Source organism: Ixodes scapularis, unplaced genomic scaffold (assembly GCF_016920785.2).
Source record: "Ixodes scapularis isolate PalLabHiFi unplaced genomic scaffold, ASM1692078v2 PGA_scaffold4__175_contigs__length_147842914, whole genome shotgun sequence".
Lineage (NCBI taxonomy): Eukaryota > Metazoa > Arthropoda > Arachnida > Ixodida > Ixodidae > Ixodes > Ixodes scapularis.
The window spans coordinates 18,903,493-19,047,671 of NW_024609879.1; the positions used below are offsets into that span (position 1 = coordinate 18,903,493).

Genomic DNA, 144,179 nt, shown 5'->3' on the forward strand with positions numbered 1-144,179 from the left:
GCTCAAAAGCAGGTTCCGGTGGTTGCAAAGGTACTCGGCACAGCAACATCATTTGACTTTCTGCACCATCCGGGCTCGTATAGCTCTATTTTTTGGAGCCTCCCCCTTGAACCCCAAGAGTCCCACCCTGAGGACGGGGGAAGCTTTGACAGGAGAGGACAAGCTGTGCAGCGCTGAAAATTTGAGAGGTGGCCACCTCTGCAAGTACGTGCTGCCTACCAGGGTCCCCCTGCTCAAACTTCAAGCCTGGCAACTGTTGAGGCTACTACGAGCTTTGTCTCTAGTCACATCTGTGAAATATACTTGTGTGTATCCACTTGCAATGTTTTGTCATACTTCGTAACTTGCCAAATCAAGTAGACACGGTAAGTCCCTTTGGCTGCAGAGTGGTCTACCTAGAAGACAGTTCAAGCGGCATTCAATTCTCTCTGGGTCTTTTATAGACCCCGAGAGAATGGATTAAGTGGATTGATACGAGGACACTTTTTTTGGTCTGAAGCAATTGCTTATGCATCAAAACAACTTACCTCAAGCCTATGGCAGGCAAGTTTGGTATTTCAGAAAATTACGTTTCATATTAGACAGAAAGAGATAGATATGACAAGTACATTTTCTTTTTTTGTTGCTGTGGTGCCTGGGCTGAAGAAACACCACATTAAGCGTATGCTGTCGGAGTTATGGTATGGCACCTAAAATTAGAACTTTATATGATTGTGATAAGTTGCTGTTTCTGAACCGGGCAAAAATGCAAACCGCATAAGCAAGGCTGCGAAGCATTACGACTCAGAACAAAAGCAGGGCCCCCTCACGGATGACATCTCGTTTGTCATCGACTGTGTAAGCATTTCGGCTCGAAGAGTGTATTGTTCTAAGCATAGAGAAAGAAAAGATGAAGAATTAACTGTGGTTGCCGGCATCAGGATGATTGGAGCTCTACCACCGAACCACCATTAATTGGGAAATTTCTGGTTCCTTGTATATGAAATTCACATTGACATCAGAAGTTGCAGTACAAGTGTCGGTACATAAACAATTGCGCCGAGATTTGCTGACCCAAACATTTTGCAAATCTTGTTTCCATGCTATACTGAAATCACGACAGAAGCAAAATAGTGCATAGGGAGCGTTTTAATGTAGATGAAAATTCTGCCCCACCATGAGGTGCACCACGAGTGTGGTCAGTGAAGATGACTGCTGGGCATGTGCAGCTGCTTGTCTCTCCACAGCCTGCAGACAAAGTACACAAAAGGGGCTAATGCTTATAAATACATACGTTTTTGAACAGCACATTAGAGAAATTGCATAGAACAATATAATCCCAGTGGTGTGGTGAGCAGTAGTGTATGGCATACCACTGCTTTTACCTTTTCTCATAACTCTCATGCAGTACTGGAAATAACAAGAATGCGAGACTTTGGAAAGACGTTTAGTTTATGCGAGCACCTTCCTAACCAAGGAAGTACTCAGCACACTCATGCTGTGGGTTTCCCAGTACAGCACGTAACCTATGAGAGAGGCAGCCCTCAGAAATGGGCATTTAGCTTGATCTAATTACTTTGCAGTAAACAGGCCTGCTCTGTCGATCACATGAAAAAATAGAAAGGGACAAGCTGGTGGAAATCGGTCACTTCGAAACCCAACAAAAGGTCAGAAAAGGCAAAGGAGGGAAAACACAAGACTGCTGCATTCCCATTCCTTTCTGCTATAACTGTCTGTCATAGCTGATTTCCAATGACATGCTAACTGTTGTTCCCATCAATGCACCTGGTGCTGTGGAAGTCCAGCTCTTCGGCATTGTGTCGAGCAAGCACGGGCTGCTCTGGATGTAACTGAATAAAGCAAGGATGAAGAAACTCGGCCTAAAATAACTCATTATTGCCATGTGATGCAGGTTTTCTTTCCACGGTTGTCTACACAATGCTTGCAAGCCAATTTTAGACCTTGACTGCACTTCTCTAAAACTAGGGAATTCATGTTGCACTCCAGCAGCATGTGCAATGCAAGCAGCTGCTCCTGCTGAGTGGGCGAGAGGTCCTAAACCGTGCCGTTGGGGGCAGCTCAGGCCCTCACCATCCAGAGTGGCAGATTACCTGATGACTGGTGCACGGCTGACAACATGACACCGTTTCAGTAGCACGCATACGTGGTTTGTGGCTGATGTCATGTCACTAGGTGCCGCGGTGGTGGCCACCACTCGGTCAGTACATGTCAGATGCGGTTAATGGCATAGGCTGCTCATATTGCCACGCGCGTCTCTGAGCAAGTGTGCCCATAGCCGAATGGTTATCGTGCTTAGCTCCCATGGAAAGGGCCGAGGTACGACGCCTGGCTGCGAAGGCACCTTTTTGTTGTTTCTGTAAATATTGCGTTCTGGTAAATTCAAGGACCCTGTTGCTTGTTTGAAGTCCGAATGTTATATACGCCAAACCTTCTACGCCGATTGTCCCAGACACCCGTATATGAGGGGGAGGCGATACAGAGTCTCGCTCTTGCGCTCGGTCGTGCTACTCCGCCTTGATGCCTGCGAAGCTACCTCTTTGTATTTTTGTTTCGGCAGAAGTTCACCAAATTAAATGTTTAGTTTTTGTTCCATTCGTCACCTCATCATCTGTCATTCGTGACATTTTGGTGGAGGTGCGGGGCATTAACAAAAAGGTGCATGTGCGGCCAGGCATCGAACCTCAGGACCTTTGCAAGGGAGGCAAGCACGACAGTCACTCCCCCACAAGCGTGCTTATTCGGAGACGGGCGTGGCAATATGTGCTAGTGCAGGAACTTGGGCTAGGCCTAGGCACAAGTTTAAACCGTCAAGTGGTCACGACAAAGTTTGCCCGTGTTTGTCCAGTTCAGTACGCAGAAAATATTGCCCTGTGTGGTGGCAAGAACCATCTGCTACTTACTCTTAACTGGACTATGACAGACTGTGATCTCTAGCCAAAGGTGGAGGACTTGAATACTTGAGTGCAAAAAATTAAGAGAAATATGCAAAAGTGCATGACGACGATTTTTCCGAGTTCGATAGGCAATGCCCAGCTAGGTGCGTCCCGCTCCCACAGCCCTTTGCACCAAATAGTTTTAGAAGTGGACCTTCTATACAAATAGCAGACATCAATTTTGGAATTCCAAATTGTATTCCAAATTTGGAATGGTTTGGAATGGTTTGGAATTTGGAATGTATTCCAAATTCCAAAACCAACTAGCCCAACAATCTGCTCTACTGAAATTTATTTCTTGTACAACGGGCCCTTTTATTTGTTCTTCGTTGAAACCTTGCTCCATTGTAAAAGTGTCGTTTCACGTAATAAAATCAGTTGTTAGTAGCGCACTGTGCTGTCTGTTTCTCGCCTCTTTGTCCCTGTTTTTTGAGCGCTAAAATGTATTCCAAATTCCAAAACCAACTAGCCCAACAATCTACTCTACTGAAATTTATTTCTTGTACAACGGGCCCTTTTATTTGTTCTTCGTTGAAACCTTGCTCCATTGTAAAAGTGTCGTTTCACGTAATAAAATCAGTTGTTAGTAGCGCACTGTGCTGTCTGTTTCTCGCCTCTTTGTCCCTGTTTATTGAGCGCTAAAATGTATTCCAAATTCCAAAACCAACTAGCCCAACAATCTACTCTAATGAAATTTATTTCTTGTACAACGGGCCCTTTTATTTGTTCTTCGTTGAAACCTTGCTCCATTGTAAAAGTGTCGTTTCACGTAATAAAATCAGTTGTTAGTAGCGCACTGTGCTGTCTGTTTCTCGCCTCTTTGTCCCTGTTTTTTGAGCGCTAAAATGTATTCCAAATTCCAAAACCAACTAGCCCAACAATCTACTCTACTGAAATTTATTTCTTGTACAACGGGCCCTTTTATTTGTTCTTCGCTGAAACCTTGCTCCATTGTAAAAGTGTCGTTTCACGTAATAAAATCAGTTGTTAGTAGCGCACTGTGCTGTCTGTTTCTCGCCTCTTTGTCCCTGTTTTTGAGCGCTAAAATGTATTCCAAATTCCAAAACCAACTAGCCCAACAACCTACTCTACTGAAATTTATTTCTTGTACAACGGGCCCTTTTATTTGTTCTTCGTTGAAACCTTGCTCCATTGTAAAAGTGTCGTTTCACGTAATAAAATCAGTTGTTAGTAGCGCACTGTGCTGTCTGTTTCTCGCCTCCTTGTCCCTGTTGCTTGAGCGCTAAAATGTATTCCAAATTACAAAACCAACTAGCCCAACAATCTACTCTACTGAAATTTATTTCTTGTACAACGGGCCCTTTTATTTGTTCTTCGTTGAAACCTTGCTTCATTGTAAAAGGGTCGTTTCACGTAATAAAATCAGTTGTTAGTAGCGCACTGTGCTGTCTGTTTCTCGCCTCTTTGTCCCTGTTTTTTGAGCGCTAAAATGTATTACAAATAGCAGACATCAATTTTGGAATTATTGAGCCAGTTTTGTCTTAGTGTCATTCCCTTGTCAATTTCAGAGTGGTGGGTAGCTGTGGTGTTGCCGGGAATGTTTGGTGGAAGCAGGCCGCTGTTGGGAAATGGGACCGGAGACACAGTGGGAATGTTTGGTGGAAGCAGACCACTGTTGGGAAACGGGTAACTGGAGACACAGCCTTTTTGCAAACTGACACTTAGTCTCATCCATTTTTCTGTTGTCTTGTTCGACACAAAACTCGAGTAACCATGTGTACACCTAAGTTTTTGTGAGTCTTGCTGAGGTGTCACCTTGCTAGAAACACAATTGGACCTACAGCCACCTTGGGAGCTACCGACCAGGCACAATAATGTTTATGACAGACCTTCCTCGTAGTTATGCACAGTGCAGATAGTGGTCAGTTTTATGTAAATACTGAGATGGGCACAAAAACTGTCACTTTGGGCCACTGGAGCCAGCACAGTTCATCACGATCACAGTGTAGCAAAGCTGCAACCACGGACCATCAGTGGTCATCAGTATAAAGCTACCGACGGCCCTCGTGCATAATACATGTTAATGACGTGACATAGGTGCAAACAGCATATCATGGAGATGAGTCCAGCTTTTTTATACCTACCATTTGGTGGTGGTGGTGGTGGGGCTGCCACCTGTGCTGGGTCCTCACTAGCACCTTTGGTCACAGCAGATGAGTCCTGCAAAATCGAGATAAACGCAAGCTAACGCACAACAAACTGACAGCCTTTCTGGTTACACGTTGATGTAATGCCCATTGCCTACACCTTAGAATTGAGGTATCGGGGTGCCTCATGCACAGGTCTAGAGAAATTAACTCGCGAGCTTGAGCGTTACAATCCGAGCTTTCGAAGAAACATTACGAGGCAGCACACTCGTGCAAAGTCAATAACACCAAAAGCAACACGGTGTCTGTTCATTACCAGTAACAAGTTTTAGCAGACCGTTACCGTGTTCTGCGGTGGCCACGGTACGACTGGTAAGGCTTTAAGCGCGCTGAAAAGCATGCTTCAAATGTTACAGCGCGAGCTCCCAGTCGCAATTTCACTGCGCACGGCAAGGTCACGCTAAAACCGCCTATTGCGATTCCCAGCACTTACCAACACTGCAGCCGAGATGCCGTGAGGCGACGGACGAGGCGCGTCCCCTCTCGAAATCATGCGCCTTCTTCCGTGTCCTTCGCGGGCCAGGATTCTGTCCTACTCCTTGAGTTCAGCGACGACACTTGGTTTACGTCCCCCACCAGACTGCCTAGTGGCAATCGCGACGTGACAACCTTTGAAAAAGCCCGACTCGACAGCATAAATTCTAAAAGTGAGGCAAATCTCCGTAAAGACACACGAGCACATTACGCGCGACATCCACCGTCGCCATGGCGATTCATCACGATCGCGATGCAGCTCACGCATTGCGATCATCTAAATTGTTTCACTTAAACGTAGAAAAATGTTTGAACAGCAGTAGAGGCTTTAATACACGACGTTTCGGGAAGAGACTTCCCTTCTTCAAGTGTGCAGAAAACACAGTTGCAAAGCGCTTTTAGAGAGACCAAAGGAGAGGACAAACATTAGAAAAAGCGAAAGAAAAAAGTCATATATATAATAGTACAAGTAAAAACACCTGAGCCTGAAAAAACTACATTCCAACAAAACACACATAAAAAAGAAAAAAGAGAGAAGTGGTAGTTTTAACGGTAACACGGTCGCGGCACTCGTTAGCGAAACCAAGAAAATACATCACAGGCAACGGCCTCCGTCACGTTAGAGTTAGAGCTCCAGATCCAGAAAAATAACAACATACAGGGGTCAAGTCGAGTGAGCCCAAGCCAGTATAACGCCGAAGCAAACGAAGGTCATAAATAAGCCCGAAGTGTGTGTAAACGGACACCAGAAATGTCACACGTGGGTGGCACCGCTCAACAGAATACCGAGAAATACTCCTTAAAACGCCTCCCAACGCAATCTCCCTCCTCCCCGCAAAAAAAAAAAAAAAAAAAAAAAAAGGAAAGAGGAGGGAAGTTAGCGGGCGACGTCCCGCTAACTTCCCTCCTCTTGTTTTGGAGAGGGGACGCGCCTCGTCCGTCGCCTCACGGCATCTCGGCTGCAGTGTTGGTAAGTGCTGGGAATCGCAATAGGCGGTTTTAGCGTGACCTTGCCGTGCGCAGTGAAATTGCGACTGGGAGCTCGCGCTGTAACATTTGAAGCATGCTTTTCAGCGCGCTTAAAGCCTTACCAGTCGTACCGTGGCCACCGCAGAACACGGTAACGGTCTGCTAAAACTTGTTACTGGTAATGAACAGACACCGTGTTGCTTTTGGTGTTATTGACTTTGCACGAGTGTGCTGCCTCGTAATGTTTCTTCGAAAGCTCGGATTGTAACGCTCAAGCTCGCGAGTTAATTTCTCTAGAACTGTGCATGAGGCACCCCGATACCTCAATTCTAAGGTGTAGGCAATGGGCATTACATCAACGTGTAACCAGAAAGGCTGTCAGTTTGTTGTGCGTTAGCTTGCGTTTATCTCGATTTTGCAGGACTCATCTGCTGTGACCAAAGGTGCTAGTGAGGACCCAGCACAGGTGGCAGCCCCACCACCACCACCACCAAATGGTAGGTATAAAAAAGCTGGACTCATCTCCATGATATGCTGTTTGCACCTATGTCACGTCATTAACATGTATTATGCACGAGGGCCGTCGGTAGCTTTATACTGATGACCACTGATGGTCCGTGGTTGCAGCTTTGCTACACTGTGATCGTGATGAACTGTGCTGGCTCCAGTGGCCCAAAGTGACAGTTTTTGTGCCCATCTCAGTATTTACATAAAACTGACCACTATCTGCACTGTGCATAACTACGAGGAAGGTCTGTCATAAACATTATTGTGCCTGGTCGGTAGCTCCCAAGGTGGCTGTAGGTCCAATTGTGTTTCTAGCAAGGTGACACCTCAGCAAGACTCACAAAAACTTAGGTGTACACATGGTTACTCGAGTTTTGTGTCGAACAAGACAACAGAAAAATGGATGAGACTAAGTGTCAGTTTGCAAAAAGGCTGTGTCTCCAGTTACCCGTTTCCCAACAGTGGTCTGCTTCCACCAAACATTCCCACTGTGTCTCCGGTCCCATTTCCCAACAGCGGCCTGCTTCCACCAAACATTCCCGGCAACACCACAGCTACCCACCACTCTGAAATTGACAAGGGAATGACACTAAGACAAAACTGGCTCACTAATTCCAAAATTGATGTCTGCTATTTGTATAGAAGGTCCACTTCTAAAAATATTTGGTGCAAAGGGCTGTGGGAGCGGGACGCACCTAGCTGGGCATTGCCTATCGAACTCGGAAAAATCGTCATCATGCACTTTTGCATATTTCTCTTAATTTTTGCACTCAAGTATTCAAGTCCTCCACCTTTGGCTAGAGATCACAGTCTGTCATAGTCCATTTAAGAGTAAGTAGCAGATGGTTCTTGCCACCACACAAGACAATATTTTCTGCGTACTGAACCGGACAAACACGGGCAAACTTTGTCGTGATCACTTGACGGTTTAAACTTGTGTCTAGGCCTAGTCCAAGTTCCTGCACTAGCACATATTGCCACGCCCGTCTCCGAGTAAGCACGCTTGTGGGGGAGTGACTGTCGTGCTTGCCTCCCTTGCAAAGGTCCTGAGGTTCGATGCCTGGCCGCACATGCACTTTCTTGTTAATGCCCCGCACCTCCACCAAAATGTCACGAATGACAGATGATGAGGTGACGAATGAACAAAAACTAAACATTTAATTTGGTGAACTTCTGCCGAAACAAAAATACAAGGAGGTAGCTTCGCAGGCATCAAGGCGGAGTAGCACGATCGAGCGCAAGAGCGAGACTCTGTATCGCCTCGCCCTCATATACGGGTGTCTGGGACAATCGGGTTTAGAAGGTTCGGCGTATATAACATTCGGACTTCAAACAAGCAACAGGGTCCTTGGATTTATCAGAACGCAATATTTGCAGAAACAACAAAAAGGTGCCTTCGCAGCCAGGCGTCGTACCTCGGCCCTTTCCATGGGAGCTAAGCACGATAACCATTCGGCTATGGGCACACTTGCTCAGAGACGCGCGTGGCAATATGAGCAGCCTATGCCATTAACCGCATCTGACATGTACTGACCGAGTGGTGGCCACCACCGCGGCACCTACTGACATGACATTACCCACAAACCACGTATGCGTGCTACTGAAACTGTGTCATGTTGTCAGCCGTGCACCAGTCATCAGGTAATCTGCCACTCTGGATGGTGAGGGCCTGAGCTGCCCCCAACTGCACTGTTTAGGACCTCTCGCCCGCTCAGCAGCAGCAGCTGGTTGCATTGCACATGCTGCTGGAGTGCAACATGAATTCCCTAGTTTTAGAGAAGTGCAGTCAAGGTCTAAAATTGGCTTGCAAGCATTCTGTAGACAACCGTGGAAAGAAAACCTGCATCATATGGCAATAATGAGTTATTTTAGGCCGAGTTTCTTCATCCCTGCTTTATTCAGTTACATCCAGAGCAGCCCGTGCTTGCTCGACACAATGCCGAAGAGCTGGACTTCCACAGCACCAGGTGCATTGATGGAAACAACAGTTAGCATGTCATTGGAAATCAGCTATGACAGACAGTTATAGCAGAAAGGAATGGGAATGCAGCAGTCTTGTGTTTTCCCTCCTTTGCCTTTTCTGACCTTTTGTTGGGTTTCGAAGTGACCGATTTCCACCAGCTTGTCCCTTTCTATTTTTTCATGTGATCGACAGAGCAGGCCTGTTTACTGCAAAGTAATTAGATCAAGCTAAATGCCCATTGCTGAGGGCTGCCTCTCTCATAGGTTACGTGCTGTACTGGGAAACCCACAGCATGAGTGTGCTGAGTACTTCCTTGGTTAGGAAGGTGCTCGCATAAACTAAACGTCTTTCCAAAGTCTCGCATTCTTGTTATTTCCAGTACTGCATGAGAGTTATGAGAAAAGGTAAAAGCAGTGGTATGCCATACACTACTGCTCACCACACCACTGGGATTATATTGTTCTATGCAATTTCTCTAATGTGCTGTTCAAAAATGTATGTATTTATAAGCATTAGCCCCTTTTGTGTATTTTGTCTGCAGGCTGTGGAGAGACAGGCAGCTGCACATGCCCAGCAGTCATCTTCACTGACCACACTCGTGGTGCACCTCATGGTGGGGCAGAATTTTCATCTACAATAAAACGCTCCCTATGCACTATTTTGCTTCTGTCGTGATTTCAGTATAGCATGGAAACAAGATTTGCAAAATGTTTGGGTCAGCAAATCTCGGCGCAATGGACCTTTTCCAAATACCGACGGCACCAGGCGGTGGCTGCACGAACTAAAAATCAAGGAAGTGACCTACCTGCGCTACCATCGATAATGGGAGCTACGTTACCAGTTGCTTCGCTCTCTGAGCAGCGTCGCGTGCCCAACGCAACGAGGTAGGCCTAGCGCGACTTTAAAGAAGGAAATCCGTAGCGTCCACCCAAACGTCGTGTTTTTCTTTCCGTCCACTTTCTTTTTTTGTGTAACACAATTATATATATGCTGCAATTACGTGTTCTACTCATCGATTTACAGCCTCATTCCGAATTTCCTCGATTTTTTCGTGCCGACTTCCACCGCTTGGCATCGGGCGCTCGCGCGTGCGCAGAACGCTTCTCGGAAAAGGTCCATTGTTTATGTACCGACACTTGTACTGCAACTTCTGATGTCAATGTGAATTTCATATACAAGGAACCAGAAATTTCCCAATTAATGGTGGTACGGTGGTAGAGCTCCAATCATCCTGATGCCAGCAACCACAGTTAATTCTTCACCTTTTCTTTCTCTATGCTTAGAACAATACACTGTTCGAGCCGAAATGCTTACACAGTCGATGACAAACGAGATGTCATCCGTGAGGGGGCCCTGCTTTTGTTCCGAGTCGTAATGCTTCGCAGCCTTGCTTATCCGGTTTGCATTTTTGCCCGGTTCAGAAACAGCAACTTATCACAATGATATAAAGTTCTAATTTTAGGTGCCATACCAAAACTCCGACAGCATACGCATAATGTGGTGTTTCTTCAGCCCAGGCACCACAGCAACAAAAAAAAAGAAAATGTACTTGTCATGTCTATCTCTTTCTGTCTAATATGAAACGTCATTTTCTGAAATACCAAACTTGCCTGCCATAGGCTTGAGGTAAGTTGTTTTGATGCATAAGCAATTGCTTCAGACCAAAAAAAGTGTCCTCGTATCAAACCACTTAATCCATTCTCTCGGGGTCTATAAAAGACCCAGAGAGAATTGAATGCCGCTTGAACTGTCTTCTAGGTAGACCACTCTGCAGCCAAAGGGACTTACCGTGTCTACTTGATTTGGCAAGTTACGAAGTATGACAAAACATTGCAAGTGGATACACACAAGTATATTTCACAGATGTGACTAGAGACAAAGCTCGTAGTAGCCTCAACAGTTGCCAGGCTTGAAGTTTGAGCAGGGAGACCCTGGTAGGCAGCACGTACTTACAGAGGTGGCCACCTCTCAGATTTTCAGCGCTGCACAGCTTGTCCTCTCCTGTCAAAGCTTCCTTCGTCCTCAGGGTCGGACTCTTGGGGTTCAAGGGGGAGGCTCCAAAAAATAGAGCTATACGAGCCCGGATGGTGCAGAAAGTCAAATGATGTTGCTGTGCCGAGTACCTTTGCAACCACCGGAACCTGCTTTTGAGCATCCTATTCACTGCTCTGCAACAGAATCGTAAGCAATGCTGTTTGTTAAGCTTGACCTCGGGACAGCACAGCATCCATTGGGGTTGCAAGGAACTGGTGTGCAAGCATGGCTTCAGGGTTTTGTCTCCGTCACCTGAACAGAACAGTGATACGTACAGTATCTGACATGAATGTTTCATAACCTTTTCAGTTCTCCAAAAGCACATCAAGACTACATAGGCATTCTAAATGCTAATGCAGCCTCTACTTAGAGCTAGTAGTTACGTAGCATCCCAAGAAGCCTGAAAATGTAATAAAAATAGTTGAAAAAACAAAAGTGGAGGTATTCCACTTGCCTTGCACAATGCCCAATATTATGCTTTCACAGCAAAGATGGGCAGCGTCAATTGTATTTATAATCTCTTTATTTTCTTTTATATACAAAGGTGGGAGATGAGATATAGTGTCAAACGTCAAGCTAGCTGCATGACTTGCAGCTTGACGAGGCGCCCTCCCCGTGTGGCAGAAAAGAAGCCGAAACGTTTCAGACAACACAAGCAAAAAACAAGATACTACACCAGTTTGAACCTGCAATCGTAAAGTGAAAACGTACACAATGTGCTGCAGCTGAACAATTTCCAGGTGTTGAGACCCGAGACATTTGGATGATACACATGCAATCACGAGTAAGCTTGAATGCGTGCGATCTCGCACGGCAGTCATCACGTTAAATGAGGCGCCCGTTTTCTACCGAGAGCTCTCGTGCGAGCGCATTGAGAAAATGTTCCATTCAGACTGTATTAGAACACAGCGTATTGAGCACTTACCGACTACACCGCTGAATTCGCAACGCTGAACTTCTTGGTTGTCGTCTTTCCGTCTTCCCTTTCCACGCGAATCCCACCCACCTTCAGCCCCGGGTTATCGAGTATCGCCTCTGTAACATTCAAAACGCGACTCATAGCACACCGACGCACGGCGACGTCTTCGTCGCAGCGAAATGTACCGCCAGCAACGCAGAGGCTGAGAGCACTTGCTGCTCGGCTGTCAGCATATCGGGCCCCTCGCGACTCCGCCAAAGCTTCCACGGCAACTGTCAGCACCAATGAGTGTCGGGCAGTATTCCTTGATTACGTCCCTGACGAACCTTGTTCCGAACATATAAAAAACGTAGCGATGGTCCGTGAAAGCTCGATTTGGCTCGCCCAGCTTGCCAGCGTGAACGTCGCCATCTTCATTGACTTTGACAACTTTGGCTGCCTGACTACTACAAAGTTATCTCCATCGCCAAACTCAATCGTGACGACATTTTGACGTCACGGCAACCTTTATTATTTCACCAGCATAGCTCGAACTCCATCGGAATCCGTAGGGAAAAACTCAATCGCAACGTCACATCACGTGACCAAAAGGGCAGCCAATCAGCGACTGATTGAGTTAACTTCATCGTTGAGTTTGCGATCCTGACGTCGGCTGTTTTGCAAGTCACCAGCCAAGTGCTCCTCGGAAAAAAAACGCACGCTCCCGTGATGATGTGAGCTCTTTTCGCGATAGTACCTATACTGCTCGAGAGAGATACCAGCTGAATCAGTGATTACTGATGCTTTTCTGAGCATTGCTATGGCACACACAACTCTGGCAGGAGCAGGGTGGTGTAGGGCTCATTGTCTTAATTATTGCATGGCTTAGTTACTTCGTTTGTGTTGGCGACTTTTTGTGGGACGATGCTTCATTGCTTGTTGGGTTGTACCATGGGCGTACTAACGGGGGGGCAAGGGGGGCGCTTGCCCCCCCCCCCCTCCCCCCAGTTCTCAGAGTGTGGGGGGGGGGGGGCAAGGCATGTACTTTGCCCCCCACCCCCTGAAACAGCCGCCACTGGGCAAATCATACACTGGCTGGCGGCGCCCAAAGGATTTGGCCGGGAAGTATTTGGAATTCACTCTGTCTGCTCGTACCGCCTAAGCAAATGATCCGGAAGGGGGCGGCTTGAGTTTCCATCGGAGGAGAAACTTCCCAACAAGTTATGGATTATTCTAGCGGCTCCGCGTTGTCTGGACAGACTGTGCAAACAACCGTTGAAGAAACCAACTCGTCTCGACCTGCTGGCGGACCCGATGAAAGCGTTGATCCTTCCGACAAGGTCAGCGCGCACTTCTCCCGAATCTTAACGGCATCGGGGAATCACGCGTCCTTGAAGCATGTACTTGTCTGCAACTGCGGAAAGCTGAAAAACCAGTGATTTTGAGACTGTCTGGCGGCACCACATGGTGAGCAGATAGGGAATATGCTCGTAAGCGTTTGCACTGCGAAATTGTATCTAAACAAAAGGCGAAGCTTTTTTTTTTTTTTTCGTTGAAAGGAACTCTTTTCTGAAATCAGAGGAAGATTATAGGACAAAGGCCTAACAATGGCAGCACCCCAGGGCCATTTGGATTATCGAAACGTTCATATTTTTGCAGAAGTTCTGCTGCGAGATCATCTTAAAAAGGCGCAACGAGCTCATTCGATATGTGCTCTGTTATGCTGACGTTGCCATTGTAGACTCTCCTGAAGTACTGCTTCTATATGCCGCTTCCATCTCAAGTCGCCTTCCACCAACGGCGTCAACTTCTCGCTCCCGACGTCTCGGTCATCCGGTCGACTCTGCTGTCCCGGAACCTGCTTGCTCCGTGTAAATTATGTTTATCATCTCGTTTAATGTAATATGTTTGAGGGCAGCTGATAACTACTAGTATTTGTCTTTTCGTGATTTTTTTAGCTTGCTTGTGTTCTGTCCTCAGTAGGATAATATGATTGTTTGAGCTCAAATGCCCCCCCCCCCCCCCCCTCCCTTCTCCTCTCCTTTTCTTGCGATGAAGTGGCGTTCGGTTCAACGCCACTTCGTGGAATGGCTTTCGAAGGAATGGTGTTCGAGTAAATGTCCCGACAGACTCATTCACCTGCGTGAGCACCTGGGCATGATTGCTGGCATGTCACATATCGTATTGTTTACTGCAGTTAGAGTTGGATGCAATGAAAGTCGGCGCGTGGAGATTATTATTATTTACCTTTCACCCCCTGCCTTGATAAAAGCAACAGCGAAGTTTGTAAATTTTGTCGTTTAGTTAGAACAATCAGAAGTTTGTTTTCCGAAATGAGAAGCTGTCGAGTGAGGCTCTCGCGAGAATGCAATTTTTTATAAAGTAGGGCTGGGCAATTAACCGATCGACCTTCCGATTATTTGATTAAATCTTTGATTGCGATTAATATTTTAACCGATATAGCGGTTGAGGTCCACAACAAGAGAAAATAAAAACAGAGAGCTTCCTTATGCTTTCTCGTTGCTGCCGAGCTCTACCAAAGCATGAACTAAACCTCCAACTCCATGGAAAGCACGCAAACAACGTCATTAGTCATAAGGGAGTTTTAGTAGACCGTGTTTTCCCTAGGGAGCCTTCATGTGCGTTTTGTTTTCCCCTTTGCTGAGCCTTCCGCAACGAAGAAAGCGCCACTGCACCTGGGGGCCGATGGCCTTGGCTGTAGAGTTCCGGGTAGCGGAGGGGCTTAGCGGAGGGAAAACACGGTCCACTAAAACTCCCTATTGTTAACTTGGGACTGGGTTCAAAAAAAAATGAAAGCCGTTTACAAATCCCTGTAACGCCGAATTGGAGCGCAGCTCTTGAGGAGGAGTAGGGAAGGGTACTGAGGGGGTCACGTCACCTGCGGGTAGTCACGTGACCCCGGGGGTGTCACGTGATCTCGGGGGAGGGGGGGGTCACTTGACCTCGAGGGGGGGGGGGTCACGTGACCTCGGGGGATCACGTGACCTCGGGGAGGGGGTCACGTGACCTCGGGGAGGGGGGTGACGTGACCTCGGGGAGGGGGGTCACGTGACCCCCCCCCCCCCGGTTACGCCGACGGCGACGCCGACGCCGACGCCGCTCAGGCTGGAATCGGGCCCCTAAGAGCTGCGCTCTAAAACGAGAAAAGTTTGACCGAGGCTGCGCGACCTTGATGATGAAGTTTGCGTCCCCAACGCTGCAATGTCAAGAAGGAGAGGGAAGATTTCGGTGTTGTTTCGCCTCCGCTACAGCTTCACCTCAACCAGAAAGTTCGACAAGGTTTTTATTCAGTTGTTGACAAGGCTCATCAATAAAGTGCCACGACGGTTCACACAGGGTGGTTCCGACATGCTCTTGAGGCTAAAACAAATCTTCGTCGCCTCATCGAAAGGGAAAGCACCGTATTAATTCAGAAGGATTCAAAGAGTGCCTGGGGATTCACGCCTCATATTTTAGCCTGATGCTGATTCTGATCCGCCTATTTGAGCGACTTTGGAGAGATCATCCAGCGACCTCCGGCGCGACGATGTCCCAGTTCCGACTTACTCATCTCATTCTCCTTCGTGTTCACCCAGAGAGAACTGCTGCGCTCGATATAATGGAAGTCATGAGGAAGTTCGTCTCCACAACCACAGAAAAAAAAAAAAGTCACATTTGGAAACGTATAACATTCAGGGATCCCAGGCAATGCGAATAATATGTCTATTATGTTAATTTTTTTTTCGTCTTATGTTTTAGTTTCACTTTCGGATCTTTGCATGCACGGAGGATTTATATGACCAATAAACTTGTGACTGTGCTTTTTCCGCCCTTGGAATTGTCTCTTGTTGTCTTTAATCACTTGACCCCTAACCCCCATAGACCAAAGAAAATTGAGTGTGTGTTCTCCTGTTGTAGAATTTGAAGTGTGGAAGGCGCTGACTTGACGCGCAGCCGACGGACAAATTGAAGCGCTGCGCTCGCGCTCCAGACCGGCTAAAAAACAACAATAAGGCAACCTAAGTCGCGGCGTGCAAGTGTTAATATCATCATCAGTAACATCAAGTTCTCTATTAAATAGCGCTGAAAATCCTAATTAATGCTTAAAATAATTGGAAAAAAGACCTCCGCAAAACGGATATCCCTACTTAACTTTACATCATTGGCTACGTTTGCATGGATTCGCATCGACCGGTAGCGGCACCTCGTGACCTTTCGATTGTTTCTGGGGTCTCCGGTTTGCCTAGCGTAGTAGAAGTCGCAATTGAGCTCGCAGCGGCACTGGCGGCACCTCGGAGCAGCGAAAATGGCGGACAGTGCGGCGGTGCTGGCGCTCTGTTGGGTGTTTCAGCAACTTTATTTTGTTTCGCTGGTTGTCGCCTGTACAAACTTTTATTATGCCGTCTTAGTTGCCAGATTTCTTCAACATTAACACCGCTGCCGACGCATACGTAGCGGCATTACGGCGCCGCGTCCTTTCCTGACCAGTGGTTGGACCTCCCAAGAGCTGGCTGTCATTAAACTACTACGTCATCTGACGTAGTTGAAGTGTACGCCCGTGACGACTTACGCATTGTCTAGCGTTACGTCCGACGGAACCCAAAATAGAAATTAAAGTTACATCCTACGTAACTTTACCCCAAGGATTCAAGTTACATCCGACGGAACTCGAAATAAAAATGAGAGTTACGTCCGACGGGAATAAAAGTTAACGTTACGTCCTGTTTAACTTGCGCAACCTTATTGAATGTTAAACATGATAAAGAACAGCCTCAGATAAACAGGAACGAAGAACGGGTAAGATCTTTACCCTTTCTTCGTCCCTGTTTATCCGAGGATATTTTTCATCATGGGGGTTTAACTGTTACCAACTGGCCCAAATCACCACCCTACTTCAGAGTATATGTTACGTTTTACGGCCGATACATGACGTAAACACAAAAATATCGTGAATTACCACTACGTTACGTCCGATGAAGCATCCGTCAATTTGTTAAAATCGCAACTCCATCTGTACCTTCAGGTCGCGATCGCCCGTCACATTATTTTTTTTCTCGTTTTTTAATTTTTATTTTTAAGACCTTATTTTTCCCTTTAAGACGATTTCTTGTGACACTTTCTGAGCACTCGCGGAAGTTCGAAGCAAATATTAAGAGAAATAGAATGGTAATATGATAAGCAGGGCTCGTTGCGCTGCCGGCGCGAGTCCAGTAATGAGCTAACACTCATTTCACTTATTAGTGCAAGAAATGTCTCCGTCTCCTTGTGAGTGAATACCCGTCCGCATCCGCTACCGGCATGCAACGCAACGTTCCCGTGATCTCTCGCTCGAACGCTCGATCCGATCCGCTAGCGTATACGCGGAGAGCCTCGATTCGGATTGACCATCTAAACCACCCCGTTCCAGCGGATCGGATCGGATCGGTTACCGTTTACATAGAACGTTTCGATACGTTAACTGGATTCGATGTGCTGCTGTCGCATCTATGGAAACGTACGTACTGTGTAAAAGTTGGTCTTCACTTCATAAAAACCAAGGGCACTGCCCCGGCCCGGGGAAGGGGGGCGGGGGGGAAAGAGGGTCTGGTTTTGACCCCCCCCCCCCCCCCCCCCCGCCCCCTCAAAAAGAAGTTGGTACGCCACCGGGTTGTACTCATGCCCTGACTCTGTTTTGCTGACGAGTTAATAAATGGCTGTTTATAAATATAACCAGAGGCCAAAGGTCTATGAGCCTGCACCACCAGCAACTGTAAAATATGTAAATGATATTGCATTGAAATTGCTTTTGCCAAACCATAACAAAACATGCTTTTCTTGACAAAATTTTGTTAATGTACTGGAGCATGCGTCCGATACCAAACAATCATTTCATCGTGTGCCGGTGCTCACCCGGCGAGGCACTAAGGCCCAGTGTGGGACTTGGACTTCGCGCGATGCCCTTAAGCGCGAGACACATGCGCGAAAAATCCATCCGATCCGACGTCCGATCCGGCAGTACGACTGCCTGATCCGAAAAATTTGGTCGCGTTGGACGCACGTCGGATCGGCGATCCGACGTGCGTCCAACGCGCCAGATAGTTTCGCACGGCGGACGGATTGTCGGATGCGTCTAGCCAATGACAGCACAGCTAGTGCGAACGTCATGATGACGTATTGGGTCTGGCGGGATGAAGCGAACACGATAACGGGACGGGCGAGGGGAAGCCGGACGCGTGAATCCCGCTGACCCATTCGAGAAAGATGGCCCCAGCAAAGAATGCCCGCGCTAGCGAGAACAAGTTCCAAACTTCGCTCGTGCGAGCTGAACCGTCAATCTGGGACCAGAGATCTATGAAAGCGGACCTCCGCTGAAGTGCTTGGATCTCCTATGGGCGGAGCCGAACGGATCGTCGTGTCGCGTGAAAGTTCGGAAGCGTGTGTCTCAAACTGTCGCGTACGGCGATTCGGAGCGGCGTTCGGACTGTCGGATCGGACGTCGGATCGGACGGTTCTGCCGTCCATGTGTCTCGCGCTTTAGCCGTTACAAGCGAGAGATCGTCGCGTTTGGTCGCGCCTTGGCAGAATTACGTCACAGCACCCGTCAAAGACAGTCACTCGCAGTTGTAGCCACTGCGGTTAGTTCATGACCGCGTTAAAACAATTGTGCCCGGACGAGAGCGTCAGTGTAGTTCTCAGTGGAGAGCGAAACTTGCGGGATAGCATTTGCGCTACCATCGCATTTGTGTCCGTGCAATGTTTTCCACAGCGGCAGAGGGCCGCGATGCCCTAATCAATCGCCAGGTCCCGGAGGAACTACATCCTACCGGCATGCCGGAGCCGAGGGGCTCTGGTAGAGCCACTGGAACCTGCTGGAACCAGGCAGTTCCGCCTGGGTCTGAAATTGGGGCACCGGGTTGTATCCCGGTTGGTACCGCGCGGTACCAGTGGCTCTGTAGAACCACTGGAACCAGCCGGCTCCGCTTGAATCTGAAATTGGGTCTCCAGTTTGTATCCCGTTTGGAACATGCGCGGTTCCAGACGGGATACAAACTGGTGCCCCTATTTCAGATCCAGGCGAAACCTGCAATTTTCATTCCGGCCTGTATCTGACATTTTCATGCGGGTATCCACTGCATTCATTTTGATCCCAGCTCGGTTTTTACTCTTTTTGTGAATAACGAATACAAACATGGGAGTTTCAATTACTGACATATGGCTCCATATAAAAAGCATAGCGGGAAAAATAACTGAAGAAAAATATCCAAGGGCTGAAAGTGCCATGGCTTTATTTACTGCACAATGTGCGTTGTTTTAACATGTGGTCCCACCTGTCTCTCGGCCAACTCGCTCCGAGGTTCCACGTCTTGAGCAGGAGCCATCACGGGAGCACTGGAAAAAGAAGAGTGGGTACATTGCAAGCAAGACCTTTTCTCAAGAAAATGAGTTGGGTGGACAGCAGTGAAATGTCCTCCAGCAATGGGAGGATGCACACCATTGCTGTTTTGATCTTTACTCTGCCTGCAACAGAGTTAACATCACCAGACACGAAAGGACGCACACGGGCAAAAGGATATACTAAAGATGCGATTCAAACTAGCCAAAGCCTGGAAGTACCAGACCAAAGCTCATAGGGGCCTGCATTTTGACTCCCACCGCGCAGCGTACTGGCGTGTCAACCGCCGCAAAGGGTCCACTCGTTCGCTGCAGGCGCGACCCTCACAGAAGGGTCGAACGTACCACAAGGAGTGCCGGGTGATAAAGGGGAATTTAATTTAAAGGGGCATTTAATACGATAAAAATAATCACGCACCCGCCTGCGACACATTCGGTACCAGTGAGGAGAAACGCCCGCTTCGGGGGCCACCAAGCGAGTCCCTTTATGGTGGCTAGCCACCGTAGTCCCTCCTTTCCGGCAGAAGCCCCTCTCCGCTTGGTTCATGCCTCCCTACCCTTCACCTCAGTGTCTCCGGGAGTAAGCCCAATGGGTCCCTTCTGGAAGGGTGCGACGAAAGTGCAGCATGAAAAGGTGAGCCCTGGTGTTAGTTTGAACGTTTTCAACTAAACACATTTTCTGAAAGAGCACAAAGAACAGCATAGAGCGGCAAGTAAATGTTCCCCCAAATTTTTAAATAATTTTTAATCACAGAAATGCAATGTAACTGAAACCGAAACGAACCTTCAACTTCACTGGTTTGTCTTCTTGTTGTGACGTTAGATGTTGTATAAACGTCAGCACATGTGTAGCTTGAGGCTGTTTCGCCCAGCGCCGGAAGCAGTCAGAAGGCCGTCGCGATCATCTGTGGGAAATAATTAGGGTGTATACTTTCCAGTGTTTATTTATGACAAAAATCGGCGGATGTTTATCGGTGCTTATTTATTTCACCGATACCGGTGCTTTTCGGTGAACTTTCGTCCGGACGCTAAAAACATTTATTATCGGGAGAAAAATTGCAAATGTAAACTACTACTGCAGACGAAAATCACTCCAAATTTTATTTACATATATTACACAATCTCTTTCACACTCGATTATTGTAGTATATGCAAGCACACATTCCTAGGCTCGTGTCTGTCAATGATGCTCGCTCCTTCCTGTTGACGACGCACAATTTCGAGAATGCCCGCTCAACATTTGCACTAGACACGGGAAGCCTTAAAGCGTCCAACGATGCTTGGGACAGTACTGGCCAGCTGTGACTGGCCTTTCGGGTCGCTTGGCGGCCCAGGAGGACCACTGACCTTGGAGAACAGTGGAACAAAGCTACTGTCCTCCAAGAGTCCAAGACCATGTAGGTCACAAAAGAAGAACAGGCAAAGTGCATGATTCCTGGTCAGACAATGCGTTTCGCAAAAGTTTGCATATGACTTTTTCAGTGAAAAAACACAATTCTTTTAAAACAGTTTAGTCGGGACACGCGTGTGTCAAAAACAAATAGTGCGAAAAAAATTTTAGAGTATTATTGACGGCACGAGACGCGATTTAGTCGGTAGTCAGATCCTTTCCACTTGTTTTTCTTTCAAATTTCCAGGTGTGTGGAGGAGAGGTGGATCGGCTTTGCCTCCACGTGAAGCTGGAAAGAGCAAACGACCATCTCATTGAGGTCAAAAGAGCGAATGACCATTCCGTGACATTGTGGACTTTCAAATAATTATCTAACCAACTATATTGGTCAAAAAAAAGTTTTTTTTCACATAAAATTATTTTTTTACACGCGTGTCCCAATCAGACTGTTTAAAACGAACTTTTTCTTTTCAGGTGCCCTTTGTCTTGAAGGTATGGGAAAGTCTGCATCTGGCGGCCATGAAAGTCTGCATCTGGCGGCCATGCTGCCATTCCGTTTTTGACGTGTGGTTGTGTGTCATGTTTGCATCGTGTTTACTTTCCGGATTTCTCCGCTAAATTTAGTGGGAAAATTTTCCGCTGAATTCAGCTAGTTAAATTTCCCCACTAAATGTAGCAGGAAAATTGACGTCACGTTACCTTAACATAAATTCAGTTTTTCCACTAAATTTTCCTGTTAAATTTGCCGGAAAAATGTTCGCTAAATTTAGCAAGAAAATTTAGCAAAAATTTGCCGCTAAATTGGAGGGCAGCAGGCGAGGAGGAGGAGAGGGTACAGAGGGGCATACCCTCCCATTTTCATCCTCTAGAGCTGTGCTCTAATTCGGCATTACAGAGAACTGTAACTGTTTTTAATTTTTTTATAATTAACCATAGGGTTATGTACAAAATAACATATTTTAATAAGCTATGCACATTAAGACCACATTTCTAAAAAGAACACAGAAAACAATGCAAGCAACAAGACCACTTTTTAGGACAGAGAAAAACAAAGCAGAACCGAAAGATCCTGGAAACTATATCTCTCCCTGACCATTTCAATCTGGATCAGCATCATATACTGGCGGGCGGTTCTGTCTGCCCTCTCCGTTTGGCATGCACACAGAAGTCGAGCTTGACTGCTTCGCACCGTCATGTTAAGAGTAGCAGGCAATGCAGGGAAGCATATGATTAACTCAGAGTCAAAAATTGTTTTTTATATCTCATCTTGAAAGTATGATTATTGACCAACCCTATTTTTAAGAACTTAAAAAAAAACACGAAGATGTCAACCCACTTTTAAATAAAAATGCTAGGGGTAAAAGTCCATGTGAAATACATAGCTATGCAAGTAGCATCCTGTCCAGTCTATACGCCCTCAAAAAAGTTACTGGTTTGTTACGTTTTTCCTATCTTCACCACATTCCTAAAAAAACCCGCTGGGTTTAAGGCAAAGCTCTTTCCTACAGAATTCAAGTTGTCAGCTTAAAATGCTGGCCGAGGTTCCCGCAATCTGTAGGCGGCTTACTACGAAGATGGCACATATTTTCTAATGATTTCAGCTACACACCCAAAACATCACCAGGTGGTTAGAATTATTTCTCAGTCCTGCTGCGGCATACCAGATGCCTTCTGATAGTGTAGCAAGAAAACACCCAACATTTATTTTGCCCAGTGCAAAATTATTATCACAAAGCTTAAAATGTAGAAGACATGTATTGATGGCTATTCTTTGTACTTCAATTAGGTGAAAGACCAACCACAAGTTTAACAATAATATATACTAGGTATTGCAGCTATGAACAATTCAGTACCTTCTTGAATATCCCATTTGTACAAGAGTAGAAAAAACAGGAATTCAAACTCACACAGGTCACTCATTTGACCAAACAACCCAGTTCTTGTTTGTAAGAGCCAAACTACAAATTTGTAGCAATGCACCTTTTTTTGCTGGATTCCCAAGAGTGTAACGTCTCTAGGTTGAAACGGCACTTTCATGTCTATATTGTCTCCTTTACAGGAATCGCCATCATTATAGTTGTAAGCCAGGCTAAGAATGTAATAAAAAACATTAAAATATATTCTGGGTGTTTCAACGAAGACTGACAAAAATTCCAACAATTAGCTTATTCTAAGTAAAACGGTAATTTTCTCGGGACTGCATTACTCCTAGTGGCAGACGTCCGAAAATGTGTGATACTTACTAATCAGTTAGCTAAGATATTAAACATGACTCGTTATCTTCTTAATTAGTGAAAATATACAAATGTTTCCAATTAGAAACTTCCTGAGCATCATCAAAAACTACTAAATTAGTAATTTTCAGAAAGACAGTGCGTGAGAAGCGTAGTAGTGCACTGAAGTTACCACTCATGAAGCAGGTACAAGGCTAGTGGTTGCGGTAAGATGCCCCGCGATTTTCCGTCTCTTATGAGAGCCCCTGCCTCGTACCTGCTCTACGAGCGGCAGCTTTAGCGCATTACTGCGCTTTTCACACGCTCAGTCTTTCTGAAAATTATTGAATAAGTGGTTTTTGACGATGCTCAGCAAGTTTCTAATTGAAACCATATGTCTATCTTCACTAATTAAAAAGGTAATTAGTAATGTGTATTTAATTAGTGAATTAATGAGTAAGTATCGCACATTTTCTGATATCCGCCACTACGAGTAATACGGTCCCGAGAAAATGATCCTTTTACCAATAATAAACTAATTTTAGGACTTTTTGTCATTCTTCGCTGAAACACCCGGTATAAAATTGAAGACAACTCATCAAAGCATGCAAGCATGACTCACCAGTGTAGTGTTAGCAGATGACTTGCTTCTATCGGGAGGATACGCCAGCAATCATAAACACCAGGGCATGGGTGGCAGGCGGTGACTCGGGTTGTGAATCTTGAGGCACAGGCACTGTTGTCCGACCTGGTACGCAACTGGTGCTTGGGTGGGTGCCAGATGGTGGCTTGAAGAATGGCGCTCCAGGCCCGGACACTGTTCTGAGACTGGGCTGGCTGGCAAGTGGTGACCGTGAGGGTAATGCTCCAGGCACGGACATTGTGACATAACCCCGAATGCAGCTGGTAATGGGGTCGTACTCAAACTTCTTAACAAGGGTCATCTCATCATGCAAGACAGCACACTGGCACTCCTGAGGCGTCAGGTGCTCCAGTTTTGTTTCCAGACACTTGAATACTTCCTCCAACACCACAGGCTCGAAACGGATGCCTGGAATATAAGAAATTTGCAGCTTAAAAATATTACCGGCACCCATGCCAAAATCCTGGGGTCATAAACTAGGGTTCCCCTGGCATGCACATTTCATCAATCCACAATGTTCACCAGAAATGCTAATCATAACCCAATTGCTAAAGAATAATCTTTTTTGGTAACCATAAATGGAGCGGAATCTTTATAATGACTCGACAAATAACCAAAGCAAGAACTAAAAAAAAAACTAAAACAAAAACAAGTTACTGATGCATTATCGCAGTGTATAAACCTTTCCAGGCGGCAGTCTCGAACGAAGCGATTTACAGCGAACGTCCTTGGCTTTGGATATGCGGCTAACCCCTTAGTAACGGAAGATCCCAGCGTACTGGATCTAGCCAAAATTATCTGTTATTTTCTTCTTGGTTTGTCTTCCACCAGTGGTCCAATCTTCTTTTTGCCCATTCCACCACCGGTGTGGGCCGCGGGCCCCTGCCCACAGTGCTGTCGGCGCCGTTGTTGCCCTCCTCGTCGATCTCCCGGAAGCCCAACGCCACCGCCATGTCTCCGCCGCACGGCACCTTCGGCTGCAGGCCCGCGCACTCCAGGATGACGTACTGCAGCGTTTCTTCAGCCCCCTGTGTGCACAGGGTGCATCGCACGTCGGTGTATGTGTACTTGGCTCGAAGCACTCGCGTTCGCAGCATGCCTCCCAGGGCGTCGAACAGAAGTTCACTGCCCCTGCCGTTGTCCATGAATTCTACCTTCCTCACCTCCTGTTTTTCCCTGGCGTACAGGGCAAGTGCCGGCTTCTGTCCTGCCTTCTCCGCCCACCGTTGAGTCTCGGTCTCGGTGACTCTCGTGCGGATGTTTTCCAGTTGTTGCTCTGGAGTCGGGTAGAGGGGAGGGCTGTTTATCCGATACCGGAGGGCCAGCTGGCATGTCCGTCGCACCCACCTAGTCGAGAGGCTCTTGAGGTGGATGTACTTAAAAGCCTGTCTTGCCCACCGCCCTTCCTGCATTTGGCACAGGCGTCGTTCGAAGCCCAGCTCGGCCCGGGCCTCTCTGGCATCGAAGCTGGACCACCCCATGTCCCCCGCACTGCCTCGTCAGGTGTTCCTCGGCTGGCTCCCAGTGCCGCCCGTCCCACTTCTCTCTGACGCACCTCTAGGCACTCACGCGTGCGGGACGACAGACACACGACTCCGTTTCCAGAAGTGAGGCCCGGCACTGCCACCATCTTCCACACCGCCCGGGAGATCTCGAAGAGGTTGTAACCCCAGAGGGCTCTGGCAGTCGATATCCCCTTGGACCTCCTGCTCTTAGTCTGGAGCCTGGTCTCATGGTCTTCGAGGTAGTTGTGACCCTCCTGGATGTGGATTCCCAGGTACTTGTATTGTGATACCCACGGTACTTGTTCCCCCTGGATTTTCAGGTCATCTGCCTCGGTGTCTCCACTGTCCCCGAAACCCATCAATGCCGACTTCTTAGCACTGAAACTCAGTCCCAGTGCCGTCCCCATTGTGTTGCACTCATTCATAAGGGCCTGCAGGCCCTCCAGAGAGTCTGCCATCAGGACGATATCGTCGGCATAGATTAGCCCAGGGATTTTTCCTCCCCCACTGGTTCCCGTCTCCGTATATTCCAGGGTGAAGCCCTCGGCGCAGTCCTGCAGTCTCTTTTGGAAGCCTGCTATGTAGAGTGTAAACAGCAGTGGCGACAGTGGGCATCTCTGTCTCAGACCCTTGGTGATGGCTACTGGATGAGTCATCTCTTGTTGTTGATCCACTCCCCTCCAATCCACTCCCCTCCGAGCCCCCGCTTTGCTAGCTGCCTCCACAGCTTCTCATGGTCGACCGAGTCGTAGGCCCGGCTGATGTCGAGGAAACAGAGGTAAAGTGGACGCCTCTCTCTCTGGGCGATCTCTATGGCCTGCGTCAGCACGAATAAATTGTCCTCAAGGCGTCTACCCCACCGGAAACCGTTCTGTAGCTCCACCAGGACTCCTTCTGCCCCTGCCAATGTCTGCAGTCGGTCTCGTATTATCTGTGTGAACACGCGGTAGAATACCGATGTGATGGCTATGGGACGGTAGTTACCGAGCGTTGACTTTTGCCCTTTTCCCTTGTAGATGAGTCGGAGTCTTGAGGTTCGCCACTCCATCCCTTCTTCAGGATCTGGTTGAGGATCTCGCGCAGGAGTGCTCTCGTCTCTAGCCCCAGCTCCTTCACCAGCCTCATTGGGATTCCGTCCATGCCAGTGGCTGTGGTTCCTCACATTCTCTTGACTGCTCTCTTTAACTCCCTCTCCGTGATTTCCTCCCTGCTCAGTTGCTCCTGTAGTTCGTCCTCCGTCTCCCCCTCCTCACTGTCCATTTGTCGGCTGTCGCGTGTGAACATGTCCCCAATCCACCTCTCAACGTACCGGTTGGTCTCTCCAGGATCCAGCTCCTTTCCCGTCGCATCGTCTTTGATTACAGCATCCTCCCTGGGTTGGCCTGTTTGGCCCTGTACATGTCGCCAGAACTTCAGTGGGGCCTCACGTCCTGCCTCTCTAAGTTCTTCCAGGAATCTCTTATCTACCTTGGCCATTTTGCTTTGGATCAAAGCTGTCACCTGTATTTTCCTGCTCTGATACTCCCTCCACTCTCTTGAATCTTTCTGTGTGGGGGGCTTTTGTCTCCTCCTTTGGTTTTCTGAACATCCCACGCAGAATTCTGTTTGCCAGTTGCCTTCTTGTAATGGCCTCCCTCACCTCCACATCCCACCATCGTTTTCTCCTCCTCTTCCTTCGTGTCGGTCGTTTTAGTCTTTCCAAGTGGTCCTTCCACCACCGCATGAGGTTCCCGTACGTCTCCACCTGCCTGGTTTCCACCTCTTCCGCCAGTTTTTGTGCAATGGTTTGTGCTTCTGCTTGTGTTATGTGCTGTGGTTTCATAGGTTCGCTGACTCTCTTTTCCATTGGCTTTCCTCCGAAAGTGATCAGCAATCTGCTGTGATCACTTCCCAAGCTCTTGTCGTCTTCCTCGTCTATCTCCATGTAGTTCAGTTTTTCATACAGGTCCGGGAACACCAGGCAATAATCAATTGTAGAGCTCATCCCTCTGGCCGTCCATGTCGTCTTCCCTATGCATTTATCTTGTGTGTTGACGATTACCAGGTCCAGGTGTTCCGCCATGTCCTGCTGCAGCTTTCCATTACCGTCTGTTCTCCCATCGAACTCCTCTAGGTGTGCATTGAAGTCGCCTACCATAATGGTAGGTCTCCCAATGTTGTGATAGTCTTTCTCAATGCAGTTGATTAGCTCGATGTTGGTCTCCCTGCTGTCTGCCACCTTTCTCCCCGCCGGTATCCCCGTCAACCACATGTGCTCTCTGCACTCTGGACTTTCTCTCTGCTAGCCTGGCCCACTAAAGCATCCTACCCCCCCCCCCCCTCCCCTTCTCTCACTGCCCTCTCTGTTTACCCCATCTTAAAGAAAGCCCTTCGCAATCAGGGGGTCTTTCTTCCTCCCTGAGGTGGGTTTCTGTGACTGCGAAAATTCCAATTTTATTATCTTGTAACATCTGAAAGGCCTCTTCCCATTTTCCTGCTTTTCTTCCTCCCTGCAGGTTTAGAAAGGGAATCTTCACTTCGCTCTTTTTCTTTTTTGCTCGTCTGTTTTTCCTTGTTTCCTTGTCTGGTGCCTTTTTGTGTTTTCCGCCTCTCGTGTTGTTGCAGGCACCTTATCTCTTACTTTCTCTTCTTAGTGGGCATGTCCCTGTGGGGGACACATCCTCTGGAGTTGTTCCTCGAGTCGCTGTGATCTCTGGTCCAGAGTCAGCCTGCCTTCCATTCTTTCCCGTCACCTTTTCATCGGTGTCACGCTTTTCCCCTTCCATTTCAGTCCTAAAAAACTCTTTAGTCTGTTACCCAGTGCATGTCCCTCTTCAATTGCCGCATCTCTATTGTAGCAGCCATCTTCCATGTCGTTTCCCGTTCCTGTGTTCTTTACCACCTCCACCCTCGGTCCCAGCTGCTGGCTGATCTCTCTTGATAGCCTGTTCCACTTGGCGCACCTCTCTCTAAGTGGGTCCCCCTTGTCTTTGATTTCTGGGACTTCATACACCATAAAAGAGTGTTTCGGGGCTCTCGTGGTCCAGTCCTCAAGCCGTTTCCTTAGCTCCGCTGCCATTTCTCCCACTGCCTCTTCGCCTTGCACGTCTGTCACTCCCGCATGTATGACCACCATCCCTGCCCTCTGCGTTCCATATTTTCCCATCCCTCTCTGCTCTCCAGTGACTCTCTCAGTTGTGCTCCCGGCTTAGTCGCAAAGTGAACTTTCTTGTCGTAATCTACCATCTTCAGTGTGGCTCTCTTTATCTTGAAGGCATTAGTGTCCCCTACCACTAAGACTCTCTTGTCCACCATCTTCTCTTCGTCCTGTTTCTTTGTCCCGTCATCTGGGTCTGTCCTCTGCCTCATGAGGGCCTCCTTGTAGTTCCTGTGCTGGCCTCTTCGTGTTTGGCCTCTAGTCGTCTGTCCCTCCTGCTCCGTATCCGGGTCTCCACTTCCCGTCCGTTCTTGGGAAAGCTATCTGTCTCGTTCCCGTCTGTGTGGTATGCCTTCTTTCCTTTGACCCCGTTTCCCGGTTCCAGCTGTTGCGGTGCGTTTTCCCCCGCTGATCGTCATTTGCGCTGGTTTACATGACTTCATCCAGTCATTAAACACCTCCCCTAATTTTTCTCTCTCGTTTCTTTCCTCCTGCATTATTGCTTTCAGTTTTTATTCCGCCGCTATTCTCAAGGTCCTCTCTTCTTAGAGCTTCGCCAACATCCTACTTTCTATGGCCGCTCTCTCTGTCTTTGCCTCCTCCAGCTTCACTCACATTGCCTCTCTCAAGGCATTAACTTGCCGTTCGATCTCCTCCTCCAAAATGCTTCTATTTTCCTTGCACTCCATACATTTGTACGTACTGTTCTCTGCCTTCCTGCATGATTCGAACGGTGTCTCGCTGATATCCACCCATTTCTCACAGTCTTCGCACTCCACTGCCGCCTTGTCTCGCTTTCCCCTCTTTGCCTTTTCCATTTGACTGGTTGTCATTGTTTTCATCCGCGGAGTCATGATGTTAGGTGCCTCCCCTGCCTGGTTTCTGTGACGCCCCAGCCGCCATCGCTAGATTCCGTCGTTTAGCTGTGCCCCGACACGCCGCGTCGAAAAAACACTTGCGCCCTACAGGGCCCGGTTGGACCCGTTGAGCGCTTCGGGGGAAGGGCTTCTTGATCGCCCCTACGGTCGCGGCTCCGCGCCGAACTCAAGTGGTCCGCTGGTAGCGGTCTCGGTATGCCTATACCTTCTGGAAAATATCCGTCGCACTGCCACCTCTATACTAATCGGCAAAAAACTTTTTACCCCGGCGATTTGAAATCGCCGCCGACGATTGCCCCAACAAGCCATGGCAGGGTACGTCAGTGTTGCCCGACTGCGCTGGGCTGTGGGTTTTCTAGTCAGTAAGCTGTGGCAGCCTGCGTAGGCGCACTACCGGACGCTGGTGGAGGCTAAGTTGTCACATTCTATTTTTTATTTTGTGAATATAATTTCTCGGGGTTTTTAAGAATGCCATGTACTATTTCTGGGAACAAAAACAAACAAATGAAAGCCCTTTTTGGCGAGTCTGTGCGCGACAGAACAAATATAACTGGAATGTTTTTCATTTTATCTTGATCTTTTTACGGCACCATACACTCAGCCGTGTCAATCTACAAAGGTTTTAATCGTCGAAAATATTGGACCACACAGGATATCCTAACTGCAGAGATATTCCCTGCCCACAACATAAAATTTAACCAGTCTCATCAATCGAACAACATATGTTGTACGTACCCCACGGTGCCGCGTTATCCGAACAGGGTTTGAGAGAGGTCTCAAATAACACAGCATATCCAATATACAGTGTCGGCGATAGTCTCTTCACAGCGATCGGACGGAATCTGGCGTGTTTTGCGGCACATGTAGAAGAGAGCTGCTTTTTTTGTACAGCTTCAAAGCAAATGAACGAACGTGTGTCTATTTCGCCCCCACAGCCCGGCACCCCGAACTCAGTATAAAAGGCTCTGCCCCGACCCGACCCTATCAGCTATTTTTCGCGAAGGGAAGGCTTTTTGGAGATCATCTCAACGGAAATAATCCTCCAAGAACATCGAACTGCCTGAGTCGCGGCCCGCTTGACGTTCGCTTTCTTCGTTTCCTGCGAAGGCCGAGCAGGCTACGAGGCCTAGTATTCCCTGGTTCTCACAGTGGAAGATAACACACAAGGGGTAAACATCGTAAACAGGCAAATGACGTAAAAACTTCCAAGAAAGCCGGCGAACTCCGAATGCACAATGCAGGTGGGGAGTCACGCTGACCGGGTTTCAGACTTGGACGTAGTTCAACTACTCTACTCAAACTACTGTAGTTTAACTACTTTTTCGAGTAACTTGGTAACTTTCAATTACAACTTGATTTGGGTAATTAGTAGTTTAATTTAACTACTTTTTCAGGTAACTTCTACTCAAATTACTAACTACTTTCGAAATTATATAGTGCTAATTTTGCCCATCACGAAAGTTTGAGCGCAGAAATGAATAAGACGCCGGCAGATGAAGTGGCATTCCCTAACAAGGGGCCCCTTTGTTCGGGAAGGCGTCCTTGGGTCAAGGTGGCGACGAGCAGCCAAAACATAACACCGGCACGCACGAACGCAGGAAGAGATGCTTAACAAGCTTAGGTCGGGTATTGACCTAATCCGGTAATGCACGCAGGCGCCTCGTTTCCAGCTGCAACCGTGAAAGACGGGCACTCTGAGAGTTGTTGTCTGTCTTTAGTGAGTTCTGACTCAAGCGGTAGGTTCCACGGGAGGCGCCACTGGAATGACCTCGCAGCTGGGCGCCTGTTCCCATGGTCGCCTTGTCGTCAGCGCATACGCCTTTGCAAAGCCGGACTCCCCCGAGCACAAACCCTGTCACGGATAATCCGTTCATGGGAGCACGTTCCCGCTTCCAGCTGCAACTGTATAGACCTTTTCGGCCTCCATCGCATGGGCGCTGCCATCTTGGAATCACGTGACGCGGCCGCCATGAGGTGGCTTCAACTCGTCACTCCACTCTCCCCTCCGTGACTTGGCGAAGGCGTTGCATTCGCGTTTTTCGTCGCGTTTCTCGCCTTATTGTAAATGGCCGCCCGATGTTTACATTTACAACTTCATTGCATGCAATCATTATGTGTAAGACGACATATGCAGTTAACTTTGTAGCCGATTTTGACTCTTTTTCACCGTCGGCGTACCAGATACGCGTGAGGAAGGAGGAGATACATGAATCAGGGTCAGACCTGGCGCATATTGAGCCCAATTATTTATGACAACTGAAGTTTACACAGTCATATTGGCGGAATATTCGAAATAAGTATAGCGTAATATATATGTATAATCGCGGATTTAGAATCTTAAGGAGTGTGACCAAAATACTACTCAGCATATGAAGCGATGTGTGTTTCCTGAAAGCCTCCGGCCTTGCCTTCATAACAAATTCTAAATAGTGGTTTTTGATTATATAGGACATATAAGATATACAGGTGACGAACGTTTAACTCACATTTTATCTATATGCTTGGATGAATGGTAACGTCCACATCGGGCGATTTGTTTGTTCCCGGCATTACACCTAAATCTGTTAGACGGTCTTAAATCGTTTTTGCAATAGAAACGTTTGCTTGATTTGTTTATTTATGAATTTAGAGAAACTGTACACTATGCTGGGTCACACATCTGCAGTCATCGAATTTTGTTACATTTTTATACAGAATTTGATTAAGGAATTTTATTTATTTTAAGCACAAAGACAGCTGTGAAATAATCTGTCGCAGGCAGCTTGAGAGTGCCTAGGGCTCGCATTATGTGATGCCGAAGAAAAGCCATCTACATGGAAATCACCGAAGTTCAGGGTTGATTTTAAATCATATCAGTTTGGATGGAGGTCTGTCATGAAGGTTCATGAAGTCGTGCCTAGCATTCGACTTCAACCAAACGTAGGAGAGATCACTTCTCTGGTACCCTTAATTTTATTTGGAAAAGTTTATACAAAGACAAAATTTCAGATTTCACTCGATGGGCCTCACTTATCTCATGTGCCAAGCACGTCGTAATCAAATGTCAGTAAAACAAATAGTTCTTTTTCTAACGCCAACGCTTTTAAATGCTGTTAATAAGTACTTTAGCAAGGTCAATAGCTAAAGGAATTTCCCACCCGACCTAGGACGCGGTATATCGAAATATATCTGGAGTACTTTTTTTTTTTTAAAGAAAATAGTCCGAGACAATATTTCTTATTTCTTAGAATATCTGCGTATTATAGGAGACATTTCGAGTTTCTAAATGTCGCAGAAAGTTGGTGTCCGCGAAAATCAGTCAGTGAACTTGCGACTTCGTGTGTTTTTCGCGATTTAGGAGGCGTTTAATTAGGTTGTGGACCTGCATTTTTGCTATATATCTAGTCATTAGTCCTCTCATTAGTTTATTTTTGGAAACTAGAGTAAGCGGGTCAGGCCGTAGACGATGGGAACCCTGCTTGTGCATCGTAGTCGTTTCGCCGCCGAACCTGACCGAAATTAGCGACGAACATGACCAGATGCATCGTAAAGCGTTCGTAAAAAAGTCCGCGAATATGACTCGAAACCACTTCGTGGTTCTCGAATTGGCTCAGTACCAGTTTTATTAGTTGTGCGCTATAACGGGTACATTTGTATAACGAAATTAGGCGAAAATGACGTAACAGTGTAACACACCAACACAGCCGAGAGCGCGCTGAAACCGAAACCAACCAAACTAAAGCCACCCAATGGCGCCGAGTGCGTCAGCGCCCTCTGTCCGCAGGTCGGGTAACTACTGAGATGAAAAGGTCTATACGAGCGACGATGCTTGTTCACGCAATCCTTCGCGTCCTTCCAACCATCCATGCCAGCGAGACCTCCTCTTCGTTAAAAACGATTTACTTGTCAGGCGTGTCAGGCGCGTCAGAATATTGTAGTCGCCGGCAAGGATTGCGAGTTACCCTTGGGAGATCCTTTTGTTGCACCCGGCGCCAGCGGCGAAGATACTTCGGTTCATCTTCTGTTCAACCAAAACATTTTTTTTTTTCAGTAGCGTAGCACTAGCACTACAACGGAACGCGCAGTCGTCCGGATGATCTCATCGTCGTGGCGCGAGACTTGAACCCTTGACGGTCTGGTGCACTCTCTCAGCGTACTCTCAGAACGACGTCGGAATAAAGAGGGGCCAGTCATAACAATCTCAACTTGACGAAGAAAAAAGAAAAAGGAAGAAAGTTTGTTATAAAAGACCCTCTACCCGAGGCAAACCTCACATGTTTCGTCAGGGACACCTAAGATGCCGACACTCGCTTACCCGACCCTGCACAGCCTGTTTTTCAAATTCAACGCTGCCGTTCCATTCAGTGCCACGGTGGAACGTCTATTTAGCTGGGCTGGGGACGTCTTTAGAAGGAAAAGGGGAAAATTCTCCTATCAAGAACTTTGAAAGTCAATTGCTTCTGCGAGCGAATAAACTATTTTGGCGAAAACGCAAGCTATAAATAGACTGCATTTATTTAGGCTCGCAGGGTTTTTCATTGATCAAAACTGCTGTTCATTTTGCTTCCACAAAAATATAAAAAAGTAACTTCGAAAGTAACTTCAAAGTAACTCGCTACTTTTTAGAGTAGTTAGTAGTTTACTCAATTACTATTGCAAATGAGCAATTTCTACTCTACTCCAATTACTTTTGGCGTCGATACTCAGTAACTTAACTACCTTTTTTGAGTAATTTGTACATGTCGGCGGGTTTCCACAGCTCAGGCGGGTGGCACAACTTTCTGGCTGATAGGGGTTGCTCGATTCGCAAAATGGCAGCGGCCAGAGAGCTCTTTTTGCAAAAGTCTATAGATGTTTGCAAGCAGGGCCCCTGGGCGCCGCCATCTTGCTGCTGGTGTGGGTAGATCGTCTGATAGTCAAGCATTGCTGGTGCGTACCCACGGCCTCAGCAATGCTTGACTATCAATCTCAGACTAGAGCCACTGAACGAGCTGCGCTTAGAGTATCGGCACACTGCTCCCCGCGCCGCCATTTTGGTGCTTGCGCAGAGCAGACACAAATGCCGATCGTCATGATTCAAAAATGCGACATCCTCAGCATTAGATTCGATGTTAGAAAGCTCATGTAATATTTCTTTGCTCTATCGCGAACTGTTTAAACATTTGTGGAGGACGGAAAAGCGTTTCCTGTGATTTCAGCTAAAGCTTCAGATAACTGGCAACCATGATCTTAAGCCACAATATGGGCAAGTGTCGTTACTCTGAAGCTTAGCTTATTTAGTGGCAATATCTCAGACGATCTACCCACACCAGCAGCAAGATGGCGGCGCCCAGAGGCCGTACTTGCAAACGTCACACAGAGACGAAGAAATTTTAATGGAGAAATATTTAGCAATTTACTTTCGGTTTCGCAGCTGTTTAATGAACAGCCTATCATTAGTTCATCAATTTAAGGGCATACTAGTTTAGTGTGACATGTTATTGTGTGAACATGCTGTTTTGAGTACTATTATTGTTTTCCGCATGCAAGCCTAAAAACTATATTTCTGGTGTTAGGTATGATACCAAAAGCACTGTGATGTCCAGTGTAGGGCTATAAATGCTACTGGCGACGAAGCCAGCATTGGCATGTGCCCCTACTGACGAAGTGAAGCAGCAGAAAAACGTATGACCAGAGTGCACAGAGGAGGTGCACAATGGGCAGATAATGGCAAACCCGGCTACAGATGCCATACTAAAGAAATCAGTATATCCGTGAGGCAACGTCTTTATCTATGCAAATACAACAAGCACATAGAACGGTATGGCTAACTGTATTTTTGTGAAAATGTGAAAACATAAAAACAATGGTGAATTGACTGTTAGGACTTTTGCTTCTGTATGTCACTGCTCAAAACTTGATATTAATATTGACACCAGTCAACATCAGTGTTTTTCTACTAGCCTCGTGACCTGCTATCAGAAAATGCTCACGCAACAAAACAAAGGCAAACATATGTGCCCCAGGTAGCACGCCAGAGGAATGCCCAACTTGGGCAAAGGTCTGGCAAACATAAGGGCCCAACTTTGGCGCAGTTAGGTTTTTGCACCATGGCATTCATCAGTGCCAAAGTACGGTGCCTAACTATAGCCTTAGTTGGGCGATCCTATGGCATGCCAAAGTTTGGCTCTTCTCCGGTACGCCAGAGGAGTGCCAAAGTTGGTGCCATACTTGAGCCATAACTGCCATAGTAAATCCTAATCTGGGAATTCGGGGCATGCCAAGGTTTGGCATTTCTCTGGTCTGCCAGAGGAGCGCCAAAGTTGGTGCCATACTTCAGCCATAACTGCCAGAGCAACGCCTAATTTCGGTATTTGGGACGTGCCAAGGTTTGGCGCTTCTCTGGTCCGCCAGAGGAGCGCCAAAGTTGGTGCCATACTTCAGCCATAGCTGCCAGAGCAACGCCTAACTTCGGTATTTGGGACGTGCCAAAGTTTGGCTTTTCTCGGGTCCGCCACAGGATTGCCGAAGTAGTGCAATACTAGAGCTATAACTGCCAGAGCAATGCCCAATTTGGGTATTTTGGACATGCCAAAGTTTGGCATTGCTCTGGTCCGCCAGAGGAGCGCTAAAGTTGGTGCCACATCTGAGCCATAACTGCCATAGTAAAACCTAAACTGGGAATTCGGGGCATGCCAAGGTTTGGCGTTTCTCTGGTCCGCCAGAGGAGCGCCAAAGTTGGTGCCATACTTCAGCCATAACTGCCAGAGCAACGCCTAATTTCGGTATTTGGAACGTGCTAAGGTTTGGCGTTTCTCTGGTCCGCCAGAGGAGCGCCAAAGTTGGTGCCATACTTCAGCCATAGCTGCCAGAGCAACGCCTCATTTCGGTATTTGGGACGTGCTAAGGTTTGGCATTTCTCTGGTCCGCCAGAGGAGCGCCAAAGTTGATGCAATAATTCAGCCATAACTGCCAGAGCAACGCCTAATTTGGGTATTTCGGACACGCCAAAATTTGGCGTTTCTCTGATACGCCACAGGAGTGCCGAATTGTGCCATACTTGAGCCATAACTACCAAAGCAACGCCTAATTTCGGTATTTCAGCCTCGCCGAGTTTGGCTTTTCCCTGGTCCGCCACAGTTGTGCCAAAGTAAGTGCCAGACTTGAGCCATAACTGCCGCAGTAAATCTTAATTTGTCGATTCGGGGCATGCCGAAGTTTGGCTCTTTTCTGGCTACCCACTGAAGTGCCAAATAAGTGCCAAAAGTGGCAAAGAAAGCCGAGAGGCCAGCCCAAGTTTCGAATATCTCTGGTGTGTCACAGAAGTGCTCTTTTACGCGTCCCAGAAGAGAAATAAAATAAATAAGCGTTGGAAGCACGATAGTAAGATGTCATCACCTCCGTTCCCAAGCAGCACGGCAATACTTAGCAGTATCGTGCCAGTGCCGGCCGAAAGTCGGTTCCAATATCGCTCAACTGTCCAGTTTTGCACCACCGTTTGATACCCGGCAGGTATTGCCGTACAGCTGTTTCGCCCCGGTCTAGCGTTCGCGTAATATTGTGCGAAAACTCTACGATGCGTCTGCTTCGTACTGGCCGAACGTCGTGCAAGTATGTGTACGTTGCATGTCATTTGTTGCATATCCAATCACTTATACAGACAAACAAATTTTATCGATCGCTCCCAGAAGTTTATTAAACAACTATCCTTACACGCAGTGTATTCTCAACATATTTACAAAGGTCACACTTCTCTGTAAAACGAAAAGCAAATTATAAAATACAATTAACACTGTCCTCATGCCAAGCAAAACTCATCACACGTAAAACCGCGGAGAATGAAAGGAAAGCAGGACGACTATCAGAATCATGCTTGCAGTGCACTTACTAATAAAAGAGCGATATCATGTAATCCTTGCTAGATGCATAATCCAACTCAGGCACCCCACAAACACATTCGAGGAAGAAGGTTGCGCACATTCAACTGACGTCTCGTCGTCGGCGAAGAGCAGTTTTTGTCGAAGCGTGTCCAACAAACACATCACAAGTATTCCACGAACTCCGGTGCAAAAAATGACTGTTACCGAAAAATTGGCATGGACGTATTCCGACCGTTTACGACGAAAAAACACGGCCACGTCTGCAACGCACGAAAGCAACAGAACACTGAAGAGCCCAGTTCGAAAACCGGACCTACGTGGCCTGCTTATTTCTATAACTAGGCAAACGGCGAAAACGACAGCCCCAGAGATCCCATCAGCGTGACAGAGAAAGTCACGTGACAAATTTTCGTCCAAACGTTTTGTCCTACGCGTCCTATGTAGAGAGGTCACGCTGAGTCACGCGTTTCGCTTCATCCTTTTGATTTGCTTAAAGCGGCTGTCGCGCTTGCTGACAGCCACACGAAGACGCAAAAGCAGGTGGGGAGGATTTGCAAAAGGCGAGGTCGAAGGGGCATCAACAACGCATAAAAGGAAAGGCCGCTTCTGCCGGTGACCTTGTCGCCTCGCCTAGTCTGTCAGCATTCGGCTTCGGGCCTCAGAAAGATAATCTCCTTTCTTGAGAGCGAAATGGACGGGGTGGTTATGTTTTCCGGGCTTGTCGCCATCCGATAGGCCTCGCAGTGGCCTCCCATGGCTGTCGTACCGGTGAAATTAGGAACGCAAAAATACTCCAGAAGCCGGGCGAAGACATGATAAATGTAAAAACAAAAACGGCTTGACATAACAAAAATAACAATTTAATTAAACGTTTCGCCTCCCATGCGGGAGGCATCTTCAGTAGAGCGCAGAGCGAGTGAGAGTCGCACAAAAAAGTTGGGTTATTTTGGGCATAAAGTTTGTGTACACGTCCGGCAGGGGGCCTCGGTTCTTGTTTACCAGCAATGAATCACTTCCGCGTTTGTCGTTCTGGATGAACCAAGATTCCAGCAGCTTCCTCGGTCCCCACCTTATATCTCTCGCCAAGGTCGATGGCTTGCCAAAGTCAAATTGGTGTCCTGACGTCTATGCGTGGTCGGCGAGTTCGGACTTGAAGCGGGTGGCGATCCCGTGCGTGTTCTTTTAGTCTTGTTTTTCTTTTTCGTCCCGTCGCTCCAATGTAGGAAGCGTCACATTCCTTGCACTGTACCTGGTAGATCACGACCCTTTCTGCCTCTGGCGGGGTCGGGTCTTTTGGCTTGGAGATAACATTGGCGATTGTTCTGTAGGGTTTGTATACAGTTCGTACCCCCAACGGCCTAAGGCCGCGTCCCAATGCCTCCGAAACCCTTAATGTAACGTGTTCGTTCGGCTCGATCCAGGCGCCGATGGGACATTTGTTTGTTGGTCAACAAGAACGCATTGCTCTTAATGAGTTGAAGTCAGACTGCTCCATCATGATTTTAAAGGCCGACAAAGGAAAAAGAACCGTTGTGCTTGATAGGGATGACTACATGAAGAAGATGTATGAAGTTATAAACGACAGTCACCATTTCGTGAGGCTATCAAGAGATCCCGCTGCTAAGTCCGAAAGAGAGTTAGTTGACCACCTTGGAGAGCTGAAAAAGAAAGGACGCATCAGTGACGACCTATACCGTCGTCTCTTCTCCTTCGACGCCGCGACACCCAAGATGTATGGACTCCCCAAAATTCACAAACCGGGTTGCCCCCTACGCCCGATTGTATCTTTTATTAGTTCATCCACTTACAGCCTTTCCAAATATCTGGTTATGATTCTGAGCCCTCTTACAAGAAAAAATGAGTTTAGCGTCCGGAATTCCCATGACTTTGTTGAACTTATACGCGCTCAGACCCTGCTACCGCACGAGGCTATGGTATCCTTTGATGTGACTTTATTATTTACGAATGTCCCCAACGCCCTGGCGGTTGATGTCGCCCGTGACCGGTTGTTGGCAGACCAGTCGTTGTCCACTCGCACAACCCTCCTTGTTGATGACGTTATACTCCTTTTGCGTTCTTATCTCAACCAGTGTAATCTTAGTTTTAATGGGGACATATATCATCAGGTCAGCGGATGCCCTATGGGGAGTTCAGTTTCCGTAACCGTCTCGAATCTCGTCATGGAATATGTTGAGGAAAGGTAATGTCTGGCATTGATTTCCCCGTGAAGTTCTACCGTCGTTATGTCGATGACACTTTTGTAATGGTTAACAGAGAGAACGTAACTGATTTTCACCGCAATTTGAATAGTGTCCACCCCTCAATTCAGTTCACCTGCGAACATGAAACCGATAGTACCTTGCCGTGTTTAGATGTACGTGTCCATAGAACTAGTGAACCTTTTTTTAAGATGGAGACATCCGTATATCGTAAACCATGTGACAGACAAAACTTTCTTGACTACCACTCTCATCACCCTACTCAACACAAAAGCTCAGTTGTAAGATCGTTACTTCATCGTTCAGAAACTGTCCCATCTAAGTCAACACTTAGCATTCAAGAACTTAGCCATGTGCGGGAGGCTTTGAAAAAACGTAACTACCCCGACTGGTTTGTCAATCGGATCGAGCCGAACGAACACGTGACGTCGTGGGCATCCCGGAGGCATTGGGACGCGCCCTTAGGCCGTTGGGGGTACGAAAGAACAATAGACCGATCTCACAAGGAGTTGCACGACGCCACCGCTGCCGCGGTGCATTCTGGTACCTGTAGTTCTCCCCAGTTTTCTGGTCGCGTCAAGGCGCGTTGTACGTCCGGCGTTTGGGAATTTTCAGGTTAGCACGAAACTTTTAGTCGGCCGTTTACTCACGGTTTTTAATGGGTGCCTTCACCCGTTCTGTGTCAAGGTGCTACAATACAGCACCAGGCAAAAAGGTATCGGATTTTATGTCTTCCCGGAAGAAAGCGCCCACGAAAAGAGTGTCTAAAACAGGTAAAGAGAGCGGTAGAAGAGCGGCAGGAAAAAGCGTTTTTAGATTTGTTTCGTTATTTGATTCATAATTGATATTCACCCCATTGCACGGTAACTAAAGAGTGTAAGCTTACTCAGGGCATGAGACGTAGTAGGGCGTACCAAAGTGTTCCGTACGTTGGAATCTTTCAGAGCACTCGCTCCGTAGCGGTATATCGGAACTTCCACACTGCCTTGCGGCGACCGTTTTTAATACAATGTTTGGTTGATGCATTTTGATGGTTACAACTGTTATTGATACGACATGTTTTGAGCACAACTGAGCTTCAAAAGATCAGTACAATCACCGAAGAAAGAGCAGCGATTCTCGGTATGTATATATATATAACTTGAAATAAAACGACTTTTTCAATATCAGACTTAATTTTCTTTAGTGGGTTATTATGCCACAATCTGATGTTGCTGGCGTTACTGATCCATTCTGTATTTACACCAATCGACACAGCGGAAAAAAACATTCCCCGTCGGTCAGCTCTTACCGTTCGGAGCTTGAGCAAACCAAATAAAATTGAATAGAAACTGTACACAAGAGCTCATCTCTACCCGAAGTTCTCAGGAATCTCTCATGGTTACGTTTCATTTTGACAAATGCGAGTTGTTACGGCTCGTCAGGCAGATTCTTTTTGTAGATCGTTTCTTTGTGTGCACGCTTCCCCCCGCAGTTCATATGTACCCTGTCGCAAAGGCTCTCAACCAGAATAGAACGAGTTTTAGAAAACTATTGCTCTCCGAGAATGTCTATTGAGCTCGTCTTACTTCATTGTCGAATAAAAGTTATGCCCAAGCCTGCGCACAACATAGCTCAGTGTTTCACCGACACGTTTGACGCTGTTCCGCGGTGCTACACCGAGCCGATGGTCCCTCGAATTATGTGCTCTTTCACGTTGAGGTAGATATTCACTTGCTTCCAAGTTTATTGAGACGTAGGAGCACCCGGAGTGCTCGAGGGAGAAGGGGCCTCGTTGTTTTTGCCGCTGTTGCAGTAAGACCACAGCGTGAACGCAGCGGGTTCACGCGCGTTCACGAAGGCGAAGAAGCGGACGACGACGAAGCAGACGACAAAGCGATTCTAAAGCGATAAGACGACTGAAACTTTTTTTGCGCCTGATGACAAACTAAGACATCACACACAACACAATCTTATAAAGTACTGATATGCAGGAGAATCCAAGCTAACACCAGGGCTTCCCAAACTATGATGTATGCCCACATGAGCCCTTTTCAGCCGGGAAGCCGGAGAGCGATGACTACAAGAAGCATGGCGGCGGCATTACTTCCGGAATGCGCGCGCCTGCGGAGTTCGCTTGGTGGTATCGGTCTATCAACATTACTAAAACACTCAGTTGGGAAACTCCCATAGAGACAGCTTTGAAAGAATGGCCCCAATCTGTCTCCGAGCACCGAGCTAATGACGAACACAACGCCTCCATTTCTCCCGCAGCGGCCACTCGAAGAACTGCACGCGACTTGTATTTTGGCTTTAAGAACAGATACAGCGGTAGAGGTTACAGAGGTGCCACCCCCGTCTCCCCGGCGGACGCGCCGCGTTCAACTACTGAAGTTAAAATGCACCTAGGGCGGGACGTGCTACCTGAAAGGCCCGCTGAGGCATGGTTGTATGAAAACAATACTAATTGTTCCGCAAAACCCTGCGAACTAAAGATGATAAAAACATCACGCGCCCATCATTTGGTACTAAACTCCAATACATTTCATACAAAAAGAGTCTTTTCCGTTTGTTCTTACGCAAAAACAGGCTTTCAAAAAGCTCGAGGTGACCATAGTACAGACAACCGAAAAAGAGTGGCGCTGTTGTCGCATTTAGCTCGGTCCCGTTGGACGCCAGCGGCCCAGGTTTCGACCGCGAGTTTCCCAACTGAGTGTTTTAGTAACGTTGCGGTCTATTGTCAATGTTATCTCCATGCCAAAAGACCCGACCCCGCCAGAGGCAGAAAGGGGCGTGATCTACCAGGTGCACTGCAAGGAATGTGACGCTTCCTACACTGGAGAGACGGGACGGAAAAGAATAACAAGACTAAAAGAACACGCACGGGATGTCGCCAATTCCACGAACGCCACCCGCTTCAAGTCCGAACTCGTCGACCACGCATGGACGTCAGGACACCAATTTGACTCTGGCAAGGCATCGACCTTGGCGAGAGATATAAGGTGGGGACCGAGGAAGCTGCTGGAATCTTGGTTCATCCAGAATGACAAATGCGGAAGTGATTCATCACTGGTAAACAAGAACCGTGGCCCCCTGCCGGACGTGTACACAAACTTTATGCCTAAATAGCCGAACTTTTTTGTGCGACTCTCACTCGCTCTGTGCTCTACTGAAGATGCCTCCCGCATTGGAGGTGCAACGTTTAATTAAATTGTTATTTTTGCTATGTCAAGTCGTTTTTGTTATTACATAAATTAGGAGCGCGACCGGGACATTTTCTCCCGTGAATGACGATCGGGTGCTTGGACTTCGAAGCAGCTCTTTCGGCGTCCATTTGATGTTCTCGGAGTCGGTCGTTGAGGCATCGCTCCGTTTGCCCGATGTACCTGGTCCCACAGGACAGGGGGATCGCATACACTTCCTTCGCTTCCTCTCCTTCCGCCAAGATTTCTCTTTCCGGTACTCCCACGGAGCGGGCGGGTTTTGAGGTTGAAGCCGAAAATAAAGTTCGCTCTTTCCACTTTTTTTTGCGTTTCTTCCTCTCCTGCCCTCCTTTCCTCCCTTTACCGCCCTCCCCCGAGGGGCCAACACGGAGAATGGATTAGGAGACGCCTCGGTTAATCCGGCATAACCCGCCGTAGAGGGGGCGTGCTGCTTGACTAAAGATTATCTCGCTGCACAAAAAAAAAAAAAAAAATAAATAAATAAATAAAAAAATAAAAAATAAAAAACGTCGCGGGCAGCGATTTAATGCGCTTTGCCGGATGCGTAACGCTTCGTCCGCCTTGAACAAGCTGGTATGCATTGGACTAACATTTTTCGTAGCGCGGCAGGTTTAGTGTAGGTCCTATCATAATGGTCCTGCAAGACTTCCCTGTCCGCCACAAGCTAGCCAATAATTCAAGGACATAACGACGGCAGCGTATTCAAACTGTAAAATAAAATGTATATAATATTTATAAGAACACCATCGTCTTCACTGCTTGGCTTTCAAATTTTTAGCGCCGCAAATAATCGTAATCAAAATATTTTATGATTGAAGACCCCTCGTCGTGTATCGAACCCAAAAATTACGCTTACGTGAAACGTGATTCGGCGCGGCAGCAACTCGAGTCACCGTAATTTTTTTTTTCAACGTGGATTTTGTTTTTTAATCTAACTGAGGTATTACTGGCAGAACACGAATGGCATACTTGGAAGGATCTGAAAACTCATATAGCTGGTTGAGTGAATGCAATACTATCGCATTCGTTGAAGCTTGATTTGTTGATTCGAACTTCAACAAATCACACGCACCCATTCTCCCTATTTCTGTTTACCCAGTCAAAGTCGTTCCCTCACGATGCAATAATAGTACAAGTAACGGCAGTTTATGCAATGTTGACGATACACAGCCGTGATCGCACGGTTTTTAGAAGCGCTATAGAACGAGCACAAGCGTCGAATTTCGGTACTCTGATTGATTTCTGTCTTCCCGCCGTGACACCACACGAGAAAAGCGATTTCGTTCTGTCTGTGAAACTAGGAACAAAGAAATCAAGATATAATCCCGTAATAAAACAACGCGAAATGGATCTCTGCAGCACCCAACCGTTCGCGAGGTGACTGGGCAAAAACATATATTACCTCCGTGCCTTTACCCTCTGCGCACCGCCAGAGAGAGTCATACAAACTCCTTTGCGCTATTATCAACACGATTGCGTTTACAAGCAGGTAGTTTGGCTCGGCTGGTATTCGTCCCTTCTGACTTTCATAGCTCTCTATGAAACCAGAAAGGTAGATACTTTTCTCCATTGGGTTGGTTTGCCCGGGGCCTCCAGTTATTTACGGCCAAAATCACACTAGAGGCGCTTCAGCAATGTTCACTCTGGTCGACACTCGTGCTCCTTAAAAATGCCTGTCGTCAACTCTTTTCCAAAAGATACGTGAAGAGCCAATCTTAGAGACCGACGGTTAACGAGGCCTTAGACCTCAAAGAAATCATAACACAAATTTGGCGTCGTCATTCCCAAACTGGTTGCCGGACGAAATCCAGGGTTGGTAATAGTAACGTAAGATACGTACGGCAGAATTCCCTGCCATATATAAAATGATTTGGCTAACGCCAATGTAACGCGAAATAGGTGCAAAGAGTTTTGCGATAGGAAGCGTAAACCGAAAAAAAGTGAAAAAAGAAAGAAAGAAAGAAAGAAAGAAAGACTGAAGAAAAGGAGAAATTAGAAAACAAATCTCTGGTGACTTGGCCGAAAAAAAATTCTGTTCATGTGATTTTTCTTGTCACGTGACCAAACAAAAAAAAAAACGAAAAAAAAAATAACACGAGAAAGAAAACCATCCCCTGCCCGGTTTCGAAGCTAGGCCCTCTTGATCGTGAAACTAGCGCGCTATCCGTTGCGCCAACATAACTTTTTTTTTTCTTTCTTTATTCCAAGTTGCGCCAACATAACCCTGCCTGTAATGCTCACGCATTCCCACATCATAGGCGAAAGCTTAGTTGCCTTCGCAGTTTTTCATGCATGTGTTATTTTTAATTGTGGCAAGAGTTCACGTCCAGAATGCTTTTAGAGTTTTCGACCAAAACGAGTTTTCTTCATCCGAGTCACCTTCTAGAACCAGTAGACCGCACTGGGTCGTCCGGCTAATCAAGCAGCTATTTTCAAATTCTCTGGCGTGCCCGTCCTCGGATCCGAGGTCGCCGTTTGACAAGCTTAACTTTCTTCCACCTTTTAGCCGGAACCCCCACGGCAGCTTTGTTCCGTCCCCACTCCCTCTCGAGAGGATGGCTCGCCCCGAGGCTAATCCCATTCTCTAAACCTCTTTCCATCCAACGCTTGACCTTTCCCTCCCCGTCCCCCAGCTTCGGGAGAGAAGGTTCTTCTCTGCAAAACGTCCCGTTTGTACAGCGGCCTTTAAAGTTCAAAGATTGTCCGGCCTTTATCGTCCCTTTTGTGTCTCCACTTTTTAATGTTTAAAAAGTATCAACACGCTAAAATAGTACAATTTCCGGGATTTCATTTTCATCCCCCAAGTGTGATGCGGGAACCGCGCCATAGAGCCACGGTCGTTTCCGCACTTTGTTATCGCTAGGATTTGACAGTGCTCAATCACAATGCAAGACACGCACAGAGCCACGCTCGCTTTTGCAATGCGCCGCCTAAAGGGGTGTCCAAACAGGACACGACTCCGACAAATCGTGAAAATTGAAGCGGGCTTGAAGCGGGCGCGTCCGCTTCAATTTTCACGATTTGTAGGAGTCGTACGTTTTGTAGTGTCCTGTTTGGACACCCCTTAATAACGATATATCTTGTTGAGACGTGCGCGCATCCGTCTTGCGCAGTGTTAGCTCAATGGCAGCACTTTCTGTAAAGGCGGATTCACACCGGGGATAGCAGTCGCGCGATCCAACGAAATCGCATCGCAAAAAAAAAAAGAAAAAAAAAGTAATTAGTTGGTCAATTTGGCGTGCGCGATGAGCGAGTCCAATGCCTTCGTTGGCGAGTCGCTTCTCAAAAACTCTCGCTCCGAACGCCGTTGGTTGGCTGGGCCTCTCCGCGACTAGAGTGCATCGCAAAACGTCGGGTCAGCAAGCGACTGCTCAAAACCCGTCACTTTTTGCCCGCGATGGTCGCTTTTGCGATGAAAGTTATGGCGCGCGACTAGATCGCATCGCCGGTGTGAACGCGCCATAATGTCGAACCAGTCTCACGGCGCGTCCCGATATTGGCTTGTGTACCTACGCGCGAGTAAAACATCTGGCACAATTTGCGTTTGCAAAGCCTGCTCCAGCCGCGTCAAAACATTCAGCCAACAGAAATCAAGAGACAACCAAAATAAGATAAAGTTGCCAGCCGAATAAAACTTGATTTCTATTTAATTAAGATGAAGACTACCCGCGTACATCAAATACCTCATCAGCCGAACTCCAAGGCAGTAAGCCTAGTTCTGGCACTTGTTTGGCAACTTTGGCCCGTCGCTGCCAGATCACAGACAAACTATCGGGAAGCGAAGCCTAACTTGGGCACTCGCTTGGCGACTTGGGCCCAAAGATGCCAGATCTCAATCGAACTACAAGGTAGTAAGCCTAACTCTGGCACATTTGTGGCGATTTTGGCCCGAATGTGCTGGGTGACAGCCGAACTGTCAAAAAGTGAAGCCTAACTTTGGCATTAGTTTGGCAATTTTGGCCCGAAAATGCCAAAGCTCTGCCGAACTACAAGGTAGTAAGCCTAACTCTGGCACATCTGTGGCGATTTTGGCCCGGATGTGCCTGGTGACAGCCGAACTGTCAAAAAGTGAAGCCTAACTTTGGCATTAGTTTGGCGATTTTGGCCCAAAAATGCCAAAGCTCTGCCGAACTACAAGGTAGTAAGCCTAACTCTGGCACATCTGTGGCGATTTTGGCCCGAACGTGCCAGGTGATAGCCGAACTATCAAAGAGTGAAGCCTAACTTTGGCATTAGTTTGGCGATTTTGGCTCAAAAATGCCAAAGATCTGCCGAACTAACGGGCAGTAAGCCTAAATCTGGCATTTGTTAGGCGATTTAGGCCCGAAGATGCCAGATAATAACCGAACTACCCGGCAGCGAAGCCTAAGTTTGGCACTTGTTTGGCGAATTAGGGCCAAGATACCCAGACTATTGCCAAGGGAGGTCAGGTTTGGCACTACTTTGGCTTCTTCGGGCTTTTTAATGCCCTAAACTGCCAGACGCAAGCCAAGTTTTGGCCCAGAACTCGGTGCTGCCTGTGCCACAGAGGTTGGAAACACACTTTCGTGCACAACTTTTTGCCTTTTCACATTCATATTTTTTACCGACTGTACAATCAAAAGTACATCTATATTAATTAAAAACCATTTAATACTTCCTTACTTTAGAGAGATCAGCAGATAAAAAAAGTTTTATCTTAGTATGTCAACTCTTGTAGCAAATTAGTGCAGAATTTTAAAACTGTAACCAATGCAAAGCGAAATTTCTTCTGCTTCTTGCACAGGGGTTCCGATGATGTCAGAGCACCGGGCTCTTATTGGCTGATTGAAAGAAATAATGAGTAGACCTTAAGCATTGAGGTCTACCCACTATCCTTTCAATCAAAGCCAATCAGAGCTCGGCTTTGTTGTGACGTCATCTCAACTCCTACGCAAGAAGCATACGACTCGCTCTCCGCATAGCCGAAGGAGCCTATGCGCTGAGAAACTGATGGAAAGAGGAGATGAGAGCGCATGGGGACGTAAGAATGTCGATTTCTGGTTGGAAGGATTAGTGGGTAGAACTAAAGGGCCTTTGTCCCCACTGCACTCTTCAAATGCGGCAGAACGCCGGCACCCGACATTTGGCTTTCCCATTTCAACGCGTTCGACGAGTGCACTGGAGACAAAGGCAGCTAGCTTTATGTCTACCCACTAATCCTTCCAACCAGAACTCGGCGTTCTGACGTCCCCTCTCGTCTCCTCCTCTCCGTCACTTTCTGGGAGCATTGATTAGAGACGATAACAATGTTTTCACTGTTCAGTTCTTTTTTGAACAATGTGTAATCTTAATTAAGTATAGGTGACCAGTTGGCAATGCATGCAGCAATTAGTAGGAAGGGCTGAATAATACAAAGTAGTATATTCTCTGCTGCATGAACAACCTATAATGATACAAGAATATTGTAGAAAAATACGAAATGAGCATGCATTTCAAAATACCTACCCACTAATGTGCAGGAGGCCTGTGAGAGACTCTATTTCATCACTTTATCTCCAGTACAGTGGACTCGCGATAATTCAAACTCGGGCATTTCATACTTCCGGTTAATTCAAACTAATTAAAAACTTTTGGTTGTCAAGTTATGTTTTCAATGCATTTCAAACTGTTTAATTCAAACGGCGATTTCGCTTGATTCATACATTTATTTATCGTAAAAGGTTCGCACCGTCGAGTGTTCTTCTCACCGAGCACCTGTGTACTGCACAAAAGCAATACCCGCGAGGCTTGCGGGCATTGTTTTTTTCCGTTTTTTCGCAGTACGCGGGTGCTCGGTGAGAAGCACATTTGATGGGACTAACCCACTGCGATTATGCAAGCAGTACTGTCCTCACAACCTGCTTTCATTATTCATGCTTGTTTTTTTAGTTTTCTAAGGGGGTTAAATTCGAGATTAAAGAAAGAATACAGTCAAACCCGTTTATAACGAACAGCAGGAAACGCTACGATCAGTTCGATATAGCAAAAATCATTTACAACGAACTTCCACGATGCATTCGTTGTAAGGCGAGAGCTTCTCTTTCTTTCTCATCTATTCGACTCCACCTTGTGACAAAACGCTGTATATATATATATATATATATATATATATTTTTTTTTTTTTTTTTCATGCGTGCAAAGATTGATTTTTTACCTTATCTCCCCTTCTGAATCGCTTCTCTTCGTGGGCAACCGCTTTAAGATGAAAAGTTTTTTTTTATTTTTTGCTGTGCGTACGTGCAGTGTTTTTTTTTAGCTTTCTCCCCTTCTGAGTCACTTCGCTCAATTTTGTTTGCAGCTCGAGCTTTTGAAATTTTCTTTCTTTCCTACTTTTTTTTTTTTAAGTGAAAGGCCCAGACTAGAGGACGATCGTTTGCGCATTTTGGAAGCCTTCCCGGGGGGAAAAAGTTTGATATAGCCAATATGTTCTTCGTTATAAAAAGTACTTTATACATGCATTTTTATTTAAATTGTCCGTGAGTTCGATATGGATAATAATTTGCTGTAAGTGGGTTCGTTCTAAACGGGTTTCACTATACTAGCATACAGAAAGCAGATTTTAAATTCCCTCCATTAGGATAACTGGGCGTCTCTTCGGGTTTCATTTTATGTCAAATCTGTCATTTACATGTCACCCAATGTACCTAGGCATTGGACTTTCTGAGGCAACGGTTCATAGATACAGTTATATTAAAACGAACTCACCTTAAAAGTGGACAAGTGGAAGGTTGGGAACAATTATCATGAGATCCACTGAATTAAAAGGCTTGGAAATGCTCAATTAGAAAATAATCGACCAAAACCGCTATTCGCTTCGAACTTTACCAATGTTTTACGAGTATAAGCAGGCACTGCTTATAAAGAGGCCTGTGTAGAGGAAAGTATAAACAATCTGCTTGGTACATGTACCTATTCCTATAGCAAGTCACTACTTTGCCTCATATCATATTTGTATCATTTTCTGATGCTTCAAACTTCTGATATTTAAAACTCAAGATTGTGGCTTCCTGGAGTTTATATTAATGAGTCGACTGTAAGTGAAAAAAAACAGTACAAGGAAAGATATTGCCGCGCGCAGACTTGCAGAAGGTTCTCGTTTATTCTTGCTGCGAACATAACTTCTATCGTTTTTGTTCTAAAAAGTGCGTGTTCATTCTCGCCCCAAGCGCGCTACGCTCGAACCTTCCCCGCCGAATCTTCGAGATAGTGACTCACTCTAGATAAGAGGCCGCCCGCGACCTTGTCAAGTCAGTTTCGCCTCAGCGTTCGATCTTGCTACTTCGCCACCTTCGACGCCCGCGACGCTCTGTTGTTATCTTTCTTTCTCCTTTTACTTTTTGGGCACGAGTTCTTTCCGTTACCAAATTCAGAACACCTAAATTTATTTTCAGGACATTCATGGGCAGGGCGGATGATACATATTTCGAACAAGCCACGAAAATCGGTCTTATCTGGTATGATACTATAATTTATTTCACAAATGTGGGCTGGTGAATGCTACATGTCAACAAGCTCAAAAAAGCTTTCTGCACTGGGCCACCGAGGCATTTAATTTGACAAACCCTAGAGCACTATATAGCTCCTTCGGAGCAGAGTAGCGTAGAGTTCCTCGATATGCTCCCCCGAAGGGGGAGCCAGAGTTGCGCATTTGTTTTCCCCGCGCCGCCACGCCGCTATTCGCCGAGATCCATCACGTGAGGAGCAAAGCATCCGGCGCCGTGCAAGAAAGCCACCTTTACGGTCGCTCCGCCGACGTTTCTCGCGCCCCGGCGTATGTTCCCCTCCTTTCCGCCTCCTTTTCCTCCTCTCCCGTTTTCCATGCGCGGCGGCGCGCGCGGCGCCGCTATTCGCCAAATATAGTCACGTGAGGAGCAAAGCATCCAGGGCATGCGGGAAAGCCGGCGCTACGGCCACCCGCCGAGGTTGAATGCGCAACTCTGCTCCCGTAGGTAGCTATATACAGGAACTCTAGAGTAGCGCAATCGAGAACGCCATCTCTCGGCGTGTAGCGGCGAACGCCCAAGGGTTCCAACTTTGGTCACAAATGCATGGAGAACGTAAGAAAATCGCCGTTTCTTGAATATTTTGGGGATGTATGGAACGACAATAGTTTTTGACATAATAAAGGAACAATTTACAATAATTTGCGCTAAGTTGTGCGCCATGAAATAACTTATTATATATATATATTTTTTTTTAAATTGCCTGAGCAGCACCATGCAGCAGACGACGCGGCGACGTCACACCGTTCACGTGACCCGCTCCGGCCAATCCATAAAGTCCATCTCCGCTGCGCAAAACAATCGTCTGCTTGAAACGCCATTGCCTTGGAAATTGCCTTCTCACAATTTTCACACGCATCCAAATATTATTAAAACTTTGATAAAGTGTTTAGTGCTTTACTGGCTTCACAACAGACTAGTTTCGAAAAGTGTGAACTCGGCGTTTATTTTTTAATCAGCCGTGTTGAGTCGATCTCCATGTATTCTCCCGTAGAGCGGGCCGCCTCTTGAAACCCTGAGTACCACGTGACTCGCGCTGAGCCGCTCTGTCGGCCAAGTTGTCGGCTAAACGCGCAGATCAAAGGATTGCGCTACTCTGCTCCGTAGGAGCTATATAGTGCTCTAACAAACCCGACTGGAAGCAAAGTCAAAATGTTTGCCTCATTTCCTAACTCAGTAGTTTCTCATTAAGATGACTAGATAGCTCAAGCATTCTACCTTTGGGTTTATTTAAACTGTTAAAGGTTAGGGCTTGAACATTTTTGCATTGTCATACATTACGAGACCAAGTTCTGTTATCCATTTAAAATTGGTCTATCCCATTTTGCCAGTAGTGTGTTGAATGTCTAGTTTCTTGCAAACAACATGCTTAGACGTTCTACTCCAAGAAAATTATCTTGCATTAAAAAAACAACAACATATGAATGAAAAATAGTAACGTCCAAGCATTTTTAAATAAAAATAAATTTGTTAAAAGTGTAGCTTTTTATCAGCCATCTTTCAGCGTTTGACCCGGCCGAGCCAAAGTAAACCAGTTTCAAGGAAAGGCTAAACTAATAACTAAAATTATTCACCAAAAGGTCGAATTAATCATAAGTAAACAAATTTCCTAATATTGCAGCAAAGAAAGCATTTTTTCTCATTTAAGTCTGGTAATTTCACCGCAATACTTCGTTTTAGCTTAAGTCCAGACGCAGCTGACGCTATGAGCTGATGGGACCAATCAGACAGAGTCAACAAAGGGCATCATCATGGTGTGTGTCATATTTCTGCTTGTGCTCTATCATCGCTGAATTAAGCATAAAAAGACAAGGCCCAGTGACCTGCGCTTCTGATGCTGCTCCATTGGTCCAATTAGCTCGTAGCGTCGGCTGCATAATAAAGCACCGTAGTTAATAATACACTTTTGGTGTGCACAGCAGAATACTGTTCACAAATCACAATATGTGAAATGAGAATACATATGGTAGCAGCCAAAGACAAGGACAAAAGGAGAACTGGACACCAGTGTCCTATTCTCAAATTCAGCACCGACTCGTCCAACTATCAGCACGGTTCGGCGAAGTGGACCTGCCAAAATCCCTATGTTTTTCTTTCTAATCTTCTGCATTCATTTTATTATCAAGGTTGGCAGGATTTCCCAACATCCAAAGGTGTGAATATATTCTGTAAACACAAGGTATACATTTAACAATTTAACAATTGTGAACTATATTTGACTTTTATACACAGCAGCTCACACATGCAACATGTTAACAAGGAAATAAATGACCACTCTGATTTGAAGAGATAATAATAGAGAAAAATACTTCTGACACAGCAAGAGGAAACCACAATCAATACTAGATGTCCAACTGTTCTTAGCTATTTTAATATTGAAATATTATCTTTATGATTTGAACAGAACTTAAAATCAATATTACCAAGCAAAAAAAAAAAAGAAATTGGAAGAGCACTTCAGTGAAATATCTTCTACATAAGTTTACTATGAGATTTTCTAGCAAGTATACCAATTTCACTAACTGACGACAGGGGGCTCCGAAGCAACCAAGTAGCCCGACATGCCCATTGAGTCCAATTGGAATTTCAATTGGTACCAATTGGTATCAGAGGAATCCAATTGGTATGAAGACAACCAATTGGCCATTCCAATTGGAATGCATTTTTCCAATTGGTCACTCCAACTGGAAATATATATTCCAATTGGTATTAAACAACCAATTGGCCATTCCAGTTGAAATGCATTTTTTCAATTGGTCACTCCAATTGGAAATATATGTTCCAATTGGTATTAATCAACCAATTGGCCATTCCAATTGGAATGCATTTTTCCAATTGGTCACTCCAATTGGAAATATATATTCCAGTTGGTATTAATCAACCAATTGGCCATTCCAAATGAAAATTAATTTTCCAATTGGTATTAAGCAACCAATTGGGACAGTTATCCCAATTGGATTCTTGGAGATTGGGGCTCTAGAATAATTTTGCAGTGAAAGATTGTGAACTTACTCTGCTGAATCAAAAATAAACTCTATGATAAAATATGGAATTTTTTTCAAGGGTGCGGGGAACGTCAACAAAGGAATCTGCCCACTGGCCACCTCATTACATGTGATGCAACTCATATTACTCCTATCCATTTTTCGTTCTCCTTTCTCTGCGTTTCCCCTCTCTCTCTATATATATATACATAAATATATATATATATATAAGTACCATATTCTTAATCTTATGGCTTTTTGATTTAACAATTTTTTTTTTTTTTAGTTTTACTTCTAGTTTTGGTTTGAAAGTTAGAACAGTTAGAACGCCCCATCGCTAGTGACACCAATAGGTGTTTGTTTTTTCTGGGAGCACGTGCGTGGGATGCGAAGAGGAGGATGTGAAAATGTGACGTTTTCATCGACTTAGCAACATTTGACATGTCTTGTTTCAATCAATGTGTCCAAGAAAAGCCTGGGGGAACCGCAACATGCTGGGGTTAACCAGCAACTCCGTCCCGTGGCAGCTCCGGTGAGCGAGATTTTGCTCTTTGTCCTCAGACTCTTGAAGCAAGTTCTGAATATTTTCACGGTCAGCCTTGTTTGCTAAAGTGTTCTTATAGCCAAGTTTGCTTGTTCAACCTGCTTTTATGCTTGGAACTGTTGCCGCACGTCCGCATTACGGAAAAAGTTTGCCGTGCGGTACACACATCGCATTGTAAAACGCTTTCCATTGTAGCAAACAGTTTCTAGTGTCTCACTATTTCCTCATTCAGTGTTTGAGCCTTCAATATATTTGCTGTTTTTCTTTAAGTTGCTCTTAACACCCTTTTTATTGCCACGTGTTGCTTGCAATATTTGTAAATTATTAAATGCTTCCATTGTGCAGAATGCAGCTAGCATGCTATCATAAATATTCCTTTGAATTCGGACAGCTGTGAGAATAAAGCTAGCTCTGCTCTCATTGCAATCAAAGGCATGTTAGCCTCACACATGCCAATAATGATTATTGTATCCTTTCCGAGATCTAGTGTGCTCAGAACGAATAGTTCTTTGCAGTCAAAAGTGTTTAAAAGAATGGTCGCACTGCAAAGCCTAAATGTGGCTCTAAGGCAAAGCGCCGGCCTACGGATGCCCAGGTGGCGGGTCCGAATCCCGGCCGAGGTGCCCACAATATGACGGAGGCCTATTGCGGAGAAGGCTCCGTGTGACCGAGCTTTTGGTTGCACATCAAAAGATGCCAAGGTGGTCCAAATTAATCCTCAGACCTCCGCTGGGGCGTGCCAGATGCCCGTCGCTGGTTGGCTTGTAAAACCCCCAAGTTTGACTGACTGCAAAGCTTTGGATCCCCTCTCAGCTGATAACAACATATTAAATTTCTCACTTGGTATGTAAAAAGCAGGGTGTCACACCGGAACCGAACCGGTATTTTTTCCGGAACTGAACCCGAACCCGAACCGTTATATTGTTATTGCGATGAACCCGAACCGGAACTGAACCGGAAAAAAAATAACGGTTACCGGCTCATGTCAAAACGGTTCGGCCACGCGCTGTTGACAATGAATGTGCTATCAATGCCATTTGTTTTTTAAGTACCGTCAACTGACAAACACCTCGCTTACATATTTTTCTTCTCCACTCAGTCTTAGGAATATAAACGCTGCATCCATGAATCTGGACATACGAACCAGTATTGCGCTGGTCGCGGCTTGCACGGAAAAAAAAAACGAATTGGAAGGCTGCGCAAAAAAAAAATCGCGTCACGGGATTTCATTTTCCTACAATCTCGTAAATCCTGAATGCTGCTGTGTGCTCATTTCATAACACATTTCTAGAACGCGCGAGTTCTTGAAGCTTGCTTCCATCGGAATGAGAAAAGAAAAGGCTGTGGAGTTTGATAATAATGCATCCGGTTTCGTACAGGCACTTAGAAGCTAACATATTTGTGAGACAGCGAACTCTTCTATTTTAATATTTATCCTATTACGTCCTTCTGGCGTTGCGTTCGGTGAAGTGTTTTTCATATTCCGTATCTTGTTTAATGAAACCTTCTCTAAGGGTCTAATTTGAGTTACCGAAGGCTAGTTCAAATAAAGAAAGCTGTATTTTCTCCCCACTGTTCCTTCAATTGCTTACACGCCGAGGTGGCGGGATAGTTAGCGAGTTCTGCTTGTAAGTGGGTTTGTAAGGAGGTCGCGGATTTTACAGCTACTGCGTCGGACCCAATTAGATGAAGTCCGAATGCGTAAACGTCGGTGAGGTAACCTTTGAGTGCACATAAAGAAACCATTCCTGGTAGAAATCCCTGAGCCTTACACTACGATGTATCCCGTTTCGTGTGTGCTGATTTCAGATGTTTTATTTGTAACTTATTTTGATGTTGCAATTTGTCATTTATAATTTCCGAACCGGTTCGGGAACCGGTTCAGCGCCCCGAACCGGTTTGCGAACCGGTTCACGGATCGAATTAATCGAACCGGAACTGAACCGGAACAAAATAAATTTACCTGAACCTGAACCGTAACCGAACCCATATTTTTTTCGGTTCGACACACTGGTAAAAAGGGACTAATTTTGATGTAGAGACTCAAGATGGCAGAAAACTAACGAATTGAATGGACAACACACAACTTTCTGACTTGTGAGTCATTTATCCTTTTTAAGATTTTCGACAAGCCTTGGATCACTATCATAATTCAGAAGCCCATACTAACTGAAGCCTTAGTATTATCTAGCTTTCATTGATTTCTCTGCTTTCGTGTCTTACCCATGTCATGATACCGACTGGCATTCCTGCTAGAAGGTAACGGCCTAATTTATTGCATATTGATAAACAAAATGAGCGCTTTCTTTTGCTCAGACGAAGTAAAGTGCAGTTACTGAACAATTAGTTTAAATTGTCTGTTTTCGAATGCACAATTTCTTGATATAAACAAATTCACAAATGCAAACTAGGTATCTTGAAACTCGTAAATAATGTGCCCTTTGATTAGCTTGAGGTCCCATGTCACGCTGCATAGGTGCATATACTAGTACCATAGGACATTGGTGATGTGACACAGCTAGGCAAGAATAGGAACACTGGATCTCAGTCGTTCCTGGGTTGCTAATTTCTGTCGCCTGTTTTCATTCTAGGCTGCAAGCTGCTGCTATTGACCCTGCTCAGGAGGAGGATGCAACCATTAGTTTGAACACTTTAAAACTTTCTTTTTACTTTGGTGACAATTCCTGCTAGACACTATGACAGCACTGCAGGACGAACGCTAAACAAACGCTCAAAGACGTCGCAGCGTCTCTCAGGAATCGTCCTACTTTCGGTAGAAGGAAGAAAAATCATTTTTGGTCGGAACTGGGTTTGTGTTTCCTTTTCTTTTGTAATAAATGTGCTCCTTTTAATTTTGCTTTTTTCTTATATCTTGCAAAGGTATCTGGCACCATTTAGTGTGACTGCAAAGAACTCATAAAAAAAAAAAAAACTAGAAAAGATGTGTATTCTAAAATAATGTTTTATTTCAGAACAGGCTTCAAATGTTCTGTATATAGTAAAACCCTATTTGTTAGGAACATATCCCACTGGCATATCTAGACGTACTTATGTGAGACACGCTCAATTTGAAATTTCATTTGGGAGTCCTACCCTTGGCTGTGTAAATTGCTAATGCATCAGAAAACCAATTTCTCTTGCTAGCTATCTTTCTAATTGTTTATAGTTTGAATTAGAAATGTACGAACTGGCTGTTTTCTAATGGGAATTTCAGACCAATTGGAGAAATACCAATTGGCGTGCTTCCGTTTTGGAACCACACTAATTGGTATTTCTCCAATTGAGCGTTCCAAAACACAGTCGGTCACGATTCCAATTGGAAAAAACAATAGGTATATTTCCAATTGGGCGTTCCAAAACACAGTTGGTCATGGTGCCAATTGGAAAAAAGCCAATTGGTAATATTGAACCAATTGGCATTTGTTCCAACGGGGCGTTCCAAAACACAACTGGTTTTGGCAATTGGTACCAATTGGAAAATCCAATTGGACCCAATGGGTATTTTTAACTGGGTTACCCTCGAGTTTCCACCTCAGCGTTCTGCCCGGCAGCAACGGAAACTCCTTGTCCAGCAGCAGGTCATAGCCGGTGCTGCCACAAGCAAACCGTCACTGCAATGACGACTTAACCGTTGCATTGGACCACTTTGACACTCTGTTGCTACCCCTTGACAAAGCAGACAGTTGGCCTGCAGAAAACAGTTTTTGCAGACGCGCATGGAATGTCACTTCCTTAGCCTTTTGAGTGGCAGCCTGCCTTGCTAAGCAAGATTTTCCTTTTCAAGGCGCCTGATCATTTGGGTCATCTGCTCAAATACATCGTCTGTCAGGCCAGGTTAAAGTGGCGATGAGAAAACTGGCTGGAGGGTCTCACAGCTCCCGGCAGCAGGTTCCCGCGGGCAAAGTTTGAAAACCAGTTAGTGCCCCAGTTCACAACAAGCTGTGCAAGGACTGCGACACATACCGAAGGGGCAGAGGCCCTGTGCTGGTTAGGGGCGCTGTCAGGGTGCTGCCACAAACTGCCGGCTGCCTGCAGTATCAGGGTTGGTAACGTTCACCCTGACCTACGGAGGGAACTCGAAGATGCTTTCGAAGTAGGCTCCACTGGCTGAGGGCAAAAGTCATTCTCAGTGTCCCAGTATAGCCTCGAAGAGTCATAGCACATACCCAGTTAGCCGAAGCTGATAGTTGTCGATGGATGCAGCAGCACAAGTGAGACTGATATACGTGCCTCTTGCCTGGAACTTGGATTTTCACTTACATTGCACTAGAGAGCAGGGGGGCTAAGCTCGGCTCGGAGAGATCAAGGCGAGTTCTCCTCCGAACTCGCCGCTCGCCGCGATTGGTCGGCGCCGTGCATGACGACACGCGCCGTCACTCCCTAGATCGTGACGTCAGAACGGAGGGTTTGAGGCGGTCGGAGAGTGGCATATTCGGAACTCGCGGCGAGATGCTGTGACGTCATTCTGACGTGGCAAAAGCCGCCGCGGATAGGAAAAGCTTGCCGGCTCCGACCTAGGCGAGTTTGGGCGAGTTGGGCGCGAGATGAGGGAGGCGCGTCCAAAATGGCAGCGTTTTTGTGCGTGTTTCGCCGTCGGTGTAGGTACTTAAGCCACGCCACTGTGTTTGACATAGACGACGTTGATTTTCAACAACACTATCGCCTCTCGAAATACGTGGTAAGGTGGCTGTGCGATGAACTGCGTGGCTAACTGGGCTTGAGGGGATGGAGCCGTGAATAAACCGTCGTCCCCGTCGTAAAACCTACAAATTCTACGAAGTGAATCCTAGAAACAAATGTGTTTTTACGGCAATCTGCAACCAGGAACGCAATATATCATTACCTACAGGCTTTTACAATTATTGTGATGGTTTGCTGCGCTGCGTAGATGCAAGAGAAACGCACTTGATAAGATTTAAACTGAAAGAGGATAGAAGAAAAGCAATCTACATTAATGGCGCAGACTAACAACTGTGTAATTTCTTTGTCATCTTTCTCCCTTCACAGCGTATTTTGACGAACAAATCGGTTGTTAGTTGTTTATACGGCAGCACATGCCAGAACATGGCGACATTGTTGCTTGTAGATAAGCGATTTAGCCAGTGCGGTACAACCACTAGCCTGGGGTCTTTAACGTGCACCACGCAGTAGTGATACACGACCGCACGCCGGTGCGATGCTCATTAAGATCGACACGGGCAAGGGTGGGAGTTGAACCCAGGCCCCCTGGGTTCTGCAGCGCGAGCTTTCGCTCCACGTGCACCCTTTTCTGAAAAAACATATTGTGGCTGTGTGGCGACGTGGGGGGAGAAAGATGAGAAAGAAATTACACAGTTGTTAGTCTGCGTCATTCCTGTATGTTGCTTTTCGCCTATTCTCTGCTTTAGTTTAAATCTTTATCAAGTGCGTTTTTCTTGCACCTACGCAGCGCAGCAAACCATCACAATGTCTAACCACCTAGCCCATATCCAAGCAATATTTGTGTGGCGATAGCCACTGAGAAAAGAAGAAGATCGCGTGCAAATAAAAAGGAGGAGATCAGTTCGATTTTGGAATGCGTCAGGCGTAGTCGCTTTTCGTCTGTCTTTCTCTACATTGGTGACCCGGACGTCCCAGCATGGAACGTCCAGACGTTCCCCGAGCTGATGCTGGGCTTCCTGCAACCTCCGCTGCGACCGTTGGCGCCTACGCTGTTCGCCGGCCTCCATTCTGGGCACAGCACCCAGAAGTCTGGTTTCTTCAAGTCGAGGGAAGTTTCCGACTGGCCAACATAATATCCCAAGAGGTACGGTTCAGCCATGTCCAGGCTTCGCTGCCGTGCGAAGTGGCGCTGGAGGTCTACGACATCCTCGCACGACCACCTGCGACGAACCCGTACGATGCACTTAAGACTGCCATTTTAGAACGCACAATGCTTTCGGAACGCAAACGCCTGCAGCAGTTAGTCTCAGCAGAAGAACTGGGCGACCGTCGCCCATCGCAACTTCTGCGCCAGGTGCAGGCGCTTCTCGGCGACCGTGCCGCGACGTTCGACAGCCAGTTCTTGAAAGAGCTGTTCTTGCAGCGACTCCCACCGTCGGTGCAAATGATCCTGGCGACTGCATCCGACTTGTCCTTGCCTGCCTTGGCTCTCTACGCCGATAAGATCATGGAGGTTGCAAGCCAACACCCGTCAACATCTACCGTCTCATCAGTACAGCGCCCCGAGCCCGCCACTCCAGCGACTCGCGCGCCCATAGCGGCCGCGGTTACTCGGGATGAAATCGCAGCACTGCGAGAAGACGTGCAACAACTACAGGAGCTTGTCACAAGCACATTGCGCCTTTCATGACATCGCAGCCCTAGGCGATCCTCACAGACCAGAAGCTCCCGCCGTCGTTCTCCCTCGCCACAGGCGAACCACCAGCCAAGGCATAACCAACAGCGGCAAGAGCAACAGCACTGCTGGTATCACCAGCGCTTTGGAGCTGCTGCGGAACGCTGCACCAGGCCTTGCAGCTGGTCGGAAAACAAGACGCGGGATCGCTAGTGGCGACGAGCGCTCCCCCAAATAAGCAAGGTCGCCTGTTCTACATTACGGACGCTACCAGTGGACTGAAGTTCCTGGTCGACACAGGAGCTGAAGTGAGTGTGCTACCCGCAAATTCTTTTGACTGTACACTTACTCCTATCTGCCACCTGCAAGCGGTCAACAGCTCCAACATTCCCGTCTACAGGAAGAGGTCAATCTCGATCAACCTTGGCTTGCGAAGGACGTTTCGTTGGATCTTTCTTGTCCAAGGTCAGTCACGCTATTCTAGGAGCGGATTTCTTGTGCCACTTCTCTCTCCTAGTAGACATGGCCCAAAAGAAAATTCATGACTCAACCACAGGCCTTTTCGTCACCGGCCAAACCTCCACACTCCAGCCGTTTGCTTTCACACTTCGCCAACCAATACAGTCGCCCTACGGGGACTTGCTGAGCGAATTCCCATCGTTAACGGCAGCTCCCGACTGGAACAAACCGGTCAGGCATGATGTCGTCCACCGCATCATCACCAGCGGTCAACCTACACACGCGAGGTCTCGTCGGCTAGCTCCCGAAAAGCTTCGCGTCGCTCAGCAAGAGTTCCAACACATGGTGGAGATCGGCATTGCTCGCCCGTCCTCGAGTAGTTGGTCCTCTGCACTCCACCTAGTCCCGAAGAAAACAGGCGACTGGCGGCCCTGCGGCGACTATCGCAGCTTGAACGTGACTACAGTCCCCGACCGTTACCCCATCCCCAACATTCAGGACTTCACCACCAACCTGAACGGATGTACCATATTCTTGAAACTCGACCTACAGAAAGCGTACCATCAGATCCCGGTCGCTCCCGAAGACGTAAAGAAAACCGCAATCGTCACACCGTTTGGACTTTTCGAGTTCACCCGGATGCCTTTCGGTTTGCGAAATGCCGCGCAAAGCTTCCAACGCTTCATCGACGCCATTCTCCGCGGACTACCTTTCGTTTTCGCCTACGTCGATGACGTTCTTGTCGCCAGCTCGTCGCCGGAGGAACATCTACGCCACCTGCGCCTAGTATTCGAGCGTTTCGCTGAACATGGCCTGATCATCAACGCAGAAAAATGTGCGTTCGGCGTCCCGTCCTTGGAATTCCTGGGCCACGTGGTAGACTCCAATGGCATCCGACCTCTTCCCGACAAGGTGAAAGCGATCACCGATTTCCCACGTCCAGAATCGCTCCGCCAGCTCCGCCGTTTTCTGGGCCTGGCGAATTACTACAGGCGGTTCATCCCAGGTTGCGCGACAATATTACTTCCCCTAGAAGCGCTCCTTCAAACCACGAAGGGTACAACAGCCACGGTTGACTGGTCCGACGCTGCAGACAACGCTTTCACTACCATCAAAGAGCGTCTCGCTTCTGCTACCCTCTTAGTTCATCTAGAGCACGACGCCCCCACGAGCGTGATGGTTGATGCCTCTGGATACGCAGTAGGAGGGGTGCTGCAACAACGCATCAACAACGAGTGGCTCCCGCTTGGTTTCTTCTCCAAGAAACTTACACCAACCGAGCAACGATATAGTGCCTTCGGCCGTGAACTCCTCGCGGCTTACCTTACCATCAAGCACTTCAGATTCTTCCTGGAAGGACGATCGTTCGTGATCTTTACAGATCACAAGCCACTAACCAATGCCTTCAGATCAACTAAGGCCACACACTCTCCGAGAGAGACGCGACACTTGGCATTCCTAGCTGAATTTTCTACCGACATTCAGCATATCAAGGGCGTCCACAACATCCCCGCCGACACCCTCAGCGGCGTCTCCGCAGTTCAGTACCGCGGGTGTGACCTTAGACAACTCCCTGCTCTACAGGAGAGTGACGAAGAGCTCCGCAACCTTCGCTCTTCCCCAACCTCCTCTCTCCATCTTGAGGACGTTTACTTCTCCGACTTGGGCACAAACATTGTTTGCGACGTCGACCCGGTGACCGGACGGAAACGGCCTTATCTGCCCTTACCACTTCGGCGTCAGATCTTCAACAACCTTCATGCTCTCTCACACCCACGCATCCGCGCTTCTCAAAATCTAATCGCGGAACGATTTGTCTGGCCTGGCATGGACACTGATGTCCGCGCGTGGGCACGAGCATGCATTGCTTGTCAGCAGAGTAAGGTATCCCGGCACACCATCGCGCCTCTAGCAAAGTTTGCACTTCCCGACACGCGCTTTGCCAGCATTCACGTGGACCTCATCGGACCCCTACCGTCATCGCAGGGCTACCGGTACCTCCTAACCGTCATCGACAGGTTCACGCGCTGGCCGGAGGCTTGTCCCATTAAAGACATCACTGCCGAGACTGTCGCCTCTGCGCTTCTGTCCATCTGGATCTCCCGCTTTGGGGTTCCCGCCGAAATCGTGACCGATCGCGGACGCCAATTCGAATCGGCCCTTTTCCGAAGCTTGACAACTCTTCTTGGCATCGCTCACTTGAAGACCACAGCCTACCACCCGCAGGCAAATGGTTTGGTTGAGCGGTTCCATCGCCATCTGAAGGCCTCCCTCATGGCCCACTCCACACCAGATAAATGGGCCACGTCTCTACCCATCGTCCTCCTAGGGTTGCGCACAGCCATAAAGGAAGACCTCGGATGTGCCGCATCACATCTAGTTTATGGAACATCGCTGCGCCTCCCAGCTGAATTGGTCAGCCCTACCACTCCGATCCACGGCGGCCCTACGATGACTGCAGGATTGCCTTACGTGGAGGACTTAGCCCGTCTGTTTGGTGACGTGCGCGCTACACCGACACGGACACGCCAGAGCAAGCCTCCTTTCTTCCATCGCGACCTGCACAACAGTGGCTACGTGTTTTTGCGCGTCGACAGCGTCCGCCGTTCGCTCCAGCAACCTTACACTGGTCCCCACCTCGTCGTGGCACGTGGCGAAAAAACATTCACGCTGCGAGTTAATGGCCGCGACACGGTCGTGTCCGTTGACCGCCTCAAGCCAGCATTTGTTGAGAGCGATACGATCGCTCAGCCGACTGATCTTTCCAGCGTGCAAGCCACCTCGAGCTCAACAGTAGCACCCGCGACCCGCATCAAACACTCCAGGACAGTTCACTGGGACGACTCCGTCTCCAAAGGGGGGCTATGGCGATAGCCACTGAGAAAAGAAGAAGATCGCGTGCAAATAAAAAGGAGGAGATCAGTTCGATTTTGGAATGCGTCAGACGTAGTCGCTTTTCGTCTGTCTTTCTCTACATTTGTATAATTAGGATCCGTGCTGTTACCGATTTTTATGTCATTTACGATTTAAATAAAAAAAAATTGGGTGCTGTGTATGTTTTTAGAGCCTAAAATTTGGTCTGCCTCAATGTGCGACCTGTCTCCCAGCTGTAGATGAGAAATTTAGCCAGTGCAGTACAACCACTAGCCTGGGGTCTTTGACGTGCACCACACAGTAGTGAGTGGTACATGACCGCACGCCGGTGCGATGATCATCAAGATCCAAAGGGGCAGGGGTGAGGATTGAGCCCACGAGCGGAGCGTAGGGACAAATTGGAGCTACGCTGGGGAACTCGCCGCCGCCGGGGGGGTCGCAAATATAAGAGGAGGAGTGGGAAACTCGCCGGGGCGGAGTCAAAAGAAGCTCCTCCCCTCCCTCGTGATGTCGCACCGGAGAGATTCCCGCCGAAGGCGAGCTTAGCCCCCCAGGAGTGGATCAGTCAAGTTCACCAGATGATGGTCAGTGCTGCATCATGCTGGAACACTGACTGATGATCTCATGCAATCTTGTACACCTGCAACACACTCAGCAATAAATATGCATAGTGGCCCTCAGGCTGGGGATGCGTATATCAATAACATGGCTGGTTGATATTAATATTTGTTCATAAGCTTTCACTTCTATATTTTTAAACCAACAGTAAAAAAATCTTTTTTCTTTATGCATGACATTTCCAGAACTTCTAGACATCTTCGTGATTTTGCTTTTGCTTGTGCAGATGGTTGCAGGTCAGTATATCGCATATCCATACATTAATGTCCCACCAAGCCATAACAGCCGGGTTAGTTTTCTGCCTTCGCATCGAACTTACTTGGCCTCTCGGTTGAGAGAAAATGGTGGGAACAGCTGTGTTTTTCGGCTTCCTCCAGCCATCATAACATCTTGTCTGGAACTGGGAAGGCTCGAAATGGGCCTGCAATCAAGTCAGTAAGTTACTTTTTGAGCGACGTCACCAATATGAATGCAACAGCTCAAGCATACGAGCGGAGGTAGGTCTGCGCATTGGGAACACGTTTGGATGATTCCATAGTCGATCCATAGTCACATTTATACAAATTAGAACACTTTAGCAACACTTTTTTTACTTTTAATAATAATAATAATAAACTTTTATTAATTGGAATAGACAAATACATATACAGGTCTGCCTAATAGTTGGCGTTGTATTCCCCAGTCAACAAAGTGCACGCATCATCGAAAAACAAAACTAGGGATTAACTTCGACCACCTGAGAATATTTTGAAGGGCGCCTATTCTGCAATAAACCTCCGTCAGATCGCGGGCATCTGGTGATCAGTCGTCCTTCTGCAGTGCAGCAGAAGCGCGCAAGGACGCTACAGCCGGCACCGCAAAAACCTCACCTCGCACAGGTAAGTCGAGTCCAAAGAATTCCACTTCACGCCGCGTTTGATTCGTTCCAGCCACAGCTTTCTTCTCCTCGGCGATTTCGGGAGTTTAAAGACCCGATTTCCCTCGGAGCTGTGGTTTGTACACCCCAGCGCGCAGCAACCGCCCATTTTTTAAACGGGACTACCACCCCTCCACCCCTCCACACACGCTCGCTTCTTCCACCATTTTGCATGACCGTGATAGAAACATCACGGGCACCCTATTTTCAGTCAACCAGAGTTACTCCCACAGTTGTGACTCCAACGCACTTATTAATTTTGCTTCTCTCAAACACCACCAGGGTATTATTCGCGGCCTCTGGTTGGCCACATTCGAATTTGTGGAGACGCCCTGGGACATGCCCAGCCCGCTTTCGGCCAAAGGTGCCTCCTCAATTTTCTGCCATCTATCCATAGAGGATACTAACCATCTATCAGAGTCATCTATCCATCCATCCATGCTCAATCCAGTAATAAACTCCCAATCCAAATCCAAATCCAAGTGCGTGGGTCCATAATTTAATGCAGCGATTCATGTCAGGCTGTTGGGTTCAGGGCTAGATCTTTTAAGTGTGTTGCGTCGCTAACGTCACTGAGGACTATGAGCCATTAAAACGTAAAGCTGGTAAACCAACGCTGAAGACTGCTTCGAGGTAGGATTGTGGGCGTGTGCGTGTGTGCGACTGCGAGTGTACCGAAACTAGGAGCGTTGTGTCGTCCTCCGGGCTCCCACGGGTCCGCCGCCTGGCCGATGTGATCGAGAGTCTTCCCTCAGGCTCTCCAGAGCAAGGTGAGCGTGTTAGTCGGTGTTCCCGACCGCTGCGCCGAGTCCAGCTCGATGTCACAGGTACCGCTCGGTGCTTCGGGTCGATGCCCGAGTTGCCCGACCCAACGCCGGGCATATGCCCTCCCCGCTCGGTGGGTCTGTGGAGCACACGAGCACGCACGTGTGCTTCCTGTAACATTCCTAGTGTCGCGTTAATTGAGTTGAACGTGTGTCAAGGGCTGTCCACCCAGAGCACGACTCTCTCCGATTTCTAGCGGTCATGATTCTGTTTCCTGTAGGAGCGCGTGCAAAGCTTCATTCGGAATTCGCTTTGCCGCTAATCCTCCGCTCTGCCCCTCAACCTCCGCTTTGCGACTAATCCTCCACTTTTCCGCTAATCCTCTGCTCTGCACGCGCACCTATGGTGTGCGAAATCGTATTCGTCAGAAGCAACGTTACTAGATTACCTCAGTTGCGGGACTCCCGCGAAAAGGAATACCCCCCCCCCCCCCCCCCCCCCCCTTCCTCTCAGTCACTTCAGTGCGCCTCCCGTCGTTTGAAGCGCTATATAGATTTTCGTTTCATAACTATGCGTTCCATAAAGCAGAGCTGGAACGCCATCTAGATGCTGTGCTTCGAAACATACATATTCCATAGAATACACTGCAGTTACTAAAGCGGCCGTCCAGCACATCGAACAACGGGAGGTGAGTCTTGGTTAGTGAGGGGGGTAATGCCCGTGCATGTAACGTCTATGAGCAGTTCCGTAACTGAGCTAATCTAATAACATTGGATAGAAGTCTGAGGGAGTCATGCTTTGCGTGGACAACCTTTCGCTCCGCAAGGCCCAACAAATCAAGTCCTGGCGTGGGCCCCTGTTGTATTGCACCACAGTTTTTGGTGGGTGGCAGGTTGTGCAGGTGGTTGGAAACTTAAGTTTTGGTGCAAGGAATTTGGCGTTCTGTCTAACGGCTGAGTAGCGTGCCCCAAGGAGACTACCCGAAGAACGTGGAGCGAGAAGAGTCTCGTGCCAGAAGCAATGCGTGTTTTAACCTTTTTTTTTAGAGAATTTTTATTTGATATTGTTGTGTGCATGGCGAATTGGTAACACACACAAATGCCACACGGAGGAATGGGGTTGAACGTCGCTCGGCCTGGTTATGTTCTTTTATCGATCAATGTTCTTCGGGAAAGTTCCTGTCCATTCTCGGCTGTCGTTCTGGTTCAGGACATTCCTCAATGTACCGCGTGTTATAAGAGCAGTGGTAACTCTCTACTTTGGAACAATCGGTATTCCTTCCTTGCTGCAAGGCACTGGTACTTTTTTTTTTAAGTTGCTATGTGCAAGTTCACCCCATTAAATTATTATTTTCATTCACATTCATCTCCTATTTCTATTTGGGTCAATATCTCGAAGTATTGCAAGTTAAAATAATCTGTAGTGGTAATTTACCTGCTAAAAAGTGAAAAATTCCATTTTCAATATGCAGTTTTTAGTTTCGTTATTAGAAACTTCCTTTCGTTGGTTGCCATGTGAAAGGCGAATAATCCCTGGTATAACCATGAAGTTCTTTCAGAGGCTCTTTTTTACTTCTCTGATGCAACTGGCTGGAGGATGAGATAAGTGGCGCATAAATATAATCCGAGGTATCTCAGGTGCAGTAAACCTGCCGACTCGTCCGCAGCTGCAGGGAAGGAAATCCGCACATTTTGAAGCAGACCGCAGCACCGCTTCTCTCGAGGATTTCGGAGCCCCCGAACAAGCTGCGCTTAGAGTGTCGGCACTGGATTCCCAGATTTTCTTGGAAGCGTCGCCATTTTGTTGTTTAGTGCAGAGTGGGTGCAATTGGTGATTGTTGCATTTAGAAAATGCGACTTCCTCAGCTTTAGATACAGTGCCAGGAAGCTTGGGTGAAGTCATTTTGCTGTATTGTTTCAACATTTCTGGAGGACGAAAAGGTGTTTCTTTCGGTTTTGAGCACTAAGGTGGCTTCGTACAAGCACGCAAGTGCCTTTGTCAGGTGGATTTTTTGTACCTTGATGCAGATTTGGCAATCAGATATTATTATCATCATTAAACATCATTACTCTTAAGGCTGGTTCACACACTAGCGACTGCTTATGACAGGGTGCCTTAAAACCTCTTGTGATCTCTTGCGATGAGACACTGGCGCCACCTATCGGTTTGCCTTGAAACACCCTGCATTTTCGTATATTCCCTATTTTTGTTTTGCATGTCATTAACTCTTTATTAATTCTCTATACTCCATAATACAAACTCTCTACTCGGGGATGGGCAAAACACATGCAAATATGTATCGAAATACAAATACAAAATACTTTGTCAAAAATGTATTTAATTACAAATCTAATTACATTGCCCAAAAAGCATTTAAGTACAAGATACAAATACAACCAAATGCATTTGGTCTCCTCCAAATACTTTTCCAAATACATTCCTCAAAATTTGCGTCAGCGACTTCAGGGCACCTGCAACCGGTTTCTGGGTATCTCATTTTAATTTTGCATCGCACATTCAGGAGTTAGTGTGCGAGGCTCTAGTAACGTAATAGAAATATAATCGCAAAAAAAATGTAATCAGCTTGGACGTAATAGGTGAAAAAAGTACAGAGCTTCAAGCAGCTTTTTTTGTCGATTACATTTTGGTATATACCAACAAAGAACCGAGACGACCAAGAGGCGCAGCACTAGCTAAAGAATTTTTTATTGTTGCAACTCGCAGCAGTTACAGAAATCTGGACGACCCGCGCATTTAGAATCTTCCAGGCAAAAATATGAATGGAAATCAGGCTGGAAAGCATCACAAGTTGTCACAGGCACTTATTTAGCCAGTCTGCCTGTGAACGTCGATTTCGTCACTATTCTTGCCCTGGACTAGCACCGTAATCACAAAGTCACTAAACGCTTGTACTTGATTCAGAGACACTGCATTCGGTGCAGAACGTAGTTTTCTTCCTGCTCTGGACAGTGACAATAAATTTGAGGGATGTATTTTCACCCACAAAATTGTATTTAATTACAATTGTATTTGAAATACCCACGTTTTAGTATTTAAATACACACGTCAAATACATTACCCAATTTGTAATTAAATACAAATGCAAAATACACAAAGTATTTGAAATACATATTTCAAATACTTGTACTTGAAATACTGCCCATCCTTGTCTCTACTCTTGTCCTAAGAGATAGCAAGAACTTGGTTGTAAGCAAGCCCAAGTTTGTGAACCGGCTTTAAAGGGAGACTGAGATTGTCTGTTTATGGCGATAACTCAATCTACGGGCTCTAAGCATCTAGGAAACCCAAAGCTACACTCATGGGGAACCAATCTTCCTATTAAAAATCCGATCGAAGATCGTGGCACACACTCAAAACGCCGTCGTACGGCGTTTTGAAACAATAATTCCTGAATTGCATCGTCTACACCCAAAGATTTGACGCTTTTGTAAAAATGTAACGTGCAACTTGCCCACAAAGGGCAATAATAGTAACGCTCGGTATCTCCACTCAATTAACTATTTTCGTTGGTCAAACTTTATGGAGGTGATAAAAACCCAAGGATGGCCCCCCTCCCCCCCTTCCCCCTGAGAAAAAGTAGTGCCGGCGGATTTCTATCGCTGCGAGTTTACTACGACGTCTTGCCGTCTAGAACTGGTCATTTTTATTGACCAAAGTCCAACAAACAATATGCCATCAAAAACGAGCTGCTACAAAAAGCATTTAAAGGACACATGCAAAGGAAAAGAAAATTTTTTTAAACAGACTGGTTGGGAAATGGAAGTTATAAAACGAATTTACAAAGAAAAAGAAAACTTTTTAGAGCTATATTTACGGTATGATTAGGGCTCCGTGTTTTCGGATAAATCCGAAAAGCTCCGAAAAACACCCGCCGGTTAAAATTTTTGGCAATTCGGATTTATCCGATAAACTCCGAATTGTTATGTGCCCATGCCACCCCCTCCCCCAAACAACACATTTTTTTTTTTTTATTGATTTTTATTTTTTGGCAGCGCAGGCTCAATGGTCCTGGGAAAATGACACTACAATTATCTTTCAAGGCTCGGACTGTTGTCAAAAGGGGGTCTTACGGCTTGTCTCATCAAGGTTGGTTCGGCGAAACAGGTCATTGTACCATTCGTGTAACGACAAAAGCCACTCTTTTGGTTTCCAGTTTGGGCCATGGGATTTGGGATTTATAGAAAGGAGGGTGTATGTTTAGGGGGGTAACAGTGAAAGCTATGCACCATAGAGATTGTATAAAATAGGGAAGAGGGGCAGTTGAAACTTCTCTATTACATCCACCTCGCGCGGCAGCGGGATAGTTTGATGGGATGACTACGAGCTTCCTTGCGGCTATCTCCGGCAGTGTGTTGATTTTAAAGTATCGACGTTTATCGAAGCCACATTTGTGTACGACTTTTGTCGTGGGACAAATTAGTATTGCCAATGACACCAACGTCAAATTCAATTGATACAAGCCCGTTTATTTTTACCTGGCATACGTTTGCATCCGGTTATTATTTATTATTTTTAATAGGAAACACTGCGAAATTAATCTCTGAATTTTGGAGAATTGGGGATATTTGAAAAATAAACTTCGATAAACACCGAATTTTCGCTAAAAAATAAACTCCGAAAAACACCCTCCGAATTTCACGAAAAATAAACTCCGAAAACACGGAGCCCTAGGTATGATACAAACTTGTATGGTTGGTGCCTGCGGGCATTATGAAAAAGTGACCGCTTTTCATCACGCGACTGGGTGCTATTTGTCACGTGGTGCTTCTGCTCTTTCGCAAGCTTCCTATGGTCTCCAAAAAGTTACCTCTTCATCTTTGTTTGAAGTGCAACAAAAAAACAAAGATTAATAAGTAATTTTTAGAACCCAAAGGAAGCTCTTGAAAAAGCGCAAGCAGACGTGATAGACTTGCGTGCCGGTCAGATGACGGCAGCGGTGGGAGAAACGCGTTGAACCGGTGGCGCACCAAGCTCGGCGTGCGGCACAGCACGATGGTGCACAGGTCTACCATGTGACCTGCGGCGGCTGCCGCAGGTGCCAACCATAAATTCGTTTCGCGCCGTAAATATAGCTCGAAAAGTTTTTTCTTCGTCGTAAATTTGTTTTATAACATTCTTTTTCCATCTAGGCTGTTTGAAAAAACATTTTTTTCCTTTGCACGTGTCTTTTAAGGCGGGCACTTAGTGGCTCCAGGGAATTCGTTGCGAGACTCGGGTTAAGGGAGTGTCGTTTCCGACGCCTTCGGTCGTAAGGTGTCCACGGAGTGTTGATGGCGTGGGCTACCCTCTCAGGCATGGGGGACAGCCAGTGCCCCGAGAGTGGCGACCCCATGGGGGCGCTAACCACGCCTCCTCTGGAGGCCTCGTCTCCGCCGGAGGGCCAGCTGAACCACGTGGGCTGGCTGGCGGAGCACATCGGCAGCCTCCTGCTCCAGCCCGAGTACTCGGACGTCACGCTGGTGGTGGGAGGAGCCCGTCTGCCCGCACACCGCCTCATCCTCGCCTCCTGCAGCAGCTACTTCAGGTGGGCGCTCGTTCGCTCATTCGATAGGTTTGGTCGAGATAAACTGAAAACCGGTTTTTGGGCCAGCGTAAATGAACTAGGCGTCGCGGAATGCTGAAACGCCGTAAAAATGTTGACGTTAGCCATGGGGAGGAAATGTGAAGGTTTGACCACGTGACCCTATCGGATCAAAATATGCCAAAGAAACACAAAATTTCTTCATGGGCCAGCATCCATGTAAGCCTAACGTTCCTCAAACCGAAATTTCAGGTTGTGGTCACCTTCAACATTTATTTCAGTAGAACAAAAAAATGATCAATACATAAGACATAATTGTTTCCTTTCTCGCTGACATATTTTACTGAAATAAATGCTACAGGCGCTTACATTCTCAAAGTTTGGTTTAGAGATTATTAGGCTAAGATGAACGTCGGCTAACAGAGGAATTTTGTTTTTCTATTGTATCCTTTGATCCAGGTAATGTCGTGCACTGAAACTTTCAAATTTTATCAATCCCGCCAGCGTTGCATTCTCACGGAGTTTCAGCTCACTGCGATGCGCAGTTTCCCGATGCGGTTCAAAAGCCAGGTTTAATTTTCTCGTTCGATCCCCTAAGTTTATTTCACTTCTGGTTGGCATTCCAAACGTTCAGGACGTAAAGAAAGGCACAAAAAAGGCCATGCTCTCTGTGTACCCTCATCGCTTACCTGGTGGCAGGGCATAATGTAGATATGAGTGTGTGTTTGTGGGGGGGAGGAGGTTGTAACTTGTAGTTGGTGGTGGATTTTACGCAAACGTTACTATTTGCCATCTCAGCTTATGATATGCCGCCGTGCACAGTGTGAACTGAAACCCCTGATCCGACCTTTTTCTGCACCCACGGTGTCCAAAAGCAATAGTATTTTTCAATTTGTCAAATAGTCCAAGGTATGGAACCTCAACTTTGCATTTCATTCCTTGTTCGGATCACAGTTCTTTCAAAGGCTAGCAGGCGCGCGAAAAGAGCACGAGGAGCTGTTTCTACTCATGTTGTCCGCAATAGTATTACCACGGCATACGCTGCGTGCCACTGAAGCCAACCTATTGTTCGGAGCGTGTCACATGACCTTCCGGCTGGGCAAAGTGAGGCACAGATGAAAAACTAAAAGAAGCAAATGAGACATTCATGTTGAGACAGTGTGAGGTCTTTGAGGTATGGCAACACTGTTCATGCTGTAAATGCTGTAAACTGTAAATGCTGTAAACTGTAAATACTGTTAACCGCTAGCCTGTATTTTTTATTGTGTTTCACGGAGTAGTCGTGCACCACAGCACGACGGTGAAATGCTCATCCAGATCGAAAAAGGCAGGGGTGGGGATGGAAGCCAGGGTCCCTCGGTTTTGCTTATTATTTTTTTTGTTTAAATGTGTGCGCCCTAAACATTTATGATCACAATGATTTTTTTTTTGGTGAATGTGTTATTGCAATGTATTGTGAAGTTTACTTTTCTTCCCGCCTTTTTTTTTTGTTTTTGTTTTTATCTACTGTGAATACTTTAGCACGATGCTGCATAGTTGCCAATATTAAGGGTCTGTGGACTCGTCAAGCTGCAATGGTGTAGCTTTTTTCCACAGCTCCTTCATCTTTGTACAAGGTGAAAAAATAAACTGATTTGATTTGATTTGCTGAAACGTAGACCATAAAGTCGCATGACACATTTAGAGCACTGTATTGGCTGAGATGGCTCGTGGCATTCGTCGTAGTACATGGTAAACGTAACACGGAGAATAGGGATATTGCCAACCTGCTGTGGTTTGAGTTAGACCAGGTATGACTTCGAATATTTAACATGAAATTCAACAGAAATTAGACTGTTTCACATTACATGAAAATACCATGCATGGGAATTTGCTGAAGCCACCTAGTTGAAGAAGGGTGCAGTGTCACATTAACAAACAGAATTGCTCATTTAAATTTTATATTTTGTAAACATTCTTATTATCTTTTAAATTTAAAGCAAACTACCTAATGGGTCCATTGTTTTTTTTCGGAGCTTGGCGTTCCGACGTCACAGCGAACCCTGCGCAAGAAGTGGACGGACTTGTTCTCTGTGTAGGAAATCAACTGGTGCTTTGTTTGGTCTATGACACGGTGCCTAGGACGGGTCCTTGACCGGCGCATTTACCATCCTATTCCGTCCACGCATCGAAACGGGTCCCAAAGGGGCAGCAGATTACGTCGTAGGAGCCAGCGTGTCCTGCCATCTAATGTCGCAATCCAGTAGGTGGTCGCAGAAATGCCGGTAATAAAGGCGAGCAGACGCAAGCGTTATTGTCGTCAGGGCGCTCCATCTTGCGTCTGCTTTGGTTTCCGTCGTTGCCGTGCTGTGCCACCGCTGCCGTGCCATTGCCAGGATCGTGGCGGTCGACAGTGTGACAGATCTTCGACGTCGTCGGGCAGAAAACGAGAGACCACTTTTGAGAATGCGGTAAACACTGCAGTCTGAGAAATGCACCAGGCACCATCGTCTATGGCTCATGAATGCCTCGACCTTTAAGGAACTCTTACCTGGCTTAGCCGAAAGCCGAGGCACCCCTCCTTGTCCCTGCATCGATGCAGTAAAGCAGTGCAGAAACCCATTTGCCTTGTTAACAATAATGCGCATACTACGGAGCATTTGGGTCACGGATGCGCATCAGTGGAGGGCTCACATCTGGTAAGACGTTGCTTAATCTTGAAAAAACACATTACTTTGAGCAGGGGGGGTCGAGAAAATTAGCAATCTCTGAGACCCACAAGGGCGTTCGGGGGAACTTTTAGGTTCTTAGGAATTCGCTTTGAGAACCCATGGTCTACAGCTATGGTGGTTATGCGGGTCTTTTGAGAGCTTTTTTTTGTAAGGGGAAGCTGCGTACCGAGTTATGGGCTTGAGTTGAGACTCCTACTTGTGTACAGACTGTTGTGTTTCTCTGGGGGCTCTGCAGGGCTCTGCTGTATGGGGGCATGCGGGAATCTCAAGAGGAGGAGGTGGTGCTTCGGGACACTCCCCGAGAGGCCTTCGAGCTGCTGCTGCGCTACATCTACACGGGGCAGCTGCAGCTGTCCGGGCTCAAGGTGAGGACGGCCGGGCAGCCGCGTGCGCCCCGCTCGTGCTTCTCTGGTTCGCTCGCAGGATGACTGTACCAAAGTCTTGCAGAGGAAGGTTTGTTGACGGGTCTTAGGAAACGGACCTTCCTGAAATATCACGTGGGGCCTCTAGGTGACCCTACATCGCATTGCGTGGTGCGAGGAATGGTGGGGCCTTGTCGACGTAGGCTCGAGCCAACTCGTACGCTGCGTGCATCCTCCAAGTGCTGCGGTCGCATCTCTCTTACCACTGCAAATTCAGGACACAAAGAAAACAAAAAGAATGCGCAACAAAGCCATTACAAACCCTGCTTTGTCATTGTCCGGCCCTCAAAGCGTTAGAAAATGGCAAAAAAACGGGCATTGGGCGTCGGATGAAAGAAGACTAAAGTTGACGAGCAACTTTACAATGTTACCGCTTTTCAGCGAAATAAACATACCTAGCCTATCCTCGGCTTTCTTTCTCCCATCTTTTGTCGATCCCTTCCTTATTCTTCCTCTCAAAGCCATCGATGTCGGCACTTTTGATTTGTTGGTTTCTGCTCCCGTCTTTACAGGGCGATAACGATGGGAGCAGAACGCGGCAAATCGTAAGCACCGATATCAGTGGTCCCTAGAGAAAGAATACAACAAAGAAAGCGAAGGGACAGCGGAGAGAAAAAAGTGGACGATAGGTTAGGCGTGTTCGTTTTGCTGGGGCGAGTTCAAGTTGTTTGAGTGCCCGTCAACTTTCTTTTTCTTTATACAATGCGCAATGCAGGTGTTTTTTCACAAAATAATGCTAGAAGAACACTAGAAAGATATTTTTTCAAGTGATGTTTTTTGCCTCTTTGTGTATATCAAAGCATCGCCAGCAATATGGTCCCACTGGACCATCGAAGCTCGCGTTTACCCTGCATTTTGAAGCGGCCAAAATGCATGGGGTCCTTTCCCCTAGATTGTTGTGTTAACTCTGTGCGTCTTTTTCTCAACCGGGGCAGGAGGACGTGGTGCTGGAGGTGCTTGAGCTGAGCCACCTCTACGGCTTCCTGGAACTGGAGGCCGGGGTGTCCCGCTTCCTGGAGCAGGTGCTCGGGGTGCGCAACGTGTGCCGCATCTACGACCGTGCCTGCCTCTACCAGCTGGGGGCCCTGGCACAGGCCTGCCGCCTCTTCGTCGACCGCCACGCCATGGCCATCCTCAACTCGGACTCCTTCCTCAACCTGTCCCCGGTGAGGGCCTTCCCTGCCTCCCGCTTGCTCCTTGCCCAGTTTGGGCAGTCGCATTCCCAGAAATATGTCCATCCGTCCGTCAGTGCATTTTCCGCTAAATCTAGCGAGAGACTAGACGTCATGTCACCTATCCAGCAATTCACGTTCCTCGCTGTAGTTATTGGAGAAATTGTTGTCTCGTGACCAATAAACCCTATCTATAAAAAATTACGCAAGGGGGAACTCTAGCATTTTGCATCCCCGCAATTGCTAGTCAATTGTGAGGGCAAGCAATCCACCCAGAACACCCTTTCTCGCAACATCCACGAAATATTTAATCACCAACTCTCCAGATGCTTAGCAAAAAGATCGGTGTGCGAGAGATTTGGGTGGAGATTTTTTTAATACTCCCGTACAACGACCGATCACTTCTTACGTGTTGAAGAGTGCAGCATAAGGACCTTGCTAAATCTCTAGCTTCTTTGATTCACTATAATCTGTTGCAACTCAAGAAGGTAGGGCGAGGGAAAAAAAGGTCGGGGAGGAAGCAGACAGAACGCTGGAGAGACGAGGAGGTTTCCCCCTTTCCTCTCCAACGTTCCGTCTGCTTCCTCCTCTTTGACCTTTCTATCCCTCGCCCTACCTTCTTGAGTTTCAACAGACTTTAGCACTCGTGCGTTCTTATAACATTGTGGCATCAACAAGCTCAGAAGGCATGCCGAAGCGGAGTGACTGGAAGTTGCTTGGGAGGCGGGTGCCGTGTTATGTTTGTAAAAATTAAAAAGGTCTATACACCAATTCCATTTTCCTGCCGTATTTAGCGGGGAAACTGATGTCACCTGGCCTATACATCAATTTAGTTTACCTGCCAAATTTCGTGGGGAGACTCCACTGCACCTCCCTTTCCCCTCCTAGAGCGCCCTCTTACAGTGTGACCCACACGAGCATGCTCCATCCCATTAGCCCCATCAAATGCTATTGCACATTCATCGCATTTGACGAAATGTCTAACCCAGCTAAAGGAATAAAAAAAAAAAAAGTGAAAGCCGTTGATAACTCCCTGTAACGCCGAATTAGAGCGCAGCTCTTGAGGAGGAGGAGCCAAGGCCACAAAGGTCACGTGACCCCATCCCTCCCCAAAATCACGTGGGGGTCACGTGACCTCGGGGGGAGGGGGGGGGGGTCATGTGACCTGGGGGTGTCACGTAATCTCGGGGGTCACGTGATTCCCCAGGTCACGTGACCCCCCAGAGAAATTTTTCCGCTAGATTTAGCGGGAAAATTTTTCCGCTAGCTTTAGCAGGGAAATTTTTCCGCTAGCTTTAGCAGGGAAATTTTTCCGCTAGATTTATTGGGGAAATTTTTCCGCTAGATTTAGCGGTAAAATATTTCCGCTAGATTTATCGGGGAAATTTTTCCGCTAGATTTAGCGGGAAAATTCTTCCGCTAGATTTAGCGGGAAAATTTTTTTGCTAGATTTAGTGGCGAAATTTTTCCGCGCTAGATTTAGCGGGGAAATTTACCCATGATGCATCGTGCTGTTACGCCGACGGCGACGGCGACGCCGCTCAAGCCGATAACGGACGCCTAAGAGCTGCGTTCTAAAACTTAAATCCCCCTTGTGTATAGCCCTGTTAGGCACTCTCTGCAGGATGCAGCGGTGTGTGCAGTCATTCACCTGTGCTCCTTGCACATGCACAAACAGTTTGATTGTATTTCGATACTTTTTAACGTGAACATTTCCTCACAAACAAATTACCAGACAATTTAGAAATCTTGGGAACTTCCTCGTAGCGATAAGATGTACGGATAGGCCTGTTGGTGCATTGTTACAAAGTACGAGAGTGCAGAAAGACACAGAACAAGATATCACCACACTCATTTCTGTGGCAGATTCGTTTTTTGCTTATGTTTATTGCATTTCATGCTGCACTGCCGTTGAGGTACAATAAGGGAACTCAATCCTGTTGGAGGCACGGCTCAGTATGGTCCACCAAATGTACGCAGTCTGGAAGTCCAGGACATCCTCTTTTAGAGGGGCAGTGCAATGATTTTATTCAGTCGGAAGACATTGCAGCCTTTACTTTTTATGCTGTTTACCTCGGCACAAGCGGGGGAAAATGCACCATCTTCCCTGAAACACTGCGATTCCTACGCATAATTGTGAAGGGAAAGACATTATTTGCCAATTCGCTGCTGTGCGTGGCATCTATGGAAACCGCACGGGCTCTCGCGGATCAAACATGAGTCCCGTCCAATGCTGACGCAGCATTCGTGTCTGATCCCACGCAGACCTCCGGTGGAGGGCATGGAAAATCTAGCCTCCTTACCTAGGAGGTGTCGCTTCGAGACGAGTCTTTCTCGGCTCAGTCCCGCGATTGGTCGGGACGTGTAGGTATCATCGCCTGTCCGATCGGACGCAGGTGGTGTTGCGGGAGATGATCGGCCGGGACTCGTTCTTTGCGCCCGAGGTGGACATCTTCCGCGCCGTCTGTTCCTGGGCCGCCCACAACCCAAGCTCGGACCCTAAGCCCATCCTGGAAATGGTGAGTGCGTCGCAACGAGGCACCAGGTCTGCCCACACCACGTTAGTCTCCATCTGCAACGGCACCGCCGGTCTGAATACGGTCCGAGGTGCGTAGATCAAGGAGTGTTTTAAACTGCTTGGTTGGGGTCAAACACTGCTTGGGTTGCGTGCGCAGTGCAAGCCGTGAGGAGGTGATGAAAGTGTTGATCGTTTTTTAACGTTTCCAAGATTTGCTCGACCTCTCATCGCTGCACAGCATTTTCCCATCCCCCCATGACTAATGCATGCACACGTGTGTCCAATCTGCATGGGAGGCATGTACTATTAAATTGAAGATGCTCTCCATGCATTCAGTTGCTTTCCCTCTGAAATCTAGGCTTTCTGTACAGTCTTTTATTACCAACCGTGTAGGACTGGCGGAAACTTTTGTTCTGCACTTGGGGTACACATGAAGGGGAATGTGCATTCCTTTACCACTTTATGTACTCTCAGTGTCATAAAACAGTGGAGTGTGAGCTTTGCGAACAAAGCTTGACAAGGCATGAGGTAAGGTACGGAAGCTGCTTTGTGATGCTGCCAGTACAGACCTGTCAAATATAGCGAGTTCACCTTCCTGTTGATTAGAATTGTACAACCATTTTATTGTAGGAGCTAAAGGAACACTGCACTTCCAAGGAGATTTTGTTAGATAGCCTCAACAGGACTCATATTTCACAAAATGCATTTTTTCTGCGAAAAAAAAGGAATGCAGCATTAATGTTTACATGCAATTTAAACGACCATTCTCCAGCCAGCTTTTTCCTTGCATCTTTTCTCGTGCACGGAAGACAAAGGTGCGGGGTGAGGACGTGGTGGGCGGCATGCCTCTGCTTCACATCCACTTCGGCCAATGTGAGACTCACGAAATGGCTGCTATTTTGATGTTACCATGACGTTGGCCTCCAAATAGAAGTAACTTCCGAGTTGATCCGTTGAACACCCGGTTATATGGCGGTAAGTATCAAGAAAAACTTGCATGTTAGAATGCTCATTCCTGTCGAGGACCAACATCAATATGAGAAGCGTGCAATAAGACGACGGCACCACGTATGGCTCCTAGTAGAACCATTTTGTGTGCGTATCCGTGTGTCGGCCAACAGACGGCGAGCATTGCATAAGTCAGTTTCTAATCAATGTCAACTTACCTGAAAATGTTTGGGGGCCACAGTCGGCACTAACTTCTTTTACGCTAGAGATGGGAAATTGAGAACACGAATCTCCTCCACGCATCGGCAAAAACAGCCGCAATAGTCTAATTTCTGGTAGGCTTACTCGATACGTCAGCGAGCGAAGAGCAAATAAAATTATGAGTGAAAAATGCTCATGTTGATATTATCAATCACTGGCCCGGTCAATGTCATCCAGTAGTAATTTTTGGATCATTCGTAGCACAAAAAATATTCCGAGAATATCTAAGCACTTCTTATGAGTTGTGAATGCGAAAGCACGAATGTCATTCTTCTGCTCCCTTAGTTCTTCTGCAGTGTGCTGGCAAGGATGGCCACATTTCTGTGCTGCCGAGATTGCAGCCGTCGACGATATAGATGCCTTGGGCGCCGCCATGTTCATCGGCGCCGAGAGGGGCAGAAGCAGCCGCAGCCCCCACCCCTCCGGCAACGCCTGACACGAGAGCGGCGGCCGAGCACGCGCTCTATAGCTATCTAGGAGCCGTTTCAGGGGGATCGGTGACCGAGTGGCCTAGCGCACACCAGCTCGGAGCACGTGGAGCGAAAGCTCGCGCTGCAGAACCCAGGGATCCTGGGTTCGAGCCCCACCCCTGTCCGTTTCAATCTGGATGAGCATCGTACCGGCGTGCGGTCGTGTATCACTACTGCGTGGTGCACGTTAAAGACCCCAGGCTAGCGGCTGTACCGCACTGGCTAAATTGCTCATCTACAGCTGGGAGACTCGTCGCCCCTGTGAGGCAGACCAAGTTCTAGGCTGTATAAACATACCACACAACCCAATTTTAGGAGCCGTTTCGCTCAGCCAATGGGAGAATGGGCATTCCTTGCGCGTTTTTTTGTGGTTACAGACGCCGTCGGCTCCGCTCCATGGGATAAGTAATGCTTTCGCATTAAAAGGAAATACGCGGGGGGGTGTTGAGGGTGTCGAACCGAAATTTTTATCGGTTCGGTTCGGGTTCGGGTTCACGGCTTTCGGTTCGGTTCCGGTTCAGTTCCGGGGAGCAAAAATAATGGTTCAAACCGGTTCGAACCGGTTCAAACTGGTTTGGACCACTGAATTGAGAATATATTTTCCGTGTTGTTCTGGCAATATACACTCTTTACGTCGTGAAGCGATTAACTAATAGTTTCTTCGCTCGTCTGTGCAATTTACTTTTGTTTTTAAGGACCAAAAATATTAATTTCAGTTATTTAATTTCCACGCAAGAGTAGAAGAAAATCTACATTAACATACATGACGTCGTGTTTATACATCCCTTTGTTTACGAGTAAAATATATTTTACCTGAATCGAAATGTTTAAGTACAAGAGTAAAAGGTTGAGCTTGTTGGTACATACCTGCAAATAGATTAGCTTCTAATTTAGAACTATACTATATTTTCTTGTCATTTCTTTGTGTTTAAAAAAAAATCCTAAAATTCAAGCTAATCTATTTACACGGTATAAAATGTGGTCGCGAAGTGTGGTAGGTCGTCTAATATACCCGTGATTGGTACAACTGAAATCGTGTCCTTGAACTAAGGAATTATTTACATCACATAAAATTATGAAATGAGCACCTCGGTAGCCATATATTCGCGACTCCAGCAAAACGGACGCCACCAAGCGGGAAAACCGGGGACCAGCCGGTCCAGGTCGCTCTGCGCCCCTCCGCGTCTCTGCAGTGGTGGCTTTCGCGGAGACGTGTAGTCGGCGCGGTGGCGAACAATGTAATTTGACGAAGGTCTGATTATTTCTTAAGTTTGCCTGAGTGGTCATTAGTGTGGTGAAGCCTCAATAGATTGTTTACTTCTATTACGTGTTTGAAAGCCCGTTTACTTCACAGCGCACGGTCGCGTGCTTTCGATTTGGGTGGGGAGGAATCACGGAAAAATGTTTTGATTTCTTGTCTGTCTTGAATCGCATTCAAAGTGACGACTACTTGGTAACTGATAAGTGGTTTCTTTATAAGGATGTAGAATAGTGGACTGAGGACGACAGACGAGGCATTTCACTGGAGGTAACATCAATGTTGCAGTCAAGTGAATGGGAAGGTTCGATAGCTGCTTTTCTTGAGTTTGGTTGTGTTCGGTAAGCTTCAAGTTGAAGCCACCCACGCCGGTCGGTGCGTTGGCTATTTATCTTGGCTGCTTTTTGCCGAAAAAGCCTCTGGACCACACTGAAGGAGTTGGGCTGATTTCGCAATCACTTGATTCTGGAAAGCCTGCTCGCTGCAAATGACGAATGAGGGAAATTATCTGTTTTCAAAAGGTGGGGGACGAGTCTCGCAACGTTAGATGTTGTCACGACATTTTGACCTATCGCGCCTCCAATATTTACATTACGAGGACGTCGAAGCCAGCAGCAATATACGTCTACATTGGTCAAATTGACCGGCCACAAAAAATACTAATTTTCTCCATTCAGGATTCGAAGCAAAGTTCAATGCAGAGAGGTTCTGCGCGAATGTTCGATGAAGACACTCTTCAGTTTGTCTCCGTGCTGCCGGCTATAGAACCATTTGGCTAAGTTTAAGTAGTACCTCTCTCTCTGTCAAATATACTTTTATTCGGCTGTTCACCTAATATCTAGTCAACTAAGCTCATATTTTAACCCGAAGAATATACTAATATCGCCTTAGTGGTACATAGTACGTAATATAATACACAACCCGCTCGTCGAAATGACTTCTCGATTCCTACTAAAACCTGAATTGAAATACGAGTATCAGCTGCTTAGTGGGGCGTCAGCGGGTTAACATGGTCCTTGGCTCAAGAAGCGCTTGCTTAATTTTTGTAATTTTCCTGCAGCCTGTGTTGTTGACCGAGCAGACGACTCGAGCCGTTTCTTAAACGCGGATACGCACAAAAGCTCGATTTCGCGGACAGATAAGTCGCATGGTCGAGGCATCCGAGTTAGCTGAAAAGTTACTCTCTGTGGAACAATTTTGTAGTCATCGCCGCTTTCCTTAGATGATCAAAACTGATTAGTATATTACCGCCTCTCCGGAGCCTTTAGTTTCGGTTTTGAACGAAATCTCCGAAACGAGAGTTTGACATGAAAAGAACAAAAAGCACCGGCAAAACAAAACTATGCTTTGCAAGTTTATGTGCACCGGCTACACTTAACCGTCTGAGTTCAAATACCTATAAAATTGGGCATTAAACAAAAGAAAATCTGTGAAATTCAACGCGCCACCTGTTCAGGCGGCCCGGCCGAGCCGACGCGACCTGGACTCAGCCGCCATGTTTGTTTGGTGGTGGCGCCCCCTATAGGTCGCTGGAGTCGCGAATATCATAAAATAAGGTTTACGAAATACACTTCACAATATATATGTACAGTCGAACCTCGATATAACGAACTTCAATGTAACGAAATCCTCGATTTAACGAAGTATTTTATTTTTCATAATTTCTTGCCCATAGACCCCATGTATTTTTAGTCCCTATATAACGAAGTCTATTTTGCTGCTATTTCAATATAACGAAGCGCCATTGCCATAGAATGCAATAAATAAATCAACTCTAAAAAACAACTTCGCAAAAAAATTGTGGTTAAAAAAAAAAAATTATGCGCAAACGCGAGCGCTTGATAGGTTACTTCACGGGGACAGGCCTTCCAACGTTCCTAGGCTGCCCGAGGATGCGGCGCCGGTAGCGCCGGCGAGGCATGCGGCAAAGCGGATTCCGCGAGGCTGGCCAGAAAATGCCGGGCAAAAAGTTAACACGGCATAACAGCATCACCACTGACATTCACTGATCATCATAGTCCACTGTAGCGCGGGAGCCAACTTCAGCGGGAGAGCGACGTGATGGCGCGACCGCGGATGGATGGATGGATGGATGAATACGGCTGAGCCCTTTGGATCGGGCGGTAGCTTACGCCACCTAGCCATTTTGTTTTACCATTTAAGCTTAGAATATTTAAATGTGAAATCTATATTCACTCCGCAGTGCAAAGAAAGTGAGGCTATGAAACCCCCTTGCCATCAGTGATTAAGAAAATACCTAGTTTTCTCTCGATTTCTGCCACCATTCACTTAATCTTTGCTTGGTAATCTCTACAGTCTTGAAATCCACTCTCCCTTCGCTGTCTCTAAAACCCAATGACTTTATTAAATCTATGTTGTCTTCGGTAGGCATAGGGTGAAGCCCTTTACAGTAGAGTATCAAGTGCTCAGCCGTCTCGTCCTCCTCTCCACAAGCAGTGCACACTGTATCAATTTCCTGGTACTTCACTCTGTATGTTCTGGTTCGCAAAACACCCGTTCTTGCCTCAAACAGCAATGAGCTTCCCCTAGAATTGTCATAAATGCTTTCTTTGGCAATAACTCTTTTGTTTAATCTATAGCGTTCCAGAGCAGTCTTTGTCTGCATTCCCTCTAGCCACCGATCTCTTTCTGTGGCCTTAACTTTCTTCTTAACTGAGACTTGCTCTTCCGTATCTTCGCTATAGCCCAAAAACCTTCCTCTTAATTTCCTAGTGCGCTGTCTCCACTTTGTGTCTACACTCCTCATGTATAAATAGCTGAAAACCTTTCGTGCCCATTGCTCCCCATCCATTAGCCTCAACCTATCCTCAAATTCTACCTTGCTCACCGCTTCCCTGCTCTCAAATGATGCCCATCCCATGTCTCCTTGTACTCCCTGGTTTGGCGTTTTGCAATGCGCCCCCAAAGCCAGTCTACCTACTCCGCGCTGTTTTATTTCTAGTTTCGCATGCACTTCGGATTTCATGCATAGCACTGCGTTTCCAAAAGTCAAGCCAGGCACCATGACCCCTTTCCAAATCTCTCTCACCACCTCATACCTGTTGTAATTCCAAAGTGCTCTATTTTTCATTACAGCTGCATTTCTGTTGCCCTTACCTATTATATACTTTTCATGGTCTCTGAGATATTCTGCACCATCACATATCCATACTCCTAGATGGCACTGCCCGCGCGACCGCACGGGCAGTGCCATCTAGGAGAAGACCAAGAAGACCGATTATCGTCTTGCGAGCGTGATGTAAAGCAAAGGCGCAAGCACACTGTGGGCGCAAGGGGGCAAGTAAACTGTGCGGTCAAGAGTGCTGTGTAGGTTGGAAACATTGGCACCGCCTAAACTAAACAGCTCTATTTTTCAACTGGGCGGTTCACTCACGTGCTTGCTGCCATAAGGAAACGTAAAGTTCTTTCTTTGGATGAGAAAGCAAACGTTTTGGACGCCATCCTGAAGAAACTGCCGAGATCACGAGCACTCGGGAAGTGCTCGACGCAATGGACGTACTGAGGAGGTACTAGTACACGGCGTCGCATGGGCAGCAAGATGCCGTGCAAGCGCTCTGGGCGCTCGAACGCCGTATGACCGGTGTGACGCCGCCGACGCCGCTGCTACTGTCGGACAAGGCGCAAGCAAAACTCGTGGACTACTTTGCCCCTAAATAAATGTCATTTTCGGTGAGTTTTCATACCCGTAAAATGTTTCGGAATTTTTTCTTTTTTGCATGCTAAAGCCAAATTTCGATTTAGCGAAATTTCAATGTAACGAAGTAAATTGCGAATTTTACCGACTTCGTTACATCGAGGTTCAACTGTATATGATGACAACCCTACTGAGCTAAAAGCAATGAAATTTTCAAAATGTAACAAAAGTTTTAGGATAATTCCTTTCAGTCTACTTTTTATAGAAACACCGAGCGGCAATCCAAATGCCTGTTGTTCTAACCAAACATTGTTTACGCTCAGCACCGCATGCATGCGACTAATCATGCAGCAAGAAGTAATCGCAATTGTTCACCCTAATCTATACGCACCTTCGAACTCAGATCAAATCTGGCCCAAGACAGCGCTTGTCCAAGTGAACATTTTCTTATGCAGAATAAGTGGCATAGCCTGCCTGTTGAGGGTTGTTCTCGACAACATGCCGGACAATTTAAGTTGCAAATGAGCATCACCCTTGGTAATTGATGATTTTTACACGATAGCGTTAAGGAGCTCATGTCGCAGGAAATCCGATGCCGGTGGCATGACTAGAAAATCCATATTGGTCGATAGGTTCATGACGTCAGAGCTACATATCCTCGTGCAAGATTTTCAAACAGCCCACAATGCTTACGTGAACCGTGACATCACGCGTGGAATGAGTGATTAAAACATGACATGTAATGTGAATTAAAGGTCGCCAAATGTTTCAAATGATTCTACTTTTGAAAGTAATTCCTTTGCCTTAAAGAAAAAAAAATAAGAATTTTAGGCGGGATTCGAGCCCAAGACCCTTTAGTTGCGAGTCAGACGCCACGCGAGGCACGCTTGCGCGGCAAATGAGAATGCGATGCAGACGAGACTCGTTGACGCTATCGCGTTCCACTTTTAAAGACGAAGCTTAAGCGTCCTTTAAGATTCTTTTTTGATAAGTAAAACGAAGTAGTATATCACATTCTATTCGACATGGCAGCTACTTAATTGGACACTTTCTGACGGTTTGCGTGCGTAATCGTCATAGTTCCGACGCGCGCCCCTGTTTACTTTGTTTTTGTCCAGCACACAGACCCATAAAAGTAATCTTCACATAAAAGAGGCAATAACAGAATTCTATATGTTTGAGAAGTTAGATGTGTGAGGAACACATAGTTATTTAAATTAGCTTCAAAAGCAGAAATGTATGTAAGGCCGCCCCATATCACTTACAACGTGCCTGTCGAGGATGAAAACGCCGGAAAAGATTGGCGGAACACCTTTCAAATAATTTGGGGGGCATTGCTACGCGAGCTGTGGAGTCTGCGTAGAAGTGTTTTTCTGCTTGGCTGATTGGCAGTTGTGAAACATCGGATTGCAGGGTTCGCTAAAAAAGACTCTGTGCTCACATAATGGATTGGAAGTCAAATACACGAAATGCTTAAAAAGAGAGAGATAATTAATGTTATTTTTTTCGAAATAATTTTTTGCAGAACGCCTCACCGCAGAAAGAGCTGCGTAAAGATGTGCGCAATGAAATTCATGATTTTGCATAAATATCGCGAAGGACAGACAAAGATTCTTAAAATCTTAGTATAAATCACATTTCATCAGCTTGCATGAGCTCGAAACTTCGCGAAATACTGCCTCGGGAGGCTAATGTTATATTTGGTTTTGGGCCCTCACTTTACACACTATGCTAGAGTAGTCATGTGCTCTAACATTTCTCTAGGCTGCCGTATATCATCGCAAAACTGCTATAAATACTGCACAACTTTACAATTAGGATATTTATTGCTAGTGTTGCGAGCATCACATTTCAACAGAAAGCTGAACTATTGAGCATGGTATGCACGTGATGTCATCACACTGTAGGCTGGTGGTCATTCTGATTTCTTCTTGCTGAAAAAATCGAATTCGACAGTGCAAAAGGCACGCTGCAGGAGGTTCAAGCTCAGTGAAAGCAAAGTATTTGAAAGGCACGTATTAGTACTCGTAGTGCACCTTCGTGAGGAACGGCGCGAGCGCCCGGCACGACAAAAACATGCTTTTTGTCAAGAGCGTTTTTGCAAACAAAGTAGTTTCCGGGGTCACGCTTTTTGGTCTGTGCCAAAGATGGCAGAAAAGAGGAACCTTTACAACACAGTATGCTTTTAAAACTCCCCCCTCCCCCCTCCACACATACACACAGACGCACTTCTTTATACAGCGGTGCTGTTAAGGGCTAGATTCCCAGTGTCATGTCCGTCAACAAACGAATGATCACTAAACTCCGCCATCTATAAATGACGACGGCAACCAGACAACCCACTTGCCAGTTGTCTGGTTGCCGCCGCCGTTTGTAGAGGGTGGCAACCCCTCCAGCCTTTCCATTCTGGCTTACCGACTTGCGGCCGGCCATTACTTCATTCCCACCATAGTACAGCTTTATTGGTCGTCACCAGAGTGGAAAGACTGAAAGTATTCCTGAGGAATTACCTCCTTCGTTTGTGTCTGTTAATTTGACAATTTTATTTGACACTTGTTAACCGCAACCCTTCATTGCTTTTATTTTGCACCCTGTGAAGTTCCAAGGGGTCATATGAAACGATATCGGGTTGGAATGTTCATGACCTTTCCCAGGCGTACTGGTCCTCTGGCCAAAGTGTACTCACACAGGCCGCCACTGATTCAGAAGCTTCTTCGTCGTGGTGAAATTGCGAAGATTAAACGAGATGATTTCTTCTTGCCGTCCCAAAGATTGATGACGTAATTGTGGGATTGAAACCACCCGCCTGGTCGACAGTCGAGCGCGGCTCATGGATTGGACACGAGAACTGCGTCAGCACTGGACATCGGCTCGTAACAGTCAATGCCGAGGTGGACACTCGGGCAGTGGCTCGTGTTCAACCACTGCGGTGATGAGAATAGCCCAACTCTAACAATGCCTGGAGCTCAGCACGCGTTTTCGTCCTTTAAAACCCCAGCGCGGGGGTATGATTAACGCTGGCAGCATAAGATAGGCACCAGGCCACGTGGCCGCTTCTGGCTCCGAGTTGAGGGGATGAACGATGCTTATATTTCTCTAACTGTTTGGCGACTGCCATGGCCTAGAAAAATAAGCAAAGCCAAGTTCAATCAGTTATTAGCGTTAGGGAGTGATCCTGAGTAGTATTTAGTAATGTATAGAAATATTCTTATAGCTCATTTAAGCAACATACAGAGGGTGTCGAAACTTTGGCAATATCTTGAGAACAACGCTCGTGTGAGATTTACCGCGACTGCCAACCTTCGGCTGTTCCTCTGAGGTCGCTAAAATATCTTTTTTCTTAGGTATTCCTTCCGTACACACGTGTAGTTCTATGTAACGTCATATTAATAAGTCGCATTTAGTCATTTCAGAACTTCTATTCTCAAGGACATTTCTCGGATGCAGTTCAGCAACAACAAAAAAATGTTTCGGTGCCTCAATAATGTAAAATTGGTCTTGCAACATTTTTTTCTACTTTCAATAAATAGTGTTAAGAAATAACCCCTAACGTTGATAGCCTGCGGAAACATCCATTAGTTTTCCCTTAATAACAGATGCAGGAAAATAAAGGACAAAGACAGCTGTCGATATCTCCTCAACTCGCAATTTGAACAAGCGGCCACGTGATCTGACGCTAATTATATACCACCAGTGTTTGTCACAGTCATGCCCTCGGCGGCTAGGGTTTGGAAAGCAAAAGCTTGGGCAGAGCTTCAGATATTGTTACAGTTAGGCTATTAATTATCATATTTAATTGACACGAGCCAAAACAAATGTTTGGCGATGCTGATTGTCATGAACCCGAGCACTCGACTAGGGGTTATGAAAATCGCCTACGTCACGGTGTCACGTGACCCTCGGTGCGAATTCGTGATGTCATGTTACGTCATGCTGTGAACAAGGTTAATGCATCTAATGACTTCCTCAAATTCAATCGAGTTGATGCAGTGAGTCACGTGACGTTATGAGGCCACGTGACATTACTTGACAACATGTACTGACACCATGACGTCACGTGACAATGTGACACTTGGTTAATCCTAGTGCCAATACAAAGGTGCCACGAAAACCCACAATTTATCATACATTGGAATTCTCTATATGACGATTTGATCAATAGATAGAAATACAGCCGCCAATTTTTTATTCCCATATGTTCATTTTGTGATACTAACAAAAAAGAAAAAAAAAAAAGAAATATTACCTTGAACCGTTTTGAACCGGTTACCGTTATATTTTTTTTCAGTTCGGTTCCGGTTCAGTTCCAAGATGGCGGCGAAGATTTCGGTTCGGTTCAGTTCCGGTTCGGCTAAAAATAACGGTTCCGTTCCGGTTTTCGGTTCGATTCGGTTCCGGTTCGACACCCTGGGGGTGTTACTGCCGTCGTCACTTTCACTGCGGGGAGCACGATTGAATCTGAGCTACTTCTGTGGGTCAAATCACACGAGAACACATACTGAGCAATGTTGGACACGGGTAGGTTTGCAAATGTCAAGGTTTGAAATTTTTACTCTGGAGGGAGAACGAGGAACACGGTCGCAGGAAGTCGCAGATGCGGCGGGTGCCTCTGAAAGTGGAGGAAGCGGGTGGTGCAACCTCGTGCAGCGTAATGCCCACACCGACATGCTGCCAAGGTAGAGTGACATGCCCCTTTAGAGGGCCCCTGAGTACAAAAAAAATTTCGTTTTAAACAGTCTGGTGGGGACATGCATGTAAAAAAATTAATTTTACGCAAAAACAAAAATCCTTTTAGAGCAATATTGACAGCGAGAGATTTATTTGAAATTCTGCGCACAAAGTCCATGATGTCACGGAGTGGTCATTCACTCTTTCAATCTCAGCGTGAAGGTGAAGCCAATCCACCTCTCCTCCACGCACCCGAAAATTTGAAAGAAAAACAAGTGGAAAGGAGGTGACTAGCGACTAAATTGTGTCTCTCGCCGTCATTAATGCTCTAAAAAATTATTTTTTCACGTAATGTTTATTTTTTGACACACATACCCAACCAAACTGTTTAAAAATATATTTTTGTTTCTTTTCAGTGTTTTTTTTTTAAGAAAAGACACTACCTTAAAATTTAAATATTTTTTTTTATTAAAAGTTTTATTTTATACGGGTATTTTTACCAGCTTCCAAATATCTCGGTGGATGCTCCAGAAAGTTTTGCTCGTCTAACTAAAGTAGTTTTCCCGGAATAAATTATTTCCGACATGCCGGCACCATCTAAAGTGCAGCTTTTCAAACTTCCAAATACGTTTGTCTCAGTTTCAATTTTTGGCATAAAATCTCGGTTCAGGAAAACAATAATTTCATAATGAATTGATGTCTGGAGCTAGTTTCAGAAGTTTCTGTACTGAAATTTTTCAAGAAACGCTGTTGTGAGCTTACTTTCTGCATTGGCATGGTCTTTTGTTATGAAAGGCTGCAGTATCTCCAACCTAATGCACACAACAAGAAAATACTTAACATTTTTATTTTCTATTAAAAAGGTATAATTTCTGTAATTTCTTTTCATAACCACATGACACAGGTGTTGCACTTATTTTTATCCAGAAGAACTGGCAGTTATCATTAACTTTTCTAAATTATATTTTTTCTCAGGTGGTGCAGTATTTATTTTATGTACATACCTCTTTTAAGGATAAACTTACAGACTTAAAACCTTGCATGTCATCCTCTTTCTCATATATGAATGTTCACCACAAATTTCATACAAATAAGACTAACGGTTAAGGACTTCTTCCTGAGTAGTATCCTCCCTTAGGCAGTCCAAACCAAGACCGAACATGCCTGTGCACGCCGGAATATGCCAAAACATATGTGTTCCAGTCCATGAATACGGACCAAAATTTTGACCTTTGGTTTGGACAGGCACTTGAAATACACAAACACATTTGGATCTGGGTGGAGGAGGCAAGGGCACGCAGCTCAATGCTGCGGCTGGGGGAAAAGGGTTGCCACAGTGAACGAGAGGAGGTCTGCGCCGTGTTGCGGTGCGTGTGAGAAGCGTGCGACTACCATTTTGCAAGAAGGGTGCATAAAGGGAAGCATCCTTCATGTTCTTGATTGGCTGTGCCTTCAATACATTGCAATAGAGATGTCAAAGTCAGCTGCAAGAATATTTTCGTGTTGTGGCACCTGTAGGTGCATTTTAATGCGAAAGCATTAACTGGTCCCATGGAGCGAACCGACGTCATCAGCTTTGAAACCACTGCAATTGTTGGCCACACGGCACTTAAATTCCCCTTTCCCAAGTGAAGCCGATTTCTGATGGATTATGCTCCCGTTGGCTGCCACGCGTCATCAAGGAACGAGGCTCCCATTGGCTCTCGTGCGGCGTAATTCCAGAGAAGGCAACTAGATAAGCCCTCTCTGTGGCGGCACGGCTGCCAGGAAGAGGAGGGAGCGGTGGCGGCAGAGGCAACAGAGCCCGTCCGGGCAGACTCCAGAGGGGTCGCATGGCCGAGCTCAGCGCGGCGCGGCCACTTCACAAAAGCGCGCGCTCGGCTGTTCGCCGGCGAAATGTGGTTGTCCACGCCACTACGCCGCAGACAAACTCAGGGAGCGGAAGAATGACGTTCATGCTTTCGCGTTCACAACTCATAAGAACTGCTGAGGTGTCCTCAGACCTTTGTGCTGAACCTGACCGCTCCTTATGTGCCGCATGCTCCCCACAGGGTGTGTCAGTTCTATGTGTCAGTCATTCTCTCCCTTCTTGTTGGCACAGAGAAGGGTCGTATTTGACAGCGCTGTGGTGCTTTCGTGCAGGTGCGCCTTCCCCTGCTGACGGTGCCCGAGCTGTTGAATGTGGTACGCCCCACGGACCTGGTAGGGCCAGACTGCATTCTGGATGCCATCCAGCTCTGCACCGAGACCAGGGATGCCGACCGCCCCTACCGAGGAAGCCTCTGTGGGTGCCTCCTCTCTTTTTTTTTGGGGGGGGGGGGGGGGGGGGGGCATCTCTCGGGGAGGGGACGTCATAAAGGACTGCGGGCCTGTCTCTTTAGGTTGCCAGATGGGCTCGCTCGTGTTGTCGCAACATGCTTGCAGGTGCAATCGTTTACATGTCTACCTGTCTGGCTAGACTCGAGTAGGCGGAATTTCAAACACAAGTAGTGTGGCTCAGTCAGCAAATTTCTCCTATGTTTTTTTTAGTTTGTGTTCTTGCCACGCACGTCATTGGTTGACTGAGTGACGTCGACTTGATTGCACAACTGTCCCATCTTGTTTGGCAGCTGAGAATATGACAGGAATGTTGAAATGCTAGGCTACTTTTTTTGGTATGGGAGAGACAGAATAATTGCAGGGCTCAGTACAGGCTTTTCATTGGCTAGAGGGGAAACAAAAACCAGTCAGTTGAATTAGAATGAGGTACATCCTGCTGCTTCAAAATGACTCTATCTGCTCGCATCATTTTAGACAGAAATGTTTCACTAATTCACTCATTCCTTAAAGCAGCCAGAGAGTGGAATACAAAACTAATTGTAATTAGGGTTTTTGTGTTTTGGGTATATACACCACAGCTGGTTTTATAAAAGTTATGAAAAACAGAAAAACCCTGCATTGCGGTTTTCGGTTTTTTCTACTCCTCACCTTCGTTTGCCACCTGCTCTTTCTCACCTTCGTTTGCCTGTTCCCTTGGCGATAATGGTGCAGGCGATCAGGGTGAAATGTTTGTACCACCTGTCGTCGTTTCAGTGCCTGCGGAGAATGTGGCGAGCGTGTCCCACGGGGCCCAAGTGCTTGCGGGGGAGATGCGCAGCGCCCTGCTGGACGGGGACAGCCAGGGCTACGACATGGAGCGAGGCTTCACCCGGCACCCCATCGAGGACGGGGGGTCTGGCCGACGGACGGGCATCCTGGTCAAGCTGGGCAGCCCCTGCATCCTCAACCACCTGGCCCTGCTGCTCTGGGACAGGGACAACCGGGCATACAGCTACTACATAGAGGTGGGCGCTCTTCACCGGGCCACTCTCTCTGGCCGTCGGATGTCTCCTCCCGTCGTCGCTTTTGACATGTCGTGATACTGCCGGGCACCTAAGGCGCCGGTTACCGTTTTTTTCATGATTGTTTAGTGGTTACGGACTGACTGACCTACGCATTTCCTGCTTATGCGGCTCCTGAGTTTGGTTGGTCCCATCAAGCTGCTGCTTTAACAGTTTCTCGAAGCCTTTCACTATTGTTGCACCGTGCTTCAGCGAAGCCCAGCTGAGCTCGTGAAGGTTTTTCCGAGCTTCCACTTCTCCATTTATAAACTTATCTTTAGGGTCATGCGAATTTTTTGAAGTGTAGTTTTGAATAATACGCTATTCAATATTCACTTCTAGATGAACTGTGAAATTCACATTTTTCTAAGTGTTGGTTGCGGCATGTTAGCCCCATAGAGTTATTATAACGTACGCTAGAGGTTCAGCTGGCACTACTGTGCTGCTGTAAATTGAAGGAGACAGCAACCAGTCTGAAATTGACGTCCGGTAATGCATTTCTACGGGAAAAAGCGAGTGCATTTTCTGTCTGCGCTTGATTATAAGAGCAAATATCACGAATATTTCGTACGTACTAGGCTCATTGGAACATTTCTCAGTCACGCAGATAAGATAATTGGTCAGTTACGGCATTTTATTAAAATTCGTGGCGTGAAAAACGGTGCTAAAACTGCTTCGAACATGTATTTATGTGCACTCTCAGACACTGCTAGCGCGAACACGGCGTCGGCGCTTTCTAGCATATACGTGCCAAGTGGGATATACGTGCCAAACGAACGAAGGACTTCTGGAAAACTAAGAAAGACGGCTAGAACTATGCAGCAACACTGGATAAGTAACTCCTTGTGTGTGCAGACGATCAAAATAAATTGAAAGCCACGTAATATAGTCCGATTTCCAATAAATAAGTACTGCTTTATTTCTTCTGCTCATGAATATGTGCGAAGATGCTTGTTCTGGGTTCGAATCATCACCCGCACGCTCCAAACCTTTGCAAATAGAGAGAAGCTAGAGAACAGGTGCCCGGTAAAGGTGCCCGACATAGGAAATAATACAAATACACAGCTTTTGCAGCCCACATACTTTATTTTTTTTACGTTCAAATGTTTTTTTAACCGACCGTAAAGATGCGCACGACGGAGTAATTTTTATATAACGACAGGACGGGCATATTGGCTATTTATAAGTGCCACTGGAACGCTACGTAACCTTGAACACACTCTACATTCCTTTCGATCTTTATTTTTCTGAGAATCGTCGCTCGTTTTTACATACCTGCCATGGTACAGAGGTTTGGGCCTGAAATACAGTGAAGTTTAACATCGTTCAGTGGTAAAGAAAAATGCTGTAACTAAAGCAATAACACTTTCACAATATTAATAAAGGTACATACTATACGGTACAACCGAAATAGCAGAAGTTATTAATCTCATTTTCCGACGAAGAGACAAAATGCTTGCGCGTTTTCCCAGAGGAATGCACAGGAGCACTGGAAAAGTAGACTGGTTGCTGTCTGCTTCAATTTGCCTGCCTGAAGTCGCATAGACACTAGCACCAGTTGAACCTCTAGCGTACATTATAACTCTATGGTTAGCCCCTTTGAGCATGCTTCTTGCAGAGCAGCGGTGCACTGCGGGGATGCCACACCCGCGGAAGTGAGCTCCGCGGGAGTTGTTCCCCTGGAGTGCACCGGTGCTGGGTAATTAGTGCGCTAAATGGGGCTAACCTGCCGCGATTGACACTTCGGAAAGTGCAAATATCACAGACGCTTTCCTGAGAGAGAAGCACATTTTCAGAGCGGGGCAGTGCAAGCATGGTGTATATTTAAATAGATACAGACACTTTGTGAATGTTAATACCTGCATTGCAGTGAAATTTCCAAAATTAAACTGTGGCTGTAATGCAAGAGTATGTTGGGCAGAGATGCCCTGACAACCTGCATTCATCATTTGAGAATCTTTCTATTTATTTAGAGATTTAAGAAAGGATATTTGCATACTGTAAGGTTTGTGAATCCTTTGGATTAGGTATAGCTGGGCATCTTTATAGTTTTGATTTTATGTCAATTCTGTCATTGCTTTTCCATCACAGTGTTGGCATTAGACTTTTTGAGGCCACAGTCATATGTACTAGTTAGGTTAAAATTAACTTAGCTTAGAAATGGTTGAGTGGAAGCTTGGGAACAAACCTCACGAGTTCAGCCGAGTTTTCGAAGCATGGTGCAACAGTAGTGAAAGGCTTGGGGAAACTTTTTGATATTCGATTTGAAAATATTCGGCGCAAGGCTGAACGACATAGATTTGCCATTCTGCAACAGCAGTAGAACAAACCAAACAGAAATCGGTTAAAAAAAATTTATACATGCGGTCAACAGGTGAGAGCACAAGACATCACTGTTTTCGTTGCATGCTCATAGATGACGCTACGAGTAAAAAAATTAATTTGCTAGTTGTCTTATGAGTGACAGGGAGAAAACCAAATTTGAAATCACTTTAACGAGTATACTCGAGTGTGGCACTCAAGTAGTTAGTTTGTTCAGCAATCTGGAAATGCCATCAGCATCCGCATATATTTCAAACACATCCTGGCTTTCGACCTAGTGAATTTTTCAAAAAGCGTAGAATACCGCACAACCGCCCATTCCGCACTAAGCGCCCACCCCCAAAATTTGAAACATCTGCAGAAATATGCACAGTACATATATACATAAAATTGTTGACCTCACATGCACCCATCCCCTATTTTTTCGCGATGATCTTCAAATTTTGAGTGGGCATTTGCTCGGTGTTTTACGGTAGGTGCGAAGAATTACAAGAACAAAAAGTATAAAACCTAATATTGATTTCTAAACGATGCCATATTTAACTTTCGCATAAAGTTTCTTTCGCGAAAGGAAGGTATGCCTCTGTCGTTGCGCTTGTTGTTTCTATGCTGTAAGCCGCGGAGGCCGGACAGAACAACGACAGGGGCACGAGCGTGATCTTGCCGGTGCACCCCACAGTTTCGATTGTATGGGCGTCCCTCTGTTGGCACGAGGCTCGATAGCTTGGTCGTGTGCCGCAGGTGTCTGTGGACCAGAAGGACTGGGTGCGGGTGGTGGACCACTCCAAGTACCTGTGCCGCTCCTGGCAGAAGCTGTACTTCAAGGCACGGGTGGTCCAGTACATCCACATCGTGGTGAGTGTCCGGGGGAGGGAACCCTCGCCGTCGGCGTGTCCTCGGCTGGCTCCCGATCGGTTGGCTACGGTGCCCGGGGTCCGATTTTGTGTCGGGCCGAGAGCAAGTGTGTTCTCGGCTGATCGTTCTTGCGGATGTGGCATCACAGCTTGACCTTCATCAACCCGTCGGCCATTTCCGACCGATTCGTGGGTTCACCGTCGGGCAATATCTCGTCGGGAACGTCTCGCCCACGTACAAATGTCGAACATGCCAGTCGACGATGCGGTGCGGAGAGCAAGTCGTCGATTTCTTGCGCAGGAGCTGCCGTGACATCATAACTTCGCCGACCTCTGATTGGCCTTGATTGAAAGGATAGTGGGTGTACCTCTATGCTAGACGCCTCGAGGTCTGCCCACTATTTCTTTCAATCGGCCAATAACAGCTCAGCACTGTTGCATCGTCGCAACCCCTCTGCAAGCAGCAGACAAACGTGCGCTCTGCATAGAGGCACCGTCGAGGCCAGTTCGGACGCTCGCATCCGACCGCGACCGATTTTGCTACGACTTTTCTACACAATAAAGACAGCTCAAACGATGAAGACGAAGTGAAGAAACGTATGCATGTTTAGCTTCGTCATGTCTCGTATGTTTCTTCACTTCGTCTTCGTCGTTTGAGCAATTTTCATTGTGCTTAATATTCACCAACTGTCCCAATTTGCTGCCTTAGTACGACCGTCCCGAACTAAATTGAAAGTTTTGCAACATTAGCAAGCTCAAATCTGCGCGTCATCTACGAGAAATGGTTGTTTATAACATTGTCGGGATTATATCGAGCCCACGGCGAAAGAATGACGCGTAAAAAAATTGGGAAATATGCGCGCATTGGGAGTGTTCTGGGGCTGCCCGATGGATGGTGCCGGCACATTCTTTCATCCCAAGTAGTACGAGAGGTCGTAGCACAGTTCATCGGAATGAAACGCGAACGTGCGAATCATTCCGAGAAAAAGGACAAGAATAAGAGCCACGGAAGAGCGAAAAAAGAAAGCAGATGATCGATCGGGCGCATTCGTTTAGCTGCGACGGCCTGAAGTTGTTTAAGTGCTTGTCTACTTTATACCTTCCTATACGATGTGCAATGCCGGTGTTTTTTTTTGCCAAGAACGAAGTAAAGATAGAAAAGCGAGTAGAGAACTTGTAAGCCTTCTTTTTGTAGTTCTTTGTGTATATTAAAGCGTAGCCATTGATCGGGCCCGTCGGTACCGCCCGCCGGGACCACCGTCGTCCTCCGTTTTCGTGCCCCAGGGTTAGAGTGCCCGGGGCCTTTCCCTCCGGATCATCACATTAACACCACGGGTGCAGGGCACGCACAACACGGTGAACCGGGTGTTCCACGCGGTGTCCCTGGAGTGCCGGCACGTGGGGGAAGGGGCCATGCCGGAGCTGGAGGAGGGCCTGGTGGTACCTCGGGAGAATGTGGCCACGGTCTCCCGCTGCGCCTACGTGGTGGAGGGGGTGAGCCGTTCCCGCAACGCCCTCATCAACGGGGAGACCGGCAAGTACGACTGGGACTCTGGCTACACCTGCCACCAGCTGGGCAACGGGGCCATCGTGGTGCAGCTGGCGCAGCCCTACTGCGTCGACTCTATGCGGTGAGCTATGCGCTTCCCGTGCCGCGCTTCAGTATTTCTGCCCACCTAGATCAATATACTACCACCTAGAAGACGAGGCCCGTGCTCGACGTCCTTGTTGGTGGATCCCAACCGGCCCCAGTAGCTGGACAGAAGGGTGGTGGAAAATGGTTAGCTTACCTTACTTCTTCTGCGGAAAACTGATCGATGCACAGTGTGTTGTGTGTTTGTGTAGAAATATTTTGATCTGTTTGGACGTGCTTTGTCTCTCTTACCCATTTGGCCTTTAAGGTAGTCCTTTAGGAAAGTTGACACAAACAAAGGACGCGTTCTGCGTCGGTCTGCTTGGTGTAAAGTGTCAAGGTAGGTTCAAATTTAGGCGATTGAGTGCAAAACACGGGTCTAAAACTTTAAGCAACGGGTTGTAAGGCGTCCAAAATTTCACTCGCTGTTGCGCAATAACTTTATGGTGTGAGAAACGCTTTTGCACTAAAGTGAAAGGCTAATGGACAGCTGTTTCGTGTATACAGCCCTGGAGGTGAAAACAATCTCTGTCTATTACTCATACTAATTTTTATGTTCTGAATTGCTTCTTGGTGACTGTGCCAGCTAAAGTTGCAAATACAGTCAAACCTCAATGTAACAAACTTCTATGTAATGAAACCCCCAATATAATGAAGTGCATAACTTTTTCTAACTGCAAGTGTATGCACGCCATGTATTTTTTACCTCTATCTAACATAGTCCCGTTTGCCGAATTTTCGATGTAACAAAGTTTCATGGACAATTCGGCACAAACTTTTGGGTCCCAAAGGAGATTGTGGGAAGCACACACACTGAAACGGGCCCCCGATAAAGCGCTAAGGGTGAAACAGGCCGAATCTGGCGAGTGTGGTGTACAGAACGGCCACTAGAGGACACTAGAGCTGCCGCCGTTTCGTCCGTCGGCTTTGTTTGCATTGTGTAGTTTGTTTTGAGGCCTAACTTAAAGCATGCGTTTCTCGGTAATGGAGCCTTGAAGGTGATGGAGCCGCCCCTGACATCGTTGACCTCGACGACTTTCTATACGCCGACTCTGCTGTCATTGTGAAGGAGGAGGTAACCGACAATTTGTGGAAACTTTCTTTAACGTTTGCCCCGAATTTCTACGTGGCGAAATTTCATTGTAACGAAGAAAATTCAGAATATTGCTGGCTCCGTTGCATTAAGGTTTGACTGTACTAGCTCCTACTCTATTGCACATTTTCATTGACTAACATGCTTACCAACAATAATATAGCACCGGCAGGGGCTCCAGATACGAATGTTATGGTCAAAACGACCGGAACACTTCAGCTGTTGCGGTCAGTTCCTGCACATTAAGCTGGATCAAAGATTTGTATTGAAGTGTGACCGACTTCATTACGGCTCCTTGCATTCCACTCTTATAGGGGAATAAAAAAAGTAAGTAAGGTCCACATTGTGCAGACCTTACTTACCTTTTTACCTTACTCTTATAGGGGGAAAAAAATGTAAGTAAGGTCGACATTGCGCGGACCTTACTCCCCATAAAGACCCTTTCATCATAAGCTGTGACAAGCAGCCATAATGCTGTTTGTCACACTTAAAAAAAGATGTCTGAACCAGCCCTTAGGACTGATTGTGTAATTGGGATGCAGTAACCTTGGCACACCCATATAAGTCCGGCCATCTAGAGACCCTTTCATTGTAAGCTGTGACAAGCAGTCATAATGCAGTTTGTCACACTCAAAAGCAGATGCCTGAACCAGCCCTTAGTATTGATTCTGTAATTCAAATACAATAACCTTGGCACCCATATCAGTCTAGGCATCCGAAGATCTGGGGTCCGTTTTTGGTCAGAGCGAGAGTGATATCTCCTGTGGAGCGAGTGAAGGTTCGCCTGCTAACGCGAGTGAAAAACGCGGTTCGTCTGCTACAAAGCGTCATTCACAGATAGAAATGAAACGAGAAAACATTGTCCATCGTCTGCTAACAGACCAGAGAAATGTTGACCGGCTGCAATGAACCGGATGCCGTGGCAAAGTGAAATCAGACGTAGGCTGAAACTGTGATCATCTGCGACGTCACGTTGGAAGCCACTGACAACCGATGCTTGGTTTGCAAATCTCCAAGTTGTTGCGCTGCCATACACAAGCTGACATCGGCTACCGAATGCAGGAGTACTAAAGACGAGCATAGCGGAGACCGCAAGACCTTTCTCATTTCTGAGGGAGTGAGGCGTTCTCACCGAAATATTGCCCAATTGTGAGGTCGCGGACATTCAAGAATGTCCCATTGGTTGATTACGCGCAAGGTGTGGCGCCATGTTCAATCAGCAGCCGAGAACGCTCTCCCTCTCACCTCAACCAAAATTGAACCCCTGGTGACAGCCCGGTGGCGGTGTGTTCTGCTGCAGGCTCCTACTGTGGGACTGTGACTCCCGCCAGTACAGCTACTATGTGGAGGTGTCGGTGGACCAGCAGAATTGGACCATGGTGGCAGACAGGCGTCAGGAGCTCTGCAGGTGAGCAGCCTCCCCGGGGACCATCCCCTAAGTGAAACTAATTGTGTTTGTCTAGACAGGAAGAAGTTAGTCAGCCCCAGTGCTGCAGATGAGAGATTTAGCCAGTGCAGTATTGGTGCCAACCTGGAATCTGTAGTGTGAATCACGCGACAGTGGTACACGACTGCTTACACATCGGCACAACGCGCGTCCAGATCAAAACGGGCAGGGGTGGGGTTTGTGCTCTGGATCCTCGGGTTCCGGAGCACGAGCTTTCACTCCGCGTGCTCCAAGCTGCAGTGCGTTAACACACTTGGCCACCGATCTGTTGGGTGCTCCCATTGCATATGCCACTACCTCACGACCTCGACGGCGCATCGATCCTTTGAGGAGACTGTGTCAGTTGGTTTGTTAAGGCTGCGGTACCACGGCGGCCATCTTGAACAAAACATTAGTTGAACCACCAGGGCGGCGTTGGCTGTCCGTATGAGCAAATGCTGCAAAACCTGCGCGCCAATTTCGAAACCCTTTTTCCCGTCGCTTGCGACCTTGAGTTTCCTTCTCCACTCTTACGCCCCTCCTTTCACGTGTTCACCCTCTGGCGCGTCGCGCCCACGTTCATTGTTGGGAGGACAATGTACCGGATAATCCCCAACTTGAGGCCCCCTGCCAAAATTGTCCGGCTGCCAAGTGATTTGAGCGAGATGTGGTTTTGAAGCGGTATGGAAAAGTGGGACCGTCAATTTTGAACTATGCCTTTTCGATACTGCATAAGTTGTGTACGGGGCTGGCCAAGGCACGGGTGCGAGGACGTAACTGTATACAATGCTTGGGTTGCAGGAGCACTCGCGCGTAGAAATGGTAGGACGCGCTTTCTGAAATCACACGCCTACATTCCGCAGCGTTGCAATCCTACGAGTAAAACAGAGTACATCTTTGGACAGTGCGTGAGTTGGTGCCGGCCGTACGAAAGACACACCTCGCGCTTCCTGTCACTACTGCCTCTGCTTGCACGCGCTGCCGATTGGCGGTCCTTTCTTTATTTTGTTTCGTCGCTCTTTTGAAAATACTGAAACTATTATTTTCTCAGACCCTGCTCATCGTACCTCTGCACTACAGTTGTGTAAACACATTGTGATGTAATTTGAGATATGGGACGGCGTGTCTACATTCTTATTTCGTGTGTAATGCCGGCATAATATTCCTTTGCTGCCAGAGGGTCAAAATAATGGTAGGGTTGGCAGCAAAAACTATTTCAATAACCGAATTATGATCAAACACTAGTAAGAACATAAAAAAGAAATCACATGGGGACAATAAAAATATTGCTACAAAAGGATGGTGCGCGGGGCACAAACAATATTCGGAGTGACGTTGAGGGAACGCGACAAGCCAGATCTTTCCTGATGGCAGCCGTAAAAGTTGATTGGTGCCTCGTTTTGATCGCCTTTGCACGGAAACTCGTCGACTACCGACTATCTTGTCAGTGGTGAACATAGTGAGCATGAACTTAATGATTTTTTTGTTGTTTTTGTTTCTGTAGTGAGAGTATGGAAATATGAGACATCCGCTGACGCTTGCGTCGGCTAACGGAACCTCAATCGCCGATCGCGGCCGATGTCATGGGCGTATACAAATACATCAAGTCGTCTGGGCGGGAGCAGTTGAAGCGCCGCACTTTTTTGGCCGGTCAGTAGAGACTCCGCGAATTCTGACTCGAGGCTACTCTGTGCGGAGGGAGCCGCTACTGAGCGCGACCAATCGGAAACTAAGGATGGCTGAAATTTCCTAATTGCCATGAGATTTGAAAATTCGTTCTTGCCGTCATAGTAAATTCGTCCGAATCGCTATTCGATTTACTAATCGATTATTTGGATGAAAAGGTATATTTCAAAATTCGTACGTGGCTCACCAAATGGCAATAAACTTGGTATAGGATTTCAAACCTATATAGTGTCGCCCTAATTTACAAACTTGTTTCACTTGAAATTAGAGTTCACACGCAAGCGAGCTGGTGGAAGCCTATACTAAAAAGGCCAGAAACAAGAGAAACAAAAAATAAATAAATAAGAGCGGGATAAGCGCAACACAGTCTCAAAGCGGTAACCGTTCTTCATTAGGTGATGAAGAGTGGTCCCCGCTCGAAACGTCGTAGTAAACTTCGAATTAGTAACTCTGACAGTACGCATTTTTGCCTTTGTATATATATATATAGAGAGAGAGAGAGAGAGAGAGAGAGAGAAAGAGAGATAGGTAGATAGATATTTTTCACTATTTGCTGACGGCCGAAACTAACTATGCAACACAATTTTCGCTAAAGGCTACCGTTATTTACAAAATATGACGAGCGTAGTTATTATATCTGCAATAATTTGATAGCAGAAACATAATTCGATCAAGCTACTTGATGAGTTGGCGTTCAATGAAGCGGTGTTCGATGAAATGTCCACTATTCGATGAAACGCCAATCAATAAAACAGAGCTTCATCGGACGAAGATGCCTAGCTGTTGTGATCCGCAATATTTCGCGCAAAAACGAAAGACACCAGAATAAACAACAAGTAAAACCACAGAGCTGCCCCGCCTCATATCACCCTCAGTTGGAGCTCGACTGACACATTGCGCCGATCAAGCATCACCAACAGCTCAACACCTAAACGCCACGGCGTTCACTATCTTTGTTTGGGTGATTCCACCCACTAATATAACAACTCATACAATGCGCCGTGATAAAGTGCTTTTTGTCTTTGTGTATGTGTTTTCGTGACATCTAACCTCTGTTTGCGCTCTGACTAAGAATGAAACCATGTATACTAAAACATCGATAGTGGTCTCTATTTTTAGCAACGCTCGCACACGTCTTGTCTTTGACGCAGTGGCATTCTCATCTCCCATACACGGACATTTGGACAAAATAGGTTGGTCGGCCTTCACTCATTAGCTGCGGAACGTTTTGACCGTGACGTATCTATAACTCAAAGAAGCACCGACAGGCGGGTGCCCCTTTGAAAACAAATCATGCTCGCGTAGAGATATTTAGCGGCTATAGTATAGTCCGTGGGTATTTATTTCTAGGCCAACTCGTCGGCGTCAGTCAGTACAGGCGCTGGAGGCGTGAAGAAAATGCTGGCAGATGTCGGCTTGACGAGCCCCACACTCTCCCCTTACAGCAGATGGCAAATAAACCAACAACAATATTTGTCGACGAGCAATTGATTGAAGAGGCCAATCGGTAGTAGGATGACTCGACAAAGGGTAATTCATCAAAAATTCCAACTCGTTGACAATTGTCTGTGAGGCCATTCAGTTTCCACATTGCACTCATCTTTTGTATTAGAACACATGCACATGTTAGACATTTTAATATAAGCAAGTTTCGGGCACCGGATATTTTTTTGAAAAGCTGTTTCACCGAATTTCGCATTTCCCGGTTCGTCGAATTTTGATATGAAATCATAATATAATTATTATACTTGTCACTTCTTCAATTAGAAATGGTTACAAATAATTATAAAATAAAAGTAGGCTTTCGCAAAAATTATGTCGATTATAGGCTATGCCAACGTAGCCGAACAGTAAAAAAAAATGTTATGAGGGTTTTTTTGTTAGGGTTCAGGAAAGACAAAGGCGATTCTTCAAATGAGCACTGGTCACACAGGCCGACTGGTAACATAATTAAAATAAAAGCACCGACTTCACAGAACAGGAAAAAACAATTTCACTAGACGTTTCGCCTCCATGAATAAACGCCTCCATGAATCATGAATAACCAACTCGCCCAAGCTGAAGTTCTGACCAGTTTCGCCTCCCTTGCGGGAGGCATCTTCAGTAGTTACACAACAATGCCTGTGTAAGCTTCGTGGAGAGGGCCGCGTTTTTTGTTACACACGGATGTGTGTGTCCCTGCGAACTAACCACGATTCTAGGATTTTCGGGACCCCCATCTGTCCTCCCTCGCCAAGGTCGTCGCGGCCGGGAAGTCAAAATAATGCCCTATTGTCCACACATAGTACACCAGTTCAGACTTCAGTCGGGTCGCGTGGGATGCGCACGTGACGTCACGCTTGTGTTTACAAAGCAAATGAAAAGTTCAACCTCAAGTCAACGCTATTTATCAAATATGTCCGTACTTCGTGGAGAGGGCCGCGGTTTTTCTTATACACGGATGTGTCTCTGAGAACAGACACGATTTTAGGAGATTTTCGAGACCCCCATCTTTGTCATAGGGTGACTCGTTTATCGGACTGTTCGTCGCAGCGAGAGTACAGGGAAGGATAATAATTCATACCCTATATCGTGCAGAAGAGAATATTAAAAACAAAAAAGAAAACGAAGCGAAAATTTCGATTTCTTTTCTTGTGGACAGGGCATTGTAGGTGAACGTGGCTTCCTTGTTTGATTCGCCAAAGTAGCAACAAAGCGGCATTTTACGATCGAGCGAGCACCGTCGGAAACACTGCCGAAAATAATTTTATAGGGAGTTTCACGGCTTTCCGGGATACGGTCCATTCGTCACATGCACACTCGTCACAGGACGATTGGTCACAGGACGATTCGTCACACAGGAACATTCGTCATAGGACGACTCGTCACGCGGCCAACCGGTCCCACAACAGTTCGTCCCCCCAAAAATGTATTGTTCAATTTGGTTCGGGCGGACAAAGTGGCTCACCTCATATCTTATGTGTTTGGCTTCTGAAAGGCGAAGAATTTGTAACAAACGTTTTAGCTTCTGGCTCGGTCCCGAACGTTGAATGTTGGTTCGGCCTCACAAAGTGGGTCACCTCTTATTTTGGCGTGTCTTTCGCTTCTCAAGGTCAAAGAATTTGTAACAGACGTTTTAGCTTCTGGGTCCGTCCCGAACGGTGAAAGCGGAGGCCATATAAGAGCGACTATTTTTGAACTTGGACTACATTCAAAATAATGGAGGTGATCGCAACAGAGACAGGTGGAGCCATGATGCTGCACGAGGGGTACTCGTACACATTCAGCAGAAAGAATTCCGATACTTATTGATTTTGTCGAATATGTGTATGCAAGGCAAAAGTAAAAACTGATTTGGCTGCCAGTCGGATTATTGCTCGTTCAAGCCAGCAACTGAGATCAACCTGCTGAAGACTCGGAATATAATGAAAGGAAAAGCGGGGGAATATTGTAAGAATATTAGTTTTCCTAACCATTGGTTTATGTGACAGTGGGAAGGCGTGAAACTCCTCATCAGGGAATATGGGCAGTTGTTGAAATTTGCGATTTATTATCGTCCCCTGCCCGATCGATGTGGCCAGTTGCCCGCATGACGAGTCATCCTGTCACGAATGTTCCCATGGGACGAATCGTCCTGTGACCAATCGTCCTGTGTCGAGTGCGCATGTGACGAATCGTCCTCATCCCCGGCTTTCCACTGCGACATAAGCACGTGGATAGAAAAACAAATATTGACAACAATAAATGTCGAATATTTTTGGCACGCTCACACCTGGTTTTTCTTCATAATTTGATGACTCATATGTTGATTTTGTTTGCGGAACCGTACTTCTGACCGGCAATTGTATTGCGTACGCGAAGCTTTTGCGTGCGATCCGCTACAGTTAATTATTTTTGGGGTGTCCAAGTTGAAGCGGTGCGTGTTATTTTTCGATCTCTGTCCGAATGATACAAAGTTTCACGTCTTCACCCTGTGAGTGAAGTGAGTTGGTCACTGCTAGCATCGAAGGCTAACTTCGAATTCTAATTTGGAAATAATGTCTCTGTTGCCGCATCGCGGACAAAGATATATATGCTCTTATCACTGTAGCAAAATAATGTGGCAGGATTTGTGCTCTTGTTATGAGCGTGTACCATTGTAGTCGACGTCATCCCAGCACGGCGTATTGTTTTTGTATTCGGTTCAGCCCTGCAAACCACACTTAGGAAAAAAATGAAATTTTGCACCTTGTTTGTTCAATTTTTTGTTATACTGCAGAAACACATTGCGCCCCGTGTTTTTGAAGGCACGGTAGACGGTGGTGACGGTGAGGTGACCGACCCCCATGTCAGCCGGCGTCTCGCTCGATCTCCTCGGAGGACATGTCGTTTTTACTGGTGACTGGTGCATACGTGGAGCAACTCCGCGCGCATTGCGTTCTTCATCTCAGAGAAGGCAATACATGACTCAGCTCTATCTCGTCATCGCTCCAAAATGACAAGTGGAATTCGCAACTGTAGTCGGTGACAGGTCAAGAACGAAGTGGGAGCTCCTCCCACCCTGTTCCACTTCAGCGGAGCGAACGGGGGAGAGGAGGTCGCCCCCTCTCCAGCGTTCGCAAATGGCAAATTTTAGTTTATTAGGCCACTAACTGTCAATTTACGCTCGTTCCTTTACGTCCGCCGCAGCCGATAATGTTATCCCCGGGAATACCAAAAGTATAATTTCTTTCAGCCAAAAAAACAAAACAAAACAAAACATAATAATAAAACGCCCGGTATATCACAGCTTTGACAACGCTTCACGTATGTGAGGTTCGATGACCGACAGAGAACCACCGCTGGCCGTGCTCCCGAAGCGGGGAAGTGCAATTTATGGAGACCGATCATATTATCAGAAAGGTGCAGACTAGGGAGCCTTCATGTGCGCGAAGCGCACATGGAGGCACTCTAATGCAGACAATCCAGGAAAAGTATTCTTGCAACTATGAGGTTCCAGTTGTACTTACACATGCATTATCGTCAAATTTGACGGAGTTCCTTCCAACACTAAAGAGTTGTCAAGAGTGAAGATTATAAAGGAGAATATCAGCAGGAATCTATTGTCTGTTTACTGAAAACAAAACAAGCATCAGAAAAACGCATTTGGGCGGCCCGGGGCGGCCAGAAGCACGGACTGCGCGCACCCGAATGGGAGGACACTCCTAGCAATTTGTTTTCAGAGCCTCGGTATGCCGGCTGCCGGCCAAATAGTCACTTTAATTCTATTATGGCTTTCGAAACGTAAATACACGCTCGAGAATTTTCAACAATATCACGCGAGCGCCGACCGGCCTGTAGATCAGCGCATCGTCACGGCGCGAAGTAGCGATATCAATGACAGTACGCGCGTGCGCAGAAGAAACGCGCCGAAGTCGGCGTCGGCTGCTAAGCTGTTTCCCCAATCACGACCCAACCCTGGCGCGACGCCCACCGCTTGCTCCACCCCATAAGCAGGGGACCTAGTAATCAAAGCGACACACACGGTACGCAAAAACGAACAGCAGCCAGTAGGAAGGACACCGACACGAGCTTAGTCAGCGAACGAAAAGACAGACACAAACTTCACTCTGGGCAAACAGAGCAGGGGTAGTTACAAGGTTGAGAGGCGTGCTCAGACGGAGGTAAGCAGTGCACAATAAATACGCGAAAACTCGCAGCAACCGAAGAACCACGCAGCAAACACGTACGTGCACACGCACCAGAAGCACGTGCGTCACGCTGCGTATCTACGCGGAACTGGCGATTTTGGCATTTCGGTAATTTGAAACTTCGATATCGATTGCGTGAACAATTTATTCAGCAAACTGAACCGGTGGAGCCTCGCATAAAAAAAAAATCGTTTGACAATATGAAAGCGACTGAAATTCTTCCTAAAAGCTATATTAGCAGAAAATACCGTGTTATAAAGGACCTCACGAGTTTCGACCAAGTTTTCCAGGACGTTATTTTGCAAGAAACGGAAGAAGCCAAGTGTACAACCAGTTTCCGAAGCTGGCAACCACAGCTGGAATCAGCGCCATCCTCGGCAGTTTCCTGAACCTCGCGTAGTCACATTTCAGCCACCGCCACATAGAGGGCGCAACCAGACATCCAATTTGTGTTTTCTGTATGTTTTATGATTTTTTTAAATAAATAGGCTCGATTAGTGAAAATGTGGGCTAATAATCAGGACCTGGAACAGTAATCTCCATTTAATACTAAAAATATCGGCCTAAATGTCTGCCAAAAGGGGTCAAAATACTCGTTTTTGACTATCAACAAATACGTGATTTCACCTATATTCAAACTTTTTTTATGGAAAATCAAAAGTGAAATTTAGAAACAGGGCCTCGCTTTGCAAAGCAGAATATGTTTTTCTTTGCGGGCCTACAATTTTATTCATGTGTGCCAATCCCTAAGCGCTGTACCACTGTACTACCAAATGAAGTTTGCCAAAATTAACGGTTTTTGTCACTTTTCACGTGAGCATTCCGAAAAAAGTTTAAGCCATATTACAATGAAATTTAGCGTAACTCTTTCGACCATAATTACAAACTGATGTAAAAAGTTTCAAATAAAATGACCGAGTAGGCGCCCAAAACTTCGCGACTGAAGTGCTTCCGCAAAGTCAATTTTTCTAAAGTAAATATCTGTCAAAATAAAATAAAAAACGAAAAAAGGGCCTCCGTTGACAATGAACGCACTCTTCTTCTATAACATTCTAAAATTTGAAAGAAATTGCTCAAATAGTGCACCCTGTACCACTGTACTACGAAACCATGTTTTGCCGAAAAGGCCAATGTTCGCGGGTGCCCACTGAATTAGCGTTTTGCACTAGGAAAACAAATCCTACATCAGATAAAAGATAATGTTGTACACTACAAGGTGATATATAACACATAATTTTAGCAAGCTTGAACACGCCACGATCGCATTTCGAAAACGTGCTGAAAGCGTCATATGTCATGGCCGCCGTGGGACCGCAGCCTTAACGCATGAATTCTCAAACTGGGTTCCGCAGGTACCTAAAGGGTTCACCGAACTGTAAAGTTTCCTCAGTTGTCCCCACCTTTAGGTGAAGAGTGCCTTCCGTTTCAGCACGGTTTTCTAAGACTTGGACCATCCATTGATGCTTAAAGGAGCTGTGCAACGATATTCAGTTGGAATGTTTTTCACTATACACGAGCTTACTGGCACTAGTGGGACTCAAGGATACTCGCACGCAACTCCACTGGCCAAGAAACTCTTTTGTTGCGGTGACATTTCAAGGACAAAAGCAATTATTTTCGTTCAATCTCTCCTTTACAAAATTTGATGACGTAACGTGGGGATCGCAGAACACCCAAGTGACAATATTTTTAATGCGGTTCATAAATTGGACCCGAGCCCTGCGTGGGCACTCGATTTGGGCTCGTGATAATTACTAGCTCGAGAAGCATTCGGGTAGTTGCCCGCGTCCAATTGCTGCAACGAGGACAATAGCCGAGCCATAACAATATCTGGAACTCAGCGCGTGTCCTGTGCTTTGCCAACCCCAGCGCGTGGCTATGATCAACATTGGCGGCATATAATCGGCTCCAGATCACGTGGCCGCTTGTTCTGGCTGCGAGTTGAGGGGGTGAACGCTGCTCGTTTTTCTTTAATTTTTTTCTGGGACTTCTATTGCGTGAAGTGAAAAACGGACGCGTGTTTCATAGGTCATTAACGTCAGGGATCTGTTCTAAGTGGTATTTGCGCAAGGTACAAAAATTGTTGCATCGCCCCTTTAACTACCTAACAAAACACTTCCTGTCACGCGCATTAATGTTTACAAGGTCTCTAGACTTTTTCACTGCTTTATTGTATCTGTTCGGAAGGGAATTCGATTAAAAGATATGGGCATTCCTCAAGATGGAAAAGTTTGAAAACCCCTGTTTTAAGGTATAGCGCTACAGTTTACTGCGTATGTGCCTGTAGGTGACGCATTTAACATTTGAAAGTTTGAAAACAGGAGCTTACAGAAGTCAGAAGAAAAATGAGTGTTTTAAAGCGGTAGCTTTGTAGGCCCCACTAACCTCAGGAGCCACATAAGCATGAAATGCATAGACTGGTCAGTCCATAACTGCTAAACAATCTTTAAAAATATCAAAAAACACTTGTGACAGGAATTGAGATTTGGTTGCCGGCGTGGAAGCCGAGTGCGCTGCTGACTGAACTATAGACCCATCATGCAGGAACGGAAGGAGCAAAACGAGGTGGTGTTAGAGGCACCACGTGAGGTAGCTGCATCAGCCACCCCAGGCACTGAAAGGCTAAGCGTCATCCTGCCCTAGGCACCACCGTGAACGTCTAGCTAAGCCTTTTTTTTTTTTGTGTGTATTCATCAAAAACACATTTTGGGCCAATGTGGCATTTATTATAACAAAGATGACCCCTTAAAGACCAACGACCAGTTCGCACTTTCCACTTTTCCCCTGCTTCCTCCTCTCCCCCCTTCTAGCCTGTCCACCGTTGCCTGTATCTTCCTCCCTAATGGTGAGGAGGGTCTTCCCCTTGCAGAATCTCGAGTCTGGTCGTCGGCCTTTAAGAGACACGACTGTGTAGAAAAATTGATTTAAGTACTTAGCGTAAAATGAATTGACTCAGCATCCGTTGGCGGGCATTCATGTTGATGTGCTTTGATCTGTTTCAATCCATATGACCTGTCTTGTTCATTTGGCTTTTGGGGTAATATGTTAGGGATATCGACGCAAACATGGGACATATATTGCATCAGTTGTGTTTATACAAAGTACCGTATTTACACCATTGTAAGTCGCCCCCCCCCCCCCCCCACATATCACATCAGCAAAAAAAAAAAAAAAAAAAGTTAGATGCGCACTTTACTGCGTACACGTGAGAACGGCAAAGTATCTGTTTTGAAAGCCCAGCCTCCAACACGTGATCGATGCCTTCTGGAGTGCTTTGGTTGTGCATGCACGCGTGAGATGCATGAGATGGCCAGGCATTATCGAAACTAGGAAGTTCACGCACAGACACAGATTGGACGCGAGGGCCGCGTCGGCGTTTGGCCAAACACAAGTCACAACCGAACATCAACGACGCACTCAGTTACTCGGCGATCGAGCGCGAGTCTCGGCCGATCGCCGATGCAGCGTCCAATTTGTGCCCCACGGTGCCGTCCGACTCCGATAGATGACTCAGAGAGCGCAGCGCTGTTGCCCGGTTATCTAGGCATTGGCTCTGGGAGTAAACAAGAGGGGGGTGGTTGTCTGCAGCCGGGCTGAAAAAGATCCGCACCCTGTCCGCCTCCTCCAAGCACCCTCGTCCTTGCTCGCAGGTCGTGGCAGCTGCTGCGCTTCCCTCGCCAGCCCGTGGTGTTCGTCCGCATCGTGGGCACCCACAACACGGCCAACGAGGTGAGGCCAGCGTCGCTCGGTCTTCCTTGCGTGCCGCCCGGAATCTCGGGGGAGCCCTTAAAGCGAGGCATTACTCAAATTTGCGGCCGCGTCGCGATCGCCCGTTTGAACCGTTGTATGCAGATTTGCGTTTTAGGAAGAGCACGGCTAATGTTCCCATTCAACATCCGCCTTCCTGGCAGGGCGGGCCACCGCCTACTTTCGAAGCGTTGCCGCGTCATTTTTTTTCGCATCTTTCGCGTGATGCCATGGAGGATGCGCAGGCTCTGGTGATGGAGAGCTATGTGGGGCGATTCATCGCTTGTTGACACGCACACATCGTGTGTGTCGGCGCGTGCGGATAGTTGGCAGTGTGGATGTTTTGCGGGTGCCCAAGGGTGCCCAAGGGAGCGCACAGAGAGTGACAGGTGCAGATGTGGAAAGGGCAACTCTACCCTCTCCAATTAACAGAACCTAACCTAACCTAACACTTCCACAAAAAACGAGAGTGCCCACAGACGAGGCTCAAATGCCTGCTTGGAAGCGTTCCCTGTGCCACCCCAAGGAAGTCCTTCCAACGTCCCATTCCTCTTTCGTACGCAGTCGGTTTTGTGTGATGTCTTGAGGCTTGCCTGTTTTCCTCCTTGCCAAAGGGTCTCCACCGAGATTGCAGAGATGCTGAGACCAGTGTGTGCGGGGCCTTCTTTATTGCTGGTCGAGGTTAGCCCTCTTGCTTGTATGACTAATGTGCGCTATTCTTGTTAGCGCAAAATATGGCGACCAAACTGCGACGGATTTTTGTCGTTCTCTGAGGCTACCGGTAAAGGGCTCTCCAGCTGTTCAGGAGGGTGGCACTGCTGTCGCACAGAAGTAGGCGACAACAAACTTTGGGGTGGTTCTGTACGACTCTTTTTTATCTATGCAAAGTATATGGTGCATTTCTCTACAGTTACGCTGGTTTCATTTGGATTTTGGTGTTACAGGTGCGAAGACTCGTCCTTTTGAAGGGCACACTTGCCGTGCAGCAAATCGTCGTTTTAAATTCATGCAGAACCGCTTCCGAATCAGTGAAGAAAATCACTATTTATCGAGTCTGAGAAACTTGAAATTTCATCTTTGATGTGCTTGATATAACATGCTCCTGGATATTAGCGATTTTCATAGCGTATCTTCTAACCTACTTTCACGGCTTCGTCCTAAAACCGCCAGACGCTACGAGAATCTGATTCGCTTAAGTAAGCTGGGGAGCAAACCTGCCGTGACAGCTTTCCATTCTGGGTGCTAAATGACGTTGATTTCGCAAAAGTCTCCAATATTGAAATAATGTGCGTGTCCGGCAGAGTTTAGTACAAACAGGTGCAACTATTATTTAAGCAAAGTGGAAAAATTCCAGAGTACTATGCTCCATCTCACTTTACGTGCAAGCGTAGCAAAAGAGCGAGCTCTTTGCTTTCACCGTTCCTGCTTAGCATGCGCGCTTATGCAGGGCGAGCATCATTCGGGAGAACACGCTCCAGCTTGGGCTTTGCTCGCACATAAAGCGAAACGAAGTGTAGCCGCACGTCGTACACGTACGACGTTGGGACAACTGGTCCTCCTTGTCACGTCACAGGTGTTCCACTGCGTGCACTTCGAGTGTCCCGCTCAGAGCCTGGAAACGGGCGGCGCCCCCAAGGGACGGCCGGACCAGCGGTCTCCCCCGAACCAGGCCAGCAGCCAGTCGAGCAGCAGTCAGACGCCGTGCAAGGCAGACTCCTAGCCTCGCACGCCCAACGTTGGATCCCCTCGCATCTCCATCGCGACCACAAAGTGTTCTCTAGCAAGCTGCAGACTTTTCGAAAAGAGCTGGAGCCTACAGCAAGCTCGTTGCCCCCGGTGTGTCCCTCCTCCAGACTCTCGTGGCGTGTGCTAACAGAAGCCCCCCGTGTTCTGCTCCATCCCCGCTGCAACACCTTCCCGGAAACAAACTACCGCGGTAGACAGAAACTGTGCGGGAAGGGCGTCGCCGCACGGAAGCACTAGTCCAGTAGAGCCCACTAACCGACCTACGGCACCCTAGGTGATAGTCGTTAGAAGGGCACTTTGTTGTCGAGTAAGTCGCCCTGAAAACCGGTGAGTAAAATTGTGATTGTAGAAAGCTTGCGTTGGTGAGTGCTCGATTTACTCTTCGATTAACGCGTTCGTACCTGGCACGCTCTGTCCGTCGCATTTTTGAGTCGGCTGCCTTCGGTTTTGTGCTGGCCCGACGTCAAACATTGGCGAGGCGGCCAAAAAGTTGTTAATTCTGCACGAGGTACATCGTTTTGTAAAGTTGGGTGTCTTTAGAAGCGGGTGGTTCTCTTTTGGTCCCGTTCGCATTTCCACCTTCTCGTTTCCACCTTCTCATTTCAACCCAGTGCAAAACAACTTCTGCTTTTCTCCCTTTCTCACTTAAACCGTTCTGAAAACAAACTTTCGCGTTTTGACCATTCTCAAAACGACTTTTCTCATTTTAACTTTTCTCCTTTCAAACTTTCTTAAAACATACTTTCTGGTTGTAACCATTCTCAAAAGGACTTTTCTCATTTTAACCTTTCTGATTTCAAACTTACTAGAAACATGCTTTCTGGTTTTGACAATTCTCAAAACTACTTTTCTCGTGTTCATGATCAGGCTAGGAAAAGCAATAATATCAGCATACACTTATGGAAAACCGCAATAAAGGAACCAGTGACATTATGAAGTCCACGCACCTGGAGCTTTATTGCGCCTTGAAATGCATCTTAGAGTATGACACCTAGATGCTGATCCAGGCCATGACGGATGACACATAGGCAAATATACAGTGATCGTAGATCTGTACGACCTCTTCGACACTGGTTGTAAATAATTCAATATCCTCACAGGGCATGCCTGATGAGCATAATTTTCATCCGATGATTCACGACTGAAATGAAGGAAAAATGCTGTGCCTGGTAAGAAAGCCCTCAAGCCATGCAACATCCGCACCTGCACATTTCGAAAAAAAAACGCAGTAGCTCCCAACGCCTGTCTGCATCCCAACACCTCGTGGTGTGCACACCTTCCAGCATTGAAGCAATGAAGAGCCCCCAGCAGAGACGTTTTCATCTAAAAGAGTATACATATAATACTCGCATTCTCGACGTGACCACCGAATCCGAATTAATCCAACATTGGGATCGCGGAATGTTTCTGCGGTACTTACAAGCAATAACACACGAGGAGCACAATGATCCATCCGCTCCACACGACAACTTAATGGCATCAATACTGCCAATAGAGAGATAAAGTACCGAAACAGTGCTAGCACTTTTGAAACCACGTCGCCATGTGACCAGGTAACATCGTCAACAGACTAGGGACGGCACGCAGGTGTAAGGAAAATTGTTTCATGTGCTATGCACGAGGTGGCGCCACTTTGCAGTATCTATGTAACTCCTTCGCTTCACCTTCAACCTTCGTCCTCGACTGTTTCTCTTTTTTATACCTCACTGCCCTTTGTTTTGAGCACGTTCAAATGAGAACGGGTTCAATGGAGAAATGGTCGAAACGCGAAAGGTTAAAACGTGAAGGGAGTTTTGCAAATGGGGTTCATACGAGAAGGGTTCAAATCAGAATGGGTTGTTTCTAGACAGTGGCATACCAACTTGTTTTTGAGCGGGAAGGGCAAACCAGACCCCCTCCCCCCCCCCCCCCCCCCAGGGCCGGGAAGCGGTGCCCTTGTGCGCCGCCGGCCAGTGATTCCCCCTGCTCAGTGGCGGCTGTTTCAGGGGGGGAGGGGGGGGGGGGGGGGCAAAACATGCTTTGCCCCCCCCCCCCCCCACACTCTGAGAACTGGGGGGGGCAAGTGCCCCCCTTGCCCCCCCGGTTGGTACACCCATGTTTCTAGATATGCCCTTAGAAGCAACCAGTCAAAAGTTGGTCCTTTCAGTGTTCTTACCTGCCCGGGGCAACATTCTGCCTGGCAGTGCAAGATATACTTCTCCAAAATTTTAGCGTTTGCAATTTGATGAACAATCGAGATGACTGGACCATTTCACAAATGAGCACACACCTTCTCGCGGTGTGCAAAGGAGCCTGGTAACATCGAGAACTGCAGTGCTTCCTCGTATGGAGACGACAGATAAATGGGACATGAAAAGAAGGTTTGTTTGTGGGGGGGGGGGGAAGGGAAGGGAAGGGAAGGGAGGGAGTGTGGAGAGGGGAGCTAGGAAGAAATCGAGGTGTTTGATAAGTAGGGTTCCATCTTTTCAGTATAGTATGAATAGACCCGAAAGATAACTCCCAAGGTGGTTTTATCGAAAATTAAGGAGAAACACTGAATTGGAGCTGTCCTTGAATAAGAAACATTCCAAGCTCACGGGAAGAAATATTTATCTACTTCTTTTGTTTTGACAGGGAACACAGCTGGTCCCAGACTGCCTGTTATGCTGCTCCACTGGTTGTCCGATTCCCTTCATTGTATATCAAGATAGCGGAGGGCAAGTTCGTCTGCTTCTTGCGCAGGGGGTAGCGGTGACGTCAGAACGCCGAGCCCTGATTGGCTGATCGCGACCCCCTATCTGAGCGTCGTCTGCTCCTTCGCAACGTCGTCTGCGTCTGTCTTACATTTCCTGCGACTTTTGGAAGCGCAGAGCAGATTCACAAAACAATCTTACGCCAAAAATGTGCATAAGACAAAACTTAAGAACAAATTCGTATTCACGAAACGAAATTTTCGTAAGTTTTGCGCAGGTTACGACGAAATCCTACGACAGCTCCGAAGCTGTCTTACGCACTTCTTACGATCAAATCAGCATGGCCGACAGCGTCGCGGTCGCGACGACCCATGGACGTTTATTTTTCTACGTGAGCTTCTCACGCGTCCCGACTTCAAGCAGCAAGAAAAAAGTAAAAAGTACTTGAAACAGACCACGACGAACAAGAACGCTGGATCCACAAACACCCGGGAAAAGCTCCAACAGCCACGATTGCACTGAACGCGACCAAGCGAGCTGCGCAGTTAGGCCTAGCAGGCACTCCTCGACTCGGCGACCGTCTGCCCACGACCGGCTGGCGTGCTGAATGGAATATGCCCGCGCGACCCTTGTGAACCCTTCCCGTATTATACTTTGATCGCTGACCTCAATTTTAGATTAAGGGGTCAATTTCTTCGTCTTGTTATCTCCTTGTTTCCCGAGGCAGCGGTGACTCTCGCCGGTGAAAAAGCGGTGAATCTCCGACAGACGCAGGAAAGCTAAAGCAGCCATCGCTTTGACTAGCAGACGTAAAGCAGACGGCGTTAACTGCGCCAACCCGCCGACGCCGTTAAAGAGTGAGGAGTCTCGCCGCACACGAAAGGAGGGAAAAGTATTTGGGAGGGAACTTGCGGACACTAACACGTTCACCTCTCGGTTCTTAGCAAACAAACCTCGGCGCCTCGGGACACCTCGCCAGTGAGTCTTTCGACTTCTCTCCTTGATGCGCGTCTGCTAGTTGTTAGACAAAAACAACGTACCGCTCGAGTTATTTCTTCTGCCCTCTCTGAAAGGCGAAAGTCGCAGCGAAAGTAAGGCAGACGCAGACGACGTTGCGAGCAGACGACGTTGCAAAGGAGCAGACGACGCTCAGATAGGGGGTCGCGATCAGCCAATCAGGGCTCGGCGTTCTGACGTCACCGCTACTTCCTTTCTCATGCGCAGAAGACGAAAATGAGCCCACTTGCGAGGCGTATCGAAATTCATTCTCTGACGAGATAAGCCTGATAAACAATGATTTCTTTTGCCGGCATCAAAAGTAGACAGTACAACACGAAAAAAAAAAAAAAAAATTTAGGGACAAGTAAGTTGGAAAACACGGAACCCACTTTATAAGACGATATGGTAGACTGCAAGCAAAATATGGTTTACGTTCAGTCCCCTCGTATTCTCGAGCAAGGTTGATTGGGAGCCCCCATAGTTTCCAAACTTCTCCGTGGCACTCGCTGGTGCTGGTGCATTTTAATGGGAAGTGCATCGACATGACAGCAAAGGCTTTGGTTGTTTCGAGTTCCCACAGACAGATTTCTAGTCTCTTGATAGCTTGAGGCTTTATCACTGCTCTAAGTGGTTTATTTATCTCCTGGTGGCCCAAAGGCATTACAGAAGGGAGTGGGCTAGATCCTCCAAACAAATAACACACAGGAATGGACCGTTTGTGGAAATCGCCTGTTCAGGAAGTTCTGCTTGTAAAATACGTGAACATGTGCTCAAGTGAGTGCAGACACTCCCTCGACCGAGGTAGCCAGATCCTCCTAGCTTTATTTGGCTGCATTGACCTAGATTGAGCACCCCTAAAAACCCCTTTTTGGGACGCCATATTCTAAAGCACTGTTTAAAGCGCGCGTTCAAAACGAGCTCGCAACAGTAGGCTGCTAAGACTGACAACCCTGGTAGTGTAGAATGCACCCTGTATACAGTGTAACCCTGTAAAAGAACTGTGGGAGCTCGTCGTCAGCACGCGCTCAGCATTCGCGCACACAGCCATGGCCACCAGTGAATAATCCCTATTGTGGCTTATCTCTTTGCCCCCAAATTTCTTCTAAGACACTTCTTCCCTTCCACTCCTAACATGGAGATCGCAAAGAACATCTTTAAATTCGGCGCTCTTAGTGGTACCGACGGTAAGTGGTGGAAGGCAATTGCGATCCAGTATGTCATGGTAACTGTGCAAATAACTGCTCCTTTTTTTTTTTTTTTTTATCAGATTTTAATATTTTTCGGAGTACTCGAGTAATATGAAAGTCTGAATTGCGTATGTATCCATTTTAAAATTTTGTTGCGAATGTCGCCGAGTTTAGGTGGCACTTGCTCCACATTTAACGGTACGACTCGCGTTGAGTCCTTGAAGGGCACGAAATGGAGAAAGCCTTAGAGGGAAGTCATGTGGTGTTTTCCAAAATCATTATGGAGGGAGGCATCTGATGTTGCAGGGAAAGGGGGGGGGGGGGGTACCTTCATCATTTTGTCCTCCATAATGGACCTTTTCCACATACCGACGGCACCAGGCGATGGCTGCACGAACTAAAAATCGAGGAAGTAACCTACCTGCGCTACCAATCGATAATGGAAGCTACGCTATCAGTTTCTTCGCTCTCTGAGCAGCGGCGCCTGCCCAACGCGACTTTAAAGAGGGGGCGGGGCATCCGTGGCGTCCACCCTAACGTCGTGTTTTCCTTTCCGTCGACGTTCTTTTTTTGTGTAACACAATTATATATATGCTGGGGTTACGTGTTCTACTCGCTGATATACAGCCTCCTTTCGAATTTCCTCGATTTTTCGTTCCGACTTCCGCCGCTTGGCATCGGGCGCTCGCGCATGCGCAGAACGCTTCTCGGAAAAGGTCCATTAGTCCAAATAGATTTTATTTATTCTACCCTCGATGCCGGAGGCATTACAGAGGGGAGTGGTAAGAAAACAAATAAAATAGCGGTGGAAAATAGAGAACAGTTCAACAACGCTGAATGCATGGTTTGCAACACTTGAACAAAAAATTACACAAGCTCAAACGTGCTGACAAAAACTAGGGAGCATAGCATATGTTGTGATTGAGCTGGGCAATGCACGCACTGTGACATCACATGATGTCATGAAGTCGCGGTCCCCCGGGCCCCGACGCCGATTTGCGTCAACTGTCGCATGACGTCATAACGTCACGTGAAGTAAGTCGCGTGATGTATGTCGTGTAAAACCCTGATGTCATGTGAGATGTGACAGCATGGCATGATAGAGCCTGCAGTCACATGTGACATCATGACGTGACTGCACAGAGCCACGTGAGCTCATGACGTCACCGATGTCGCAGCCCTCGGCGACGGTTTTCGTGATGGTTTTCGCATGGAATTCGCCTGATGAAACATAATCGAGAAAGTGATGCGGTAGACGAAGGAAGCAAAAAAGTCTGCTTTGTGAGGGTGATCCAGACGTGCGGAAACAAATGATGGCGGGGTTATCGGCTGAATTCCGAGTACTGTGTAGTGATGTCAAATATTTGTGGAAAAGACAAACAATAGAAAGTCTGCGGTAATGTGCGAGGCTGCCCAGAAGGAAAGTGCTTGTAACTGATGTTATGCTAGCGGTGTAATTATAATAGGGTCATTTCCATTCCAAACGATCCAGGCCTAAACTCGACCCTCACGGATTCGGAGTAAAACATTTGTATGTGTTATTGCTGCTGTAAAAGTACCTTTCCCAAAATGTTTTAGCTGTAACTTTTTAAAAACATTTTTGACGTCGCCTTGAATTTTGCGGAAAACGCCTGTCGGCGTCAGTGCAGATTTTTAGTCAGCGTGCCATGCACTGGTATTTCTTTTTATGTTCCTCTTGGAATTTTTATTAATATTTTTTTTTTGGGGTGCGGGTTGGATTAGAAGGGAGGGGGGGGGGGGGCAGCCACATTACTAAATACAATTGGAAGCCGTCCTTCGTTTTTTAGCGCTTCATTTGATTTTATCAAAAAAATATGTACGATTCATACGACGGGCGCGCGTTAGCCAATCACAAGCTGCCTCTCTTGGAAAAGCGGCTTGTGACTGACGCGCCGTCACGCCGCCACCGCCGAATTCTGTGCTCCAGATTTTTCCGCTCAGAAAGGGGCGTAGCACGAACTTCGATCGCATTTTTAGTAGGGAAATAGACGTCGCACAAGCATAATTTTCGGATTTCTAGGATTTTTGGAGCCCGTAAGATAAGTTATCACCAAGAATAGACGATCTCAAAAATGTCTTTAGTGTACCTTTAAAGGGGCCCTCCGGAGCTTTCTGCGATCGTCTGTTTATGTTGTTATATTGCGTAGTAGGTGCAAGTTAATATGTATACAAAGTTTTAAATTACAAAACCGTTTATTAAGCAGATGGCAGTAGAAATATATCGGGACTATTTTCTCTCGGAAGACAATCCCCCATTCCCTGCCCATCGCTAAAACTTGACCAATGGAAATGCTGCATCTTGCGGTGAATGCGAACGTTATTATCGCAACACTTTTTAAGCTTGTTGTAAACTAGAGTTTGAAAAAAAAAAAAAAAAAAAGAAAACGTAAAACTGAATGTGGTGCGGGAAACATAGTCCGCAATTATCGCTCCAAAACCAGCGAACTATGTTTTCTCCCCGCAAGCTTGTTGGTAGTGGGTGATCCATCGGCGCGTCGGCTCGCCTGCTTCCCGGGGCGTCTGCAGGCGTGCGTTTGCGGGACACGTGTTCCTTCTTCCCGTGGATCCCGACTCCGAAGCCAGCTTTGCGATCCTTCCACGTCAACGAGTCAAACTTTTCCTTGTCATCTGTAAAATGCGACTGCGTATTGCAGTAGCAGCGCGACGGTGCGGTCCGACGAACGACGACTGCCGAGCACAAAGTCCGGGCCCCTTGACGACGGTCCGCGCGTGTTCGAGAGATTCCTCCGCGGGTCGGCGGTCGGCCGCGTTGGTGACGCGCAGTGACGCCGGAATCCTTCGCTTGCTATTGGCTGACGCGTAAAGAGATGCCCCTCCCGTTTTCCGGGGTCATCTCAGAAAGGGGGTCGTGCCGGGGACTTTGATAGCAATTTTAATAGGGAAATCCGCCGCGCATGACGGTAATTTTATGATTTTTAGGATCCTTAGGGCCTGTAGATTGAGTTACCGCCATAAATAGACCCGAGTAGGCCCGACTGAGACGAAACCGGTTTTTATGCCTCTTGCGGCGGCATAGGACCGGATGCGCTGCTGCGGAGCAGCTCCTAAGCCGTCGCAAAAGGCTCTTGTCTCAGCCGGTCCTACTCGGTTGCAAGTGTGTGAACGGGCCTTTACCATCCCCTTAGTGCTGACTCTTATTTTACTTATAAAATATTAAAAAAAAATATGACGAAATTCGCCTAAAGCGTAACTTGAGACTCTTGGGCAAGATCAATATCCGATTCCATGGACCAATCGAAGTTCCCTGAAAAGTGAAAACCCCATTCACAAAGATTGAACGCCGCTGTGAGATTGTTCTTATGAAGACTCACACGGCAGCACTGCTGTGTCCCCACAAAAAATTTACAAAGCTTTTTTTTTTTATCTAAATAAATTACTTTGCCGAACGCTCATTTTCTGCTCAAATGTAGCCCTAGGGGTCCGGACCAGTTGCCAAAGTTTCAACTTTAACCATCATCTTATTTAAAAGTGATTTTCCGAAATTTTCAACGGGAAAATGGCAGCCGACAGAGCTCTCGAATGCATGGAGACGGGCAGAAATGAGGTCTATTTTCCCATTGAAAATTAGGGGGAAAAAAAACGAGTCACAATTAGATAACGGTAGTGCTGAAACTTTGGCATCTCAATGAGTGTTCGGCGATGATAGTTCAGCTGCATCGTCTGCTAACCTACGCAATAATGCGCGTCTCTGCCTCAAAGCGGGGACGCAACAAAATAATTAACATTTTTTGTAGTGTGAGTGTTTCCTTTTTTTATTTATTTTATGCGCCGAGAAACCGAGGGAGAGGAGGTGACGGGAGCGCACGGGGACGGAACTGTTCAATGCTGGCAGTAAAACAAAATTCAAATTTTCTTTTTTAAACTTTATTTGCTTGTTTAAGTTATTATTTACATATAACCGTAAAGTGTGTGTTTTGGGGGCGGAGCACCCTTTGTTTTTGCTATCAAAACTTGGTATTTCGCGATATTTTCAATACTGAAAAGGGACCAAGCTAAAACCAGTTATTTTTCGCTTTCAAGACTTAATACGTTTTTCTAACATTTCTTGTTTGTTGTATGGATTCTAGGCTATTCATAATTGTTGAGTTTGTTTTTAGGCCGATCACCTTCGTAATTTTTTTTAACATATATATATATATATATATATATATATATATATATATTTCGGAGTATTCACTATTGTCCATTTATTTTAGGAAACGGCAAGAAATTTTATCAAAAGTAATTCAACAAACTAATGTTTCTTTAAAAAAATGCTTCGTTTTATTGCAAATGTTCTGTACGAAACATGGCGAACCACTATTTTTGAGCTACAATGTCATGAAACGTTCCCAATTTTTATTGTTTATGACAATCGTGTGGTATTGGCTTACGCCCTTTCAACTTTAAAGTTTATTGCTTTTTTGGCGGATCTAGCAAACCTGACTTAACGTGAATCAGCCATGAATGTTCGTCACAGAGAACTCTGGAATGTTCCTCCCCTCCGTACAAATTATGCACGGCAGTCTCTTGCTCATAACCTACCTGCACTGCTTAACAACATTTGGGTGAACCACACTTATATTCATTTTATAACTAAAAAAAAACAATGTACACTTTTTCGTTTTGTTTAGGTAAATATAATTACTTTTGCGGGAATTTTATAGGAATGTTTTCAATCGTTTTGATAGGAACTTCAATGAAATATATTGAGTTGTTTTGTAATTTTTAGAAATGTTAAAATAGGATTGTTTTTATGTTATGCATTCCCTGTACGAGTAAAAGGGCACCGTACTCAATCGAGCTGGCTCTTGGTAGCTTTTTGTCCGGTGTCCTCGGCATGATGTTGCATAAAATGGCTGCTGTAGGTCATCCTCCCGAAGACTTAAGCTTTAGGATAAAAAAAAAAAATATTTTGCGACATTGATTTTAGTTTTTAATGTTTTGTTGATTATTAGGCGAATCAATTGTAATCTTAATAGAAAACGTGGCCGAGCTCCCAGATATGTATTTTTTTTTTAAATCATTATTCAATATATCGTAGAATGTGCCCCACTAAAAACGAATAATGGTTATCTTAAACTACTATTTTTTTTCTCTTGCGTATTACAACATAAATACTGATCATTTTTAAAGTGAGGCGAAGAAGTATTTAAAAAAAAATCATTTTGCAAAGGAAAAAAAAAGTAAGATAGAAAAAAAAAACTGTTGTGTCTGAAAGCCAAGAAAATTAATTTGAAAGAACAATGATTTCTTTTATCCGCACATGCACGTTCTGTTTAAAACTTCAGTATCTACAGAAAATAATGAAGATTATATCGGAGAAACATGCAACACTTTTTTTTTTACATATCTCAAAAACCCTTGCAACGTTTTTTTTTTTTTTTTTTTTTGTGGACGTTGGCCGCGGGCAGAGGTTTCTCTTAGTGGTTTCATTAAAAAATAAAACACACTCTGAAGTGGCAAGCTGAAAGGTCGATCTCGCAGAAAGATGCTGAAAACAATTTAAAAAAGACAAAGAGAATTGAAAAATAAGGAACAAAAACGGCGCAGTGCTCAGCGCACTCATGGAATATTGTTATTCACGTTTATGCTGATCGATACTGAAACTTTTACCATATAGTTTTTGCAGCTAGAAAAGCAAAAACTTGCAAACGTTTTTGGAGTTGATTATTTCAAAAGGAATTTTGAATTTTTTTCAAATTCAACTCAATTTTTTTATTTGAGTTGATTCCTTTCAAAAGGAATCAACTTGGAACTACTAAGAGACCAGCACTCACAAAAAACAGTGGAACCAACAGGATACACGGAGTTGCTTTCACCGAAGTTTTTACTACAGACGTGAGAGGTTCTCGAATTTCGCTTTCCCATTTTTAATTTGATGAGACATTCCTTTCTCAGTTTTGTTTTGTCCGAATTATAATAAAAAATGCACCCTATTCGCCATGATAGATGTTGTAGTGGGGTAAAGCGCTGGATATTCTATTTTCATTATTCAGCATTTTGTACTGGGGTAGAGAGGAGCAAATCCCGGAGAAAAGCTCACAGGAGAAAAGCTCACCGGAGAAAAGCTCACCGGAGAAAAGCTCACTGGAGAAAAGCTCACCGCAAAACCGACGGATGCAGAGAAAAGCTCACCGGCAATTGAGCGTATGCGGAGAAAAGCTGACAGATTTTTTTTCTTCTTTTTATATTGAGGCTGTTGGATGATGCGTAACATGTATCAATTTATTATCATTAAAATTCGTCAGCTTTGTAGAAAAGAAAATGTCCTCAGTTTTCGTAATATTTGTTAAGCTTATTGGGTATATTGCTCCCAAATTAATAATGCGGGCGAGTGTTTTTTGTGGCTTACTCTCTAGGCAACGAAAGCCTAACGGCCTAACTGAAAGCTTAATGAACTTGAAGAGCAGAAAAATGTTCGAACACTTAATAATATCTGCTCGAAACCTAAAAATCAAAACTGTAAATGCCGAAAATCCCAAAGTGCATATGCAACAACGCGGTGCCTGAAATTATCTTTGAGGCTTTTGTTAACCTTTGAAAGCAGGATAAAACAGTAAGTAGGATATCGAGGCTTCTTTCTTCCACGGAGAAGCACGTTTTCTAGCCGTTCGTGCTGATGTTTCCACACGTTGCCTTTGTGTTATAGTGCCCTTCTACGGTGAGCCACTCATGACCTTCAGAGCTGCACACTGGCGCCGTTGTTACTCGTGACTAGAGCCCTGCGCGGGTAACAGTTTGAGTATCCGTATCCGATCTGCATCCGCATACTTCGTATGCGTATCCGAACCGTACCCGCAAAATGTGGAACCATGTCGATGTTCTTGCTAACCACCAGAGGTTACGATTACATTTAGACTAGCAAAATCAGCGGAAATAACGCCGACCGCGTTCTTCCCCGCCACACGCTGAATTGGAAGTCTAAACGCCTAAGAAAATAATCAGAAAAAAAAAAAAAGTTCCTAAAGAGAGGAGGAGAAGCAGTGGTAGGAAGACAAAATCCTTTCTGGTGACGTTACCTAGCGTATGCGACCGCCTCGAGCAGTGGCGTAACCAGGATTTTATTTCGGGAGGGGTTCACCGGCATTATGTATTATAACCCCCCCCCCCCCCCCCCCCCCCCCCCCCCAAATGACGATGCAGGGTGAACTCGGCGGTATACGGACGCTCGCGCAAAGATTAGGGAGGCGCTGTTAAGATAAAACGGGTAAAGCTGCATTGTCATTTTTCAAAACGGAGCAGGCTTTATTTACAGGAATATGGGCGTGGTGGCTCACTGTTCTACCGCAGTTGCGGCCCACCGACTTTAAAAGCTTTTTCACAGCACATAACTCCCTCCGCTTTCTAAGGTACCACAGCATTACCAACCCGTGCCGGCCAGACAAAACAAAAAGATAGCTATAATGTCATAAAGAATTAAACAGCAACACACAAACGAAATTGCAAAATTAGAGCAAGCGTTTATGCACAAACACTTGGCAATATTCCAAGCCGCCATTAAAATGGTCGAGACAGCTGAAGTCGAAATTTAGATGCCGCGAGTAACAAGTCGCCAAAGTCACCGCTTTAACATTCCTGCTGGAAGCGCGGAAGAGCATATTAAGCGTTCCGTGTTCCTTCCTTTCATGGATTACCTGATCACAAAGTTAGATGGGAGATATAAAAAGCACCGGCATACGTTGTAATTACTTTCGTCGCTTCTGCCCTGCAAAGATCTCGGAAAGCGGGGCAGGTCTCGGCGCTGAAGAGTTTTTGGAGCTCCATTCAGGCCTGGTTTCATTTCCTGAACTCCAATGTGAGCTGCTCACATGGGCTGCCAAATGCAAGAGGGAGAAACGTGAAACGCCCGTCACGTGTGCGCTACAGGCGGTCGCCCTCTGTCCCGAGTCCCTATTCCCAAACGTTCATCGTCTCCTCAAGATCCTAGCGACTCTGCCCCTAACAACGGCGGAAGCCGAGAGCTCATTTTCTTCACTACGACGCTTGAAAACATACCTGAGAGCGACCACTTCAAATGAGTGACTGCTCGGTATAGCGCTTTTGAATGATCACCGCGACATAGAAGTTTAAGCGGAGGACGTCCTGGATATTCTTTGCCGTGAACGCAGGCGGCTGCATCTTAATATGTAGGCGCTTGGTGTTGTATTTAAAATTTTCGCAAGTTGCCTTTTCCTGACCACCCCATAGCATTTTTACGCTTTTTAATAATAATGAAATTGTCAGGAACGGGTATGCGGACATGGGCATTTGTGACAACCGCATTAGTCAATTTGGCCATATTTCTCGTTTTATAGATTCAAACGCACACAAATATTGCATTATGTTTTGCAGATTCTGTTAATACATATTATAAACGTTAATTTCGGAGAGTATAAGGTATATTGAAGATGGTCTTTTTTTAAATAATTTTCCAAATAATGCATATGTAGTCAAATGCCCATGTATGAGCAGTTCTTTAAATTTCTCCCGTTTACCAGGACATTTCACGCAAAAATGAACTATATACAGGGCAACATAGTGGAAAAGTGTGAGGACCTTGGTTTTTATAGATAGGGAGAAAAAATATTTCATCCAAAGCGTTATTGCATATTGTGCCGTATTTGCGATTTTGTTTCTCATAATAACGACCCTAATACTCGGTGGTTACTACTTTTTTTCAATCCTTTCTATGCCTAACTTGTCAGTAAATATTTCTAAACCCGTACCCAGAACAGTTTTCTGAGAAGCCGTTCCGAATGCCAATATCGGGAGAAACGCAAAACGCGCACGTGACTGAGAGGGTGCTTGTATTTTTTCGCAAATACAATTATTTTGCGAAATCAAGGATTCGTTTTGTTTTTCTGGGCTCGAAGCCAGCCAAATATATTTTTTTCATTAAAAAAAAAAAAAAAAAAATGGTCGTCGGACATGGTTGTTCGACCTCATCTGAAAACGCCAAGAAGCACTTTCTACCTTTCTCATAAAATTTTTGACGTAAACTTTTCTAAAAACAAACACAAGGTGAACATTATTTTTACAGCGGAGCTGTTAAAGGCTAGGTTCCCCAGGATCGTGTCCGGTATCAAACGCGTGTCGACACAAACCTACCAGGACAGCTACCGCCACCTATAAGCGACGGCGGCAAGCACCCAACCAGTCTGGTTGCTACCGTCATCTATAAGCGACGGCGGCAAACCTACCTGAACAAACCTACCTGGACAGCTACCGCCATCTAAAAGCGACGGCGGCAAGCACCCAACCAGTCTGGTTGCTACCATCGCTCGTAGATGGCGGCAAGGTTTCCAGCTATCGCAGAAGAATGGATAGTTGGGCGCGTTGGTGGGAATCCGTCGTAGCAAACAGCGCGAAAAACTGACGAAGACGAAGAAGAAGCACACGTAACGAGCGCAGCGCTCGACACGCGTGTTTCTTCGTCCTCGTCTGTTTTGCGCGCTGTTGTTATCAGTTTCGGGTTGGAGGCGGGGTCGGCCGCGCACTCTTTCGGGGAAAGAAGACTGGCTGCGGAACGAGCGGCGAGGTACGCAGCAGCGCGAATGAGTCCGCAACCGAGCAAAGCCGTTGTCGCCTCGACTTCCACTACGTCCAGCGCTTCAGATTCCCCTCCCGAAGAAGAGCACATCGCTCGCCTGGAAAGCTGCCGCCGAGAACAGAACCAGCGATGTAAAAGGCGCCGGCGGGCCAACGCCAAGGACAACGATCGTGCCACGGAGGCCAAGCGCAAGCGCGAGGCCCGGCGACGACTGCACTCCACGCCTGGTGAACAGTTCCCGGGCGCGACGGCGAGGTTCCGGAGGGAGTTCGTGGAGAATCCGTTTGCGGTCACGTGCGCCTTGTGCCACCGACTCTGAGGCCGGATTCTCAAAGCGAACTTACGACGAAAAAAATGCGCACGATAAATTTGAGAGAAAATCTGTATTCTCGAAACGAAATTGTCGTAACTTTTGCGCAGGTTACGACAGAACCCTACGACAGCTCCGAAGCTGTCTTACGCACTTTCTACGATCAAATTAACATGGCCGACAACGCTGGATCCACACAGAGCCTTTTATACTGGGAGAGTTCGGCGGTTCTTTGATCCAGCCGCCAGTCTGGCAGCACTGATCAAACAGTCTGGCAACTGTGCGCATCCGCCATGATGTGCCTTGCCGTCTAGCTTGATTGCACCTTTGCATTCAATTGCATTATAATTATAACCTTAAATTGCAAGCTTCACCCTTGTTTGGTGTAAGGCCGGTGGCGGCTGATAAAACCCGTTTGCCCTACTGACTCGAGCCGGCAGTCGGCTCGCTAGAGTCCATGGAGCGAGAGACGACGATGAAAATGATCGTTCTGCGCTGCGCTCTGCCAGATGTTAGATGAAAAAGAAATGGGGGGCTGCAATGCCGTTGGCTGCTCGAACAACGCGAAAAAGGGGTTCAGGATGTACCGGTTCCCGCAAGGAAAAGAAAACCGCGCAAGGCACAAGACCTGGGAAACCAAGAAGGGCTGACTGGAAGCCGAGTTCTCGATTGTGCGAGGTGAGTGTATGATTAACGTATGATTAACGGAACAAAATGCTTGATTTTTCGACTTTCTCCTTACGCCAACAAAAGCGCAAACGGCAAAACCTACACGCGTATACATCGCATGTCACTGGGGACCCACTCGCCGGGAGGCACATCATGGCGGAAGCGGCGCCCGCTGAGTCCGCTAGACCTAGCGGGCCGTAAGCCCCTCCCACCCGCCGAACTCTCCCAGTATAAAAGGCTCTGGATCCACAGACACCCGGAAAAGGCAACAAAGGCAACGATCCCACCGGCCAAGCGAGCTCGGCAGAATATATAGGCCTAGCAGGCACTCCGACCCGCTCCTGCGCAACATTGCTCACACGATCCTTGGCCAAGACCGTCTGCTCACGACCGGCTGGCTTGCTGAATGGAATATGCCCGCGCGACCCTTGTGGACCCTCCCCGAATAGTTTGATAGCTGAACTAAATTTCAGAGGTCAACCGATTCCCCTTATCATCTCGATCACCTTGTTTTCCGAGGCAGCGGTGACGAACGCTGTCGTCGAAAAGGGACTCCTCGATTCTATCTCCTTGTTTTGTGTGATATAGAGCTCAAATAAACGCCGTATGGATTACCTTCGCAACACGGTATGTACACTTTGTTATTAGTATGCCATTTTTAACTGTCGAGCTATATCAGTTTGTGGGAGTTGCGATGCCGGTCCAACCTTTCTTTGCCGAGTGTCACGTCAGTATTAGGTTGTAATCGTAGAAGATCGGTCCCGAAGCGCTTACCGAAACGCAGTCTGAATCCAGCACTTCGATCAAACGCACGCGTCCGCTCCGAGTGTGAACCTCTCGTAGTTCAAACGTATCTTTTTTAACGTCGGCTCACTCCTGCATTTCCGGGGCCGCGAGAAACACCGCGGCGGTTTGTTTCCTTCTACGTCGCTTTGCAAACGACTGGCACGGGGCTTTTACCAACGATGACAGTTGTGTTGACATCGTAGCGATCGAGTTTGTAGCAGTCAACGAAGCGTTTAAATCGTGTTAGCGTCGATATACCACTGCACGGACACGAACACCACACAAGCGGAGGTGGAAAGGCCGCCCGTGATTATGAGAATCAGCTTGAACACTAAACATTTACACACAGACAGGACAGGACATACACAGAGCTGTCTATCAACGAGTGGTTAGCCTGTGTTTGTTATTAAAAATCCACGTGCTCCGAACTATGCCTAGCTCTCTAATTGGTTGTTCGTTCTGCCGAAGACGCCGTTGCCATAGCAACAGCACCGGAAGTCATCGTTTCTCCATAAGAGGTCGCAACTTTCCTCCTCTCACTTAAGAACGCGTTTGTGAATACCGTTCTCGCCCTATCTTACGATGATCGTAACTTTACGAACTTCGTAGCTAAGTTGTCGTAGGTAAGAGGTTTTTTATGAAACTGGCCACTGGGTCGCCGGAGACGTATCCACGATCGGCGGCGTGTCGGACGAGAAGAAGCGGGAAACGGGCGCGTGCGCGTTGATGCAGTGTATCGAGTACAGTTCCGTTGGTCTTTCTTCTTCACGAGAGTGGAAAGGCTGAACGTTTTGCAGCGTAAGCTACACTGGCCGAGGTTGAGCGGTTTCGCGTGGCTTCTGGAGAGCCGTGCTGCGCATGCGCGAGGAGCAGCGACGGAACGGGCAGAACTGGTATGGCGCCTAGGTCAGTCCCCGATGCACGCGCCGCATGCATGCACCTGCTCGAGATCATGGCTCGCGCTGTCCGGTTGTTCTGGGCGGCAGCTTGGTTGCTTGATACATAACAACCAACGAGGGGCATCTGGCACGCCCCAGCGGAGGACTGAGCATTAATTTGGACCACCTGGGGATCTTTGACGTGCAACCGAAAGCTCGGTTACACGGCGCCTCCTCCGCAATAAGAAGAGCGGAGAAGCTTAACTCATCGGATCCCGAAGTAGCCACATAATGCCTATACCGTGTGTCATTCAAGCAGCAGCAAGCATGATAATCAAGCTAATCCTAGACAACCATGAAAGCTACAAATAACCAGCTGAACCTAAGCTAGCTTGCGCTACGTATATCCTGGCATAGCCGAGCTAAGCCACTGCAATCTTTTCTATTTACATTATTGACTAGCATGGGAGCTTTGGATACACCTACAGGCTTTGGAGCTTGTCAAAAGCCCGTGTTCATTTTGGTCAAGTTCGCAAGCGTTATATTTCGAGGAAAATGTATAGGAACCGCTTCCCCCCAGTCGTTTCCAGCAATGCATACATAATTTTGAAGTGTAAAAGTTTCTTCAAAAAGCGACTGTGAAGACTAGCTCTCCTTAGTTAGGTTATAGTTAAGACTGCACCTCCCATGCACTAAATTTGGCTGTCTTGTTAACATGTAAGCCACGTAACGCTAGCATCTCACAGCAAGGTTCTAAATTCACGTCTCAATATAAGTTTATATATATTTATATATATGAACTGTACTGTTTTTTATACTCACTGATCAATCTAACTATCAGGGCCCGTTTGCTCGAAGCACTAGCCGCGGCTAAAGTTAGCCGCAGTACCTAGGAGAGGGATTTTGAGCTCACGTGACTGGGCTCGGTAGGGATGCGGGGAAACATGGCGGTGCCCCAGTGAGTGAGCGCCGATCGCTTTGTAACTAATATGTCGTTATGGTTGCAATAGCGGGCGTGTTAGTCAGCAACGAAAGGTGCAGGAGGCTTTCGCTTTGCCTTACCTCACTTAAACCGCAAAGCATGGGCAATGACATCGCCGCATTTTTTAGATAGTGTTTCGATTCTGGGCACTCCTAAGTCTAAATGAACGCTATAATTGTCGGCATAGCAATGTCTTTGGAAAGCGGATTGTTGATAGCACACAAAAGCAGACGGCGTCCCAACAGACCTTTTTTCTAAATTATCCAAGCACCGAGGTGCATATGGTATACGACTGTAGTTGCACGCGTCGCAAGTGCTGACGCCTGCAGTAATAACCGTTTTAAAGCAAAAAGTATAAAACAAATTTTGCCTTGCACGCGCGTTCGTTAAAGCCTTATTATGATTTTTTACTTCAAATCTTTTATAAGAGGAAGGCCAGCGCGCGTGAACCGTAGAATTACACTTCCAGCGTTCTCCTCGCGATGCTTGGATAATTAAAAAAAAAAGTCTGTCGGGAGGCTGTCTGCTTTTGTGTGCTATCAACAATCCGCTTTCCAAAGACGTTGCCATTAGGGGTGTCGCGAACTTTTGTCGAACCAGATTTTTATGTCGAACTTTCGGGGTTCGACTGGGTCGAACCGGTTCGACGAACCTTCGAAACTTTTCACCAAATTCGACCGGTTCGACTTTGCGGACAGTGTGGCCAGACCTTGATACACGCATGTCTAGGTTTGGAGAATTTATTTTTATGCAAAGAGTTATTTTATTTTATGAACAGTTGCAATTAAAAGAAACCAATTTTAGTCACTGAAGACGTTAATAACTTAATTGTTTTGTACTGTATTAACTGAAATAACCAATCAGCGGTGCCCTTAATTCATCCCTTAGCCATTACCATCCAATCCGAAGCCAACTGTCCAGCCTGTCGCGCATGCGCACACGAGTCGAACCTCAATACAAGGTTCGTCGAAATTTCCGCAAAAGGTTCGAAAAAGTCGAACCTGGTCGAACTCGAACCTCGGCTGGTTCGCGACACCCCTAGTTGCCATGCCGACAATTATCGCGTTCATTTAGGCTTAGGAATGCCCAGAATCGAAACATTATCTAAAAAAATGCGGCGATGTCATTGCCCATGCTTTGCGGTTTAAGTGAGGTAAGGCAAAGCGAAAGCCTCCTGCATTCTTTGTTGCTGACTAACGCGCCCGATATTGCAGCTACAACGACATATTAGTTCCAAAGCGACCGGCGCTCACTCACTTCGGCACCGCCATGTTTCCCCGCATCCCTACCGAGCCAGTCACGTGATCTCAAAATCCCTCTCCTAGGTACTACGGCTAACTTTAGCCGAGGTTAGTGCTTCGAGCAAACACCCAGTTGATGTCTAAATGTTTTCACCATGATTGACCTTTCTCATTTCAGCTTTCTAGTTTTTCAAAGCACAACAAGCAAATAAAAAATCAACGATGTACACCACGGGAAAATTCTTGGCCATTTTATTTGGTAAGCCTAAACATTAAACTAGAAGTGGAACACTGAGTGACTTCTGGTCAGGGTCCACCACGACGTACATTTTATTCTCACTTACTGAAGAACCTTGCAGACGGAGAATGTTTATATCCATGTGTAGTGCTACGCTCGTGCTTTACTGTGTCAAATAGAAGTAATTCACAGAATAAACTTCAGTTAAAAAGCCTAATAATGTTTCTGTTTCTGTAGTGTGCGAGGGTAGAAAAGAGGCGCTTAGAACTGTAATATATAAAGGGAAGTAAAAACCCATTAAATTTCTTCTTTATAGCACAGGCACAAAAAACAATCAAGACAAAAAAAAACTATTATGACAGCACACTCTTAGAAAAAAGGGTATGGATAGTCCTCCCTTAGAGGAGGAACCGTCTTGTAACTTATGTTCCTTTAGAAAGGGAGAAACTTTCGTCCCTGAAGCAAAGAAGCAACTAGTTCCTCCGTCGCCTGCATCTCATTATGGCGGCCCTGAATCGAGCTCAATAAGGCTTAACGAGGACGCTACGTCTCTTGTACGGGACGAGAGAAGCAGCAAATGAAAGCATAACACGAGCTTTCCGCGAACTGTGTTTATTTCCGAAGCCAGATTCCCCCCCCCCCCCCCCCCCCCCCCCCCCCCCCAGGTACAGAAACTTGCGTTTCGAAAGCAGTTACTCAGTCTTCTCGTCGACAGCACTGCGATGTTAAACGGAGACAACCGATACCCAGTTACGTCGCGCACTTTGCGTCTTACCTTTGGTGTTCCTCGAGTCACAATTCCTTCGTCAACCGCACATCACGGAGAAGGGCAAACTCAATGCGCGAAACCAAAAGCCGCTCTCGAAAGAACAAACTAGAAGCCGCTGTTTATCGTGTAGCGTGAAAGAAGGTTAAATCGATAGCCATCAGATGGCGGGGTGAAGCAGAGTAATAGCAAGTAGCTAGGCTAGGTGGCGCTAGGTACCGCCCAATTCATGTTCTACAAAAAATAATTTGCTTTTTTCAGGCCACTACTGCGCTTTGGGATCCTCTGCTATACACACATTACGCTTATTTCAAGCATCAGGTGAACATACATTGAGCACATACACATCACACACAAATATCAATACAATGGAACTTCGCACTAACCTGAACACTACACCCGTAAAATGCGTTTCCGTCTTTTATACTGGTCGTTTTGAACGTACGGAACTTTTCGGTGACTCCCTAAGCAATAAAAAATATTCCCAGCATGTTGATTTTTTCCCAGCAATGTCATACCTCTGAGAGTATTTTGAATGGCTCAGGGGATGAATCTCTTATTAAAAAGTAAACGCTCGATCATGCCGTAATTATTTGAAAGCCAATAAATCAAGCTGCTGCAATGCGGTTCGAAGCCATGAGTTTGTTTCCCCACACGGCACGTCGTAGCCTGTATTTCTATTGGTGCTGTTCGCGCAAAGCTGCAATTGCCGTCTTGAATTAATTTCTGTAGAGCGGACTCAGCTGGAACTGATGCTTCACGGGCTGAGAAATCGCTTTTCGATCAACTTGAATGCAGTCAAAGCCGCGACTTGCGGCAGGTGCTCAGTGTACGGAGCTACGCCGTGGCGTGCCCGAAAACTTCTAGCGCTCATCCCAGCGCGCCACTTGGAGGGCAGTTTCTCCAGGAACCGTTGTATATTTAAACAGCAAACTAAAGGGTAGCTTTTTTTTTTTTTCGATTTTACCTACTGTCGTTTTTTAATGCCGAAATTCCATACGGTAAATGTACGTACTTTCCGTCACGATTCCGTACTGTTCAGTCCTTGCCCCAGAGCGCGATCGCTCTCGGGGACGAGACAATTCCGAGTCTTCCGACAGTCACATTGGCCAATGTACGATAGCGATAGGAGCTTCTACTGTTCAGACCAGCGTTCCAACATGACTATCCGCACGTTGATCGATTGCATGTAATCCCTCAAGTGGTATTAAACTTTTTAATGTAAAGCGGAATGTCAACCTGGGACACCCTGCCCCCTCCCATCACGGCCCGACCAGCCGCATCAATGCCTAACAGTTTACGATCTCATCTTCTTGTTACACCAGTGATACGCGAACACACGGTCACATCGGCGATAATTCCAGTCTTCTGTTCACAACCCACAACACTGCCATCACGATGTTGCAGCTATGTTGCTGACACGCACAAATACAGAACCACGTTGAACGCCGGTTGCACTCGGCATCGGAAAACAGAACCGAACCCAGCACGGAAGACGCCCAGGCAGCCGGCAGCAAAACCTGCCTGTCTTGGACGCAGTTCCTGCGGTTTCCATAACGTCGAAAACGTCGACACAGTTCCGCGTGGTTTCGCTACTGTAGTGACTGTAGTTCCGTGCCGCGCGAGTTTTGCAATCCGGAGACGGCCATACCCCAGTGTACGTGGCGCTGCTGGCACTCTACTCCGGAACTTCGCTGTCTGTAGCGGCTTCGTTTGCTCGTTTGATAAAATTAGTGATAAAAACGTCAATGCAGCCGAAATGTTCTGCACGTTTAGACTAGAAGACGGAATTACAGGCGGCCTTCGCCTGCCGCTGAAGCTCAATCAACTCAACAGCTATTCATTAAACAACGTGCGCGACCTGCTCGAAAAACGAAACCGAAAGAAGATGAGTCGGAATGGCGAAAGCTTTCTCCCGTCTGCCTGGAGAAGGAGAAAAACGTTTCGTTCTCCCCTTTTCTCGTGTCCGCTTGGGGGCGCGTCAGTAGAAGGGAGGAAGACGCGCCGTTGCTACTTTTTTCCTCCATTTTTTCTTAGAGTGCAGGATATACTGCCACTACAAGAACAATGCTGCACCTCAAGCGGCAACGAGACCTAGTTCGTGTTGCATGCTGCCGTTATTTTTTTATATTGAAATGATGCAAAATGAGAGACAGTTTAATGGTAAAAGAGATTGAAATTCGACTATTATTGAAAACAGTACGAGGGCCAACTGCCCTTAGCTGCAGCTTTTTGCACGATCGTCGCAGACGAAAGCACCAAACAAACCTCGTGACTTATATATATATTTAGAGAAAACATGCTGTGCCCAAGATGTTATTAGACCTGGTTGAACATGAGCCCTAGTACGAACGTGCATGAGGTGGTGATTGTAAAAAAGGCTAGGCCGAGTGCTGTAAAAAGTCTTGGGTCCAATGTTTCTGCTGGAGGTAAAGGCGCCGCGTTGAAGTGGTCCCAATCGGTACAATGCCCCCATGATTCGCGATACCATTAACAATCTTTGACAGAGAGTAAGAAATTAAAAATGTGGTCTCTATTCATATCAATTCAAAGCGACAAACAAGCTCTTGGTGCAGTTGTGTACTACTTTTTGTTACAATTAAGTTAGTCTTCTTATGTGAAGTTCATAAAGTTTAGACCCAATATAATTGCAAGACATCGTGAAAGACACTGAAAAAGAACGATTACTCTTTGGACAGTTCTCCTCTTATGTTTTGCTGCGGTGGCTAGATAAGTGGAAATTATTTTACAACTACGGCGTGCCTTTTTAATGTGTATTTTTATTGCAGACGTCGTCATTGCCATTAACATCGTGGCTGGAACGAGAAGAAACCAAAAACCTGGTGCAAGGGAAGCCAAAATGAATGAAGCAGAAGCGTCCGCGAGGTCTGGGACGTTCTCAAACGTATTTGAGGCTCACGTCGTCGCCGCAGTGGGTAGAGATGATGGCGACAATTCAGACGTTATCTTTGGTGTCGACAAGAGTGGCGTTCAAACGTGGCTCTCTGACCGCCACTCATAATATTTAAGCCATCAGATATACACTAATTTTGCCTCGTTCTTACCTAGAGATATTTACTCGAGAATAAAGACGAACATTTGATCTTATATCATCTTGCGCATTGTTCAGTTTATATACATCTTATGGTAAAAATGATTTTTTTAAATCTTGTTCGACAAATGAAACTTCGAGCGCTATGATGACGCGCATTGTATGTAGCCATGGAAATAAAAGATTACCTAATCAGGTACGGTATTCTAGTTATTAATAAATAACCACTAGAACAAGGACACAGAAACTATTTTGAGCGTTGAACACTCAGGAGAATGACTCGGCAAGCCGTGTTGGCCTCCTTATTTATCACACTCGAAATAAGAGTAAACGCGACTCTTCTAGAGATACAGAGAAGCGTTTCTTTGTCAATAATTTTATTCGGACAGTAGAAAAAACCAGCCAAACGCGCTACTTGTCACTCAAAGAAAAGTGTATCCTCCGCCATTTGGTACAAACGGTTCTATCGTATTCAAGGATTTAGTTGAAAAGGTTCATAACATGACAAAGCAAGCACCAGGTCTGAACGTATTATTTCCAAAATCTTAGGGAAAGATTTTTTTTATTATTATTAATAAAGATTGTAGCAGGGCGCGTTGTAAAACATCAGACGTATGCACGGAGCAATTTCCAGTAATACGTGAGATGAAAGGCGCACCGGAAGCTTGGCGAAATCCGATAAAATATGGCTTGGTGGTACTCACCCATCTTTCCGACGTCTCGTGCGACGTACCGGGCGTTACATTGTGCGGGCGCCTTGCGCGATCGTTTAATTTATTACAGGAGCACTGGGGGCCTTACATATTTATTGGGCTTTACACACTACTAGTTAGATAAAAAACAAACATGCTGGTGCAAGGGCCCTTCGCATGGCAACCACTAATATGAGAAGCGATAATTCTGACGGTTAAACCGAAGCAGATATGCCTACACACTAAACGAAAATATACCCAGATGGGAGTAAATCGCGTGTCCTCTGGCGCATTCTCATATGGGAGTTTTATATACTCTGTCGGATGGGAGTTCAGAGTACAGAACTCCCATCAGCACGGGAGTTTGTTCATGGATCAATGAGAGTATTTATTTACTTCCATCAGAGTGTTCCTAGGTGGACCCATGGGAGTACTCTTTCACACTCTTAAGGGAGTTTTTACGTGGACTCACGGCAATATTCCTTTACATCCTCCTGGGAGTTCTCACGTGAACCCACGGGAGTATTCTTTCACATCCATATGGGAGTTTTTACGTGCATTTATGGGACTATTTTTTCACATCCATATGGGAGTTTGGGCGTGCACTTATGGGACTATTCTTTCAAATCCATATGGGAGTTTTTACGTGCATTTATGGGACCATTTTTTCACATCCATATGGGAGTTTTTATGTGCACTTGTGGGACTATTCTTCCACATCCATATGGCAAATTACACTTGGTCCAGTGTACGTTTAGCCCCTCTCATTAAAACCGTGCAGTACAGCCAAAGCAACAGGGGAGCGAGTATATCCCGACCTGTTCAGGAGGAGGGAAATGAGAAAAGGGGGAATTCCAGCCCTTTCGTCCAGTTCGTGCTTTCTCTGCACTTGAACAGGTTAGCATACACACTCTGCCCTGTAGCTTTGGCTGTACTGAACGCTTTTAGTGAGACGGAGTATAGGCCGCAGGCGACCATAGGCATTAGATCATACCATGTACACTGGCGACCGTCGGCGGCGAGTCATACTTAGTCCGACGTTATTACACTTAAATCAAACCATACGTAGACCGACAAAATACACTTAAATCAAACCACAGCCGACACTACCATCCGATGGAGTCAACCAAGCCGTGCCAAAAGTGCATGTCACAGTGCCCCTTTTCTTTCTGGGTTTGCTGTCCTCGGCTAAACAAATCACACGAGAAAAAATAACTAAATAACGGCGCCCTCATTGCGCGTGATCGGTTTTAGTTGATGATAGCGAACGTACAAAGGCGGCTCCCTGACGATGCACGTTTGTCACTGCTTCATTAGCTCAGTCGAATCGTAGCGACTACTGCGGTCACACTTTTGTGAAAGGTAATAATTTCTACCGTTTGTACACAAACTCCACCCTGTTACGTCACGGAGCAGTGGTGGCGCGTCGAGCGCACTTCGGGTCTGGGGCTGTGGGTGGAAGTCACCATGTGAGACATGCATTCCTGCGTTGATTAAAAAGAAACTAGACAAGACCCTGCCTTCCCGACAAAACGCCGAGACTGGGGCTGTACCAAAAAGAGTTGGAAAAGGCTTGAAGGTCAGTTTTCGTGTGCTCAGTTTGTCTGAGAACGTGGACATATGCCGTGAAAAGGGAAATCCAGTCGCCGTCGGACCACGATTGCTTGGGCGAAAAGCGCTTTGGGTTGATTTCACGGATACTTGTGTTCATCAGATTTATTAAATTTGTTACAACATGAACGCGGGAAAACTATCAAGTTGTTCGGACCACCTTCGCACTATATTCAGTGAGTCTTCAAGTTAAAACGGCCGCCTGATCGTTCGAAGTGTCGTCTGCTCTTCCAAACGTTTCCGCTTGTCGTCCGCTCTTTGAGACGACACCGGACCGTAGGCCAAACGTTGCCCGGTAATTGTGATGAGAAGTAAGTTCAGGCTTTAAAAGACCTCTAAGTTTGAAGGTTGGTTGGGGTAAACGGGCTCGGTGAAAACGATAGATACAAGAATATGTTGATCATTGTAACCAGTGGCCATCGCCACTTGGTACGATTCTGTTTGCGATTTTCAGTAACAATGTCGACCATCTCATATACAGTTCACGCTCTTGCAGCCCGAGCGACGTGGCGACTGAAAGTTGCGAGCGGAATCTCATCGCGCGAATCAGGCTTTAGCGTCCATTCTGCGAGCGTCCACGCGGAATGAATCACCGCATGTCACATTATTCGCGCGAAGTTTCGCGGTTTAGCGAGCTTCGGTAATTTCGCTGAGGCCCCTCAAGTAGTCAAACATTGTCAGGAAGACGTAGAATAAAAAAAGAGCTCGAGGACTCACACCGACGCCGACGACATCGCATTTCAATGGTTTGTTTATGGAAGGCGGCGAGCTTCTTGAACACACTCCATCGCGCATGCGCGACGCCGGTGGCGTCCACTAGAGGCGCTCCGGTTCGTTTGTAAACATGAGTTGGTCTATAACGCAGGCGAAACAATCCGAGCCACGGGGCTGTGGACGGAAACGTGCCGTCTCATATTTCGTGGTAGGCAACTACTGCGCACGCTCAGAAAGAATTTCACAAATCAAATCAAATCAAATCAAGTTTTATTTTTGTCACATCTCGTTACATGACAACAGGGGACTTGGGACAAAAAGCTGCTGGGTAGCAGCTTGACGAAGGTCCCAGCCCCCGTGCAGTTCGGAACAACAAAAACGTAAATAAAAAAAAAAAAAAAAAAACTAAATATTACATAAATGTAGACACATCTTATACAAATGTTTCGTGTAATGAGCACTTTGGGCAAAAAAAAAAAAAGAAAAACACACAATACCCGGCAGTAAACCACAAGAGCGGTCAGCAAATACACAAAGAAAACAAACAGGATAAAAACAACGCCAGTATTCAAAAAGTCATAGAGAAAAAACTAAATTTACTAACCCCTTATGTGAAAGTGCCTCTAAATTTATACTCTTTTTGTACTGTTTGTACTGTGTGTTGTTTTGTACTGTTTGTACTGTTGGACTGTTTAGTATGGTGGACAAATTAAAATGAAGCGTCTGATCAAGGTAATTTGTGTGGGATGGACGGATTACCCAGGGCTGATTTTGCCTAAGGTCGCGCAGGATGAGGCGATGTTTTAGGTTAGCTAAGTGAATGTAATGAACGTTGTTTTGGTGAACAGCCCTATGATGCATTGTTAAAAGTTTTAACGTATATATTTGCTGAATTGTTTTTTCTTTTAGGGCCTTAAATAATGATGCAGTAGGATGGAGAGAGGGAACAGAAGATATTGCACGTACGGCCCTTTTTTGTAAAAGTGTAACTTTGCCAGGTTTGTTTTGGTTGTGGTGCCCCAAATAAGGTTGCAGTAATTTAAATGGGAACAAACTAACGATTTATAAATAGTTAATTTAATATGAGGCGGAAGTATTGTTATAAACTTTGTTACTAAGCCAACGCTCTCGGATAGCTTTGCTTGGTCATAATCGATGTGAGCATTCCAGCTTATGTCTTGTGAAAACAACACACCTGTATTTTAATACAGTTGTATTTGTAATTTGTTCATTATTGATTTTAAGACAAAGTGGATCGTCTATCCTTTTATTTCTAGGTTTAAACAAAATAGCCTTGGTCTTACTACAATTTAACTTTAATTTGTGGTTGAGTGTCCAGGCAGTAATTTGTTCTAACACCTCTTGCATTGCAGAAATGGAAGTGCAGATATGGTCATGGCAAGAAAAAATGCTGGTATCGTCCGCGTAAATTACCAGTTTTGCATCAGTGTTTTGAGCCACGTTTGCGATGTCGTTGATGTACAAAATGAATAACAATGGGCCTGAGATGCTGCCCTGGGGAACTTCCGATGTTATGGGTAGCCTATCTGAATGAAAATTGGGAAAAGACACGTACTGATTCCTATTTAATAAGTAGTATTTCAAAATATCATGCGCTATGCCTCTTATCCCATAATATGGTAATTTTGCAAGCAAAATGTCATGAATAATTGAATCAAATGCTTTTGAGTAATCGAGAAAAACGCCCAATGTTATCTTTTTTGCGTCGAATGCTTTTAAAATGAGTTCTTTTTGATTCAGCAATGCTATTTCAGTAGATCGATGCTTACGAAATCCAAATTGTGATTCAGAAATTAAAGCATGTTTATTGAGATGCATTAGGAGCCGTTGATGTAGAAGTTTCTCGAGTGGTTTAGAAAAGACAGGAAGAATTGAAATGGGCCTGTAGTTGCATATGTCGAACATATTACCGCCTTTATGTAGGACACAAACTTTTGATACCCGCATTTTAAGTGGGAAAACCCCGGTTTCAAGAGCAAGGTTATATATATATGTCAGATATGGTGCAATTTTATCCTTAAGATATTTTATAGGTTTTATCTGCATGTTATCGGCGTCAATACTTTTACTATTTTTAAAATTCATGATGCTTGAGCAGACTTCTGCCTCATCAGTGGGGAACAAAAACATTGTATTCGTCTGCGACGATTGCATGAACTCTAGGGCTTTTTTTTGTACAGGAGGATGACACACACGTTGACGTACCAAAATTTACAAAGAAATCGTTAAACGCGTTTGCCATGGTGACGTCTGTTATTTGAGCGCCGCTTACTGTTACTTCACGAGGTACGTTTTGGGGTGGCTTATGGTTCATTAAAGATCAGATTCTCTTCCACATAATATCAGGTTTCAATGTTTCTAAAGGATCAAAAAGTCTGTTGTAATAGTCACGCTTAGCAGTCCTTAGCTGACTCGTTAATTTATTTCGATAAGATTTAAAGATTACAAGTCGACTATTTTCTCTAGTTTTTAAAAAAATTATATAAAAATTCTTTTTTCGTATCATTGATAGTAGGATAGGCGTAATCCAAGGTCTACGCGACTTTTTAGTGGCTTTGAGGTTGACAAAAGAGAAATGTTTAGTATATATTGCACTAAATACATCTAAAAATAAATTATATGCGGAATTAACTGAATTTGCAGAAAAAATTTGTTGCCAAGATGTACGTTCAATGTCTTCTCGAAAACGGCGCAACTGGTCAGGGGAGATCGGCTGAACTCTAGCCACAGGAACGCAGTCGCTACGGTTTTTATTGGAATGTTTATTTTGGAAGCAAAAATAAATGGGAAGATGATCACTTATATCAGTTGAAAGAACCCCCGATGTCACCACCGAGTCTTCGTAGTTGGTTATGAACAGATCAAGCAAAGAGGATGACGTGTTAGTTATTCTTTGATTTGATAATCCACATGACTTTGTGAGGTTTGAAAAAGAATTTCTCGAGCTACAGTCAGAACTTATATCGATATTGAAATCACCACCCAAAACTAACTTGTAATTTTTATCATCAACAAAATTAAACAAGGTCTCCACAAAATTTAGAAACGGCATGACAGGCGAACTAGGGGGCCTATATACAACAGAGAGCAACGTAAAAGAGCTCACAACTTACTTTGTTCTTTACCAACATAGCAATACCACCACCTTGTCTGTTTTCTCTATTTAAGTTGAAATGGGAATATCCCGGGAGCAGAAAGTAGTCAGTACTACATCGGTACCATGTCTCCGTTAGCATAATGGCGTCAATGTTTGGTCCAATGCAATCAAACAAAACAGCAAGGTCATCGTGTTTGTTTTTTGCAGACCTAACATTAAGGTGAAGAAGTGTTAATTGAAATGCAGACTTATTTTGAAGTAATTTGTTTAATTTAGAAGGTGAAATAAAGGCGTCTGACATATCTGTATTAGCATAGCAATTCAAAAGAGATAAAAAAGGGCAAAACTAGCTCGCCGTTATTTTACGGACGTCATCGACACATGTCACTTTCACAAGCGGCGTTTGCTCGGCCTTGCGAGCAAAAATGCTACCATTCCGTACCCAAACGAACTTACAGTTGCACTCCTTTTTTGCCACTGTCATTCCCAGCAATTTCTTTAGTGCGGGGCACAGATGCTCGTTTACGTAAACAGAGCCACCAGACGTAATGCCGATGTCACTAGAAGTGATGCGCCGTTTCTTGGTATGATGAAGGAGATTATCTCGTCTGTCTTTGCGCATGAATTGAACGACAATGTTCTTTGCCTCGCTGTTCGGAACAGGCACGCGGTGGCATGCTTCGATGTCTGTTTCAAGTATGGGCATGCCAATCACTGCTCCCAACTTTTCCACAATTTCAAGTATGTTCTCATTTTGCTGGTGTGGGATTCCTTTTATTTCAATATTTCGATTCCGGCTGTGCTGTTCGCAGTTTACAAGTCGAGTTTCACATTCTTTAGTTTGTTGATGCAGCAGCTTACATTCCAATCGAAGCTCGATGTTATCTGCCTTAAGCTCCGTATTTTCCTTAATGACTGTACTTAGTTTATCCCTCATCTCTTCAAACGTTTTGTTAATAAAGTCCATACTTGTTTTGACTTCTCTTAGCTCCCCTCGTAATTCCCTTTCAATCGAGGCTCTTAGTTCCCTATGTTCTTGTTTCATGTCTCGCTTGAGTTCCTCACATAGTTTTGCCATTTCCTTAGGCATTTGAGTTTGTTTATATCTACACAGTCACAGAATATTTCAAAAACACAAACACGCGTACACAGTATACAGGTGAAAGCAAAAGGCGCTGTGTTCGGCCGCAGAGAAAAAAAAAAAGGCAAGAAAGATAATACCTCACCTGCAAAAGCAGATGACAAGATGAATTTAGTAGTTGCTGGACGAGTGTCTGCTGCCGAACTGCGACGGGTTGGGCTCCGCGTTCTTGTTTTATAGGCCTCGATGGTGGTAGACGCCCACTAGCGGCGATTCCTGGGTTTCTGACGTGGTGATGACTTGCACCGATGACTTGCGTCCCTCAGGCTTGACCACGTGGCGATGACTTGGCGTGCCAATGGTTGATGAGCAGCAAAAACGGGCCGATAGCTGACGCTGCAAAAGCAGATGACAAGATGAATTTAGTAGTTGCTGGACGAGTGTCTGCTGCCGAACTGCGACGGGTTGGGCTCCGCGTTCTTGTTTTATAGGCCTCGATGGTGGTAGACGCCCACTAGCGGCGATTCCTGGGTTTCTGACGTGGTGATGACTTGCACCGATGACTTGCGTCCCTCAGGCTTGGCCACGTGGCGATGACTTGGCGTGCCAATGGTTGATGAGCAGCAAAAACGGGCCGATAGCTGACGCTGCAAAAGCAGATGACAAGATGAATTTAGTAGTTGCTGGACGAGTGTCTGCTGCCGAACTGCGACGGGTTGGGCTCCGCGTTCTTGTTTTATAGGCCTCGATGGTGGTAGACGCCCACTAGCGGCGATTCCTGGGTTTCTGACGTGGTGATGACTTGCACCGATGACTTGCGTCCCTCAGGCTTGGCCACGTGGCGATGACTTGGCGTGCCAATGGTTGATGAGCAGCAAAAACGGGCCGATAGCTGACGCTGCAAAAGCAGATGACAAGATGAATTTAGTAGTTGCTGGACGAGTGTCTGCTGCCGAACTGCGACGGGTTGGGCTCCGCGTTCTTGTTTTATAGGCCTCGATGGTGGTAGACGCCCACTAGCGGCGATTCCTGGGTTTCTGACGTGGTGATGACTTGCACCGATGACTTGCGTCCCTCAGGCTTGGCCACGTGGCGATGACTTGGCGTGCCAATGGTTGATGAGCAGCAAAAACGGGCCGATAGCTGACGCTTCAAAAGCAGATGATAAGAT

General features: G+C 46.4%; 2 protein-coding genes across 2 annotated transcripts; one reads left to right on the top strand and one right to left on the bottom strand.

Annotated features, from left to right (window-relative positions):
* Positions 1–23,663: 23,663 nt before the first annotated feature.
* Positions 23,664–64,700, bottom strand: LOC121837585 (THAP domain-containing protein 5-like). The gene is made up of 3 exons (XM_042293231.1): positions 64,509–64,700; positions 63,959–64,060; positions 23,664–23,971 (listed from the first exon to the last, which is right to left on the bottom strand). The coding sequence occupies exons 1-3, from the start codon at positions 64,662–64,664 to the stop codon at positions 23,903–23,905; spliced, it is 327 nt and encodes a 108-aa protein (XP_042149165.1). The 5' UTR covers positions 64,665–64,700; the 3' UTR covers positions 23,664–23,902.
* A 327-nt stretch (positions 64,701–65,027) lies between these two features.
* Positions 65,028–112,816, top strand: LOC8052667 (BTB/POZ domain-containing protein 9). The gene is made up of 12 exons (XM_029982859.4): positions 65,028–65,325; positions 70,634–70,865; positions 73,809–73,938; positions 74,931–75,161; positions 77,564–77,686; positions 91,088–91,229; positions 92,018–92,268; positions 95,368–95,481; positions 96,822–97,111; positions 99,507–99,614; positions 110,617–110,695; positions 112,287–112,816. Exons 2-12 carry the CDS (start codon positions 70,636–70,638, stop codon positions 112,431–112,433), a joined length of 1,845 nt encoding a protein of 614 aa, XP_029838719.2. The 5' UTR covers positions 65,028–65,325; positions 70,634–70,635; the 3' UTR covers positions 112,434–112,816.
* The last annotated feature ends 31,363 nt before the right edge of the window (positions 112,817–144,179 follow it).

Excerpts from the sequence above, each read along its gene's own strand:
- LOC121837585 (XM_042293231.1), bottom strand. The coding sequence starts at position 64,664 with ATGGGCGGTTGCTGCGCGCTGGGGTGTACAAACCACAGCTCCGAGGGA. Across the intron at positions 64,061-64,508 it reads ACTCGACTTACCTGTGCGAG|GCCCATTTCGAGCCTTCCCA; the intron begins GTGAGGTTTTTG and ends ACTTGATTGCAG. Across the intron at positions 23,972-63,958 it reads TCTCTCAACCGAGAGGCCAA|GCATCCGTTTCGAGCCTGTG; the intron begins GTAAGTTCGATG and ends CTTATATTCCAG.
- LOC8052667 (XM_029982859.4), top strand. The coding sequence starts at position 70,636 with ATGGGGGACAGCCAGTGCCCCGAGAGTGGCGACCCCATGGGGGCGCTA. Across the intron at positions 73,939-74,930 it reads TGCAGCTGTCCGGGCTCAAG|GAGGACGTGGTGCTGGAGGT; the intron begins GTGAGGACGGCC and ends CAACCGGGGCAG. Across the intron at positions 99,615-110,616 it reads AGGCGTCAGGAGCTCTGCAG|GTCGTGGCAGCTGCTGCGCT; the intron begins GTGAGCAGCCTC and ends CCTTGCTCGCAG.